At 40.1% G+C, this 144,179-nt stretch overlaps 1 protein-coding gene across 4 annotated transcripts; it reads left to right on the top strand.

Moving 5' to 3' along the window:
• Positions 1 to 42,859: 42,859 nt before the first annotated feature.
• On the top strand, positions 42,860 to 89,296 carry LRRC3B (leucine rich repeat containing 3B). 4 transcript variants are annotated; one of them, XM_054060813.1, is made up of 3 exons: positions 42,860 to 43,071; positions 71,552 to 71,672; positions 86,578 to 89,296. In XM_054060813.1, exon 3 carries the CDS (start codon positions 86,741 to 86,743, stop codon positions 87,518 to 87,520), a length of 780 nt encoding a protein of 259 aa, XP_053916788.1. In that variant the 5' UTR covers positions 42,860 to 43,071; positions 71,552 to 71,672; positions 86,578 to 86,740; the 3' UTR covers positions 87,521 to 89,296. The 4 variants fall into 4 exon arrangements, with proteins under 4 accessions (XP_053916788.1, XP_053916786.1, XP_053916787.1 ...); XM_054060811.1 differs by lacking the exon at positions 71,552 to 71,672; XM_054060812.1 differs by lacking the exons at positions 42,860 to 43,071; positions 71,552 to 71,672 and adding an exon at positions 43,270 to 43,598.
• The last annotated feature ends 54,883 nt before the right edge of the window (positions 89,297 to 144,179 follow it).

The raw sequence follows: 144,179 nt of genomic DNA, 5'->3' as shown, positions 1-144,179 counted from the left end.
CCATTTATGCTGTGGATTGACACCTTTGTGACTTTTTAGTTCCTCATGTCAACCTGTCACGATTGTGGCCTGATAACCCATGTAGCCTACATAATATTGTCTTATCCCAATCGAAACTGAGAGAATCTTTCTCTAGTTGTTCAGGTATTAGGATTTCTTGTGCCTTTCCTTGTCCCAGCAAAAACTACTTAAAGGTAATGGAGCAGGTGGAGCCCTAGGCTTTGATCAGTTACAGCAATGCCTTCATACTTGTTGTAATACTGTAAGTCAGATAGAAATAAAGAAATTGTAGCTAACATACCCATGATAGAGTTGTGTTATCTTACTAAAAATCCCTTGTAGCTGAAATTAAACTGGAGTTAGTCCCAGTAGTGAATCTGAATAGAAATGGTAGAAGGTTGAGATTACAACATGTAACTGTCTATATTCATGACTTCTTCTTGATTTTGCACTTCACATACAAGATGATTCATAGCTTTGTACTCCCTTGTATAAAACGAATGTGTTGTACTGGAAACACTGACTGTGAAAGTATCTGACAGTTTGTTTCTCTGCCATGTTTTTCTTCATTTACAAAAAAAAAAAAGACTATAAACTCATTGTACAAGGGATTTCTGTGAGTTTTCTTGGCATACACCTTTTTTGGAATTCAGATTTTTGTATTATTATCATGGGATCACATTCTGCTGCCCTTATTCAGTCAAAACTGCCACTAATTTCAGCAAAAGCGTTGCCTAAGGAGGGTGTAGAGATCAGGAAGGAAGGTCTAGTATTATGTTTCCACAATATTTAAGAAATCACAGACATCTGTATTGCTTATTACTTTCTGTTCATGACATCTGTGAAGAGGATTTAAAAAAATACTGACATTGCCCTGCGTGTCTAGGAACAGGGCTGTAAATATGTGCTGTATCAGAAGGTCCAGTTTCTTACTTCACTGACAACCATGTAACAAACCTGTGGTGATCCTCTAGGCAACAGAAGCCACAAAACACTCTGCAATGTTGTATTATAACTTAAGACCTTCCATACAGAAATAAAACCCCCACAAAATTGATAACGGGCCATAGGGATAGTGGAAGCAAGGTCCGGAGCTATCATCAGTGCCTTAAACGCTGGCAACAACTGTTGAAATTTATCCCAAGCTTGTCAGCGTTGATGCTTGCTGAAGTGGGCATTGTTAGAACACTGAAAATGCTTCTGCACTCCTTGAATGGTTTTATGGTTTTAATACTAACTCACCTTCGTCATTTAACATAGTTCTTGAAGGACAAAACTTTATCATCATGCCTAATTTGCAGATCCTTTTGTGGTTTTGCTAAATTTCAAGGCAATATCCAGGTTACTGGCAAAAATGGAAGTGTTGTTGATGTCTAGGTCTGTTGTTTTCCTGTAAATATTTAAGAATTCTATGATTGCAGTTATTCAGTAAAATTGCCTTACAGATATGAGATGTTAAGAAATACATTTGGAATGGGAACTTTAGCATGTTGGAGGAGGAGAGCTTAAGGTTTCTGTTCAAGATTTACTCATTTATTTCTTGCAGCGTGTTCAGGTTATCCCACTTCACTTATGGTATCCAAGGTACTTGTTCAATTTCTACAAGCAACCAGAATTCTGAAATAATAGAATTTTTTTTAGATAACTGGAAACTACATTAATCAGTTTTGCCATTTTCTCTTTTTTTGGGGAGGTTATTTTATTCAGTTTAGGTTTCTCTCTTTAGAAGGAGTTAGGTAGAGTGAACAAACTAGTTGGCTGAAACATTTCGGTTTTGCACCAGAAGAATTGTTCTAGTTGAGTTGCCCAAAAAACCCAAATCCCTTGCTAATTTACTGAGGAGCAACATAGCTCTTGGAAAATCACAGAAAACGTACTCTCTAGTCTAGAAAACAGACAAAAGCTAATCCTGCTCAAAAGAGAAGGAGAGACTCCAATAACTCACTGTTTTCAAGGGAAGAATGTAAGTGAGAAAACTCCCTTTTTCTGGCATTGCCAGGGAAAGATCTGATCTTTAAAGCATATTTGACAGTGATAATGCAGCATGAAACTGCTTCAGTTTTGAAACCACTGCAATTTCCCCGTTTAATGTGTGTACAGATTGCTTATGAGGCACTCCTGTGAAATGCATTTGCTTGAACAGCAGGCTGGACTGCAGCTCATTAAAGGGTGCACACAGATGAATCCTTAATAAGCAATGCAACCTATACCTTCTGTTTCAACAATAATGTTATAAAAGGCTAGTGGTGAAGATCATCATGGAGCTTTCTGGAGGCTAAAGATTTCCTGAATGCCCAGCATTGCTGGGGCAGTTCAGTCCTGTCTGACAGCATGGGCTTTCCAGACAAGCACTGCCATTCTTTTTGCAAATGCTGGCTTCATTCAAAAACCTTTTTACAGACTATTATTTATGAATTTTGCCAGTGGTGATACAGGAGGGGGTTCTCATGAAACACAGTATGGTGCCTTATGAAGACTTCTTTATTTTTGCAGGCCGCTAAGTCTTCCACTTTCAAAAATGTGGATTTTTAAGTGTACATCAAAATCTGAACAAGAAAAAAATAGGAGAGGAAGAATCTACCTTTTGCTATCGCATTGCTAGTCAGAGTCTTGAGTGATTTACACCAAGGAGCTTGTATCTTCATTATCTTCCTTTAATGAAAAACTACAGGAAGCAGAATTAATGACAACAGGTCATTGTGAAATCAGGATGAAATCTAACTATGAATAGTGGCCAGAGGTTTGCACAACTTAGTAATGGCTTTGTTTCGTTTCCATCAGTAAAACATCGTAGATGGCTTGCTGCTCTGAAATACTGTTGGAAGGAAGAACAAATGGGCTGTAATGTCTCTTCATAACAGAAGCGCATTGACAGGTAGGATAACCTGAGCAAGAGTGTCACTCCAGATACAGATTTGTAGTTGGATTGTTTCATCATAGGGAAACAAGGAACAAGTGAACATGTTGCTTGATGTCCTACTGTACTACGCTTTGTTCCCAAGACTGAAAAATAGAAGTTCTTAAGCCTCCTCTGCAGTTACACCTGGTACCCATCTATTAACCTGGCCCGGGTCCAAGTCAGTGTTTATTAAATCATAACCTCAACAATGATTCCCTCCTGTAACCATGCAGAAAATTAAAATAAGAATAGATTTTTTTTTCAGTAGCACAAGCTGCAGCTAAAGGAGGATTGATACAGTACAGTGAGGAGCACAGCAATAAATTATTCCTCTCTGACGTCGAGCTGTCCAAATAATCAGTATCTTGTATAAGCAAAGTTGAAAGGAAAGTGTGGCACAGTCACAGACCATCACTGCAGTTCAAGTGCTGAGCTGTCAGCTGTGGTGCGGGGATGGGAGAATCAGAACAAACTCTTCCTCGGACCACTGTAATAACTATTCATGTATTAATGTTTTGTGCACAGATGCAATGTATGAAGGGGGTATCTGCCTGTTCACTGGTATTTCAGCACAGATACTGACAGTTTTTGTAGAGGGAGAAGAAGGCAGGGGAGCAGAAGGGTTGACCACTGAATTTTCCATAGGTACTTCAGAATTCCGCACCTGAGAACTGCATGTACCTGCACACACTTGAATTAACGTTTCTGTATTTGGCACCTTACTTGTGCTTTCTAGTTCATATAGCTGTGCCAGTTATAGATATTACTTCTCCAGAAAACCTGCTTCACTAACATCTTTTAATCATCGTAGCTGCAGCAAAACTGCTATTATTACTATTGATCCATAAAAACAGTCTCATGCACACACATGTGCAGTTCATTTTCACAATTATGTGTGTAAAATAATTTCCTCAAGTGTTTTTTGAGGCTTACAAACACCACCGGGTAAGTATTAGCAAATTATAACAATGAAAAGTGCTAATGAAATCCCTAAGTCAAGTTTAAATAGAAGAGAACTTGATCACTGTTCGGTACTCAGGTAAAAACTGATCCTGAAAATGTTTGTTTTTTTTTTTTTTATTTTGTACTTCATAAACACTGAGGGGCACAACAGAAATCAGGTCCTTACTGTACCAATCAATATGAAACAATTTGCAGAGCTGGCCATCTGTGAGGAGGAAAGAGAGTAAAGGGAAAGAAAAAACCCCACACCTCCCCTCCATTTTTGCTGAAGAACTGAGACACAGAGCTATTAATTGGCAACCTCAGTGTCATGCAGGGTTTGTGTGACTGATCAAAGAACAGAAATCAGGTCTCCAGAGCTCTGTTCCTCTGCCTCTACCACAAGATAATCCTTCATTTTAAATGCCTGTCAATCAGCTCTCCTGGTTACAATGCTGGCTGAAGTGTTATCACTACAGTATGAAAATGGAACTACTCAGTGTTCATCGAAGCTGGATGAACAAATGAAAACTCCCATTCCCTGGCCTCAGGACTTCAGGTACCAGCTCTCTCAAAATTTGTAACAAAATTAAATGGGGCAAAGCCTGTGAAACTAGAAAATCCAATAAATCCTTCTTGCAAAACTGGACAATCTGAATAAAACAAATGTGCCATGGAGAAGGGGGTAGTGTAAATTTCTATTACTCTTTAAAATATCATTTAATTTTCAGCAGTGAGTGTAGAGTTCTGTTGATTGGGTTTTTGATAAACACAAAGTAAAGCATTCCAGGTTTACTCCCTCTGCTGCGCTACTGTTTTTCCCTGTGTCAGAAGGACACACTATAGGGAAGGGCTCTCTGTGCTGCCATCTAGCACGTGTGTTTCATTACTTCATCGTGCTCAGCGCTGTGGGTTCCCCACGGATAGGCGTGTGCCATGGTCTGTACAGGAAGAAGGAACAAAAACTGTCCATGGGAACACACAGGCTTCTTTTCCATGTGCTGCGGCTGTGTCTTCTCACACAATTTCCCTTCTGTAGAGCCCTCGTAACCTGCTTGGTGGCAAGGCAGAGGATTTGTATGTGTTAGCATTGTGGCTGTGGAGCTGAAAAGACATATTGATAGTGCATTGATAGGGCTGAATTACAACTGGCAGAGCTGCAGCACAGCTTGCCAGGGCTCTGGGATGCTGCAGAGCCAAGCCTGCATCCTCTACTCTGGTGACTGGAGCCAGAGGCAGTTGCCAACTGCCCACAGTGTGAGCCCTACTGGCTCCTGTCCTTGGGCAGTTGGCAACTGCAACTAATGATTTCCTGGAAATAACATGTCTAACATAACCTGAACATCAGAGCTGTGCAACTCTTTGAGGAGGCAGGAGTGAGTTTGGAAGTGGAATACAGAACTTTGAAAATGGTTTCAATTATCGGTGCTGGAGTTTCACCTTTAAAAAATGGGACTTAAACTCTGAGGCTTCAAAAATCTGCCCTTAAACCTCAAATCCTCAAAGGTTTTAGGCGGCTTGTTCCCAGTGGCAGAAATTGCATTTGAAAATTTATTTTACACATATAGGACACACAAGTATTTTCTAAGAGGGTTTATCAAAGGCAGCATTGCTGCTGTTGATAATGGAAGCTCTGCATATCTGAATTTTAACAAAATCATTGCTCTGGGTGGGGAAAGATAGCATCTTTAAAAAGAGAAGCCACAATGTTTTGCCTCATTAATTTATTTATTTATATATGGCATTTACTGAAAATTAATCTTAATCCAGGCCTACAGTATTTATCTGATTATACACATAATAGTTGTAGGACACTGTCCCCAGATTATAGGCTTTAATTTGCTCATCTAAGAGTAATTATGATAAATTTGGCTAGCTTACCTGGAAACATTTTATTTAAATTCTGGACTTCTTTCAGCCTGCTGCATGCTTTTCCTCCTCTGAGTACCGTTCACTAATAGGGAGCTTTGAACTGCAAATTGAAATTTTGCTTTCTGTGACCGACGTGGAATTGTTTTCTCCTTTTTCACAAATCTCATCCTCTGAGAGGTAAATTGCAGTTTTTGTTAAAAATAGGAAACAAGGATCTATTTACAGCAGCTTTATAACTATGAGTGTGTGATGTGTCATGAGAGCTGTCAGTGCCGCAGCTGCCTGGACTTTCATTGCTAAAACTGCTGCACAAAGCAAGTTGCTGAGGAAATAGGAATATCTGCAGGGGTTGCTTAAAACGATGCTTAACCAGGGTGGGCACCCTGCATAAGCCTGTGTTCAGGAGTCATGAGTGATGCTGCAACTCATATAGCGTTGTGCTCAGCAGCTTAGCCCTCTTTCTGTTAACGTAGTGCTTTGGTCTTGAGTAAATTTCTGTTGAACAAGTATGTTGTTTGATGCCTATGTGGTCTAATACGATACACTTTTGGGAAATGCTAAAAGGGCACATAAATACAACTAATATCCCTTGCTAAGGTAGCTGGGAGGACAGTGGACCGTGCACTGGTACTTTCACTTTTGTGAATAAAGCCATGAAGAATTTTCCCTACTAGATCAAGCTGACTTGCAAACCCTGGAAAGCTCAGTGAGGCATTTCAGACACTGCTTGCACTGTTGTTCCTTGATCCACAATCTCTAAACCAGAAACTCGGTTTGGCATGCTGAAGTCTTGAACCCAGCTGCTGCATCTAGCATGAACTAGTGTGGCTTCACAGATCTGGCCTTTGATGCTGTTAGGCACTGGAGATAGTAGGAATCTTTTTCTGTACTGACTTTTATCCTTTCTACCTATGTAGTACTGGAGCTCATGGAGAAAAATATGTATTATTAGTAATATCTGTATTTTCTTTAGTACTAAATACTCTATATTATGTTTAGTATCTCACTTCCTTAAAAGCGTAGTTTGTTCATCTCAGAGCTAGTTTTCAAGAGCGTGTTATGGTATTTTTAGCTCCAGCCAGGGTGTTTTCTCATTGTCATATCACACTACCTCCTTGGTACACCTTAGCTACAAATGTTGAATGTAGCGGTTTAATTCTGATTGATAAGTGAGTTCTTTTAATATAACTTAATCTGTTCAATTACTTTATTACCAGAACCAATTCAATATCTTAAGAAACATACCACACACACGAGGCAGTAAAATTTTTGTCAAATGGCAGAGCCCTTGCTTTATCACGTGTCAAAAGATTATGTCAAGTCCTTGCATAAAGTGAATCAAAGAACATTAGTTACTTTCCATCCCTCCCTGTAGGTAGCATAAATTCACGCTAGAATTTCATACTCCATGGTGCATTTTATTAATTGATGTTGCCATTTTGAGGTTTTATTGATAATGAGCCTGTTCAGGTCATGCTGGTATTTCACTCCTTGCTGTAATTGCATTGTTGCACAGTTCCCCTAGAGAGTGGCAAGGCTCAGCTAGTGATAATTGCTCCTCTTTTGTCTTCATATAACACCTACAGGCACAGACCTACACTTGAGCTGAAACTCTCTTGAGTCTCTGGTTTCTTCATTTTTCTATGTTATGGCTCTACATGAAAACAAAATGAAGAACCTTTTAGAGAGAATTATTGCCCAGTAAAATATACTGATGAGTATAATCCAGGCTTAAAAAGCATATCAGACCTATTTATATGTATTCCCTTCCTATCTCACCCTCTAAAAGACTCTATAATTTCTAGTCAAAGGGTCCAGTGACGGAGATCCATCATATCTATTCCTGTGCCCCATTACCCTTAGTGACATAAAATACTTCCTAATTTTGCCTCCAAATTTTCTTTGTTGCAATTTAGGCCCACTATGTCTTATCTAAACAGGCAATGACTAGTTGTTCCTTCCTCCTTTGCAATTGCTTTGTATATATTTTAAGGCTTCCTCTGGGATAAGCACATATCAGTTTAATCTCTATTCACTGGTGATGTTTCTTAGACTTCTGATATTCTGTTGTTCTTTTTCATACTCTCCAGCTGCTCCAGACCATTCTTGAAGTGTTTTGCTTAAAACTGGACATACTTCTCCACCTGAGATCTTACCAGTAGAAGGTCTTTCAGGTTTTCCTCCTATTTTTGCAATCCAGTGTGATATTTCCCTTCTCAATAACATTGACTCGTGCAAACATTATCACCCATTGTAATTATTTGATGCTGTTCTAGAACTTACTGTCCTGTTCAGTGTATAGTCATTTGACTAGCTGATTGTGCCTGTCTGAGTGCAGTACACTGCACTCATCCCTGCTGAGAACCATCTTGATATTTTCCAGGAAGCTTCTCCAGTTTATCAGGAACATTTTGTATTTTGATCCCATTCAACCATCAAAAACCTGCCAAATATTTACTCACCTGGCTCTGGCTCACTCTAGCAACTTAAATAGCTGTTTAAAAATATCTGTGCATTAAAAATTGAAGTGGATCTACAAGATTACTTTACAGGTATATACTCTGATAGGTCAGAGGACACTGGGTAGCAACGGGAAGGAGGACATGCATAATACTTACCCTCAGAGATGTTCTCAAGATGTTGCCACCAATTCTTCAAGGATAAGACAACATGGAAAGTCCCAGAATTTGTGCTGAATAGCGCCTGCAGGACATTGGAGACTGCCACAAATATTTGAGTATGATATGCTAGCTCTGTGCAACAGTGCAGCCTGCCATGTTAACAAAGCCTCAGTTTCTGGGCTTGAGGATCAACACAGACTTTTTTTCCACTTGGCTAGGACAGCTTCATCAGGCACTATTTTGTCTTGCATTATTCCTGGAGAAATTTCACTGACTCCAGTGGTATCATTAATTTTCTGCAGAATATTTCTCCATTCTTTACATCTGAAGTCCTGGCAGAGTCTACTTTATGACTGACATGGGCCCCAGGGGAAAGCCAGTTGCTGCACTGTCATTCAGCCCTATTCCAATCACAGGACGTGGATCATATGCTGCTTTCAGCTAATGTTAACAGCATCACTCTTGTTCCTTTTCTTTGCCTCTTTGCTGTCTTTCTCTGTCTTCTCTCTCTCTTCCTATATACCTTGATCTCCCTTTTTTTCAGTAAGTCCTCTCCCAGATAAAGCCTGGCAAGTAAAAAAAGCTGAATACTGAGAAACCACAAGCACTTCTGGGTAAGCTCTCAGGCTTGTCTCCCCTTCCTCCCACCTGTTCAGGAGGATGTTTAGAATACTGCTCTTTATGTCAATTCTGTCATCTTACCACAGACTAAAGAATTAGAGTCTGCTGAAAAGGTGTCTTAAGTAAAGCACAGGTAGACCTTTACAGATGATGTTCAGAAGCTTCTTTAAACATCTCACAGCTCCCTCATTCCCTGTCTTGGCCTACCGTGAAAGACAGCCGTGCTTAAAAGCCATTCACCTGAACATTTTTCCTTTTTGCATTCATGGCAGAGAGAAGTCTGGAGACAGTGAATGCACCCACAGCTACTGTGCAAATAGCAGCTAATATTCGAGCCTGCCAGGATGGGGGGGGGGTTATATCTCAGCTTTGAAGTTGCTTGATGGGTTGGTTTGTATATTCACATTTTTATATGCATATTTATTGCCTAGAAGTCTACATAGTCACTTTATTGAGGAATATGGAAGAGAAATGTTAAAATGGCACAATCTCATCATGTCCCCATGGCAACCCTTGCACATGATGAGTTCAGAGTTAGTGGATTAGACTTGTTTCTCTGACGAAACACCAGATGTGGCAGGCAGGACTTTGACCCCACCAAGAAGCTCTTCTCTTTATGGATGGTGGTCTTATTCATGCCCTTGCTAATGTTAAGAATATGCTTACATGTAGAGGCTGTTCAATTCTGGTTTGATTCCCAGCCTGAAGATGTTCTAATTTGCACCCGCATCCAGCAGTTTCTCTGAATTTACAGTGGAAAAAAGGCTGCCCCATCTCCTGTCTCTGACAAGTCTCCTGGTCTGGTTTGTCTCCTATGGAGAGACTGTGGCTATAAGCACTATACTGAGTCACCTTAATCCTCTGCTTTCACCAGTATTTCTGAAGATTATTTTGCACTGACAGCTGTGATGGAGCAGAATGGCTGCAGAACAGGGGGCGGTGCTGCTTCCTACCACTAGTAGTAACTGCACTTTTGGTAATTGAATTTAATTACTGAAATTCTTTATTAATATGGGACAACTCTTCTGTCCCCAAAATCTTATGCCTGCAGCTTGATCAGACCTGATGCCCAATAATGACTGTTGAATATGGAGATTTCTTGACAGCATTGTACAAAATGGATAGGTTGTGTTAAATGCCACAGCTTTGCAAATAATAACAAGAAAGCATAGGGTGCCAAAAGAAATTGCATATTACTACTGCACCCTCTCTATTCTCCTGCTGTCCTTGCCATTGCAACAGCTGCAGTACCTGTGGTGGAACATTTTGAAGCATGAAAGCATGGGCATCTGGTGCTATTTTCCTGCAGGTCTTAAAGAAATTGTCCTCATCCTCAGGAGATGAGCATGGGGCATAGTTCAAGAGTACAGCAGTACTGGACAGGGTTAAAATTGGGAACATGTACAAGGTTGATTTCACTGTTACCTTATTTGATCTGATTGGAACTGGCATTTCTGTCAAAGAACTATCTTGAAGGACTGTTAATGGTACCTTGAATCCCCTTGTCAGGTACTTGAAAACCTGGGGAAGAAATACTTAAATAACAGCAGGACCAGGGAACACTTCAACACACATAAGAAATCTGGCCCAATGAAACCTTTTATAGAAATCCAAATAGAAATCATAGGAAAATAGCACAACAGCCTGTCAGAATCAAAGGACAATGACAACTGCTGTGAGATAAAATAAAACAAGATGACTAAGTCTTAGAACTGTAAACTAGGTACTTTGAAACTTGCAGGCTTTTTCTTCTCTCCTAGAGGTCTCCTTTTGTGTTGAAAGCTTGTTATGGTTGCAGTGAAACAGATCTTCGGTTACACTTACGCAGGTGCTTATAGGGAACAGATATACCATATCCTGGGGTATTGAGCTAATTAGATGGAGCAGTTAAGTAGACTTTTATGTCATGATAAGATGTCCCTGGAAGTCACTGCCCTCCAGGCATCCTGTCAGCAATGAGCTGTGGGTCTGCAGTGGGTTCTCCAAGGCAGATGGCGAAGACAAAGTTTAGGGAATTGCTCTCCAGAACGGTATTATGATGAGAAAAATAGAACAGATAAGGAAAACAAGAGAATCTCTGTTAGAGGAAATGGAAGCAGTGATATTTAGCAAAAACCCCTTTGGGAAGGCAATCTTATGGATCTCTTAACATGGTGATTGATTCTGTTTTGCTTCTGCTACTTTCATGGAAAGCATGAACTCCCTGTGCAGTCGTTGTAAATAAAGATGATGACACCAAAGAAAGTACTTAACTAGCATAATCTGTTTCTCTTTGACGTGAAAACAAGAGAGCTAGATCCAAAATATTGTCTATGCCCTCAGGCAAAAGGATGACAAAAATATGTGTCTGATTATAATCCTCACTTTGCGCTTTGCTATTATCAGAGGGCATACGACTGCCTCTCCCTCCCCACAAGACCTTTCTGAAATAAAGATAGAGATTATCTCTCACCAGCACTCATAGTAAATAGCCTTCTCATTAGACAGTTGGCATTTACGAAGGAAATGGAAAAGCTCAACAACAGCAACACTGCTGAAGAATAAAAAGTTATTGTACAAGCACAAAAGCTTAGTATTTTCATAGGAGTTAATTTTCATGCAATTTTCTAATTTAGTTTTTTTTAAAATCCTTAATGCTTCCTAGCTGTTCTTAGTTGGTAAGTACTGTACACACATTATCTAATTCATAGTTATTAAGTAAGTAGCTATTAATATTTTCATTTTGGTGACAGAATGTAGATAGGAGCAATTTCTTTCTTAATGTCATAGATTGGGTCATCCTCTTAGCAATGCTCAGGCATGGCTGGCTGGGAACATGGAGTTAAGGGCCAAGTTGTACAATCCACTGAACAACTCAGTCTTCCTGAGTAGTAGCACAGGAGAGAACAGATCTTTAATCTCAAAATGGGAAGAGTGAAAATGAGTCAAACCTTGTCATTGCTCTCCAAAACATCTGTTACCATTTGGACTGCTGAGATAACATCACGGTGATACTACAGGCCAGCTAACAAGTCTACTACCAGGAGCGAGCAGAGGAAGAATTGCCATATTCCTGGGTAAGAGGACCTTTCAGAGGCTCTTGGTTGATACTATTTGCACATGTTGTCTTGGTCCTGAACATTGCCTGATTCATAAGGCAGGCCTAAGTAGATTGTCCTAAGTCATAAACCGGTTTTGTACCTGTAGGGTTTTAATAAGTCAAGTTAATGGTATCTGGTGCCTCCTAGGCTAAATGCTTAGTGTTAGCTCATTAAATAAGTACATTGTCACAGAAATATATGCCTGTTTTCTTGTAGAGGGTGTAACAAAACGAGGCAACTCAACAGAAAATGTCTGGTGCTCCTAGAGAGTAAAGATGATGTTTGGTTAGCAAAAGAAAACCAGCAAGACAAGCATATGTCTTAACTGGCATTTAAATCATGGCTTCACAGTAAATAAATCCATCCTTAAATCCATCCTTTCAGCACAGAGACCATACCAGACTGTATCTGTCTGACAGAAGGGGAGGAGACAGCAATAGCCCGCAGGGCTCTGCTGGGAAGTCTGGGATCTCCTCAGCCTGGAGGCTTCCACTCAGTAGCTTCCCATTTTTTTGAAGCTGTAAGTCTTTCCCACTGGGCTGAAATGGAGTTTCTTGCCATTTCTGTCCAAGTGGGCCGCTGTGCAGGAAGGCAGAATCAAGAAATAAGGAAGGCCCTACAGTGGCACAGTGCCCAAGTACGGGGCAAGCTGGAGAACAGCAAGGAGAGTCTCATTATAACGGTAATTTTCTTGACCTATTTTATGGCACTTTGCAAGCAGAGTCCCTAGCAACACTACTGCTGTCCTCAGGCATCATGGTGGAGACTCGGTGATTGTTTTCAGCTGCTGTTACTCATCTTGACGAAGACAATTTGCCAGCATTCTAACAAGGACATTGCCGAAGAGCTTGCCTCTCTCATCCACGTTCTTGCTCAGTCATGAATTCTGTGCAGGAACATGTAGGAGAGTAACTGAGATAATTAAGAGCATTACAGTAACCATGTCTGGGATGAAAACTCAACAAAGCTATATCCCACATAACAAAATTACTGAGGAAAGAAGTTGTAGGATACTTGTGCTGATGTGAGACTTGCACTCTGTTTCCAAGCTCACGATCTTGCAGTTAGATACAGATAACGAGTCAGAGCTGAATGCTTCCCATAGACTTACATTTTCCATAGCTCAATGACACAGTGCTGGGGTGATTTTAACAAGGTAAGCACACGCAGACAAACACCAATAACAGCCTAGGGGGATTAGGGAGAGCCCTAAGAGCGTTTCATGTATTTGAGAGTCTGTTTTAGTAATGAATTAGGGGATAGACACCCTCATCACCATTACGATTTATCAATACCTGAAAACCTTGGCAATTCAGTTGCAGAAAAAAATACCACCTTTCACTGCTCCACGATCTTTCCTTATTCTTCTATCCAGAAATGCAGAGCAGAGGTTATACCTCTGTTCATCCTGCACTCTCTAATGGGTCTCTGCAAGTAGCACGATAAGCATCTCAGGCCCTAAGGGATGTTAACTCTTTAGACAACTGGTCCCAGACTTTCTCTCCATTAATAAATTCAGAAAATTACTGTTAAATTTTCCTCTCTGTTAAACTGTGCCTCTAAAGCCATTAATCTAACAGCCTTTTAGTACCACAAATACATTCCATAGTTCATTTCTACTGGCTGTAATTGCTACTGGGTCCAGAGGCAGCCTCAGAAAGAGTATACTTTCAGAGGCCACCTTGTTTTTCCTGAGATACGGATCCAGCTTATTAAAGCTGGCTGGCAGCCTAAAGTACATATTGCTGCTGCTGGAGCCAAACATGTTGTGGGTGAAAAGAAAGATCAGCAATATTACCTGCTTTTACATTACTACATTTTACATTACTGCATTTTACATTACTACGTTTGCTAAAATGACCATCTCATAGCATACAAGCAAACCGAACCCTGAAATATCCCTATTTTGTAGACCTACACAGAGCAGCTCAGCCTACAATTTTGAAGTGGTGAACTGAGGTTTTGCAATGAAAGATACCGATGTGAACGTTAAAACTTCCTTTTCCAGAAATACAGAGCCGAAATATTTTTTATGGTTCAGGTGGGTTTTCTTGAGTAGTCATTAATCATTCATTGAACTCAATGGCTTCTGTGTTGTTTCAGACCCAGCTTCACTGGGTACACAGCTGAGACAGCACAGCGGACTGTCATGCACTCTTGGCTCCTTATGGGGCACTATGTCATCTTCAAGATTAGTATCCAGCTTAATTTACTAATCCTCTGAGAAGAAGTAGGGGATGGAACCATTGCCTGAGGCATTCAAGCAGAAGCAGTTGTGTGGAGGTGGCAGCTAAGGGGCCATCACAGAGGGAGGCCAGTGCTGCGGTCACCGCCAGGCTAGGGCTGGAGGCTTGATCAGGGACTGCATGCACACACAGCCTAGTAGGGTGCCAGCAGTTGTTACAAGCTGAAGGCCAAACAGCAGATGAGGGGGTTACATCATTCTATTGCTATTAACTGTGTATGATTAACTGACGTTGGAGGCTGTTACAGAGATAGGTGGCATTTGATTTTTCCTGTGATCTAGTGAAGTCATCCACCAAAACTTTGGCTACAGGGAAAATAAGGAATGCAACATCAGAAAGGGGAGACAGGATTTCATCCATTGCTGCCAGGATATTGCATTCCATGCTTGCGGCAGCCCTGTGGCATCTCTTCCAGTATGCTGTGGGTGTTCTTGTGGGAATCCCCCAGAAGATGAGCAGAAGATGCTTAATCATGTGATGTGCCCTGCACCACCCTGGTCTCACCATGAAGCTAGTGAGATCTTCATGTTTAATCATAGCTTTATCAGGGCCTGAAGCCATCCCTCTGAGTAAAGGTATTTACTGAATAGCACTTTATTCAAAACATACTGGGAAGAAAACGTATATTGAGTTAGTCCCTCTATATGCATATATGAAACTCCTATTAGTTTCATATAGAAGCGACAAGGATCTTGACTTGTTCAGTGAGACAGGTCTCAGCTACCAGTTGGTAAAAAGGGTCTGGCCAGGTCCTAATACCACTTGTTTCTGTCTGCTTCATAGGGCCTGAGGATGTGCAAGGCCATGGCTGTTTTTGCTTGTGCATAAGGAAATCTTTGGATGACCTTACCAGCTGTCTTTTTTTTAATAAGAAGTGAGGAATTATAATCTTTTATTTTTTTTTTTAACAGAAAAACATCTTCTTCGAATCTGTGCCTTAACTTCCAGAATTATTTTCTTCCAACTGTACCATTGAGAATACTTTGTTATAAATCATGCAAGAGTGGGTGTATTTTAGCTGGGCTGATATAGGTTTGTGTTGCTTTATGCAGGTGTTACTGCCACAGTATGAGCTGTGCTGTGCTTTCCTTGTTGTGTATTCAAAGCAGGTGGGTTTTTGCATGTCCTGAGATATCTTACCCTGCCTTTTTAGAAGTCCATGGCAGAACTGTGATTGATTTGAAGATGCAGAGGACTGCAGGATAATGAAAAATTACCTGAGGTTTATGCTGAGCTCAAGGGTCTATGAACATACTCATCGTTATTCATAAACTGTGAGATCCTGCATGCTATTTTTCAAGGTTTTAATTGCAATTGGCATTACAGAGCTCTTGCTCGTCACAGACATCTTGCTGAAATGTATTTTTTCTGGGGCTACTTGCAGTACAAAAATATCACAGGAATAATTGTCAGCCAGTTTCTAGCAGGCTAGAGAAAAGCTGTTTGCAGTTAGAAGCAAATTTTAGCTTTCACTTCTAGAGATGCAGTTAAACTAGAGCATTACACTTGAGCCTAGCTTCTGTTAGGACTAGCTTCTGTGGTTTTGTTGGCTGCCACTGATATGCTGAGAGCTGAGTGGTGTCTAGATGCATGGGCTCGAGTCTGGGCAGGTCCGTGTGCAAAAATATGTGGAAGTCACAACTGTGCAGAAGATCCTGATCTCATGTTATCAGGCTTTGTGAAGGGATATTTTCCCAATGTGTTTCACTTCAACCAATGCTATTTTTCCACTCTGTCTCCTTCCTTCTGACTGTCTCGTTGTTGAACACGACTTGTTCAACAGTTTACCCAGGGTTGTTTGTTGCTTTGACAGCAAATGCAAAAGTAAAAGCTACCTAGGGTCAGATATTCTGACGGTTTAAATGTAGACCTCTCTGGTGTTGCTTTGATGACTCTGAGGGGTGGCATAACCAAATGCAAAGTCAGGCTTGATTTGCACTGCCTTCTTTGCTGGCAGAAATGCTTCATAAACATGATGATTCTAATTGGCTAGATCAGGCATGTGTGAGAAGCTAATGCAGAGTAATAATTCCACATACAAGGCCTCATTGGCAGAGAGATTCAGTCCCCGGTGAATCTTTGGGGAAGCATGAATATTTCCAATAAAAAAACAGGACACAGTCTTTGAGGATAGGTAGAGGAGGCAGGAAAGTACTATCGGCCATAGTCATGTTCAATCAGTGGCTGTAAAAGTGACATCTGCTCTGCATATTCTACATAGGATCAGCACTGAGAATACAGCTCATCTATTAACACATCTGACAAGACAGTGTTTAACCCACTTTCTCAGCATCTTGCCCAGGAGAATAGGTCAGGCTGTTTACTGAGGTATTTTGCAGCATGTTTTTTTCTACCACTACTGAGAAAATGGTCATATTTCAAACAGTGACACCCATTAGCTTTTTTTCAAGAGGCCATTCCCTGCGAATATGCTGGGCACTGTCCAACACATTGGCCATGGAAGGACAGTTCACTCATAGGCCCAGGGGTGATGGCACCTGCTCATGCCATGGCTGTGTAATAACTCCTGATAGGTAGAAAGGAGAGACTAATTAAAAAAAAAAAAAAAAGAAATATAATTAAATAAGAAATCTCTTATGTGCTTTAGATAGTCCATTGCCACATAAACAGTTAAGATGACAGCCTTGTACAGGAGTTCTGGATACATGGGCTTTCCTGGAGAAGTTGTTATCGCTGCATGATTTTTGTTTTTAGCTGAGTAAGGAATAAAAACATTGGTTGAGCTGTTTGGAAAACTATAGTTTGGATTTCAGTATATGGAAAGAGTGAATTTTTGAACTGAATAGTAATGTGATATGAAGGCAGTGGGAGAATGCAAACTTGCTGTGTCATGACAATAGTAGTATTTTAAGATGGTGATCACTGCTAATTACCTGAGCCCTTTCCTTGTGTCTGGTGTCCCTTACCACTGTTCCAACAAGATCTTTCCAATTTTGGATTGTGTTCTGCGGGGAGAGATTTGTGTCTTTGTGTTATTTGGAAAGCATGATGTCTGCAACTGGGCAGCCAATAACGAGTAAATAACTCACGTGCTTTTGAAGCCTGTAACATTAGCTGTATGGAAAATGGCAAGACTGCCTGGCTTGCACTGCTGTGTGCCAGTACTGAAAGAGCTTCTGTACACAGCTTCTGTATACACACGTGGTTCCCTGGCTAATGTGACTGGTGGTGACTGTGCAGATTGTGCAGAGTAAACTGTAGAAAACCAGAAGTGAACTGCTGGGAAACAAGCAAGCGCTTCATGCAAAGCAGATCTGACTGGACTTTGTTCCCCCTTTAGCCACCACAGACTCCCCTAAAATCCCTGAAAACTGGTGTGTTATGCTTCTTTGTCCCCATTTTCAGCACCTGTTGCAATAGCACATCCTTCTGACGCCAGGCCTTCAGGTACCCCTGCTCTTCCCTGCTGGATCGGGATTAGGCACTGTCCTGCATCACAAGGGTTATAAGCATGCTGTTTCTTCCTCCCTTTCATCATGTCTGGACAGTGGTCTCCTCGTATCCTCCCAGGGGCTGCCTTTGCACCCCATTTCCTCTTGCTTCCGTTTAGGAAACCCTGATTCACCACCTACACAAGTCTGAGGAACACCATTAAGATGAACATAAGTTCTCATTCGCTAAGCCAAAAAGCTCCTGGCATGGCTTACCTAACAGAATGGGCTGTGCCTTCACCCTCCTGCTACCAAAGTCATCGTTACTTTACTTTCAGCAACATAAGAATGCTAAAACTAAATGTGTAAACTGGGTCACTTCGTTACTGTTACCTTCAAAAATTCAAAGATGCAGTGCTTCCAATTCTAACTCAGTACCTGGAACAGGCAGCAGATATCTTTGCAACGCTGGGCTATAAGATGAGTTTTCCCTTAGGTAAAATCTTGCCTTCAAATTGGAAAGGTTTGTTGTTTTTTTTTTGTTTTTTTTTTTTTTTTTTTATTTTGGATTTAAAAGGAACCGATTTAAGAAACAAAATGGCACACTCCCAAAATTGCATGGTGCATTAGTTCAGCATGTATATTAAAAAATTTCCTTTTATAGAGGGCTGGAAGGTTAGGAATGGAGTTCTGCAAGGGAAAGGCTAAGTCTGTCATTGCTTGATGTGTTTAAAATAAGGCTGACTGCCCAGTACCGAACACTGGGAAGGATGGGTGGAGAGCACTCCCTGTAATCAGAAGGAAGCAGACTTTCTGATGATCTGTTGGTTCTTTTTCATTTCCTCCTTCTTGAAGCTCATAAGGAGAATCAGTCTACGATGTGCTGCTCTTGGGATATATTTTGCTGCTTATACATTGCCTACAATTGCCCTAATCCTGAAAGCCTCAATCCCAGTTTAGTTACTTTGGAGAAGGCTTCTGATTTCAGGTGATGAGGAGTCTGGTACAAATGGCACAGTGCTGCTGACACGTTTGTAGTTATGATCTGACCACATGTGAGTTTAGCTTTTCTCCTGGTCTGCTACGTAAGCACTGTCTGCTGGCCATTTGCTGCTGGCATTTAGTATTAACACTGCGGTTATAGCATACTTTCCCAGAGCCCAGCTTTGCTAGATTCCCAGCTGAAGGAACTTGGGACACCACTGATCCTTTAGTCCTTGTACTCTGCTTTTCTCATGTCCTCTGTGGATGTCCTTCCTTCACCAGAGAGATTCGCAGACAAAAACAATGGGCTTCCAGCCACCTTAGATTTTCAGTCATATTTTGACGCATCAATGTCCATGCTTACAGGAGTCGTGCTGAAGTTTTAGAGAATCTTCATGTTCATTCTGAACTTCTGGATGCTTTATCTGAATTTATACAACTAAAGTAGAATTTGACCTATGGCATGATCTTTAAATGGAAACTTGCTCATGGTGTATGATTTTGGTTTATTATATGCAAGAACAAATCTTTTCTTGCATTCCCACACAGTGAAGAATTTGCAAGATGAGACCAAAATTAATTACTGTTAGTAATGCAGCCACTGTACACAGTGGTTTTACATAAAGAAGAAATCATCATCGGATTAAGACTGAGCTCATCTAGAGTTACTGCTCTCAGAAAACTCAATTCAGCAGTCATTTCTTATATAGCACAACCATACGCTTTCTGAAAATATAAATCACAACAAATGAACTGGGGAAGGCATGACATCGGCACAGAGACAATTACAGAATTAAAGAAATCTCTCTTTGTTTTATTTATTTGATTAAAATCCCTGAAAGGCTAAGATGTTTTTATCTCATTGCAAAGGGACGCAGCAAAATTCATCAGTCAGATCTTTACACTCAGGGCTGTTTCAAGTGCATGGTCATAACATTTTAGGCACACTATCATTTCTTGTAAATACTTATTAGAGATCTACTGTAGTACTTGGGAAAGGCTGACAAACAATGGATTCAGCAGTGATTAACTTCAAAGGTAAATACCTTGTGGGGCAACCTGGAAAATGTCTGCTCCCGCCAGCAGTTGACTCTGAGTTTTGAAGGAGAATATTATAGCTTCTGGATAAGTCCTACATTGTAAGTTTTAAAGCTTTACTTGCTACAAGTGACAGTGGATAGTACTTCAAAACATGGCTTAAGGCAGCAATTTCATTTTTCTGGATTTCAACAGGAGAAACACATAATAATTCACATACCTGTACTCAACCTGCAATGAAAAAGGAGCTCGTGTGCTATAAATACATTTCAAATGCCAAGAGAAAACAGATGTGTTCTTATAAACAGACTTGTAAAGGTAGGTAATCTGTTCTCTATTAGTTATATATTACACCCTTCTGGCCTCATCACTCATGATGTATGCTTAGATAGTAATTTAAAATGTGAACATCCAGAACTTACATAACAGGTATTTACAGGTTGGCACAGGTCATTCTTATTTTTATTGTTGTACACGTTCATTTATTTTCTCTGTTAATATAAAATTACAACTTGTTCTTTCTTCTCTCTTCATCTAAGATCCAGCTTTTAAAGTAAGTCCAGACATAAAGCCAACAGTAAAAAATCTGGAGACCGTTAGGCACTTAATGTTGCATGGAAGTGCCCAATGTGACTTCTGAAACACCAGGCCTGTTTGATGTCTAATACCTATTATTTCTTAAAGAGAATCAATCCCAGATTGATATAGACTTTTTTTGAAAACCCTATTTGATGCTTATCTGCATCTTTAAGTATCTAAATGCCTTTGCAAATCCGGATTCAAGCTCTTAAATGCTATCTCAGAAGTTAGTGAAAATGTTGCGGGAAGTTTTATCTGAGAAAGCATTTTAGTCAGTTTTGCAGCTGAGTGCTAAGATCAAGGCAGACAGGTGGTCCCTGGAGTGAGAGAATCCCTAGAAGGAGCTGGGGGTGGCAGCTTTTGACTCCCAGAAGTGGCAGCTCGCACGTAGGCAGCTGACACAGAGGGACTGTTCCTGGAAGAATCTGCGGGAGATTTAAATGGCCCCTAAGGAACGCCAGCAACAGATGCGTGGCGTGTCGGAAGGGCCTTGGTGAGGCAGTTTGTGAGACAGTTTGTGCAGGCAGGGTGAGCCAGAAAGGGTGTGGGCAGGGAGCTGGACCTCATCCAGGGAACCACAGTGTGCTCTCAGCAGAAAATTAAGGCCTCTCCAAGCTCTGCACCGGAGACACATCATGCTATAGACCACCCAGCTAGGAAGAAGAGGCTAATGAGATATTCTACAAGCCACTGGGAGAGGTCTCAGAATTGCTAGCTCTTGTCCTTGTGGGAGACTTCAACTTACCAGATGTCTGCTGGAAGTATAATACAGCAGAAAGAAAACAGTCTAGGAGGCTTTGGAGTGCATGGAAGACAGCTTCCTGACACAACTGGTGGGTGAACCAACTAGAGAAGTGCTCCACTGGACCTGTGGAGGACATCTAGGGCACAGTGATCACAAGATGATAGAATTCTCAGTTCTAGCAGAAGTAAGCAGGGGGGTCAGCAGAGCTGCCACTTTGGACTTCTGGGAGGCAGATGTTGGACTGTTCAGAAGGCTGGTTCATAAAGTTCCTTGAGAGGCAGTCTTAAAGGGCAAAGGACCCCAAGAGAGATGGATGCTCTTTAAGAAGGAAATACTGGCGGCACAAGAGCAGGCCATACTCGTGTGCTGAAAAATGAGCTGGCAGGGAAGAAAACCAGCTTGGCTGAGCAGAGAGTTCTGGGTGGATCTCGGAAAGAAAGGGAAAGTATATGAGCCTTGGAAGAAGGGGCAGGCACCTCAGGAGAACTACAAGGACGAAGTGAGATCATGCAGAGAGAAAATCAGAAGGGCTAAAGCCCAACTAGAACTTAAATTGGCCAATTCTCTGACAGATAATAAAAGATATTTCTACAAATATAAGAACAACAAAAGGAGGGCCAGGGAGAATCTCCATCCTTTACTGCATGCAGGAGGAACAATAGTGGCAAAGGATGAAGATGAGGCTGAGATACTCAATTGCCTTCTTTGCCTCAATCTTTAATAGTAAAGTTAAGATGTTCTCTGGGTACTCAGCCTCCTGAGCCAGAAGACAGACAGGGAGAGCAGAACAAAGCTCCAGTGATCCAAGAGAAAATAGTTAGAGACATGCTCGGCCAGTTAAACATTCACAAGTCTGCGGGGCTGAATGGCATCCACCCAAGGGTATTAAGGGAGCTGGCGGAGGTGCTCACCAAACCACTTTCCATCATTTACCTGCAGTCCTGGCTGACTGAGGAAGTTCCACTTGACTGGAGATTGGCAAATGTTACACCCATTTACAAGAAGGGCTGGAGGGAGGATCCAGGGAACTACAAGCCTTTCAGTCTGACCTCGGCGCTGGAGAAGGTCATGGAGTGTCACCTTGAGTGCTATCACCCAGCACACACAAGACAACCAGGTGATCAGTCCCAGTCAACACGTGTTTATGAAAGGCAGGTCTTGCCAAATTAGCCTGATCTGCTTCTACGACAAGATTACCTACTTAATGGATGAGGGAAATGCTGTGGTTGTAGTGTACCTAGACTTTAGTAAGGCCTTTGACACAATTTCTCACAGTATTCTGCTTAAGAAACTGGCTGCCACTGCCCTGGACTGGCATACCCTCTGCTTGGTTAAAAACTGGTTGGATGGCTGGGCCCAAAGATTCATGTTAAATAGAGTTAAATCCAGTTGCAGGCCGGTCACAAGTGGTGTTCTCCAAGGCTCAGTGCTGGGTCCAGTTCTGTTCAAAGTCTTTATTAATGACCTGGATGAGGGGATTGAATGTACCTTTAGTAAATTCGCAGGTGACACTTAGCTGGGAGAAAGTGTCGATCTCCTTGAGGGTAGGAAGGCTCTACAGAGAGATCTGAACAGGCTGGATCGATGAGCTGAGATCAATGGCAAGAGGTTCAACAAGGCCGAGTACCAAGTCCTGCACTTGAAACACAGCAAACCCATTCAGTGCCACAGGCTTGGGGAAGAGTGACTGGAAGGCTCCTCGAGAGAGAAGGACCTTGGCGTGTTGGCTGACAGCCAGCTAAATATGAGCCAGCAGTGTGCCCAGGTGGCCAAGAAGGCAAAACGCATCTTGGCCTGTCTCAGAAACGGCACAGCCAGCAGGTCCAGGGAAGAGATTTGTGACCCTGTACTCAGCACTGGTGAGGCTGCACTTCGAATACTGTGTTCAGTTTTGGGCCCCACACTACAGGAAAAACATTAAGGTCCTGGAGAGTGTGCAAAGAAGGGCAATGAAGCTGGTGAAGGGACTGGAGAACAAGTTTTACGAGGAGCGGCTGAGGGAACTGGGGTTGTTTGTCCCAGAAAAGAGGAGGCTGAAGGGAGACCTTATCACTGTCTACAACTACGTGAAAGGAGGTTGCAGTGTGGTGGGTTTTGGTGTCTTCTCCCAAATAGTAGGTGATATGATGAGAGGCAAAGGCCTCAAGTTGCACCAGGGGAGGCTCAGATTAGACATTAGGAAAAATTTCCTCACCAAAAGGGTTATTGGATATTGGAACAGGCTGCCTATGGAGGTAGTTGTATCACCACCCCTAGAGGTATTTAAAAGACGGGCAGATGAAGTGCTTAGGGATATGATTAAGTAGTGGACAGGTATGGTTGGACTCAATGATCTCAAAGGTCTTTTCTGACCTAGCGATTCTACAGTTCTATGATTCTATGATCAGTATTCAGCCTTGGAATTAATCAGGTGCAAACCAGAAAAGGCTAGGTTTCAGACAGCCCTTCCAAAAATTATTATGTCCAAAAACATAATCTGTGAGTGCTTAGTTCCATACACTCTAATACAAGGAGAGGATATACTATTCATCTTTCAAGTATATTAGTTATGTTTTCTTTAAACTAGGCAAAGAAAAAGGGCAGTAGATCAAGTCACTCTAAGTAAACTGAGAATCTAGAGTCAGAATTTGTTTCATTGGACCAAAGTTCCTGGCAAGATCTAAATATAAGCATTCTTAAAAGAGAAATCTTTTTATATATTGGTTTTTTTTCTGGTACTCGAGTCTAAGTTTAATGTAGAAATCTTGTACTGCCCCCCATTTGCAAGAAAGTGCTTTGGAAACACATTTACTTTTTAGGTTTTTTTCTTTGCTCTAAGAAGCACTTGAAAACCATCACAGCTCAAATGTGAACCAGTAAAAATGTAATATCAGTTGTCTAAATGAGAAAAAAGATCAGAGCTCTTTCTGTTTGTCTTGTTTCCCCCACAGCATCTACTTTTCTTGTTGATAGCAGAAAGAAAAGAAAAAAAATCAATCCTAGAAGTAAATGAAGAAAGTGAAAGAAATAATGAAATATGTTAAGAAAACAACAACCCCAAACATCCTCACCTTTCCAAATGCTGTATTTTCAACATTACGTATATTTTGACATAAATTAAAAAAGAAAGTGTCACATGCTCATGCAGACATCCATAAACACATGCCTTTACGAACTCTGATTCTACAGAAACTGATAAAGGCTAGAATTTTCTTTTGATTTATAAGTTACAGAAGTACCAGACAGGTAGCCTGTATACAATGTTTACACATTGAATGATACAGATATCTGAAATGAGTTATCTTGCTCTTTTCTTCAGAACTCCACATACTTTCTTCCTATCTGTGATACTAACTCCATCGTGTAGTCTAGGATCTTTCAAGGTTGCTAATAAGCACCAGGAGCCCATGAACAGAAACAGACAATTAATGAACAAGTCTAATCATGGTTGTGGTGGTGACAACCTCTAATTAAGACTGATTCACAACCCCGTGTTACCAACCCCCAGAAGACCAGGAATAAAAATGAGCATTATCCAAGACAGCAGGACCTTACCCGTGCTTGGTTGAGTTTACATGGTTATAGTGGGCAACAGATAGTTACAATGCTGCCTGAGTCATGTTTATATACTTTCTTGTTTCTTAGCAAACTAACTTGTGAAACAAGTGATTTAACTTGTTACTATGAATCTAGCTAAGGAATATTTTGATAGCAGGCTTAGTGTTTTGAATACGTGAAACTGAAATGGCGCGTAACTACCTGGTTGCATCTATTAAGTCCACTTACAGAACAACTCTTCTTACAAATGTAAATCTCTATTCTATTATCTCACAAACAAATACTATTGACAGACAGCCAAGACCATCTAATCACACACACCTACAGGCCTACAGGTCAGCTTTTTAAATGAATGGCTCTCCTTGATATACCAATGAAATTGAATCACAGTCTGGGAAGAACAACAGACCCTTAACAGGAGAATCCAAAACGTCACCAGCTCAGTTGCACTGGATATGCTGAACTCGTGTAAAAGCAAAAGAGTACAGATTTTGGTTGAAAGATGTGCTTTCAACATCTCATCAGCCACTGTAGGAAAAATTTCCTAAGCGTTAGCTCCCCTTTGCATGGCATTGCTCTTGCAAAAACTGTACTCCTGTAGGGGCTCACTGAAGAACAGCACTTAATGGCATCTGATAGGAAATTAAAAATTCATGAGGTTAAATAAATAACTTTCACTGGACCAAAGTCAGAGCCATTTACAGTGTGTAGGATTAAATCAGAACATCTTAAAAGTTGCTTTGTGAGAAATTTGAGGAAGAAACTAAAAGATCAGGTTGACTGGCAGCGGCCTGTCATGATGGGAAGAGAATTTAGGCCATCAATTTAGTCAAAACTAGAGAAATATTTATAGCAATGATAAAATGTGAAAGTGATTGTTACTTAACTAGCTATCCATTAGTTTCATGAAGCATAGTTTTCCCTTCCATTCTAGGTACACGCCTTTTTTCCTTTGATTTTTCTTTTCCCCTTCACACTCTTGTAAGACCTACTATTCAATATTTGAACATAAAAATCTTGTTCATTTCAGCCAGTATTAATGATCTCATTTTTGATCTTGTTGCTTATAGACTAGAACTTCCTGCATGTGCCACAACAGAGATAATCTTCTTTCTTCTTTGTGAAATGAGCAACATTAATTCTGATCATTTTCTGAATTAGCAGAGCTTTTCACAGGAGCATTATTTTTAAGTGCTGTTACTAGAATTACTCAGGAGAGTTTATAGGTTTAAATTAGTGATGTTTAAATTAATTAAAGAGAACAGTCTGTGAATTTTCCCATCTGAGTTAAGACTCAAGATCTTATTTGTGAGTTGTTTTTTTGTGTATATGTTTCCAGCAACAGCAAATTTGAAGAAAATTTGATTTAAACATCTGCTGCATAGGTGATTACATTACCATTTCAATTAAAAATTGTATGCAGACAATTGCTCATTTATCCTGAGGTCCCATATATCTTAGCTTTGGGTAACTCAGCATGGACTAGCTGAAATCAGTGACGCTGCAGTAACTTGCATGGGAAAGATCCTAGTGCAGTTCCATTTACTAGTGAGAAAAGGGCATGAGAAGTTTGGACACTTGCCTTCTTTTCCAAGTACTGCCCTTATTGCACTGTGTCTCTGTGGAATAAAGCAGCAGAACATGCACTTCATGGAGCAAATGCATGAATGATGAGTCACTTGAAAGTGCATGAGCTAATTTTTCACTTCCCTTGCCAAGTTCAGCTCCAGCTGCGCCTTGGCCTTCCTGACTTCATCCCTACACAACTGGGCAGTGTCTCTATACGCTTCCCAGGTTACCTGTCCCTGCTTGCACTGCCTGTGCCATTCCCCCTTGTTCTTGAGTTTGACCAGCAGGTCTTGACTCAGTCATGCTGGACTCCTCCCTTCTCTGCCTGATCTCCTAAATATGGGGACTGAGCACTCTTGTGCCTCATGGAAAGCATTCTTACATATTTGCCAGCTCTGTTCTACTCCCTTGTCCCTGAGGACCATGTCCCAGAGGGTCCTACTGAGTAACTCCTTGAAGAGCTGGAAGTCTGCTTTCCTGAAATTTAGAGTCCTGACTATACTGCTCACCTGTCCCATATCCCTCAGGACCTTGAACTCCACCAGTGCGTGATCACTACAGCCCAGGCTGCCTCCAATCCTAATGTCACCGGTGAGTTCACTTGTATTAGTGACCATCAGGTCCAGTATTGCACCCCCTCAGGTGGGGGTCTCTGTTAGCTGGATTAAGAAATTGTCTTCAGTGCACTCCAGAAGTCTCCTGGATTGCCTACAGCTTGCCATGCTACTATTCCAGCATATGTCTGGGTGGTTGGAGTCCCCGAGTAGGATGAGAGCTTGCGAGCATGAAGCCTTCTGTAGCTGGAGGAAGAAGGCTTCATCGATTGTCTCTCCTTGATCCGGTGGCCTGTAGTATCCACCAACCACAAGGTTCCCATTGGTTCCTCAGTCTTTTATTCTGATCCACAATTCAACTATTTTGAAACATTAATTAATTTAGCTAAAGTTGACAGCTGTGTCTGGGTACAAGAGAGATCAGTTTTGTTTCAGTCGCTAGCCAGTGAAGGACTTCAAGCTTGGTAGTGGACAAAGGTTTAGAGTCTCAAATGCAATGTTGTCACTGAGTAAAACCACAGTACCAGCTGCTTCTTGTCCTTTTCCTGTGTTAAGAGAAAACCCTGGTTCCAATAAGAATAGCTATGTAGTCTTCACAGAAGCCAGGATCTGAGAGCAGTCATAATCCTACTGAGCTGTGTTAGCCCTGCTCACTCTTTCCTTGCTGATAGTTGTAGTCCAGCCTTAGTTTAGAGCAGCTGTGCTCTGCTAAAAGGATGAAGTCAGGATATTTGTGTGCAGACTGGGCTACAGCATGCTCTTGGTCATGCTGTCCAGTCAGCAAGGCACACAACAGGCTCTTCTCCAAAGAGCATCAGGGTTTGGGCTGAGTTATGTCAGGGAAAGTTTAAGTTATAGATGGTGCACAACAGAAGTTTTCAGCTCAGATACAGGCTGATCTGGAAACAGAGACAAGCTTGCACAATTCCCTAACTCAAAACCATGGCAGACTACTATTGGCTTGTTGGAAAAACAAAATTCTGAGCTTAAAACACATCTTAGATAAATTGTGTTCCAAAAGCAGCAACCCATCAAAATCTCAGTGCGAGCTCCATGCCATACCCTTTCATAATAGCATTTATGTTGCTGGACAGGCAGGAGATGAAGTGTAACTTTCAGTCAGGAGAAGATAAAGAGCGATGTGACAACAGATGAACTATAAATAGTGAGGGATAGGATTCAAAATTTTATAGAAATATTTTCAAACATGAACTTGTGTAATTGGTTTCTGAAATCTGCAAAGAAGCCTTCTGAAAAGAATCACCCCCCAGTGTAGATCAAGTCAGCTGGAACTGATTTTATTTATTTTTTAAATAACTGAATGCCTTTGGAAGCAACTGAGGGGTTAAAAATTTTACTTTAGGGAAATTGTTGGATTGACAGAGTCTACCTACTAAAACTAATTTAATAGAGATCCCAAAGGTTTTCCTGAATGAAGCCAATTACAAGCTCTTCCTGAGGAAAGCTGTTGGACTCCTGGGATGGGTGGATGCGTATGTATTAAACATTTTCCATTCATAAGAAATCATTCCCCCTGGAGACATTGTTTTTTGCTTGCTGACTGTGACATGGTCACCTTTATTAACATAAGTGGTAGAAACACCTAGAAAATAATACAGAAATGTTGAAGATGTTTGGATAGGATGATGAACTAGAAATGGAGTGATCCTGTTTTATGCATTTCCACCGCTTCTCTGCAAGGCAATCAGATTTCTCATTGGATCTGTTTTAACGGTTAGATTCTGTCAGTTTTCACGTTCAGTTTTTTTTTGCACCCTCTCGCTCAGATAAGAAAACCAGAGTGAAGAGAGCTTGCTTTATATTATCTGTAGCAGGAAAAGAAAAAAATACCCAGCCACTCCAGATGTGCTTATTCCTTTGAAATTTCTTGCAGGGCCCTGGCATCTCTGCTGAATAAGAAAGGCAATTTTAACACGTATCTCCACCTTTAATTCCTCTGTGCATCCATTTTAGCAGCAATCATTTCAATGGGGTTGACACGACTACAAACTTGAGAGGCGTTGTCAGAATCCAGAGGAATGAGCAAGCAAGATGAAGTCAGAGCATTTGTTCCTTGACAGTTCGAGCACAGTGGCAGCCAGATAAGGCAGGGGAAAAAAAAGAAAAAAAAAGAAGGCGCTATAGTTCCTCCTCACTGATCTGAAGCCTGCAAACAGATATATTTTCAGACATAAATACTCTAAGCAGCACGGTTTCCTGGGAGGGTGTTGCAAGAATGAAGCATACTGATGCCTTCTCTGGAGGTTTATGTTTCATGACCCTATTTTGATGACTGATTTTTTTCTAACAGTCACTCTCCGCAATGATTCTCGCTCAGAGAACCTACTTGTATTACAAATGAGGGACTTTGAGGGGGGAATTCAAACTGAAATTTATCTCTTGATTTTTTTCAGCTTGCAAAAAAATAAATTTCAATGCCTAAACTGCCACTGAATTGTTATATTTTACATATATAGGCAAAATAAAACCCAATTGATATGATTATTTTTTCAGGTTATTAATGTATTTTACCTCATGTCTGTGCATTTTTTTTACTGTGTCTGAAAATATTCCCAGTGTTTTACAAAACTAGTACAAGAGTAGCATTAACCCATAAATTCTGGCAATCCTGACAGGGTGAGTAGTAGCTTTTCCCTTTTTGTAATTTCTATAATAGATGTACGGAAAAAGAAAAAGTACATGATAATTAGGGCAACCTTGAAGGAAAAAAAAAATTCTCACAGTCATGCACGGTTAAGATGGAACACTGAATTTCAATTCTAAGCTTTGAGTACATATTTTAAAATACATTCTATATTTGCATATGTATTATAAACTATATTGTTTAAGGTATTCATTGTCCTCAACCTGCCTCTTTTAAAATTAAATGTTTCATGCAATATTTTACTGATCATACAGAACCAAACTGGCTGCCAACAATGTTAGGGATGAATATATCTCTCTTCCATACAGCTTAGCCTGGGATGCTATCAGGCAGCAATCATAATAATCTAGATTTATTGGTTTGTTTCCCCTTCTAGGCCAATTAGGTAAGGCTCAGAATTTTACAGGATACTGAGGACATTGAAGCAGACTCTGAATAATAACGGCTGATCTCTATTCATTGTGATATATGCTAGAATAGCTGGAAATTATGGCCAAGATCTGTTACCATCCTGGATAGCATGAAAATTAAGGATCTCTTCCAAGTATCTCCTTTGCATTACAGACCCACTTTCATTTTCTAGTTAGTTCTCTTCTCTCACATGATCAAAACCCCATGACTTTCCACAGATACAGAACAGCTGTTCCTCATCCTATGCTCACTTAGAGGGATAGATTTTGTGGACTATCACAACATACATTTTGACGGGGCCAGAAAAGACTGAGTTTGCAACAGGTAATTCTAAGTGTTCCTTCACTTGTGCAGAATATACTGCAATGTAATTTTGAAAATATGGTACATACAAACCCAATATTAATGATTGGCCTACAAGCACATCTAGGGTTTTCTGTAAAACCATGTTTATAATTATCATGAAGTCCTCAGAGAGCACAACACATTGTATATTAAATACAGGGAGTCTTCATCCCTATAGGAGAAATAGTCAAAATGCAATAATCTTGTTAAACTGTAGTGCAGTGTCATATGCCTTCAGCAGTTTTTTGTAGCTTCATGTTGAGTAAAACATTACAGCACAGGGTATTGCTTACCAGGTAATACACTTGTCACAGGCAAGCTGATATTTCTCAAACATTCCATCTTCTGTCCAGCAGTGTGGGTTTTTTGTTCCACCATTTCCTGATTTCCTATTCCCAAGAAACTGAAATAAATACAGTTTGAGAGACTAAATATCACAAGAATCAGTGCCTGGAAAAATCTCAAGGATGACACCATCTATCTTACAAGCAGTAAAGTAGTAAGACATGGCAACTCAAGTGTTGTATTTCAAGAAAATGACACATGGTAGTCCTCCTTTTTTGCATTTCTTGCTGCTTTTTGAAGTGCATTTGGCAACTCTAAAAATAGGTATGAGTGTAATTGCCAGGCATTTGTAAATGAACCTGTTTGTGGATGCCAAAGAGATTTGAAGGTAGATACATTTAGAAAATGTTGAACTGGAATAGTCCTTTTCCTTCATCCTACGTGTTGTTTGGGGGTATGTGAGAGCAGAGCAGGTGTCCACACATGGTGCAGTACAGACATAAATACTCTAAGCAACTCTATTGCACTGCCAGCAATCTGCAGTGAAAGGGACTGTGAGGTACACAGCTAACAGAAATGACTCTGTTTCGTAAAATATATACCACCTTTTTCAATATAGAATTTGCTTCTAAAACACAAATGCATTTTTTTGTGCATGTGTTTAACACTTATGAAAGCTATCAGCTACAGATACTAGTACAGACTCCCATAGCTTTCTTGAAGCCAGTATAATTATGATAGTTTTATAGTTATCTATTTGTTCTGAAGAAGAAGAAGAAAATGTACACAGCCCTGCCACCTTCTTTTGCTGCAACATGACCTGATCTTGATAAGTCACCATCACCTTCCAGAAGGACAATCAAAATGCTTCCCTTGTCTCTGTGTGCCTGCTGCCCCTATGGACAAGCACCCTTGAGGACTGCAGGACACACTAGATCATGGGCACTGGTGAGAGTGTAAGATTGTTCACAGTGGCTGTAGCTCATGCAGACAGAGCCCCTTCAGCTTTAAAGCAGCTAGCTTGGGTGCTGCTGGTGGCACGGGACCTGTAACAGCGGTAGCATAAAGTCTGCCCAGACATCATTTAGGTAGTTAGCACGTGCATACTTTGTAGTAGATACAAATTAGGTAGTTTGAATTGTTGAATAAATGAGCAATGGGTAAGTGTAGCTTATGAGAGGGTTATCTAGCGTTCTTCACTACTCTGCTTTTGTTGAGGCTGAGAAAACGATCATGAAATAGCCCTACGCTGTAACTGCTCATCGGCAATGTGGAGAAGTGGCCACTCAGAGCCCGGATCTGCAGTAGCTCAGCAAGGCCTGTTTGGTCACCTAGGAGACCCAATCCAACTCAAAAAAGTGGTCTTGTGGTTAAGGAGTATATATAGCCTATTACCAGTCTCTCAAGAGATAACAATCATTTGATTCAAAGGCACTAAATTAAAAATTTCATTTGCAAGGCTTTTGGCATGACAACTCCTATTATACTTCATTCTCAGTTTTGAAAATGTAGGGAATAACTGGCAGAAAAAAAAAGAAAAAAAGAAGGGAAAAGGAGTATGCAGTATATCAAATCAAGTGTATGCAGTATATGATTTTCTTATGTACATATTGCAACAGTTTTCAAACTCCTCTTTCTCACAATCATTTTAGTCTTAATTGGTACTTTAGAACTTTAAGATATGTAATGACCAAAAAATGTTTAGTTTGTTGCTGAATTATATCTTTCTCAATCAATATCACTTATACATTCTTAGATGCGAAGAACAAGTTCTCTGACAGATCTCCAAACACTTTGAAAAGGAGCACAGCATGCAATTCATCATTATACCTCACCAGGTCAGATGAATCGCATTGCTGTAGTTCAATCATAAACAGATATTCAAAACTAAATTCCATAGAATTTCAAATGTTTGCTGTGTTATCTCTGAATATTATTTTTACCCATTAGTATGTCGGCCAATATTGTAATACATTTTTCGACTGATTTGGCAAGGCTATTACCTCAAATTAGCACTCACATCTTTCTGTGTTTTAGTTAGTTTTTAAAAGCAAAGATGATTTGTACAATCTGAATACAGTCTGTAAAATCTGAAAATATCTACATTCATTTTTGCTTGTCTTCGAGCCTGGCAGTAGTTGAAATATTGAATTTTATTAAACTGTCCAAATAAACCATTACTCTTGTACTGGCGGCATTGTGTGCCAAATAGTAGCCTGAAGTAGAGGTGCTTGGGTCTGTTATAACCCTGAACTAATAGGTTCATAATGAAAGCAACAATTCAAACTAAACTGTAAGAGGCATAGAGGTACCTATGCATTTCTCATAAAAACGAACATGCTGTTTCATTACCGTTCAGTGGTAACAGAGGCCACATTTTTACTCACCCTGAAAGCATGCATAATATTTGTACACACAGCCTCCCCGCAAAGATATTCCTCAGCACATTTAGGAAGTGCTGCCCCATGCCTTCTTGCATGTGAACATAAGGGACAGGAAAAAAGAAATAGAATGAAAACCACTCCTTGACTTTAGGGTGAAGAAAAGATCAAGATCACACATCAGTTGCAACTTGAAGGCTTAAATGGCAGAAAATTGCACAGGCCTCTTCCAGCCCTATGCCTCAGGATTGGTGTTATTCCAAAATACAGCAAAGTGTTTCATGCACAACAGGGAACAGTGGTACATTGATTTAAAAATCTGCTTCTTTGCAGGTCAGATACAGATACATGCCTTGCCTCAGTGATGACTAATAAGAACTTCAAAATCAGTATGTTCTTTTTTTTATTTTCTATTTTTTTTTTAATTCAGTGTACAATTCCAGATGGAATCAAAGGATTCCTTTCCACCGTGTTTTTTACTGAATCATATTATTTCTAAGATCATGACCTTCTGAACTCAAATGTATACAGGGATCTTACCAACCAAATGTTTTCAACTACTGATCTCCCTCAGATTCATTTTTACACTTTTCTTAACGCTTCTGTATTATCTAGAGAATATTTGTCCTAAAATAGAAAATTGAAGTACAGCTGAGTCTTCCCTTACTTGTTCTTGACTTTCAAAATTGATCTGTCCTTGATTTTGACAAATAATGCTATTTCAGAAATGTTTCATTAGTATAAACAACGAGATAGTTATGCTTTTCTTCTGACATTGTAACTTCCACATTCAAGATCTGTCCTTGCTGCATTACTGTAAGCACAAATATAGTGCATTATCACTGGACAATAATTTTGCCAGATCAAGGCTGTGACTTTGCCCTCTGAGGGCTGTCTGTAAGCAGATAATACTGTTGAACTAGACACAAGGATTTACAATGAACCGCTTTTTAATTATCATGCATAACTCTAGGGAGCCTTACAAAATGGTCCCTCTTTGAGTAATTATAACATGTTCCTAAAAGATTTAAAGTGATATAAGTCCAGAGGCATAATATGTATTGCTATTTTTAAATGCTAGAGTAAAACCCCAGCTGCACAGCTTTGTCTTATATTTTATTAATCAGCTCATTTTAATGTCCTTACTTTCCTCTCTCTCATTCTCTTTTTCTAAGACCCTGCTCAGCTGCTTCCCAGAGACCATTTTAAAATTAATTCTAATGATTTTGGGCACTTTTAATATGACTGCCATCACAAGACTGTTCTCTTAGTGAACCAAGTCGTTAGCTGGCAGCAGTGTTATTTGGGGACCTTGTCTCATTGTTTCTTCCAAGCTGACAAGAGTCAGGCTAAATCCTTGGTCTAATCCTGTTTACTTATTTACAATTCAAATTAATTTAAATGAATATGCCACAGGTTAATTGGGTCTCTTATAATATAATAGAAAAATAAAGAGGATCTAAGCTCCATCCAGCGTTTTTTCACAGAGGGAGACAACTTAGACCATTGGGTCCTTCCAGCAACAAACCCTGTGACCAGGCTCATTCCCTTCAGCCATAAAAGCCCTGCACCCACAACAAATTTCCTTTGGCCTATTGGGCATTTGGAAAAATTACTCTGGTCCAATTAGTGGTCAGCTTCAACTAAGAGTTTGGGATATTCCACTGAGCCTGAAAGAGTTCCTGGCAGACCACTGGTTTTATGTAGGGTTTAATGTTTATTCAGGTCAAACGCTACCTGGATGACAGACTTTAGTGCCTTTCAGCACACAAGTTAACAGGAACTCTAGTTAGAATTTGTGCACTCAACAGTTCAAAAAAGAGAAAAAAAGTCGGACTTTATTGACAACTGGAAAAAAGGAGGTAACTATGCTTCAAATGTTTCTGCTTACTTGATCCTCTTCTTTCCTTTTATTTTACAGTTGTTCTTATGGATCGCTATGTATCTATCAAGAGTCAGTAACTTCAGCTTTGGCATTTTGTATAAGATTGGTGCTTTAGAACAAAATGCCCTCAGTGGGCTTCTTTGAAGAAAGTCATACTTGTCCTCCTTCCTAAAAACAGAGAGACAGTGTCCATGCATCTGATTTTCCCAGGACCTCTGGTTCTTTCATGGTGCTTCTCCATCATCACACCAGCAAAATTTACTTCAACGGGGGATTCACATTGGCCTGTCTTTTGTGGAATTCTGAAAAAGCAAAATGTTGAAGAACAGATATGAGAATCCCAGAGTATGTTAGATCTCTACCAGTTTCTCTTAAAAGCTTAGTTTATGAGGTGGGGGCAATGCATATCTTCTTAGGCTTTCAATCTTGGTCTTCCCTGATGACCAGCACTGAACAGGGACACATGGTATCTGATATAGGTGAAGAGGAGAAAATCTTCACACATAGGAGGTGTGTGTGTATATATATATATATGTATATAACTACAGAACACATGATTTCCCCTGCAATACTTATTATTACACCATAACATATTTGTCCATAACATATAACATAACATATAACATAACATAACTGTTATTACACCATAACATAATTGTCTTGCAAGGCAACTTCTTGGAAGAAGAAAGTAAGTTTTTTAACACACTGCAGGAGAAAAAAAAAAAAAGAAGCAATCTCATAGTAATAACAGCCTTTATATAGCAGTTTCCATCTTGTGAGCAAGATTTACTTTGAAAACGAATTGTATATACCTTCCTATTTCATCTCAGTGGAAACTAAGTGCCTAAGCATGAGGGATCATTTAACTGCTGTATTTTGTTCTACTGGTTTGTCTATAGTTTTTCTTAAAAGTGTCAGTCAGCAAAAGACTTAGGAACACAGTTAACTTTAAATCCTTTAAAAGTTCAGTTGAAGTCTGTGGCAGTACTCTTGGTGTGTAATATTGAGCAGACGTATAAATGCCTGAAGGATCGTGATCTTAGGTTGGCAGATTGTCTGGGGCACATCATATTTCTCTTTGTAATATTATAAAATATCATATAAGCATATGACTAAATATGTACATTCAGTACATATGCACAAATCCCAATGAGTTTGGCTGGCAGTTTTGTACCTAGCAATAACAGACATAATTTAAAACCAAAATCAACATAAAACCTAATCTAGTTGGTTATTTTGAAAGACTGAAGATAACAGATCCTGGGTTCTTCCTGTTCTTCCAGAACAATCAAATTTTTGTAAGCACTCATGATATTGTACAAGAAAGTAAGATATATCTTGAATACCCTCTTAAGAATATCTCAGATATCTAAGTCTTAGATGTCTGGAATGAATACCTTTTATGTTACTGTTAGTTGTTGCTGGTTTACTTTTTTTTTTAAATCACTTTTTCTTCTGTTTCAGGAGCATATAAATCCATTAGAGTTTCTTCTTTTCTGCCCAGGCAACCTGCAAACTGCTTCTGCGATAGTTCTGGTTGCTTCTTATATGTCCCATCATAAACAATGATGCTTTTTGCAAACTTTTTTTGCCACCTAGATATTAAATATGACAGCAAGAATTATGCAATAGAGGATTTGTTTGGAAAACCTCATTTGCAGTCTACACATGCACTCAATGAGACAAGCCCATTTCTTAAATAAAACTGAAGTTTAAGAGAAACCTACGATAAAACTAAACTGAGAAGCATATCTTGATGAGCTGAGGCTACAAAGTGTCCTATCTTCCAACACGCCAGCAACAAAAAGTATCCACAGTTTTGTGATGATAAGCATTATACAAAGCTATACCTACAGTGCCCTTGTAGGCTGTCAGGTGCAAACATGTAGGGCATCCCTAATACTGTGGTTTATTAATTTTGTTTATGGATAATTTGCAGTACCACACTATTCATTACACTTATTAGTGAATTAATGATTAATACAACACTCTCATTTTATAAGTATGTTATTCAGAGGTAATAAGTCATGGAGATGTGCATCTATATTGGTACAATAGATGTATTTGTGTTCTCAGTCTTGTTTCACCAGTTCCAGCAAGTTTTCTTTCATTTCTTTCTACGAGTCTCTAGGTAAGAGGCTGAAAACAAGTTATCATTAGTTACGTTAGTCTACACAGAGGAACAGCTAATTTAAGTTTATTCAGTAATGATGTTCCTGATATAGCCACTTGCACCTTGCAGCCACACCAGGGTGCCTTTATGAATGCATTGCCTGAGAGGCATTAAATATCTCAGTTGTCATGCAGGGATGCTGAGCACCCTCACCTGTCATGAAGAGGAAATATCTCATAGCTTAGGGCTTGAGGTCTTTGGAAACTTGCTTTGAACAGGGCTTCTCCATGACCCAGCTGTCCTATCACTGTAGGCAGGGAGGGACTATGGATGGTGGAAGCTGTGAGGCCAGGCCTCTCCTACTGAAGGTGGGTACTCTGGGAAGTTCTTCGCACATGTGCAAGGCAAAGACCAGCAAGCAAATGGCAAATGGCAATCTTCTTTAATTTTGGCAGGAGTTGCTTTGGTTTTGAATTCTCCATGGGTTTGTCTCTCCCTGACCAGTGGTACGGAGATTGTCTGGTGCTTGTGACTCATGGTGCAACCACCTACATTCCTGGGAGCCCTGGAAAAGTATGGGCTATTATTGTTACGTACAATCCTTACATTCCCTCACAATGCAAGACCAAGAGAGATCATCAGATTATCTAGTCTGATGTCCTGTGTATCAGTGGCTATTAAATGTTGTACCTCAGGGTTGAGACAAATCTTTCCTTTAGCCCATAGGAATTTAGTCCTTGAGAAATTGAACTGTTATGTGTCTAAAGCAGTACCTGCGATTCCTGCAATACTTGAGGACTGATTACGTATGACATGACCAGACAATCACAGAAACAGTCTCAAAAAAATCCATCATCCTTACCAATCTGAGCAAGAAAAATCTCTACTGCTCCTGGACTTGGCTTAAGTCAGACCAGACCAAAGCATCGGATGTCTAACTTAATTTTCTGCATTAGTTTACTCTCTTCCTGGCTATAGCAAACTAAATAATCCATGCTTTAAGGGAAGGCAAAAACTTCATCTGCAGAATATATGAGGCTGAATATCCTCTGGGAGAAGTGGAGAAGGGGTTCTTCCTTGCTGCTGTAGGCAGCCAACTGGAGCTCTCAAGTGGTGGATTTGATTATACTCATTACCTTAATGCCAACCTGCAAATGTCTGAGTGGGCAGGATCTAATTCAAGCCATCTTCTCTCAGACATAATGGAAGAAGTTGCACAGATGCATCATTCTAATGGATGTAGGGCTAGAAGGATCACCAGGGGATCTAGCCTGACGTGACCCTCCTTCGTTCCCTGTTTGAGGCTGCTCTGTCCATTAGAAGTTCTCCCAGAAGCTGAAGTAAAGCCCATATTTAAGAAATGCAGCCAGTTTGTAGGACAAGATCAAGCAACGGTGAGAGCACCTCCCTTTGTAACTTCTTACAGAATTTAATTGCCTTTACTGCTAGGAAATTGCACTTGATTTCAAGGTTGATTACATCTAACCTTAAACTTCCAGTCACTGGATTTAGTTGTGCTTTTGTCAGCAAGAGTGAAAAAGCTCACTGCTATCTGCTATCTTTTCCCTGTATCCTCTGAACCTTCTCTTGAACAAGTGGAATATGTCCAGATCTTTAAGCACCCTATGACAGGACTTGTGCTTGACTTGCAAAAGATTTGGATTTTCTCCGATATTTTCTGATCTTTTTTAAAGAGCAGGTATATTTTGGAAACACTCAAAGACTGTGCTGCATCCTTTCCACAGCATTGCACTGAGATGTCATGTTAGGGGTGATTATCTAGGGTAACCGCTTTTCATCATTTCCCGAGTCTCTGCTCTCGGAAACAGTGTCCATTCCTACAAGCTTTTGGTTCCCAGGGGTATTAATTTGCATTTGAATGTAGTAAAATGAATTTTGTGTGCAGCTTACTGGACAGTGATCATTTAGCCAAATCAAATCACTGCAGAAGTAATACATCTTCTTTATTTACTGTGCTAAAATATATTGTGTATATGTAAGCCTTTAAAGCAAAGACTTTATCTCATGGCCCGTACTGCTGAAAACAAATAGTATCTGGTGAAGCTCGCTTCTGAATCTGCTGGGAAATCTCCCCACATTGAATGACACCTCCTTGTTGAAAGACTAGATTTTGAAATTTGTCAGTGAGACCCTTCTTAATCCTTGTAATGGGTGACCTGTTAATTCAACGTAATGCAAGACTCAAAATCAAAATGTCATGTGGTATTAAGTCAACTGCCTTGCAGAAATCTAATTATGTCCTATCAATGCAGCCACTTTTCTTATGCAGACCTCTAATGTTTCATAGAAATCTTCTAAATAACCAAAAATTCCACAAGTGTGTCTGACAAGACTTTACTTCCTCTAACCTGTGTTCACTAGCATTAAATATATTTATTCTCCAGTTCTTTTCGTGATATTTAAGTATTCTAGAAATGGATGCTATTTTGTGAGCAGGCCAAAACATCAGTTTGAAGTAATGGACAGCACATAACAAGAACATATACTTCCTTCCTTACATATTTCTCAAAATCAGAGCTGGGTGGTGTATGAGCAGAACTACTTGAGCTTATTTATAACTGCTGTTTCTCTTTCAGGGCTAATGAATTATTGACAGTCTAAGGACTTGCTGCTATTTAAAATTCTCTTCTATAACACAGTGCAACTCTTAGCTATGTAGAAAAGGGACTATGTGCAAAACCAGTGAGATCTTTCAAAATGACAGAACCTTCCAAATATAGGGAAACAGAAGCTATTGGTACTTCTTGAAGAGACTGTTTCAGGCCCAGTCCTCAAACCCTTGTGATAGTAGCAGTGCTTTGAAATCAAGACAGTCTGCACATTGCCAGCACAGGGCTACAGTGAAATTAAGAGACACAAAGGATTTGCCCTGGCCCTCTGCAAATATGGCTTTTCTCCATTATTTATCTTCTTGGGGCAAAACCCACATCACCTACGCACACAGTGTCAGTATCTATGGGCTACAAGGAACATGAAGACTGTTGGCATCATCAAGCCTAGAGACAGCAGAAGCAAGTATCCCGTCTACAGATATAGCTATAATGTGTACACTGCAGTTCGTGTTGCTTTTAATATTTCCAGGATACAGAATTTCATGGGTTTTGCCGCTCTTGTGGCCCTGCACGTGCCCTCCCTTTGCACATGGAGTAATCCCAAGAATGTGCTGCTGACATGTCTTTGCCCTGCCATCAACAAAAAAAATCACTCTGGTCTATGAACAGAAGAAATATTCCCTCTAGATTGCTAAGCATATGCTGTTAGAGATAAGACTGTTCTTAAATTTACCTGTATCTAGAATATGAATTTCATGCCTTTGTTTGCTATAAAAAGAATTATTCCCCTAGTGAAAGGAATATTAGTTAATGGAAAAGGAGAGGGTCACTCAATTTATCTCAGCACTGGACAAAGTGGTATTCTTTGCTCATTTTTGTACAGTTATTAATATCTGGGAAGTTGAAAGGAATAGATGGTACTAGATGAATTATGTAGGATTTTTTTGCATTAGAAGAACTAATTTGTGTGAAGGTTGGTAGTACTGGGCCATTAAATATTTATAAACACTTACCAAAATTATTTTATGAGGTAAACTTAAGGACCATCTACTATCACCTATTACTTTACGCTCCCTAATTTTCATAACTATGTGTAAAAGTCAGCAAGTATTAAGCAGTTCTTTTCTTATCTGAGGGCAGCCAAATGACCTTCTCCTTATCCTTTAAACTTATACTCCTTCCTAACAGAAGACTAATCCTTTCACTTCTACTTATCATGTAAAATGGACATGCAATGCCAATAAGCTAATGAGCAAATCTACAAGTGGGTTTCTTCACGGAGCAAAGAAGTTTCTTCCACTTATAATAATAATATATTCTTTCTACTGCACACATAGCAAACTGAGGTAGGGTATGACACCAGCTGTATTTCAGTTCTTAAAAATCTGTGACATTTTTAACAGCAAGTAGCTGTGCATCTCTTCACAGTAATTTTCCTCAGAAAAAAAAATACTTTCTATACCTTTTCAAAGATATACTAAACACTCATTAATTTCAACTGAAGTTATAGATGCTGAGCTGCTCTCAGGAGTGAGTCATTGAATGCAAACCTGCAAACCAGCTACTCATGCGCAGCTGGTCAAAAAACTTGTTATAAGCTCCAATTTTAACAACAAAAAAAAGTATTTCTGCCTCTTGTGAGGTTCTTTTTTCCTTAGCACAAGAGATCACACTTAAATCCATAGGATGAATAACATCGCGGCTAATGCAGTAAGTTATGTAAGCTAAAAATCAGTCTTCCCTTACATTGTTATGATAGTTAACTATGGAAATGGTTCATTCCGCAAAGTACAGCAAAAGGTTTTATTTTAAAGGGAAATTACCGCATGGAAGACATCGACTTTTATGCAATCAAATTTTTTTTTTTTTAACTGTTGAGCCAAATGAAAAGCAGATCTGCTAATCTTTTTAATTAAAAAAATATTTAACAGCAGTAAGTTCCTCCAAGGAAATCTGCATGCTTGTCATATGAATAACAGTATAGTGGGTACAAGCAATGAATATTAGTTCTGCGGGCACGAGCAATCAAGTGCATCCATCCTGGGCACTCTACTCAATTGCCAGATGCCTATATACTGAACAGTGTAAATACAAACACAAGCTGGATTTGAAGATATGGGTCCTGCATATTAGATTTTGAGTTCTCAGCAATGATTAATATTTTTATGGTGCCTTAAAATGAATCTGAGCTGGTTTCAGTTAAACAAATAAAACTCACAAAGCCCGAAAATCATCTGCCATTGCAAATAATAGAGGGCTGGCATCCAGTCATGGCTTCATCTGGTCACTGACTTTGTGACACAATCCAACACATTGTAAACAGGAACTCATGCTCAGGTACTAAGTTTTTATTTTTCCACCGATTATGTCTTCAAAGCTGGGTTGTCAGTCAGTGTGAGAAGCGTGTAAGGAACTGACGGAATTGACTTTTATCAAGTTTCTTTCCTTTTATACTACTAATAATGTAAAATGATAGACATACATGAAAGTGTTCATGAGCCAATTCACAAATATTCTTAGGAGGAAACCAGCATATTTTGATATAAAACAAAGGCCCGGTCCTACACTACCTTACTAATATGATTCAGACAGATTCCTGAGGGAGAGAAGTATTTTCTTGGTTAGAGACTCCCAGAACTGAGTAATGAGTAATACACTTAGCATTAATTGCATGTTTTTCCTTCCTTACTTCTGACCACCTTTCTGTGTCCAGAGCAGTTGTCCTTCTGACACAGCACAACAGCCGATATGGAGATAACACAGTTCTGTGTAGCTACAGGCAGAAAAAAAGCCCTAAGGAAATCTAAGCCAATTAATTTTCTGTTCCATGTAGCGTCTTAGGTGGCTTTCACCCCAAAGCATACCAGCTACCAAGCAAAGATGAATCTTTCTAAAACCCTTCTACCGAGGTGCTCTCAACTGGAGAGAGGCAGCAGAATCCTTCGCTGCACGAGGTAAATACAAAATTTGCTCGCAGAGCCGGAGTAGAAAAGCGCACAACAGAGAATGCACGTTTGAGGGAGACGAGCAACCAACCGGTGATGCTCCCTCCAGCCGGTATTTTGGCACTCTGTGCAATTGCTGCAACATAGCACATTTCACAGAATTAAAAGAACAGAGTTTAAAGAACAGAGTTAAAAGAACATCGCCCCGGAAAAGCAGGGTCTAAATAACTGGCTCTACGCAACACCAGTTCAAAAGGTTGGTTAGGTGGGTTGCACACCTATTGTAGCAAAAACCGCGCAGTGACAAGGTTGCCACAGCAAGTGTTATCCACTAGCAACAACAGCTTTTCATTCAGATTGGCAAAACCACGAACAGCATCCCTGTTCCCGCGGGACAGAGCGCAGCGGGGTGGCCCCGGCTCTGCCCCCCGGAGCCGCAGGGCGAGAGTCTCTCAGCGCCGGGCAGGGACGGTCGTCACCCCCTCTCCCAGCGGGGCAGCTCCGCGCCGAGCCAGCGAGAGGGGAGTCTCCTCCCTTCTCCCCCTCCGGCGCTCGGCTCTCTCCTCCCTCCCCGCAGCCGCAGCGCAGGGGCAGGAGGGAGCGGCTGCGGGCAGAGCCGCCCGGCCCGGCAGAGGCAGCGGGGGCTGCGCAGGCTCCGCCCGGCGCTCCCATGGCGCGGCGGCTCCGCGCCAGGTGAGGCTGCGCTGCCTGTTGCGCTGAGCCGAGCCGAGCTGAGCTGAGCCCAACCCAACCCGAGCGGAGCAGCACGCTGCGAAGTTTCCCAGCGATGTGAGTTGTGCGGCTCCGCGGCCGCGCTGGGAGGAAACTCGACGGGGAAGGAGGGAGGCGAGCAGCGCTGCCGCCGCCGAGGAGGGGCTACAGCCGTCCCCTGCCGTCGGCGAGGGCCACCGGGAATAGTCCCTTCCCGGCGCCCCGGGGGTGCGGGAGGGAATGCGGGAGCGGAGGGTGCGGAGAGGGGGCTGCCATCCGCTCCGCCTGGGAGCAAACGAGGGATTTGAGATCCCCACGATCCGGCAGCATCAGAAAAGGGGGAGGAAAATACCGCTCCCCCTCGCGTGCGCGCCTGCGAAGCGGCTGTGCCGGAGGTCGCGCTGCTCGGCACGCAGGAGGCGCCGGGGCGCGGAGCGGGCGCGGGGGGAAGGCGTCGTCTGCGTTGCCGTGGGATTTTTCCACTTTGAGATTTACCAGGACCAGTTGCTACGGAGCGGGCGGCGGTGGCTGTGATGGGGAAGGAGAGGGGCAGCTCCCTTTGAACGCGATCAACAAATGGCAGCTGCTGCGCCCGCTGCCCCCAGGTGAGCTGCACCGCCCTCCCTGCCCTGCTGAGCACCGGGCGGGGCCGCAGCGGGGGCAGCGGGGCTCCCCGGGGGCAGGTGCAGCCCCCCGAGGCGGCGGGAGCCCCCGCACCCCGGGCAGGGCACGGCCGCCGCCGCAGAGCCCGCACGGAGAGGTGATGATCGCTTGCGGGGAGAGGGGTACGGGGCGCTCCGGGGGTTCCCGAGCTCGGGGAACCGCAGGCTCTGCTCACGCCTTCCTGGCGATACACACATCCAGAATTTCCCCTCTCCAGAAAAATTGGAGAATGTCTTGGATGCGCCAGCGGGAATTTTCCTTTCTTTCTTGTCTCCTGAATTCAGAAATGAGAAGATTTTAGACCTGTTAGAAAATTGCAAAGTGATTGAGGCTGCTCCTTATCCCCCAGGCTTTCTGCGTGTCCCTAGACAGCAGAAATGGTGTGATTATGGAATAAAACCAGCTAGGTAACTTGAAAAGCTTCAATAAACTAACTACTTAGAGTCAGAATGAAAACCAAGCAAACAATGCGTAGTGCGTTCTTTTTCAAAGAAGTACCCAGAGGTACTTACTAATCTCCTTGTTATTTCTTTAAATAATTACGATGGTCTCAAAAGCATTAGCTTATTTTGTCGTTTTCATACAGAGGTGCTTACGTGTGTATGAAAATGACAAAATAAGCTGATGCTTTTGAGACGATCGTAATTATTTAAAAAAATAACAAGGAGCAAACATTACAGATTTGACATAGAAAGGAAAATCGGTACTTTTAGAGCCGAAAACTCTGACTACCATAGCCTTTTCTGAATGTTGAAAAATAACTGGCAACAGTTTCTTCTTGTAGTAAACTAATACTTAGTGCATTTAAATTGCAAGGTGTGTGTTGTGTCCTACTGAAAACAGTAGCTTGAAGGCTTTGATATAGAGCACCACAGTGTTCGTATGGCTTACACGTTGATATTATTCTTAGTAATTTAATTAAGAAGGATAGGGACACAATGGGCTTCTAGTTTGATTTAGAGGGAAAGAAAGTATTTAAGCTGTAGAATGAACTAATTTGTAAAACCTTTGCTATGTTCAGAGTCTAATTTTCTAGTTTAGTTTCAAAATAGTACAACTGCTTGGAATTAATTATAACTGTGGTTGCTTAGCTGATTCTGCAGCTCTTACTTGTGCAAGTTGCCATGGGTTTCCATGGGATTACTCCTACAGGTAATATTCTGATGACTCAAGATAGTAGGATTGGGCCCATTGTCAGGTAGTTCCAACACTTAGCACTGTGTGGGGATGCACCTGTTGACACTAATGAGAGATCTTTGACTTTGGTAGGAGAAGAACTTGGCTTAAGTCCATATCTCTTTTATTTTTTCAACTGTTGCTGGTTGGGTCACTGAGCCGTGAACTTGCTTTCCCTGAGGTCTGCTGTAAAACTTGTGCCAACTTCAGTCCAACTAAGATGAGCTTTTCTGGGGATTGTAGTTTTCCATTGCCTTAAGGTGAGTTGAAGCTGTCCAGCGTCTTCGAGATCAGACCTGAGCTAATGAGATGGAGATATGTATCTGCCACTATCAAGAATTGAAGTGTTTTGCCTCAAATGAGAGATTAATTGAAAAACAAGTATAATGTAATAGGCATATAAGTTCATGCTCTGGATACAGTCCTGTGCTAGAAAAGTCCATAAGAGCTTTGCCACAGAGAAGCAGAATATCAAGACTTAATTTAAGGATATATCTGTGATTTGTCTCTTCTATGTGCTTTCCGGGGTCCATATTTTAAACCTTTTGACAGATAGGAATCTCTTCCTGCTTACACTGAAACTGCGCTAAAGTAACTTCAGAGCAAACACATGATGTGTCAGCTGGAGAAATAATCCCCAGGCAGTATAACTGAAATTTATAAAATTCAGCCATACTCAGAAGTGCTAACTTGGATGTCTTAACCCAGAGAAAACGTATTGCTTGATTATAAAATCACCTTTAGATGTTCACTGAACTATTAAGGCGCTTTTGAATCTTGCTTTTAAGGATATTTCTTGTCACCATCCCTAGGAATATTTACATGAGTGACACGAGGGATGCATAGCTAACTTGCAGGAAGATTTTGGACTTTTCAAAGAAATTAATAATGTAAGCAAGCAGGAATATGTGTAGAAATACTTGTTATCATTTCAGTTAATCAGAAGATGGACTAAGGAAGAGACTTTTTCACAGAGTTGAATGTTGTATTTGTGATGACTTACAGGATTTCTATTAACTGCTGCCCTTGTCATCTGCATTCACGGTCTTTGGATCAATGCTCACTTGAGAATGCAGGCTAAATTAGCGTTCTGTGGCTATCAAATTAATTTTTCTAACTTTGCTTCATCCAGTAAAACTTGTTAGTAAATGTAGATAAAACTCCTATGGAGCTGTGAAATTTAGGAATTTATAATAATGCTAAACGGACACTTATTTTAAAATGATGCTGTTTTGAGCTTTGAGTTCATGGAATGCATATCATTTACTTGGGCTTGTTTGGCCATGCCTTTTTAAATATTGTTTTATTTACTACACATAACCTCCAGAAAGTACAGTTTTGATGGAGCACTTTAGTGCTGGTGTGAATCAAATGTCAATATGTCTACAGAAACTACAAGCAATAAGGATATAGGAATTTCTCCGTACATTCAAAAAGTATTTTTAAATTAATTACAGTCTGCAAACATACGTATGAACAAGGTGTGCCTTCTACTCTTAAATCTGATACGCCGTGGGTGAAGTAGCATCAAATTTAGAATTGTTCTCTTCTAGTGAATTTATATCTTTGCTTCTAAAAAGCTTTAATTGAGCCTTTTTTCATACAGTAGTTTTTGTGCTTCTGTCCTTCTGGTGCAGTTTATTAGTTTGGATGTACAATGGACATATTGGTGCATTCCAGAAAAAAAGCTGTATGATGTGTCAGATTTACTTGCTGCTTCATCTGAGCTCATGGTTTAGATAAACAATTGCCAAATCTACTATGGAGGAGGATCTCATTATTTCACAGCAGTTAAAGGTGCATGTTTCTGCTTCATGAAGATTTCCGTGGGTGATGGGAGTCTGTGTCCGTACTTGCCACTGATGACTTGCATTGCTTACCTTTATAGATTAGGCAGCATTTGTAGCCGGCGCTGGTTTGTTTAACCTGGAGACTTAGTTTGAACTTTGAAGAATAAACACGATGCTTACTGCTACTGAACAAGAAAGTAACTTTTATTCTCCTCCCTCTGGATATTTAAATGTTCTATTGAGTAACTTCAGCGAGCAATTTTTTAAAAAAAATTAACTTCTTTCCGACTTGCACTGACTTCAACATTGGACATGGGAAAAGCCTTTTACCATAAGGGCCAGCACAGGACCTGAGTTCTGTTTTCCATCAGCAAGGAAAAGGGAATGGTAGCTGAATTAAGATGGGGTCTCTCTCTCTCTCTGGAAGGTAGGAACTTATATAGGAATGTGAAAGAGAGAGAGAGGAAAAATGGGAAGAGATGAAGGCCAGATGCCCTCAAAATAGGAGTAAAATAAAAGACGGCAAGGAGAAGGGTAGTGGCTGAACTAGGTAGTTTGGCTTCCTGAAGGATGAAGGGGTTGGTGGGATTGCACCATAGCCCCCTAGCTTGGCTCACTGCTGCGCCATGGCCTTGCCGTGGGAAAAGATATTTTAGTTGATTTCAGTAGGACTAGAAGCTTTGCTGAGGGATTAAACTTGCCTTTTTGTTTTTCAGCTCCACAGACAGAAGGGAGATAAAAATGACTGGAGTAAACGGAGCTTGTAAAAGGCCTTTTCAGAGATACATTGAACTGGATTATTGGAATTTTTACTTAAACAGAGGTGAAAATGAGCACTACAGACCTTGATGTACTTGATTAAGGTTTACCTCCACTTTCAGGGTCAGTTCAATGAGCTAGTGTGTGTTTTGAATTAATTTTGTCCTGCATTAATAACAGTTCCACAAAGCTGTTAACTGACCCTTTGAAATGAAGAAAAAAGTTCATCTCTGTTTGCCAAATAGTACTATAAAGATATGATAACAGGAGAAAGTGAAAGGTGATAGAAATGAGTGATTGTACATAAATGGGATGCTAGTCTGGCAGGAAAGCAAATGGAGACTATTTAATTATTTAAGGAACAATAAATGAGAAGTCTGGTTATAAAGTAAGAGTAAAAGGAGAGACACACAGGATAGGAATAAAGTTGGGAAAGAGAAACAATGCATGAAGAAAGTATAATACAGGACAGGAAGGGATCAGAGAGGTCGGAGGTGGATTTAAAATTTCATGGAATTTACATTTGGAAAATATTATCTGTATAAATCTGTATGTTGCAGTGCTTACATAACGGTCTGAATTTTACTCAAATTGTGAAAGTCTGACAGAGAGTGTTCTCCTGGGAGGTCTACTTCATGTTCCTGTTTCATCCTTTGGATATAGAACATCAGTTGATACGGTGTGTGTTTTTAAAGATGACATGCCTTAGTGGTACGCTGTCTTAAGAGATATACTTTGTGGATGCCAGTTTTAATGACATTATCGTTTTTACTTCTGTCAAAGTTGCAGCGAAAGTTACTTCTTCCTCCAACAAATAATAGGATTGATTTTAAACACAGTATTTTTTTTTGCAATTTACCATAACTGTGTTACATACTTTTGCAACTGTATTAACTAATGATATTTTGTATGTAAAAATAGTGAGTATTCAGCATTTCATTAAGAGTGCTTGAATGACTGCATATTTAATGTTTTGGAACTGGGAGTCCGTGGGACATGTGAAACACATGTGAGGGTTGTTTCCCTCATCTAGATTACGGATGTGTATTGCTTTAGCAGAATTTGCTTCATGCAAAATATTTTTGTAATAGTTACAAAGTATACTTTATTATGTGCATGTGAATAATTTGCAGCAAAAGGATGAAGCCTTTGAACATTCAAATTAATCTATGCAGTTCGCTATTGTAAAGACATAATTAAAACAAAAGCCCTAGGTGTTCAGTTCATGCAAGTACTCCTCCTCCTTTAAAAACAGAGGCAAATACTTCTTCCTCTTAAAAGAGAAACTACAACAAAAAAATTACATGAAGTTGCTTGCTAGGTCATATGTGGTTAAGCAAGCAATGATGGTTCTATATCTTATTGATGAAAATTCAGCTTATGAGCATTAAAACCAAAATAAGTTTAAGCTATTAGCGTTTTGATTCTTGACTTTTTTTACACATTTATATTTTATCTTTGGTAATGAAAACTGGTGCAATCTATTTAGACTTGTATTTATTTTTTTTAATTTTTAATTCCTCACGTAGCAATATTTTTGTATTGTTTTCAACACGTTCTTAAAAAAAAACCACACCAAAACCCCCCTTTATCATACACTTCTAAAAACAGATTCCCTAGTGCTTTTTTTGGACTGAAGTTTTTGTTTTGAAATGGTGATGTTCTGCTACACTTCCCTCCATCTAGGCAAAAATGGTATTTGCCAAGAACAAAAATCTTGAATCAATAAGTGCATTGTAGGAGTTCCAGAAGAGGGAAAATACTCAAAAGCAGGAGGCTGTTCTCCAGACTGGGAATCAGTAAATCTAGGAGTCAGTCTTTATAGGAAGTCTGGCTAGGATTTTGATTTTTCCTCTTCCTAGATGTACTGCAAAAATACTGTCTTTAAAATTTAACTTGGTTCCTCTGTATTATTAAACATAATTTAGCATTATTAGTGTCAAAAGAGAGAATAATCCGTAGTTCTTTTCTGCTGAGATGAAGTTTACAGAGTACAACCACCACTGCAACCTTCAAATAGTCTGGTAGTGTTTCAAAATGTCCTTTTTGCCCTTGTTTTCTGCTTTGTTGACACCAAGTCATTGAGATGAGACTTCTGAACAGTCTATTTTTAACAAAGTTTGGAATAGAGTATTACTGTTCTGAATACTTGTTGGTCCCAATCTGCACAAGCACTAAAAGGGAAGGCATATATCACTGCAGAACTGCTTTCAAGTACTCGTTTTCGGCTTTTATTGTTCTCTGGGTGTGTCTGGTCCTGTTCTGTAGATAAGGGTATTGATCCTCACTCTGCTGCTGCAAGGATATCTCCTCTTTTTTAAAGCTGAGATACTCCAAACTGTTTCAAAGAAAATGGTCTACATCACGTTATAAAATGGGACACGATTGGGAAATTATTTTTTTTCTAGAATCTTCAAGCTTAGAGTGAAACAACTCCCAAAACATCAGATCACAGTATTTCTCAGACCTTCAATTGTCACTTCTCACACACTGCAAATACCTAAAGCACACCAGTTCAAATAGAATAAGAGTATCTCAGCTTCAGTTTAAAAGCAGTACATGGATGTCAGCATGCCGGAAATGGGCAATCCTTTCCCTGTAAGAACATATTGAGGCTGCAGAGCTGAGATGTCATGTCCCGACAGACCAGATTTCAGATTCCATTCTTGGTTTTAAGCTGACTGTTGTCATATAAGGGTTAATAATTTCTGTAAAGAAAATCTATTGGTCCTTTTCTGTTTCCAGAATCTGTCACAGTTTTTGCCCTTTAACAGAAGACATTGTGTATGTATTCTGCTCATCGTTTTCATCAATTACATGGTAAGCTTATTGGCAGCTCTCATGCATAAATTCTTATTTTGCTAGAGTAGGAGATGACAGGATTTAGACATGTAAGAAACCTAAATCTTTGGCTCAGAAAAAATTCTTGATGGATACAAATGGTATTTCAATAACTTTTGATCCAAAAACTTTTCTTGCAAGGCGACAAGACTGTTCTTCTTGCCAGTCACGGCAGGTGCTCCATCTGTACAAATACTGCCTAATTTGAACCAGTCAAGCTTAACGTTTTTTTTCCCACTATCTGCTACATTTTCAACAAATTTTCTCAGTTCTTTAAACAAGTGTGAGGCAGCAGTGTGGAACAAAATGGACAGAAGCCAAGAAATTCCGTAATTATAGCGGATTTTTTTTAACATGTTGAACAAAAACAGTCAACTGTGCTGTCCCAGTAGCATTGCAATTTCCCTTGGTCGTGAGCAAAAAAAAAAAAAACTAAATACTTGCATGAATCTGTTAAAAATTGAATGTGTGCTGTTGTATTGTCTAATATCATCTCAGCCCTTCTCATTGTCATGCTGCATGAACAACTAGGAGCGTATCAGCTGTGTGCTGTTCTTTTGATCTGGTTTGTGCTGCAATAATTGATGTACCCTTTGCATTCAGTTTTTGTTGTGTGAGAACAGTTCTTTCTCACAAGCTTACCATGGGGATATATGCTATTACACCTTTGCCACTGATTTTGGCTCACAAATGTGTATTTATTTTTAACATACAAAAAGCTGTTGTGCTGGGGATCTTTCATTAATATGAAGTCAAGACTACTGGTCAGATCCAATAATGTGTATTTTGCATTAATTTCAGGATTAGTTTCTGTAAAAACGTCATTACAATTTGGACTTTCTGGGTGGCTGTATCACCACACCACGTACTTCTACCAATTCTACCCCTTCTCCAAAGAAGAAAATAGGCTTCCTTGAGAGAAACTCTCTCCATGCAGTCTCAGCTTTATGTACTGTCTCAGTATGTTTTTCATCGTGGCATGCATGACTTGGCAAGCAATGCTTTGATGATAAGTAAATTGCTTTAAAAAGTTTATGGATGTTTGAGTTAGCTGGGAAATCATTATCAAAACACGAGGAGAATGAGGACACTGCAGGTTTCACAGGTCCTTTGTTTTCCTCTTGCTGTGGAGTTGCAGAGCAGGTAAGCTCTGGCCTTCTGTGGGCTTCCCAAAAGGAGTTGGCTGGAGTTACTCTGTCTTGGTTGTTTTAGTGAAACAATTTTACTCAGGTGGGCTAAACCTGCTAGTTTTAAATTCTGAGTCTAGAAGATGTGGACTGCCACTTTGAATCCCGAGTAATCACTTTGGGCTTCTGCAAAGGGAGACGAAAATGTCATACTGTCAAGGCTTGCAGAGTAGTGCTTCATTAATGCAAAGCAATGGGGAACTAGGGACTGATTCTGTGACTGTGTGTGTTCTTCCATTCGCTTGTCTACTCCAAGTAGCCTTCTTAATTTCCTATGCATCCACAGTTTCCTCAATTTATTTTTTTTAAAGAATGTTATTACTTTTCTTCTATTTAAGGCAAGGGGTTAATTAGTCTATTGATTTTAATAAATACCTGTATTTTAGCAGAAATGATATTTTTGTGTTTGCAGATGTGATGTGTGTATGCAGGAGCTAATGGAGCTCTGCAGTCTCGGCTTTTCTGGCTCTATTATACTTCTTCATTTTGGAGCAGCGAGTTAGAGGTAAAGGGCACTGACAAGGTAACTTTTTAGTAACTTAAATACCACAGCTGACAGAGAAAGATTTAATTTCTAAGGATCAGGGAATTGCACTTCACTACTGCCATCTAGAAAAAAAGCAGACATGTTTGTTTTTAATTACAGATACTGAGCCTGTTGTGGTCAGTTGATATGAGCAGAGGTGGAAAGTTTGTGGTACTGAAAGTTGGAGGTTGATGAGAGGTAGACTTCCTATTAGCACTGATTTACTCCGGTCCACTGTTTTCACCCATGTACCTGACTGTTCTTGGAGTTATGTAGTGGCGTCTTGGACAGAAGGATTGCTCCTGCAAACAGTTCCCTTTTGTTCTGAGACATTAGCTATGAACCTTATTCCTTCTCCACTATAGCTTAGACTAGATGATTTTATTTGACAACTTAATAATTGTACCTAAGCTGCCTCTGAAAATATTTTGCACTTGGTTTTTATTAGTCTTGAATATATGACTTCTTCAAAAGAATTTTTATAGTTCTTATTACATAAAGAATAAATCTGGAAAAAGGAAATTAAAAGTGAGTCCTCAGTGTCTTCACTTCCAAAACAAATTCAATATATATATTAAAAAAAATGTACAATTATATCCTTTTCATCTTTTTCACACCGGAATGGAGGGAAGGGGGGTAGCCCATCTCTGTAAACCCTTTGAATACTCCTTCCTGTGCTATAGCCTATAACTTTTCAGATTGGAGAGGAACACTGTGTTCCTCAGATGCGATAAGGAGAATGTTACTATTCAACGACTGTGATAACAAGCAAAGAAAACGCTGTGCTGAAAGTCAGGTGCCCTGTACTTCTGATGAGAGGGAAAAGAAAAAAAACCATTCTGCTAATGCTAAAGTATATCCTTGCTAAGCCTACATTTACTTTCTTGGTGACCCTGATGGAGGTGTTTTCCTGGGCCCAAAGAAAATAGTCACTTTGAGTGTGCACAGGACGTGGAGACTTGTTGGAGCTGAGACACAGACACTGGCGCAAAGGGCAGGTCATGGAGCTCCTAATCCATTCAGGGAAGCTTCTCAGACAGGAGCTTTGTCTCTGGGCACCTGCGTGAAGGGCTCTTAGCTATCAGCACAATTGGGCTTCTTTCAGAAGTCTCATCTTTGAAGTCTGATCAAGAGCTGGGCTTTTCTACATAAGAGGAGTTTCTTTAATAGGATGGCTGCCTGGTCCAGGCTGTAAGAGGAACGATGACAAGTTTTCAGTACCTGCTGCTGCCAAAATTAGTTATGATTATGGGCTTACTGTGCTCTTTAAGTACTGCCATTTGATTTTTTAACATTAATATTGTCAGTGTGAGTCAAAGTTGGTTTTAATTGCTGTGGTTTGCATAAGGCCTTCAAGGTTGCAATTCAAGATTTTAGGAGGCCTTCTTCAAAACCTTACTGAGAAAAAGTTCTCAATTCTTTTGTCTTAGTAAGTGGCATGGCTTAAGGGAGGGCAGGTAGGTGAGATTTCAATGTCCTCAGCAATAGAGGAGTCCCATGTGTCATTTTGCAATGTAGGTTTAAAATCTCTAACTTGCCAGCTGTTTCCTTTTCTTTTTTTTTTTTTTTTTGTTTCTTCCCCATAACTTTTAAGACTTTGTTCTAATTTTTCTCTGAACCAAAGTGATGTCTAAAGGACAAAGTCCATTAGAGATGTTGGCACAACAAAGAGTTTTAGGAGATATGAGTCAGCTCAGGAGGTCTGAAATGGGGTAGGTCTTCCCTTTCTCTGGGGAAAATGATCATTCTGAATGAGAATGCAAGGTGTTCTCAAGTGATAGATTAGAAAAGCCTTCGAAAGTCTTAAACAAGTACGGCACCTCTGCATTTCCCAGTCAAGGGTGGAGGAGAAATGTTTTGTTATAGCATAGCAGTGTGGCAAGTTAATAAAAAGTAAACTTTCTGTAAATTTCCTTGTAAATATTTGGATACTAATGAGAATGTTTACAATCTCTAAACTTTTTACTGTTTTCTTTTTATCTTACTGTTTGTCCTCCCTTTTCATTGCTGCTGCTTTTTGAAATTTATGTTTTCCCCTCTTTTAGAGATGTCAGTTACATAAGACTCTTCCCATGCACCAACTTAATGCCTCGTGTGGGCTAAGGGTTACATGATGCAGGGCAGCAGAAGACTTTCAGTGTGGGTGCCTGGAGCTGGTCCTTCTGTAGCCCTGCCGGAGCTGATGGTTAGGTCTGCTGGGGATGGAGCTGGAATCTTACCAGAAGAAGGAGCCATGGGAATGTACGTAGGTTCATGTCTGAGACCAGCATTGTGCAGACGTGTCCCCATTAGTGATTAGGTTGCTATTTGGTTTGGAAACATCAATTGCTTTGATAAGGGTGGGTGGAAACCATAGTAGACTTATGTCCATAATGTGCATGCTGGCGCAGGTTGTGATAGACATGCAAAATCATAATGAAAACACCTTAAGAATGGGTGTTATTCATACTGATTTGAACACAGTGCATGTCCTAATGGGAAGTGAGGTATTGTTCCTAACTTGCAATATAAAAATACCTGAAATAACTATTTCTGGGACTTAAATGTTATCTATTGAATTCATATCTACCCTTGTCATCTGACAGGCTACTAAAGTAAAATTCTGCTCAAAATGATAGAAGTGACAGTTGTACAATGCATTTCATTCCTGCTGAGCCCTGTTATGCAGTTAGTTTGAGGAGATTGGGATCTTGCTTCAGCTGTTCAAGGACTTCTGCAAGTCCTTTTGAAAGGATTTGCAGAATTTGTAATTGTGCTCGTAAATTCCCCACTCCCCTCTGTAAGTGTGGTAAAATTTCTATTGCAACCCTACTGTTCTGTGTTAGGGAAATAGCATTTCTATCTTATTTTTTGGCTTGTTTCCTCATTTTGAAACCCCAGTGACCGTGCTTGTGGTGAATTCCCTCTGCCACAGACCATGCTTTCCTTCCTCTGCGACATTGTTATGTAGAATTGCTTCTGTGCTCGAAGCTTGACCCCTTGCAGCTGGCAGCAATTAGAAGAAATCATACATACAGACACCCAAACTCTGCCCTTAGCTATGCTTGTGAAAACCTGTGGCATTATAAAATTGGCTTGGAAAGACTTAAAAAATCCCATGAGATCCACTTCACTGCAAGTCGCTCTGTAAATGTTAGACAGGGTTGTTGATTTTGCGCTAGGACATTTTATTTTAAAGCTGTACCTGAACTGCAGTTGATGATACTGTTTTGTAACATTGAAAAAGAGGACAGATTTAGAGTATGAGGTGTGCAGTGTACTAGAACTGTCTTAGCTAGGCACCATAACAGTGTCTGTGCTGCGAGACAGGTGGACTTGGGTTTCCTGGCAGCATTCAAGCGGGGATTCATTGGTCATGATGTGACCATCCTCTTCCGTGGCTCTTTTGGGAAGGAACCAGGCCCATCTCCTGGCAGGGGCGGTCAACAGAGGTGCTCAGAGTCCTGGGCTCATCTTGGTGGTCACTGGCAGGGCGAGTCCTAGGAGCAGAGGATGGCTCAGGACCTTCCTGGGCTAAGAAAACTGTGTTTAGGAATGACATATTTCTAGCACCATGTGGGACAGAGGAACCACAGAGCCTAGGAATGTAAGGGGAAGGTGCTTGTACCCCTTTAGCAAGTGGGGTGAAGCTCTGAGGTCTGGCCCATTGTGGTGTAGCTGACTGCTTTGCCATTTGCAACTGCAAAACATAGCGTATGAGGAGATGTATGTTGCTGTATGGAAAGGTCCATATGACCTTTTTGTTTCACATTTGATGCAGAGCTATAGGAAATAATGTTCAGCCTATAGATGGATATTGTACTGACCACAGCATCTCTGACTCGTACCAATTGCAAGTGTAGAGTATACTTCATACAGCAGGTCCACAAATAACTGAAGAGCTTGAATAGCTGTATACTTCTTCAAAAAAGTGTCGCAGTGGTAGACCTGAGCAGTAAAAAAGCCCTGCCCTCAACCATTTACTTTTCGTCTCGGTTTCTGTGCATTGTGATCCTACTGAGACAAGAAAGCCAGTTACAAAGAGTGAGGAAGTGAAGAAGAGATGATGAGATATGTTATACGCACCTCCAGTACTGTTTTTAGACAGTTTTACCTCTTATATATTTTGGAAAATTTTCAAAAGGAAGAGGTTTTTGCATTTTTTCCCAGACTGAATAGAAGTTTTTCCATCGCTTAATGTAGAAAGGGATTTGAAAAAATTACATGTGAATTATTTATGTGTCCAATTTGCTGTTGCGAATGGAGGAGAAAGGATCTTAAAAGCTGTTAATTACTATGAATTTTAGTGTACTGACTATGGTTCTAGCTGCAGGCCATGTAGGCTTCTGAGCGTAACCTCAGTCTAAGACTGGGCAGTCCAAGGGCACTTCTGGGAAGGAGAAGAGTATGTGTTAAAACACTTGCGGCTGAGCAGTGAGGTTACATCTAGATGTTTTGTCGTGTTCCAGGAGAGGAGTGTTTTTCCTTCAAGGCCTGAAGATTAACATCTCGTCATATGTCCAGAACAGAAAAAAGAAAAAAAGAATAGAACAGAAGTTATCATGCTGTAGTACAGCATCTTCACGGTTTTTATTCTGTGCTTCCTATATTCAAGGGATTTCCTGGCAAGAATAGAAACATCTGGAATAACAACTCCTATTTATGTTAATCTTTTGCAATCAGCATGCAGTCTGAAGTAATTACAATGAATACACCCTCTGCTTCAAACACTCAAAACTTGCATTTATTTCAGGCTTCTTTGCCTCAGAAGTTTGAGAACATAATCCCTCATTCTGCTCTGCTTCATCTCCTTTGCAGGAATTTATCCAACAGTATTTTTTGTGAGCTTCATTAACAATGGTCATGCCATAATAAATTATATAGATCGAGAAGTTTTTAATTAAATATGTTAACAGAAAAAACCCTGAAAGCATAATAAATTTTATTAGACAATGTTTTTCTGTAATAAATTTGTACTTGAGGTATGTAATGAAGTAGGCTGGAGTAAAATCTATAATCTGAAGGTTTTTAGGTTTGACAGCTTTACTAATCCATTCTGCAAAAAGAATTTTCTTTATTTTTTAAGAAATATTTTTTTAAAATTGTGTGTGAAACATACCTTGTTCTGCAAAGGATTATGCAGATTTAGCAGAAAAACAGTAATGAGTGACATAGCTGAGAGTCTCTGTGAAAACATACCTTCTAGCCTTTCTTCCTCTGTTTCTTTTAGGGCTGCTTGCCTGAGTCACAGCCATTTTCTCCAACCTGGCAGAGGTCCTTCAGCTCCATTCATTTGTTTGGCACTAGGCAGATTGAGGGGTATTTTTGGTCGAATTGGCCAGTGTGTATGGTGTAAAGAGCACATTCAGAGTTAAGCCTTCGTGCCAGTGCTGGGTGCATTTAGCTGGGCTGTTTGCCCAGGCATGTGGGAAGGAAAAGGAAAATCAGCCTTGGCCCACTTGTGTGATGCCATGGATCAACTCCTCAGGTGTCTTCTGTGGCTACCAGCACCTGTCTTTGCTTTCCTGAACTTGGATCTAGAAATCATAGGATTTCTATACCATCCTCTTCCTCCAGACCTCTTACGCAGCTCAGCCAGGCTGCTTTCGCTTGTGTGATATTCCTGTATAAGGAATTTGGTCCAAAAAGACGACCTTTGGTTTTTCTTAATGTCCAAGGATATGAAACTTCATGACAGTGAATGATTTTCGATGATGGGACCACAAAGAGATTGAACAAAAAACAGTGGTAGAGAATATGGAAAGGGAATCTTTAAGATTATGGATATTGGTTTGTGTTTTTCCCAGACATCTCTGCAGAGTCACAGAGAGCAGTGCAAAGGGAGTATGCTGGTACAGTACATGCACTGTTTTGGTTTCGTGATGCATAGCGTCAGAGTAACATTTTGTAATTGTCTTTCATGAATACAAATAGTTGTGTATTGGAGGCTATGAAAAAAAATTACCAGTATATTTTATCTCTGTGAAGCAGCCTTTCCTTTTGATATTTTAATTTAGGGCTGATTTAGAGAGGCGAGATTGATGTCAACAAGGTCAGTTTGTGGTTTAGGGTGAGTTTCTGTTTTTTGAGGTCCACTCCTATTTTTCTATGTACTATCAAATTCTGAAACAAGGGAATAAGACTCTTAGGTATTCTGTGAAAAAACAAAGTATCACGTTGTTTGATTTATGTGTGCATGCAGCTGGCGTTGAAGAGTGAGAAAAAGATGTATGATGAAGGAGATAAGGGAAAGACAGAGATACTGGGTCCTCCATCCCTAGAGGTGTTCAAAGCCAGGTTGGATGAGGCTTTGATAACGTGGTCTAGTGGAAGGTATCCCTGCCCATGGCAGGGGAGTTGGAACTGAATGATCTTTCATGTCCCTTCCAACCCAAACCATTCTATGATCAGATGGTGACAATGCTGCCTGTGGTGGCATTGACAGTGCTGTGTCTCCATCCCTTCCTACTCAGCTGTCCCCTCATCTTGGGTCACTGCAAGGGTAGCTCAGTATTAGGGGAAGCAGGAAAAAGGAGTCTGCTGCTTTTTAATACTGTCTGTGCCAACAATTCTTCTCCTTTCTGCAATATATGTGTAATATTTAACTAGGTGAGGTCTGTTGTGAAGATGAAATGGCAACTTATCTGAGATGGTGTATAACTCCTAAATTTCACTAGAAAGGTCATAACCTTGTGAGCAGGTGGAGCTCTTAAAGTTCTCTGACTCACAGTCTGCAGTTAGATGTTATAAAGCTTCTCAGTATATCCAGATATCCTCTCTCTCGCTGTCCCTGCTTTTTTTACATTGAAAGAGAAGCAGCTGTAACTCTACAGAAGGAAGGAGTGTATAAAGTTTATGTAGCAGAAGCACATCTATTTTACAGAAAATGCCCCACTTGAGTTTTAAGGTTCTACCTGAACAATTGCCAGACGGCACTCCTAGAGTTGTAGAGCGCTGCAGAGAAATAATTGCTGTAGTCCTGTATGAAGTTTGAATTAACTCATTAATTCAATTCTGCTATGTGAAGGACCTTGGGATGGGTGGGAAGAAACTCTCCCTCTTAAAGTGATACAAATTAGATGGCTGAGGCAGAGAAATGTTTGACTGTAACTAGAAAAGAAGATACTAGAAATTAAGATCTTAATGATAAGATTGTGTCAAATTAAGGCATCGTGTATTTTTTGAATTATACAATGTGTCGTAAACCCATTTCTTTCCAGGGGAAATGTGACATCTCCCTCCTGAGTGAGATTTCCAATGGGCCGAAAAGCAAGGAAAATATAAAGCAAAAAGAAAAGTTGTCAAATGGAGAAGAAAAGCATTGACTGTGATATTTAAACTGTATAAATCAGTGGTGGTGTATCCTACCTCTCAGCTCCTCATAGCTCTGTGTGTCTAGGCTGCTAGATCTATTTTCCATTTTCGGTCTGCTGCAGGGCAATAGATTTTACCTGGACCTGTAAAGCCAGTCATATCCTTTTACACAGCAGTGACTTCCCAGAGAGCAGAAGCATAAATCTATGCTGTTGCCATGAGGTACATGGTGTGCCTAACAGTGGATCTAGTTTTTAACTCACAAGAGTGTGTGCAAGAGGATTTTGCAGGGCTACTGAAAATATTTGAGTTGCAGTTTTACATACTGATTTCTTGTTTCTCATACTTCCAGAATCGGAATAGATTAGAAAGGAAATGTAGAGTTAACGTCTGCAATCTGAAACGGTTTTCCTTTTCAGAAAAATACTTTTTCGAGCATTCCTATTGTGGAAGAGGAGCTGTCTTTTCCATGACATTTGGTGTAGGTATGAAAATTTTTGAAGTATTAATAATTACTATTCACTGTTGCCGCTTTGCTTCTAGTACAGTGAACATGTTTTTTAGTGGATTTAAATCCAACTGTTGGTAGTTTGATAATGCTAAATTAAAGCGTACCATGTGCTGTGTATGTACTAGGTGTGGTCAGTAGTGGCTCGACAGAATTCAGTTGCGTGTGTGGCATGGGTGCTCTGGGTCATTGTGCGGTAGGTGTGATACAGCTGCAACCTGGTGGGAGAACAGTCTTTCACAGCCTTTTTGTTTTCATGAACTATAAAGAGACTGTTTTCCATCCTGCCCACAGGTTTGGAGGTATCAATAAAAATATTTAGTAGTATTCCCTCTTTGTAACATGCTTTATATGTTGGAAGTCCTTAAATGGCATATTGTCCTGTACAGCCCTATTTTGAGTGCTTGTCCTCTTAATATATATCGTTGAGATTATTTTCCTTGATGAGGTCCTCACCTTCGCAGCTATATGCTTTGAAAATGTTCAGTCTGCCGAGAGTGATACAGTCGGTGCACATACAGTATGTTGCAGCATGTCTGGGCTAAAATAAACTCTTAGTAGGAAGAGAACCACCAAAATGAAACCTGTGAATCTTGCATCTGAACCAGCCGAGTCACCAGGTGGGGAAGTGTCCCGAAGAGCCAAGCTGAAGGCGCTATTCTCAGGCTCTCCTTCTTCCTGCTGAGAACTGGGCTAAACTAAGCTCGGGAAACTGTGCACTGGCTGTGGATAGGGTTCCCAGGAGAGTGGTAACCGTGATCTCTGTAGCATTCAGTAACTAAAAGGATAATTCCTGGGATGCAACATTCAGTGAGGTGTAGGTGCAGGTGAAGGTTTGAAGGGAAAGTACTCTTGGTATGTACTGCACCCATAGCAAGCCTCAAAGAAGGGTGTGCTGCCTCGGGGAAGGGAAGGAACAGGAACTGTGGTTTTGACTTGGTGCAGGTGCTGTGGCTGGTTAGGTAGATGCAAGGCAGAAGAGTTCAGGAGAGCAAAACAGCTGAAAATGCACTGGGCTAGCAAGGTGTTTGGGGGTTGCTTTGTGGAATGGTGGCGTTTTGTGAATTTATTTAGTAATTCGTGATGGCAGTAGCTGAATATTGAACAGCTTAAATCTAAGCAACTGGCATGTCATGAGTTGGTGAAGAGAGAGTGGGTGAGTGAAATAGTAGGGGTAAATTGTGAATAGGAGTGAAACCAATATGTGCCGCTTTCTCTGAACCTGCCCACCTCTTTCTTTGTGTAATACTGAGCAGCTGGGGCTGTGCTATATCAGCTTATCATCACTAATCAGGATGTAAATCTCTGGGGACATGTTTTGCTTTCAGTTACTTTGGTAGAAGTCTAAACTTATTACCTAGAACATTTGCATTTAGACCAGCAAAATTGCAAACAGAATTTGAGCCTTTTTTGTCAGTGTGGTTTGTGGGAATTACTCTCATTTTATGAGAGACTGCTGTCTTGGTTTAGTCAAAGAAGAACTGCTTGAATACAAAATGAGAGTGTTTTCACTGTTGTCTTGTTTTTCCCTGTTTGAGGAAAATTGTACTAATCTCAGTAGGAGTAAAGCTAATGGAGTTAACTATAAATTAATTGAAATTACTTATTTTATTTTAAAATTGCATTTTTCTAATCCATAATATTTATGCCAACCTGTAAGAACATAAGACACAAGAGTCAATCAACTTAGTTACAGAGCTGTATGGTGCTGTAATTGAATTCCTTCAGCTGTTTCAACCATTTTTCAGGGAAATTCCCCCCCGTTGAATTCCATGGAGTTTTTCTCTAAATGGCATGTAGGATTCCCTATATACTTTTTACTGCTAGACTAGTTAGGTAAGTTTATGGGTTGCTGTCCTAGACTGCTTTCTCCAGAGGTGTAATTTAGAAACTAGCGTTTCATTCATTACTGTGATTTCTTTGGTCTGAATCTCATTCTGTCTGTTGTTCAGCTTGCAGACTGATGACTCATTCCTTTGCTTCACTGGATAGCTGCACGTGATCCTATCCCTTTCTTGCATGAGCTTAGGAAGTGAGCTAACAAGAAATGTTTACAGCATCCAGTGTAAATCACAATTCCACAGCTAAATTTATTTAAAAAAACAGTTGCTGTAAGTAAACCACTTTTTTCTAATCATTTATCTGTTTTATTATGCCTCTGTTAGGCCTCACAATATATGCAGAAGTAACAAGATGCTCTCTGCCACTTTCTAGCATGCACGAGAAAAGTCAGGGTGTTTAGAAGCAGAGTGGTGCTTCCATTCAGGAACAGGGTATAGCAAAACCACCTGAGACATCCATCTCACTTCCTGTATAAATCCATATGAAGAAAGAAATCCTAGTGGGATGTCCACTGTATTTGCAGGAGTTTTCTGTAGAAGAGCAGCTTTTTGTATGCCCTGTCCCTATATGACTTAGCAGCATCCTGTAGGTGTGAATGCCTGTCTGTGCGGAGCAAGAAATGCAGAGGATGAAAAGATGAGTGGTGGAGGGAGGAACAGTGACTAACTCTTTATTCCTGGAAATGCACCCTCAGCATGGAGGACAGCATTAAGTATGTCCCAGTTAGGCTCCTCACACTGTATCATTACTGGGGATTAAGCCATTTTCCCCATGGATTCTGTACTCGGCAGAAAGCTCTGCAGGAAGAGGTAGCGTGCCTCCAGATTTAAACATATGCAGAAATCAGCACTTGCATAAAAGGTTAATTCTTTATTACCCACCAGTTTCTTCTGTTCTTTGACACAGCTTTCAGATACTGCACGTGTTGATTTTTTTCCTCATGCCATGTGGTCCTAAACACATGGTAAAGGAAGGACGTTCAGATTTGAATTATTTTATCTCCCAGAATCTGTCAGTTTTCCAATGTCACTATTTTTTCTTCCCGGTATCTCTCCTAGTATTTTTTATTTATTTATTTTTTTAAAAACAGGACATTGAGTTTAGATCGTGACGTTAAAACTGGTTGTTCTGTTCACGACATTTGTTAACTGGAGAAAAAAGAATTACCGGGATATAATTTTGCCTTTTTTGAAATGATGGTGGTGGTGGTGAATTTACTTGTAGTGATCTCTCTGCTTTGCTAGATCTGTGAATACTACAAGGTTTATTTCTCTAGGTAATTCTAACTTGTTAGTTTTTTCAAGTTTTTACCTGCTGGCTTTGAATGGTAGGATGGAATTTGCAGTTAAGACTTGTCATGAAGTTTGGAGAGTACATTTATGCTCAGGGTAAATAAATAATCTCTTTATTTAGGTAAAGATCTCAGCCAGCACTCTTGCTTGTGATGTTCTTTGAGCTAACCTAGATTATTGTTTTGTGCAGAGGGCAAAAACCAAGTGATACCAGGCAATATTTTTGTTGTTACCTACTAATATATGATGCCCTTGTGGTAGTTAAAGGCAGCATAAAGAGTTTACCTCGAGCATGCTCAAGCTGTCTTCCAGGTGCTGTGTTCATAACCCTTTCCTACTATGCACCTGGGACCTGTTTTTACCTAGTAAACACTTCGTGTGGCCTTTTGGAGGGTTTGCATGACCACAGTCCACAAAACCTTTCTTCGACCTGGCTGCCATGCAGTGTTTGCACAAGTTAGAAGCTGGGTGATGAGGGTCAAAACTGCAGTTTCTTTAGGGTCAGTTCCTTCAGAGCACATGAAAAACAGCCTTCCATCCAACTGCATAGTTGCGTGTCTTACAAACACTTCACTTCCCTGTTTAATTTAATAGTCTGGCTGCTGTTGAGCTTTTGCAACTGTGAAGTCAGTTGGATTCTTGTGTACCAGATTCTGTGGAAAAATTTTTGGCCGATGGTGGCTGATATGGAAGAGGAGCGTGGACTAATTATGTTTAACAGCTTGTGCAAAATATATGTAGGAGTGTAAGGAAGAAACTGTCACTACTGAATCTCAGAAGAAGTAAATGTAAGAAAAATGTTCAGAATTTAGGAAGGAAAGAGAAAACGGTGTGCATGGATTGAACGTGAAGCGTCAAGCCCCCATTCAAAAAGGGAAGCTATCTAAATGCTGTTTGGAAAATTTAGGTATAGAGCATATTCCGTTGTATCTTGCTACTGATTAACAAGTCTGTAAGTTTTTGGTGCGTATCGTGGTTTTACCACATACCATTGCAGCATGCTGAATAAGGCTAGTGGAATTTGTTTCTACTGAGGATGCATATCCTCATGGGACGCGCACATAGAGGTTGGCTGATTGTATTCTTCACCTTTTGAGAAAGTTAAAATGTTCATTACAAACAACTTGTAAAACAGCAAATGGAATTTTGTTAATAGTGTTATGTGAACACGAACTTCTTCTGTCATTTTGCATGAAGCAGACCCAAAAAAGCATGGTAGCTTACAAGCAGCAACGAAAGTAAAACTTTGAAAAAACCATGGATTTGTCGTCTGTCAGTATAGCATAATATTTATTTAACTGAGTGTGACTTTCATTTGCTATTGTAAGGGAAAATATTTTTACACCTAATTTCTTCTCCTTGCTATGGTGTTGAACCTTGCTTATTTTATGTAGTCATGCATAAATACACTGTATTAAGTAGTATTTTTATTCATTATCTGGACATTTGAATTTCTTATGAATGGAACTATGAATTAAAGAATGCTACTAGAAAAAAATTGTTTCACATGAGATTAAAAGATCAAAGTAACTCATTATTGACTCCTTTATATAGGTTGTCTAATTGTATTTTTTCCCTTAACGTACTTATGTATATCCCCTCTGTTTTTGTAGCCTCCTGGTATTATTTCCTCCGGAGTTCTTTTCAGCATTAATTTTTGTGTATACCATTTTTGCATGTATATTTTAATTTATGTTTGCATGTATCTATTTTTCATGTTTGTAGGCATGTAATTAAATGAAATGAAGAGACCGCAAGTGAAATAAACAGAGAAATAATAGAAACATAGAAAAATTTTCTAGGAAATAGCTTTTTACATGGATTTAAGCCAAATGGTCAAATTTCTAAGGCTTACCAGATAAGAATGGCCATTTTTGTGGAGAAAGGTGAAAGACATGTTAGAGAAAGTTGTGAAAACCCAGGAGGGTATATACTAACAGCAACTTTTAAAACAGTCTGGTATTACGACCAGAAAGAACTATTAAAAAAAAAACAAATTTGCTTCCTTGCCATCAGCCCTTTCCCACCATGACAAGAGCCATATGCGACAGTGAATGAGCAGTGCTTGCCAGCGCTCAGAGGTTATTGCTGAGGGCAAGTGTGTGAAAGGCCACCTGTTTTAGGCTTGGTGCTTAAAGGAGCTTCTCTTCAGTGTAAAACAGAAGTAGTAATTAAACTTGTAGTCTCGAAATATAAACCCAAATTGTTCAAGGTATTTAAAAGGAATTTATCTGCTGTCAGTGCTATAAGTCCTTGAATTTTAAAGATATTTTTGTTTCTGTGAAGCTGAAAATTGTGATGGTGTTTGTTTTTACAAGATCTGAAATACGTGATCCCACGGTGTATCATGATCCCACGGCGCCTTTGCTTATGTGCAGAGGTTATCTCCACGGTTGACTCCCTCCATGCCTTTGGAGAAAACCTGGTCAGCAGTAGTTACTCCCCTTCACCCCTGGGGATTATCTGGACCTGTCAAAGTATGGAGCAGAGGTGGTACACCTTGCTTCTCCAATGGCTTGCAGCATTAGAGTTGGGTCTCCTGGAAGGCCTGGGTTTGCTTGGTTAAGCAAATAGTGTTATGGAAAGTTTGACTGATACAAGGAGATGAAAACAGTTTTGCTGGCTTTGCTGTAACGTAGCGAAGACAAAGCCACAGAGAATCCCTAAGTAAAGGCAATCACAAGATAGCAAGCAGACCCCAGGGTCTCACTGTTTGACAAGCTGGGGACCAGAAGGATAAAAACCTTTTGTACTTTTAAGGCTACAAAACCCATCAGGAGGCTTTGGGGAGAACCTTGGTAGCTTTTTTTCTGTAGAGTTCTTCTTTTCCCTTGGCTTACATCAAATACCTGTAAAGGGATGTGCATTGGCTTCAGATTTTCTAAGGTGGGATTGTAAATGAAGGATGGAAAAATGTTATTTCTTATTAGAATCCATTTGACTGACTTCTTAAAATTAAGCTTGTTCTATCATGGCTTAGTTCAGCTCCTTCTGAAATCACCAGGGCAGTTTACAAGATACTTAAGTATGGAAAAGGTTCAGTGGGTTTTGTTTTGTTTTAAGCCTTCTGGCTACATTTCGTGGGGTTTTGTTCTGTAATTTGGGTGCTGAAAACAGAATGAAAATTTCCTTTTGTTTTCTGGCTAGCTTGACTGTCATTTTGGTGTCCAAAAGCATTTTTAAAAAAGGCATAAATCTATTTCCCCCACCCTCCTTTTTTAAGGGCAGTGTTCTTAAAACGTCTTTAATGAAAGCAGGCACCGAAGCTGGTGCTTAATGCATTGAAATCAGTTAATCTTTTAATTGATTCATCAGGTATTTATTAATTCATTTACCAAAAGTTTTACCATGTGTGACTTGCTGTCATTTGAAAATCTCCTTTCAAGTGTTTCTGATTAAGTTTATGCATATTTATTGGGGATATTATCATGCTGTCAATTCAGTAATTCAGTTTGTTGACTGCAGTTCAGTGACATAAATTAATAAATATTTGCAATTTTCATCGTTTGCTTTTGGATGTTAGTGTGAGCTAAAAAGGAAGAAGGCTATTTTGATTTAGAGTGTAATGTCACAGACCAATACAAAAATTGTGTCTCTTCAATGTTTGTTTGCTAATGTAGCTGTTTCTAAGGAAGCACTGTTTTTGTGGAAACCAGCATCATTTTAATTAATGTTTTAAACTATGTGCCTTACGATTAATATTTTAAGAACAGAACATCTGTAATTGGACGTTTACCCACCCTAGTCATATGCTTCATAAACTGTACCTAAGAGATAGCAAATGTTTACAACTAAATCCTGGTTTTGGGGTATGTGTTTATAACTGTTGCAAGTGGAGCACCCTATGAAGTCTGTCCTTTACAAACAAAACAGATTGTACAAGCATGAGTAACATAAACAGGAAATAAAAACATACTTCAGTAGGACTTAAATGTTGTGCTATAAGGCCTAGAATTATCTCTGCCTTAAGTTATCGAGTATTTTTTCTTAATTGTAGTTCTTGCAAATGTTTTGTTTACCCTGCTTAGAAGTATCTGAGCTCACAGAAAGGCACCTCTGGGGATTGCTTAATAAAATGCCCCTGCTAAAAGCAGATTGCTCAGGGCCTTATCCAGGCTTTTGAGTATCTTCAGGGATCGAGATCCCACAGCCTCTCTGGGCAACCTCTTCTAGATGTGACCAACCTCACAGTGAAAAGAAAAAAAAAAGAACATTATTATTTTCTTATATTCAGATGGAATTCCTTGTATTTCAGTTTGTGCCCATTTCCTCTTATCCTTTCGCTGGGCACCACTGAGAAGAACCTGCTTCTGTCTTCATTATTTCTCCCAATCAGGTGTGAACTTATTTAGTCTGTACTTCATCAGTCTGTCAATGAGGATGTCATGGGAGACAGCATCAAAAGCTTTGCTAAAGTCAAGATAAATAACATTTACTTCACTCTCATGTCAGTGAGATGAGCCAGACATCTCATTGCAGAAAGCTATCATGTTGGTCAGATGTGATTTCTACCTTCATAAATCCATCTGACTACTCCCAGCCACCTTCCTTTACTCCATATGTTAAGGAAATTGTTCCTATATTTATGTGCTCATCACTTCGCTAGGGTTGGAGGTGAGGTTAACCTGTAATTTACTGGATCCTCCTTCTTGAAAATAGGACTTCTGCTTTCTTGCAGCCCTTAAGAATCTCCTCTGATCTCCGTGACCTTCCAAAGATAGTTGAGAGTGGCCTTCTGCTAACATCCACCAGCTCCCGTGGATGCATCCCCTCAGGACCCATGTTTATTTGTATGTCCGGTTTGTTTAAATTGTACTTAACTTGATACTTCTCTGCTGAGGGTAAGTCTTCATTGCTCCAGACATTCTCAGTGGTCGTAGGGGCCTGGTATTTCTGAGAATAGAGTATTCATGGAAGAAATAGCTTTTAAATTGACTGCCTTTTTTTTTTTTTCTGACAGTAGTCTGTCCCTCTAGCTATCACAGTTACACTTAATATGCTTTAAATGCAAACCAGTTCTTTGCAGAATGTCCGTACTAAATAGATGTAAAATTTGGTGATAGACCTACATTTAATGCTAAATTATTAATGCATTTCCATGGTGAAACGGAAAAAGAAAAATTCTAGTTTACAAAGGAGTATGAATCTACCAAAAATATGGGGTTTTTTTTGTCGTGCTTCTCTCCTGTGTTGGCCTGGCTGAGTGCTGGCTGTGCGGAGGTGTGTAACAGGAGTGACTGCAGGTGGTGCAGGGATTTCAGAGGTGGTTTTAATGTGTCAGAACAGCAAGGCGGATTAGTCTGCAGTCACGTTCATGTTGCCATCGAGAGCTGTTGTCTGTGGTTGAGCAAGGTTGTTTCAAGCTTGCATGGGTGTAATAGTCCCAATCGACAAGCATTTCTGTGCAGTTGTCAAATAGGGAAAAGGAGGGAAGGAAAAAAAAGTGAACATGTTGTTTCCAGCTCAGCAGGAACCTGACAGCTCCTGAGCTCAACTGGAGCAGGGTGCCAGGAGCTGCTGCCTCACAGGGTACAGATGTGGCTGTTAGCGGGAGGCAGGTTTCTGGCTCCTGGCTTTGAAGCTCCGAGCCCAGCAACAGCCTGGGAATCCCACTGCTTATGGGGTGCAAAGCACAGATCATCCCTCTCCTGCTGAGGATGTGCAGTCAGTGGGGAGAGAAATTGGACATCTCAGAGTGGAGTCAAAGCTGAGGAGTCACCCATTTCTGTCAGTGTTCATCTACTCTTCCAGCACAGCTCTGCCAGCTTTAAGTTAATATTAACTTCTAAGGAGGGTTCCAGTTTCTTCAGGTTCCTTAAACATCCAGCAGTTCTCAGCAGGTTGTGCAGCAGACTGACATCATGGGAAGGTCTGCCAGGGTCGCTTCTCTTCCTGCATGCAAGTGAGGATGGCTCTGGGTGGGAACCGAGTCATTGCCTCAAAACTACTGGAAGGCTAAGGATGTTACAGTAATTATTCCCAACAGTAGCTGTACCATTTTTTAGTCCACTTTTTGCTGGCTTTGTTACACAAAAAAGGTTGTTTATTTTCCTCTGTGTGTCTTCTGTTATTGACGCATCTTGCCAAGTCAGGGTTGCAGTGTTTGCATATTGTTCATGGTAGACCATTCATACTGTACCTTATATTAGGTGTCTTGTCTTACAAACACGTAATCTCACCACAACCATCTGAACTCCTGCTTCAGATCAGTAGTAAGATCCGTGAGTGCAAGCCTAGCTAAGCAGCATCCAATGGGGTTAGTTTGTTCACCTATTTGTAAAAGGCATTAGTGCACTGGAGAGAGCTAACTGGAAGCTCCAGGTGGAAGAACTGCTGAAGAAAAAAATAACATCTTTTTAGTAAGATAGAAAAATGCTAGTTATGTAAATTTTGTATTTTGATTTAAATTTTTCATATTATACAATGTATTATACAAATTGTTTTGTCTCTCAGGGTTTTTTAAAGTTTCTTTTAAGCTTTTAAAAATTTGTATTTTATCAAAATGACTTTCATAAAATTCAATAAGAAAACATGTATGTTCTGACAACATTAAAAAAATCCATTAATGTCAGTAAAACTTCAGACACAAACGCTATGAAAAATGCAGCAGTAATAAGGAATGCCTTAGCTGAAGGAATGCCACTGTAAAGGAAAAGATGTGAAATTACTTTCTCCACTTTTTCTCTTCGTCAATCATCAAGTTTTGAGCCATGTGTACATTTCAGTGAGTAGAGGTAGAATTTTGCCTGGGGAATAACTTTAAATAAAATAATTACTAGCATGTTATAGTTAGACTGTTTTTTCTACTAACATTGATTCTAAGAGACTAGTATTTAATTTGTTGTAAATAAATGATTGCCATATTAAGGTAGCTGTTAAAATCACTTGATGGAGAGTTAGTGCTCATTTGTAATGAAGGTGTATCTGCAACCATAAAAGTAACTTCATAATATGAAATAATGTTCTGGTGGGTTAGTACTGTAGATGAAGTTTTTAAGACACTTCCAGGGCTGATTGCTGACTTTCCTGCTTCTCCCTGTTTGCAGAGGTGTTTGCATCTGCCATAGTGCGTTTCAGTGTTGCAACTTCAAATAATTTTTTTGCTAGATGACAGGGTTTTTTTGGTGGAAAGATAAAGGAGAAGTTGTATATCCTGATGAAAAGGAAAGCAGGTGGAGTGGCCGGCGACAATAGCTTTTTAGGACTTGTTGAGTCTCTTGTGCTTGCTGGCATGCAATCTCCTGGCTTGCCGTAGTGCAGTTGTGCCGTGGCTGTTAGCACACACCCTCTGCGTCCTCTCTGATGGCTGTGGAAGTCAGCAGACTATCTCGATTTGTCTCTCTGTACTCAGCACAGGCATGAGGCTGAAATCTGTGGCAACCCTGGGCATGTGTCCACAATGGTGACAATATGGGGGGACTGTCAATGCCATGGCTATGAACGTCTTCCATCTGTACTCTGGGGAAACGCTTTTGAGCACAGAACACTGTGAGAGCCCTGGTGGTGCAGTGACATGTAATAATTGTCTTTTGGACACTGGCTGCTTTCAAATGCAGCTCATCTATCATGGATTGGCTTGAAAACTGGGTGACAGCACTGTGTTGACTGAGGTTTAACACTGGGCTGTGCCTCAGGCTAGCAAGGATTGCAGCGTTTGAAATGCAGGTTTGCAAGGATGGGCTTCTCTTTGCAGTTGGAGATGGAAAACCTGACGTTTTTGGGAAGCATCCTTTTGGGATGGAGGCAAACTTTCCTGATCCATAACATGAGTGGTGCTGAAAGTGTCTACGGCACCACAGTTTAGTTGATTTTATTGTTTGTGAGCCAGTCTGTTAACTTCACTGTCCAGAAAGGGAGGGCAAGGTGGAGGTGGAATGTCCCTTCTGCTGACTGAAAGCAAGAAGGGAAGGAGTCAGGAGTGCAGGTGTTCCAATGTGAACCAGCTTACGGAGGTACTATTGCTACAGCGCTGTGGCCCTGCATCTATGGCAAGTAAGGGAAGGAGAATGGGCAGTGTAATGTTTCCTCTGAAACAGGGGAATGTGAAGAAAAAGAGATTTGAAAATGCTACTCTCAAGTGATATGGTTTGCTTTACTGTTTGTTTTGCCATTCTTCATATTAAGTAGACTCTGATTTGGTAATGATGTTTCATAGACCATTTGGACTTCTTTGAGTGTTCTGGACTGTTAACTTGTATTCAAATATGGGATTTGAATGCATAAAAGAGGTAAAGGTACCTTTGAAATTAATTGATTCTTAAAAGAGAGGAACAGTCAGCAGGATACTTTTCTTTACACTCTCTCGCAGTGAAAATATGTAGTAGATGCAGGGTAAGACTATACCACTGTTTACCATATCAGTGCATCTCTTTCTGCCATATTAGTCAGTGGGAATCTGGTGCTGCTGCTGGTGGGCTGATTCATAGCCGGTTATGTAGCTCCCAGAAAGACCGTATTGTTTATTGAACTTGCTAATGCTTGGCAATTTCCCTGGGCTACAGACTCTAAGAGTTTCACCATCAGATTCTGAACCAGTATGGTCTCTCATTTGAAACTTCCACATCTGGCTTCCTCCCTTCACAGTGAGAGCACAGGTGTGACAGCAGTTTCTAGTTCTTGTAATTTTTTTCCTCTTAATGCAGTTCCGCGGGCTTTTCTGACAGCCTTGAATTTTCCCATAGGTATCACTGCTCTTCTACCCTCGAATGCTGCCAGTGAGACAAAGACTTTCTTTGTAGCTGGACCATTTCTATAAGGAGTCCCTAAATGCTTGTTTGTTTCTGACAGAGGAAAAAAAAACAGGTAAATGGCTTTGAATTTATATGCTTCTATTTTGGGGGAAATGGAGGTAAAGAAAAGGTCAAATAAGTGGGGAAAAAATAAAGCTAACACCTAAAAATAAATCTTAATTTCAAAATAATTCTTTTTCTTTCTTTTTTTTTTTTAATCTGCCATTATATTTAATTGCTTCTCCAAAGAAATAGTAGTCTCATTTTACCTACTACCACCCAGACTGTTTTGGGGCAGCGTATGGACATAAATGACATGTGCTGGCAGACAAAGCCACCGTCATAGTTATGCTCAACTCACCTCTCCGAGAGTAGCTGCTGTTTCAGGAACTGGAGGAGAAGGAGGGCATATGTGTGCCATGTGCAGGGGATAGATTCCCTTTGTTCCAATGTGACTTTTATACATCTTGTTAGAAATGAGTGGATTAGTGACTGGGCAGGGATCGCAGGTGACACGGCAGGGCTTGGCATACCAAAGAAAACCTGAGGCGACATTGGCTCTTATACTGAGTAAGAAAATTCAGCTTTATGACTCTCCTGGAATCAGACTGAAATGAGACTGGTAGTAAACAACTTCTGTGCTATTAGCAGGGTGCCTTAGCATGCAGGTGGTTTGGAATACAAGCAAGTGCCTTTAAGCATTGTTTTATGGTGGTGTGCATTTCAGACTGAAAAATGGCCACAAGCTTTATTACTTTAATATTAATACTTTTTCATTATTCTCTCCCTGCCCTCCTGCAAACCGCTGCATTCATCCATTATAGAGTGGCTCTTTCTTTTTTCCCCTCACTTGCCATTTTTCACAGCATGACCAGGGAGAGGCAGGTGGGTGGCAGGAGGGACAGTTGAGGACATAATGGCACCGCGTCTGTTGCCGAACGAAGCTAAAGCCCAGGCTGCTGCCAGATAACCTGTTGACGTAACTTAAAAAACCCTCGATGATGATAGCATTCCTCCTGCTGTGGCTGCCGCTTTCTGGTCACCTGCGAGAGAACTGCACCTCTTACAAGGGCTTCTTACATTAGGCTTTTCCGTCCTTCCTCCTCAATGGCAGGGGCTTTGTAGGACAGGTGGTGGTATCCATCCCTTCCCAACACTTGTGATCAAGTATTTCTACCACATTTGCCACTGAGTACTGTGTGCCAGTACGTTTTGAAAATTGGGAAACAAATAGTGATTTGCAGGACTCGATTTGTCCTGCTCTGCCCTGTAGTTTGGAGCAACGGCATAATTTTTTTTCCCCCAAATTCTGTTCTTATATTCTCTTTACTGTTCTAAATATGTCAAGTTAAGTTTATCTCAGTGCCAATGCCAACTGTAACCAGAGTTAAATTAGCCCTCCTGTTAGCTCTGCTTGGTTTTCACTTTTCAACAAACCTTAATAAGATAAATCATGTCCCACTTGTCTTTAAATTTCATTATCTTGACCTAACTTAATTTACTATAAATTATTTCTACCTGAGCTTCTTCAGCTGTGAACTCACAGCCTCCAGGGTCTTGCTCATTGGATCATTGCCCAGCTAATCAAGACTTTTTTTTCTTCAAACTCTTGCTTTTTGTATCAGCTAGCTCTGCCAAAGTCAACTTGGCTGTATAACCTCTGTGGGGATGCACAAAGAGCTGATGTGTACTTGTCTTTAGAGTTTTATTGAACTGAGTTTCCGTCTCTTCCTGTTGTGCTCTAGTATTGCTAATAAAGACCTCTTTTCCCTTAGCATAAATGGCACCTCAGTGGTTTGTTCTCATTTTGGAGGCAGCCATTGCAAAACTTTCTTTTGTCTCTTCCTTTATTTTTGTTTCTCCTTGGGAAGTATGACTGACTGACTGGAAAATCTCTGCTCACTCAGTATTGAGCAGCTGTGCCTTGTTTTTGTTTTTTTTTAGCACAGCTAGATTTCATGTCTGATAAAGACTGGTGTTTATTTCCACTGAGAAATGCCGATCCATTTTTTTTTTTTTCCTTTAGAGCTGTTCCTATTACTTAGCAGTTGCTGATAAACAACTTTTATTTCAGCCCCCTGAACACTGAAATCTCGCCTCTCACCAAGCTGCTGAATTACAACCAGGCTAAATATTTTTGCTGAGTAAGGGTTAGAGAACCCTTGAAGGATTACAGCCTCCTACATCAAGTTGTAATAACAACTTTCTATGATCATATGTCCTCAGAAGAGATATTTATACAGCCAGCTTTTTGTGATTTTTGGAAAAATACTGTATGGTTTTGAACAAAACCAAAAAGGATTTTACCTGACTTCCTAGGACGCCATGGGAATGCTCCAGAGCAGTCATTTCAAAATGAAAACTCACTGATTGTTGCTTAGGTGGAACACGTGATTTGCAAAGCCCTTCAGTGGTAGCTGAGGGCCCCATGTAACACACCAGCACATTAAAAAACAGTCAGTTTTTCTAACTCTGATTTGGACACAAGTGGTAACATGCTACAGTTTGTGATGAGCATCTAACATTAAAGATACTGTTTCTTTTGAAAATAGAAACTCTTGCTTGGTGTATAGATCCTGGTGGAGTGGATGCGTCTGCTGTTATGGTGGGTGTTGATGGAATTGAATTTTCAGGGTGCATTCAGACTCCGCTGAAGGCATCCTGTTACCTCCCGGTAGGGGATGATACAAGAACAGTAGGTTCAAAAGGTACTGTCTTGGCCTCACAGCAGTCTCCTCAGTTCTGTCATGCTTCAGTCTGACCTAAATTATTGGGCACAATATGAGGTTTACTGGTAAAATGACACGTCATGTGGGAGGCAGGGAGTCAGATTAGATGATCTAATGGCTCCATCTGGCCTTAAACTCTTAATTAGGGACATGCTGCCAGCACAAGCACAAGATGGCATTGAAGCTTTCTGCTGCTAGATTTCACTTGCTTGGGAGATCCTCAGCTGAAGCAGAGCTGCAGAGGTTGTACTCGGGCTAGTCTTTCCCTCAGCCTCTAATGTCAGTAGCAACCAGCAGAGCTAAAAGCAAGTCGTGATGGAAACCTGCTGATCTTGCTTTCATGGAAGTACAAAAGCCCTGTGTCTAACTATTCCAGACTGTCATATGTTCAGCTTTTAGAGCTATAATGATATCCAGATATAGAAATAGAATCTATTATTAGTCCAGTACTATGGGATTCATTGAAAGAAAAAAGTTAAGTTTCTCTGATTAAAAAGAAATTACAGTTATTTGAAGCTGCTCATGGATTAAAATATTAAAAGTGAGGATGTGGTTTTAATGGTGGGTGATTTGATACAGTGGAGGTTAATGATACCTTTGCTTGACACCTTTGGTGCAGAAGTGGGAAGTATAAATATGCGTGTTGAAGATGTGTTCTTTGCTCTCTCAGCTGTGCCAGTGGTAGCATGCGGGTTTAATAAGCATTGACACAGCAAAATCAGCATCACTGATCAACTAGTTTCTTTGGCAAGCCCAAATGGCTTGTAGTTAACTCAGTGTGTCAATTGATTGCAGAAGGTCACTTGAATGTCTTCTTAAAGTTGCTTAATTGCTTATTGATCTCGTAATTATTCCATACTTGCTGTCTCTTTTGCTGTTTTGTGAAATATGTTGATACATCACAATTTTAATTTCTTTGATAGAAGATCGTGTTTTTGTGGTATTGAGCATTCCTTTTAAAGTTTGTGGCTTTTAGTTGGGATTTTCAAACTTTGTTGGTTTTTATTTATATACAAAGGCTACACATTTTATTTTTCTTGCATTTTTCTACATCAGACACTCTACCACTACGTGCCTCTTAAAGATCCTGTTATTATAGAACTAGCATATTTCAAAGCAGAAGGAGTTGAATTAATAATTGCTCTGTTCTAGAGTGCTGTTCCTTATTGCTAGTTTAGCTTGTGGCTTCCCGCTTTTAGATTTTTTCATACAGAGTAATTGCTCTGAAAATATGTTCTTTTTCTTTGTGGTCTCATCTTGCAGATATTAATCAGTTTCATTTTCATAGAAGCTTCTGCTGCCCTGGCTTCTTTCCTTGCAAATCCCTTGGGCCACAGGTTATTGCTCTCAGTTCATGTCACTGGACAGTCGTTCATGGAGAGAAACAGCCTTGGTTTCCTGTGGTTTAACACAATAGGGTAATCTAGATCCCAATTAAAAGCAAGAATATGTGAAACTGGATGCTAAACTGCCACTGCCTCTGCTCACTTCTGTATTTCATTTTGATATGTCTAACCTAAGACGTGTGGTCTCATCTGGAGCGACCCATTGCAATTCCTGGGAACCTGCTCTGTGGCAGAGTGTCAGCTGGAAGAAGCAACTTTCAGTCATCCTCTGCTTCATCCTCTTCCTCCTTTCCCTGTCTTATTTTGGAGTCTGTAACACATCTTATTTCTCCGAGGACTCCCTACTGCCAGGGTATCTGCTGCCAGCAGCTGTCTTGCTGGCTGGTTCATGCAACTGTTGTCAACTTTACAAAGCTGCTAGCACGTTCCTTGCTGAATGGTCCCTTCAGGTTTCCATGTTATTTCTGCCTTGCTGACTCTATTAACGGCACAGCTTCCCCAGCCTAATTACAACTTCCCTCTTCCCATTACCTACTAAGCTGCAGGAACGTTTGGATGAACCTCAAATGAGCCTGAAGATAGCAGTATGCAGAACCAAATAAGCACCCTTAAAAGTGGAATAAAGTGCTCTAGGTGGTCTGAATCTTGCCTGTCTTTGCAAAACAGTACCTTAAAGGCCTATTAGTTTCTGATGACATGGTTTTTGTTACCGAGGAAGATGAAGGGAATGGGGTGCTTAGATTTACACTTTGCAAAATAAGAATGAGATTTTCAGTTGGACAAGGATACCATCTGCAGTCACCATATGCAATTATCAAGATTAAATTACACGACTTGTCACTGATTATGCTGGTAATCATTGAAGTGATCAGTGTAATTATCTTGAGATCCAGAAGACATTTGCTCTGATATGATACTGCAGAATTAAGTTGAAGGAGCATTCGCTATTAGTTAGTAGGTAGAGTCAGGGTGTGGCTCCAACCACGCACTTGTCTTTCACTTTGATCACTTTATTTTATAATATGAGAGAAAAATAGTTCAGCAAATATTGTAAAATTGACCTTTTATGTTGAAAACATTTTCTGTTGTATTCCATCGGATTTATTGAAAACCTACTGTGTTGACTAAACACGAAAGGCTCCTAGGCATTCAGTTCATAACCAGACTTCAGAACAGACTTTTGTCTGGGTCTCTTTACCCAGGGAAGACAAAGTATTTCCACTTCAGGTTATTTTAAGCTTTCAGAGTATATTTTTTTTTTTTAGCGTAGATCATATGGAGGATTGACTCAGCTGCTGCACAAAAAGATTTTCTTGCCAAACAGGATGGTTGTTGATATTGTCTCAGAAACTATGACTGAGAGTCAGTAGAATATAATCCAAAATTCTAAAAATGTTTTTTACTTTAACGCACACTAGTCATTAATGTAGAAACAAATGATCTGGCTTTGGAGAACTCTTTACAGACACTCATTTGTGTTGGAGCATTTCCCTTTAGCATCTATAATGTGGTTCTTCATGTTCTTACAAAGAAAGAACAGTTTTGCGGATACATTTGCTGAGCAGCAACTGGCATATCTTGAGCCTTTGTTTATTTTTCTATAGATTGTTAAGCCTATTTCTTGCAAATAACAAGATAAATCATGTGTAAGAGATGAGATTATTTATATCTTATGCCTTTTGTTTTTAACTTAGTTGCCACTACACAGGCATCGTAAGTACATATAATGTCTTGTTTCCTTTTTTAAGATGGCATAGGTACACATACAAAATGTTGTTTTATTTCCCATCAGGTTATATTGTTCAGGGAAGGGTCAGGAGCCTTTTGTAGTCTAAGTCATATGAAGAGGATGAGGGAGATAACTGAAAAAACTAGGCAGCATTGAACATCATCTAAATAGCAAGTGATTCAGTCTTTGTTAGGGCTTGAAAGAAAGAGGTCTAAGAGCATCCCCAAAAGCCATTTCTTTATTTCCATCAAGCATATCTAATTTTGTTCCATGAAATGTGTTGCCACAGAAGACTTCCAAGAGTAAAGCATCCTAAGGAAAGGCAGGAGATAATTGGTAATATTTTTCTGTCATTGATCTGTTATTACTTCTGCTAAGCTTCATGCAGTTATTTATCAGCTCCAAGTTATAAAATCCTGACTTGACATGAAAAGAGAGAAAAGTCAAATACATTTTTTTTAACGTGAATCCAACCTATCACTCTTGAAGTGCTGATTCATTTTCCCACACAGTATAATGAAGTAAGCTGTTAATCTGTAATAAGGAGTGATGCATTCAGTGATCTCACAATCAGAAAATAGTTATGTCTTAAAACGTTCATTTGGTCCTCCTCAACCATTTTATTACTCTATAACTGTTAAGAGGGTATTCATGGCTTAGGATCCGTAAACTTCTTTTATCTACACTGTTTGCTTCTGCAACTGGAAGTGGTTTGCCATGAACAGTTGTTAGAAAGATGTCTATACTGGAAGGTTTCTGGGAACAAAATGTCTATGGGCATTCTGAGCTGTGTCTTAGGGTAGAATGTTATAGTTTGAGTACATTTGGTGTTTCATTAGATAATGAATCCATTATGTAATTAGAGTTCAGGCTCACACTGATTGATCATGACATTTCAATTATTTGTTCAATCAGTGATCTTTTGCACCCCTTTTTTTCCCCCACTTCATTTGCTGTTGGCTTCTATTAATTTTTCTTCTTACTGCTTTAGAATTTCATTTTCCCATGTTCTGAGATCCTGAAAACCTCCAACTATCAGAGACTTTTGTCTGGGGATTTATATTACGTGGTACCTTGTGAAGCAGCTAGGCAGTGCACTGTGTTTGAGGAGTGCCAGGGAGAGATGCATGAAAGGCAGAGGCTATCCCAAGACTCAAGACCGGATTCTTGTTTCCACCCAGAGCCACAGAGAGGGTTGGAGTCTAGCTGTGCCACTGGTGAGATTTCCCTTAGCTGCGGTGTGCTGTGGTGCATTTCCTGCTGGAACACAGAGAGTACACAGAGAGCATTATTTTAAAGGGCTGTATTGTCTGTTTGAAGAAATTCATTTGGTACCCATGAAATTTGTACACAGACAGCACAGAGATCCAAAGTGGCTCCTTCAGGTTCTGCTATTCCTGCTCAGCTCCAGCTCACAGGTATCCTCACTCTTCAGATCGATACTCACTCAGTCCATCAGGTTGCTGTGGTGTAGTTTTAATGTATGTCCATAGGAAGTGAACAAAAATAATGTTTTTGTTTATTCTTCTGATACTGTCACTTTTGACCCATCTTCTAAATCCTTGGAGAGATGTGGAGTAAGATGTAGAAGAAGGAGGCTCATTGTTTTTACATTAATCTTTTATTTTTAAACAGTTGTGGTCAGATTCAGCCTGCAAGTGTTGGAGGTGCCAGGCGCAATTTCATGGAGGTTTTTCCTGCGGTGTGTACAAATTCTGTTGGCCTCCAGAGGTTCAGCTGCTCTCAAACACAGCGCACAGATGCACAGGACAAGCTTATGGCTCTCTTGTCAAAACTAATTACAAAATAATATTTTTAGAGGTAAGCTAGTATATGGCATTTATGACAAAGGCAAAAAAAAGGATTATGGGGACATAAAATATAGCTCTTTATGGATACGAAGAGCAAGGCAGGTCTGTGTGTGTACTGTAACAAACTGACTGACATTAAAGGTGGGTTCAAGGAAAATAATCTGTTAAAGAGAGGAGTATATTCTACTTCAGTAGATAATTTGGTAAACCTGATTTAAATCAAAAGCATTCAATATGGCAAAGTTAAGACCTATTTTAATAGAGAATAGGAGACTAAATTTATCAATGATCGTCTTTTCTATATACCAATATAGTCAATGTCTTAAAGAGGGGAAAAAAATGTTATAGTAATGTCAAATCTTTCAAAACTATAAAACATCTTAGTAATTTTCTGGAAAGCAGAAAAAAAGTCCCAATTATCTTTTTACCATGTTCCCTTTCAGTGGATTTTTAATTATGAAATTTTAATGTTTATTCAAAGTGCAAGTTGCTCTAAAGAATGTCTAATAAAAGAGCCCATAGGAGTCTATTTCCTGATCTTTCTAATTCTGTATCAAGCTTCTGATGTTGGCATGCAAGAAGGTTGTTACTCTGAAGGGTAGGTTACTTAGGCTGGGCTTGAAAAGTCAAGCTGTTTTTTTAAGGAATCTCTTGAAAGCTTACTGGGAGCTGAGAATTTCATTTGAAGGTGGTAGAGCTGTACACACAAATACGAGCATTTTATAGATTCATTCATATGCAAGTCGTAGGAGCTGTATGTGAGAGGGGCAGGAGGCACCTTGACATGTGAAGTGCATCTCCCATGTGGAGGGTCAGCAGTCGCTCAAAGGGATGCCTTTGGTATTAACTGAAAAAAAAACCATTACATTTGTGGTGGACTCTGTGGTGCCATTTGGTGTGTGCTTTCAAATTAGGGCTTCTTCAGGTACTGTGCCTAAAGTTAGTAGCAAGGTAATTTAAGTTTCTCAGATGTACCTCATCAGAAAGATGGTACGGCTGGGCAGGTTAATTGTACCGCAGGCCCTACAACCCACATTCTTCGGAAACTGGATTGTACATAATTCTTTGCAATTTTTCTGATGGCCAAAAAGTGACAGACTAGGCAGATTATGATGAAGCCAACAGACTACCCCTGTGGCTGATCTGTTGACTTGTTACTTTTGTCTCTTCCTGTTCTTGCTTGCCGTTTGGAGCAGTAAGCTACAGTAACATAAAATTCCTCTCTTATCATGGCACCTTCAGTCACCAAAAATACAAACTGTGAGTGCAGATGCCAAACATCTCTAGTTAGCTGTTGACACTGCTGGAGTAAAGACGTAGTCTTTTTCATCAGGGTATCAAGGTTTGAAGACAAGACATTATTCTAGTACCTTACATTATTGATAGGGAAAATGGAGTTGCTGTCACTGAATTTCCTTCACAGGGAGATGTGTGCACCATGCAGCTCTCTGCACACAACAAGAGGATGGTGTAGTTACTCCAATGCTAGTGAAGACATCATTTACCTTGTGGATCTGCACACAGATGATTGTGCATGAGATGGAAGTATCACTTGGCATGATATCAGCAGTGAAAAACCTTCACAGCCTGACTTTCTGACCCTCGAAGCCACATAAAAATCTGTAGGTGGCCGACAGCTATGCCCTCACTTTCATACTGTGCCCCCAGACTTGACTCCACAGGCTTGCCTTGCTCCTGTGACCTCACTGCTTCTCGCGGGATCCCAGATGCACTGCAGTTGCCCTTCACATCACTCACACTTTTGGGATACTGCTGCTGTCCCTCTTCATCTACTGGGCACCTTGAATACTTCTGCCTTTTGGTTTTTTTGCAACCCATTTTGTGCCATGGCTGTGTAGTCCCATGCAATCTCTGAACCTAACCAGGGGGGATAAAAACTTCTTTGTACAGCTGGAACTGTACTCTGCCCATTGACAGTGCTGCACTTTCCAGTTCTTGGAGTTGGGCTCCAAGAGGGCAGGTGACAGCTGACTGACCTGATCAGTTATCTATCAAATAGCTGAGATGAGACCATCAGCCCCTGGAGTGGAAACAGAGACAAGAGAGGGAAAACTGTGTGTGTAAAGGGATGGGAAGAAGCATAGTTTCTGATGGACTCTGTGCTCAAAAGTAGAACACACTTCAACTGAAGCTTGATGCCATAGCACCTTCAGTCCTTTTTTTCTGAGCAACCCAAAGAATGAGCATCTTCCAAAATATGTGCAGCATTTATCCAATTGTTATTGCTAGAAGTGTGCATTCTGCGCAGTGCCTGTGCTGATTAGTTTCGGAAACAAGAATGTTTTTTAGGATCATATCTTTCTCTATTTTCCCATTTCTGCTTGTTTCTGAATGATAACTATAACAACAAAAATTAAAAATCCTCCTATGTTTGTTCACTGAAGAGTCCTTACAGTCTGTGATCCAGTTAAGGCCAGGGGAAAGGGCTAAGTCTCCGTGGCCAACTCTCCATAAGGCAACCCTTTGCAGGACACTTCTACATGGCCAACTCTTTCTAGGAACAACTCTGTGTGAGAACCCCCAAGTGCCTGACAGTGAGCGATCCAGCAAATGTTGCCCTGCACCATGCGGAGCCCCAAGCATGTGGCAGTAAGCGGTCCAGGACATGCCGCTGGTCCTCTGCCCCTCAGTGGATGCCAAGCTTCATAAAGCCCTTGAACATCAGCAGGCTCCCTGTGGAGAGCTGGCCACAGAGAGTTGTCCTAGACCCAAGTCCAGTTTGATATTGACCGCAGAGCCGCTGCTGATTCTTCCCATCGATGTTTGACCACAAGCAAGACAAGTGATGATGCTTTTGTGTGAGTCTGGGGGTCTTATGTTGGCATGGACCTGTGTGATCCTGTTCTGCCAACTTCCTTTGTGGCCCCACATAAAGACATCTATATTAAATACATTGGGTCATGGTTTTGTCTTTTTCATGTGAGATCTTGCCTGATGAATAACCATGAGGTCACCAAAGGTGACATTGTTGATCTCACCGCAACATAAATATTTGGGAATTCACCTGAAAATGGCTGAGAACTCAGGTGAAATTCCAAGTGAAATTGTTGTGATGTTGGAGCAAGTTGAACAAAGATACTTGGCTGTCACAGGTATTTTTAGTAGTGCTAGAAAGTAATATTTGAAGCCCCCTACTGAAATCTAGATGCACAATGCATGGAGAAGGCATCTGATGAACAAGCAGGGAGTAAGTCTCTCTCTCCCATCTGCACGATACAAATTTCCAGGAAGAGTGTCGTCAGCTAATGGCTCTGCTGACTTCATGTTGATGGAGATGCAAGATGATCCTGATGGTTGAGGGGGTTGTATGTGTGTTTAAAATACTATAGGCAGAATACGTATTAAGGCTGGTTTTAGTCTCGGCTTTTGAGTCCTCTGAGAGTAGAGGCTAGCCTTCAAGTGTAAGGGACTGGCACCTGCTTCAGTCTCACTTTTTGTGGGGGCAGAGGCTATGTGGAGGGCCAGTGAGGAACTACTCACACATATGAACACTTGGGTAATGACTGAAGAGCTTCTCGAAGTCTCTACACCACAGTAGAAACTGCTTTTACTGCCACTTGCTCTTCCCCTTCTCTTTGGTTGTCAGACATCTTTAACTATATATATGATTGATTTCTTTTTAATGCATCTTTTGTTGCCTTAGCATTTTACTAAACAATAAAAAGTCTCTGTGTCGTTTTTATGCTGTTCTGTGTGACGGTTATAGCATTTCCTAGCCTCCTATATCTGCTCTGAAGACACAACAGCATAAATTAATATTGCAAGAAGTCTTGTTATGGACTTTCTGTGTAACTTCTCTAAGTCTGCAGGCCCTTTTTTCCAGGCACTAAGACTTCTTTACATTATTAATTGATCGTGGAGAGGCATTATTAACCAAATACCTGATTTAGCACCTGAATGCAATACTACTAAGATACAGCCACTGCACCTTGCTTGCTGGAAAGGCAAACATCTGCAGTTACTCGACACCTGACACGCAATGGAAATCTCACTGTGTATTAAAAGCAAATATACTTTCCTTGTGGATTTCAGGATTTCTACACGTTTCTGTGTTGCTGGATGTTTGTACTAAGTGAACGGTCTTGGGGGAGCATGAGAAGAGGAAAACTTGAAAATCAGTTTCAATTGCAAGACAGTAAAGAATTCTTTTGTGCGATCTTCCATCTATAGTTTTATTGCCCTGCAGTATTAGACTTGTACATTAGTTTTTTTTATGTTTGTACTTGTATTTCAGAAATGTACACAAAAACCCATGCTTTTAGCTGTGCTTGTAGCATTGCTATAATTTCCGTGTGCCTTTGTTTACTTCTTAATGTTTTTTATTTTTTCTTTTTTTGCAGATTTCTAATCAATTAATGTATTTATTTTAAATATGTGTCTTCCATCCCTTTCTCCTTAGTGTTTCAGTCTGGTATATATCTCTTGTCTTAAATCCAACTTCATTACCTTCATTCATTGTGTTCCAAGAAATATATATTAGATAGGTACTCAGGAAGAAAAATCTGCTTTTTGGCATACAGGTGTGTAGATCCTAGTTCTCTTTTCTGTTGTTGCTGTTACTAGGATGCCTGTGAGTCGAGAAAGTCCTTGCTGTAAGTTTTTTTGTGAACCCCAAACCTCAATTATCCCGTGGCTCAGATATTCTGATTATGGAAGTGAGTAAAGCTGTTTCCCCTGGCTGATGCTCAGTCCCATTGGGTTGCTTCCAGTTAATTTAGTTAGAATTTGCTGAGCTTTATTGTTGCTGGACTAAGTTTTGTTGACTGGGTTGTTAATTATGGGTTTCAACTTGTATTGTCTCTTTCTAACAGCTTAAAATATAGGGAGTTTTTCTCCCTCTTTATCCATTTACTTAGTTTTCTCTTTTGAAGAGTCATTGCTTCATTAAACACTTTCCTGCTTAGTCTGTAATGACCCTATTTCTTTCACTCTAAACACATTACTACATTAAAGAAAAAGAGCTTCATTTGTCTTCAGTGGGGTGAAGACCTTTCACATGGGTTTTGATGCATGGGGCATCTTTGATACATGATCTCTGGTGGCATAGCTGCACTATGGAAGACTCAGCAGGATCCATGGTGTAATACCAGGTTGGCAGGATTTTTTTAGCCTGTGATGAAATGAATATGATATTTAATCATCACACACTGGTGAGAACAGTGCGATTTTTATGCTTCTACAAAATGAAGCATCTGCTCCAGGTCTTTGCACTTTCACCCCCGTCCATTCATGCAGTAGGACTCCAGTATCGTTGGTGGAAAGCCATTGTACACAAGTAGTCAATGATGAGATGCTTATTCTGTGATGATGAGCCGGACCATTTATCTACCATTTGGGTACAGTACAGTAGTGAGATGCATAAACATGAAGGGAAAAGAAAATAGGTGTCTGTTTTTTCCAGGGTACAGGCCCTCTTGCAGCACCACTCAGGGCTGCAGGAGGGAGGAGCAGATTGCCAGCTTGGAGCTGCCAGGAGGAGCAGCTGCCAGCTTCAGCTTGGCCTCCGAAGGGCTGCGCATTTTAGCAAGTACTTAGCACCTTTGGGCAGGCTGGGAAAAAACAACTTCTGTAACTTGTCTTCTGTAGCAGATTTCCATCTGATCTGAAGATTAAGCACTGCAGTGACCAAAGAGCCATAAGGAGAAATGGCAAGAATGGGCTTCTTTCACATAGACCTGCTTCTTCCATGGAGGTCCTGTGGGACTCTCTTTCTTGTGGGGGTGCTGCCTCACCTCCATTTCCTCATGGGGAGCTTTTCATGCTCTGCTTGCTTCCCTTCTTAATGGTTCACGTTTCCAGGGTTAACTCCACATTTTCTCATTGCTAGCAATTTCCTTTTTTTTTTTTTTTAATTTTAGAGTAGAAGATTTCTGTGTTATGGAGTCCAAGTGTAAGCTTTCTGTCTGGTTTCTTGGGTTGTCTCTGTTAATAGATGAAAGAGTAGTCATGATACATTACTATTCTTTGCAGTAGTTGTAGTCAGAGTATGCTGAGCTTTTTGCTATTCCCGAGCCGTAGCAATGGAGTAATTGAACGCAACTTACACGTTATTAAGATGGTTTGATATTTCTCTGTGGGGTTACTGACATACTGTGCCTCAGCAAAAGGGTTAAATAAAACTTGAGCTATGGGTTTGAAATACTGCATGACACATCTGATCCATATTACTATGATGTGCCAGAAACTGCAGTTAGTATGCGAGTTCTGAAGGGAAAAATGATTGCAATGCAGTTTCTTCTTTTTCATGTAGAATCATACATATCCATCCTGCAGGGATTTTGTTGTTCAGTGGACTACACTGTCGGTTTGGGGAAAAAAAAATCATTTATATGTAAATACAACCTGAAGGCTGCAAATATCCAAGCAGCTACAAAGGCAGAGAGCATGTATATGAAAACAAATGGACCTTTTGTGCCTACAAAATTCATAGTTTACCATAATAGGGGAAAAAATAAATGAGGTTGTTTTCGAAACCTTATAGGTCAGCATTTCAGATTTCTGTATTTGTGCTCCAATTAAAGGAGAAAATGGAAAAGCTTCTACATTTTTACTATTTTTAAGCCAACTTGAGAGGGGAGAAGCAGAAACAATATTTTTCATATCTTCTATTAGCAAATTACATGCCATTAATAACATTTTTTTGTTGTTTTGCTCGTACGTACATTTGTGTGAGTGTTATTTTTAGGGGGATGTGAGTTACTTTTTCTTTTTCTCTGTGTTAAATGAAAATTTTCAGGAAAGCTGGAAGTAGAAATTAATTCTGTGGGTCTCACAGTACTGTCTCACAAAGGCAGGAGACGAGGGGAAGACAAGGAGATGGTGGATGTTTGTGGTGTCTTGCAGCAGTATTTGGTTTACTTAATTTTTGTTTCTTAATATAGTAAAAAATATTTCCTTGATGAAATACTTTGATATGGACTTAAAATAGTATAAATTATTATGGGAGAAGTTCCCATTAGCTACCACAAATTCCTCACCTACCTGTCACCATTGCTGGAGATCCAGTCTTAGCTCCTGTTAACGTATCTTGTTCTTTAGCAAGTAAAACTGTAATTTAGTTTTATAGCTGTTTTAGAAATCTGTGATAAAAACGAACCAGTGTGTCCTTCTAATAAGTATTAAAGCCCAAATTTATAGTAAATGTACTGGGGATTTGTAGTACACCCAGATTAATGCTAATGAATTACCTAAATAAATCCTGTAGTGCACTGATAGGATAATAGATCATTTATTTAATGTTGCGGTTCACATTTCCTTCATTTTATTTATTTATTTTTTAATGAAAACAGAATTGTGATCAGAGTTTATGGTATAAGGAACTTGTTTTCCTTCCTCTCTGTAGGTGTGCTTCTAAGAAGAGTATTTGCCGAGAGGAAACCCACATATTAGTGACTTTTGACTAGTCCTACTGAAGAAAATGAAGCCACGTTTCAGCTTTGCCGATCCTTTTCCCACCACTGTTGCCTGAATGAGAAATGGTCATGTGATTATGCTGACACCCCAGCATGCATTTGGTAGACCTGTGGTTAACTCGTTCCCTCTCCATGTGTCTGCTCTTACAAAGTTTTGTCCTCATGATACTGTGCTTTCATTCTGCCAGTATGTGCCCAAAAGGCTGCCTCTGTTCTCACTCCGGAGGTCTGAATGTCAGCTGTAGCAATGCGAACCTCAAGGAGATACCAAGAGATCTTCCTCCAGAAACAGTCTTACTTTATTTGGACTCCAATCAGATAACATCTATCCCCAATGAAATTTTTAAGGACTTGCACCAACTGAGAGTCCTCAATTTATCAAAAAATGGGATTGAGTTTATAGATGAACATGCCTTTAAAGGGGTGGCAGAAACCCTGCAGACTCTGGATTTGTCCGACAACCGGATTCAGAGCGTGCACAAAAATGCTTTCAACAACTTAAAGGCCAGAGCCAGAATTGCAAACAATCCCTGGCACTGTGACTGCACGCTGCAGCAGGTGTTGAGGAGCATGGCATCCAATCACGAGACAGCCAACAACGTCATCTGCAAGACATCCGTGTTGGATGAACACGCTGGGAGACCGTTCCTCAATGCTGCCAATGATGCTGACCTCTGCAACCTTCCTAAAAAGACTACTGATTATGCCATGCTGGTCACCATGTTTGGCTGGTTCACCATGGTGATCTCGTATGTGGTTTATTACGTCCGGCAAAATCAGGAGGATGCAAGGAGGCACCTTGAGTACTTGAAATCCCTGCCAAGCAGGCAAAAGAAACCAGATGAAGCTGATGACATTAGCACTGTGGTATAGTATTCTGAATACAATGACTGCCTTTGTGACGGAAACTAGATTTGGATGACACTAAAACCAGAGGTTTACTTATAATGTTCATTGTAAACATTAAGACTTCGGGAATTTTTTTTCTGTTTAATTGAATTACGCCACTGTTGAGCTTTCTAACAGGAAGTTTTGTTGGGGTGGTATAGTTTAATTATTTCTCTGGTGGTATCCTGAAGCAAGTGAATTAACATGTAAACATTAGTTTAGACCCATTCCACTATTTAATAACGAAATTTATTTTTTTAATTTAAAGCCAAATAAAAGCTTGAATTTGAACCATGTAAAGCAGAGTAATTTATTGATCAGAAACCTCTCAGGTGCCAGAGCACACTTAGTTTGATCAGGTAGAAGAGAGTAACGGTGACAGAGGGGGCTGCGAGAGGTCCAGTAGCAGAGGGTTCCAGAAGAGCACTTCTCTGATTGGGGTGTCAGGTGAAGAGCTGGTGAGTGGTAGCCTGTTTTGGGGACTGCTTGCTGTGATGGGAGAGAGGTGCTATGTGTGGAGAGAAGGGAGCCCTAACTCCAACTGTAAGGAACTGAAGCTTGAGTAAGACTCGGAGGGCTTTTTGGCAGCACTGGGGAGGAGCCAACATGAAGGAGCTACAGTGCAGGACATCACAGAGAGGTAAGTGGGGAAACGTGGTGGGTTTCCATCTTGCACCCACTTACTGCCTCCCTTGAATTTCAGACAGGTGTCCCCAGCACTGGGAAGGACAGCAAGAAAGCAAGAGCAAACTTAGTGTAGTATTCAAACCAGAGTATTACTAGTGATGGAGAAAGAAAAAGAAAAAAGTTAAATAAAATTAGTCCTAATCTGTACATTGGTTTGTAAGTAGTGGCTTTATTTTTTAGGCTGCAGCTGAATAAAATAAGTTAATATATGGGCTGGGCATATTCTGTTGTGCATTAGAAAATATTTTGGTCAGATTTTATGGATAAGTACTTAAGAAAATATAAAGCCCATGCAGTTAAAGTCGGCTTTGAATATGAAATGGATATTTGAAAGCTCAGCTCTTTTTAAAAATATGATTGTTTTTTCTTCTCATAGATAAAGTTTTCGAAGGAAACAAATTCACAAGAATGTATTCCTCTTGTCTTTTATTGCCGTAATAAAACAATACTTGCATCTAAATTCCTATAGATCCAGTCTACCTGACACTGGAATAGGAATTGTAGAAGGGTGGGCTAAAAAAAATATAAAATGCTACTTTGCAAAAACAAATGTTGAAGGATAGCCTGAAAAAAAAATTTTTTAAAAATCCAGTCCTATCTACCATTAGATTATCCATTATTTCTGTTACAATTATGTTGTTTTATATTTCAGAAGGCATGAGCTTGTTTATCGTATTTCTTTCAGAATGTTGTTAAAAGAATATCTAAAATTTATTCCAAAGCAGGTGACAGAAGAGGGGAAAAAAATATTTTTTTTAAATGTGCATAGAATCAATTTTTTTATGACATCTTTGTGGGCTGAGTTCTGGTGAGTAGCTGTTCATGTGGCCAGCCTAGCTATTTGTATAGTTCTATCTTGATGGACAGGTTTTGACATATTAAGAGAATGTAAATATTTGTAAAGAGCACAGTCTGTCCAAAAGATATCTCCAATATTTCTGCCTCCTCCTTTTCCTTCCCTTCCCTTGTTAAGTAAAAATTCTATTTTCTAGAGAGAGGAGACTGTTGATTATACGTCCTGCTTGGTTTGCATTTTTATACCTTCTTTTTTTTTCAATCTCTACCTTGCTGAACTTACCAATATCACCAAAGTACTGCCCATAGCTCCTCGAGTTCTGTGTTGCCTCCTGTGGGAGCCAAAAGCAATAGAGCTGAATACACATGTGAATCTGAAGAGAGCAGATAAAATGTTGTATTGTACTGGCAATATAACAAACCCTGCTGAACACGATGTGTAGTCCCTCTGTGTAGGCTGAGCCAAGTTCATTTCTGATATAATCCTCCTAATTTCTCTAAAATCTCCTTCAGGGGAAAATTTGTCTTGTTTCTGTTGCTGTGTTCCCAGGCGATATTTGAGATCTCAGCTAGTAACCTACTTTCATAAAAATCTGGGAGGACTAGCTAAGTGATGGGACTGTGCTGGCAATGCTAACATAATCAAGAATCCAGTGCTGTTTATTCACAATTAAATGCAGAAGTTTCTCCACAAAATTTGGAAAAAACTGTTTAAACAGCAATATTTATGAAAATCTGGACAGTCTTAAAATGCTTGCAGCTTTTAAAAATTTGCTTTCAGACAGAGTTTTTATTAAAAAAAAGAAGAAAAACTCCAAAAAACTCTCACTAACACTGACTGACAATACTATAAATAATTTATCTTTTTTTTTTTTTTCATTTTTCCAGTTTATTACTTGATCTGTAAGACTGGTTTTGGACCTGGTACAGTTTTGCCCAAGCTGAGCTTCTGACCCTGTGTTCAAATCGTGACTAAAACCGATTTAAGCCACGTTAAGCAGTACTCTGTAGAAAGGCGCTGGAGGGATGGTTTCCTATTGGTTCTCCAGGTCTTCTGATTTTCTTTAATTAATTCTCTGTCAAACATCTCTCCTCACAAAACTTTTCATTTCTTCTTTTGAAGCCAGTAATGAAAAATCTAAGAAACAAGGCAGTGCTCTACCAACCAATAGGTGCAAACTCATCAAGCTGAATTTAGCTGATGAGGTAGATGAATTACATCACTGTTCCTTGGCTATATTGACCAGACAGTGCTAGTATTCCTGTCGACTCAAATATATGAGCTGCATCTCTTTTTTTTTTGTTGAAAAGAAACAGATAAAAACCAGTGTAAGAAGATACTTGTTTTTATCATGTTTGCTGCACACCTTTCTGTCTAAAACTACTGTGCGTAGAAAAGCCTACACTCTGCCCTTTGAAGTCAACGGCTCAAAATTTTTAAACCTTGATTGCATAACATTTCAAGGTGTTATTTTATTTACCAAAACAGTTTTGCTCAAAAATGAGTGACACAGTATATTTTTAGTTGTGATACATTAGTGTAGAAATACACTATGATGAAATGAAATTGATGTTTCCATATTCACAGGAGGGAGTGTATGATAGAAAATAGAGGAAAATGCATAACACAGTGATTCTTAGTTTTTGGGTTTTTTTTTTTTAAGATGCTTCAGGAAAAATAGGGCTGAGGTTCAATTGGTTAAATGCCATTCATTTCACTACCCTATTTTAAAAAAAAAATAAATTCCTAGATATTTTTTTTCCTGAACAGTAAACGATAACTCTCCTAATGCTATTTTTTTCCTCAAAACTAGTCCTGATTTTTCTCTGCTAATTTTCTAGTGTTGTTATGCTCTTTGGGTAAAATCTGTGATGGTACATTTGGCCTGTGTGCATTTAGTCCCCATACTTTTATTGTGTTCTCAATTTTGTACAGAATTACATACAAATGTCTTCACCATTAATGTACATTAAATTTTTAAGTCTTCAGCAAAATTTACTCTGCAATTGCTGTAACTTTCAGGGGCCGAGTGCAAACAAAGTGTGGTGATACAAGGTCAGGTCTTCCCAGGCAGGAAAGAGAATCCTGTTTTACAAAAGTTGTCATACAGAAAATCCACTGCAGTGTTTTTTCAGTTTGAAAGAAGCAAGTCATAAGCATTAGGAAGCAAGCAAAAAAAGGGAAAAGAAAAAGAGTAGCTGGAGGCTAAAATGCTTGAAGGTATCATGGAGTCATGTAGCGTGTTTAGATGTGCAGTGGGGTCTCAGAGTGAATCTAACTCAATTTAAAAAAAGGATGTCCCTCTACTCCCACACCTGGAAAAAAACTAGCATTGCTAAGCAAGAGTAAATGAGATTTAAGGGATTAAAAACATAGTCTTTAAATTGTAGAAGTGAAATCTGAGGGAGGAAAGTAGAAGAAGTTGTAAATTCTGGTAGAGTTAGATGTAAAGCTGTAGTATGGTCACAACAAATGGTAATATTTTTTTCTAAGCAAATCCAAAACAAGAATCCCACCTTAGCAATGGCCAAGAGCCAATGGGTACTAAAGGAGTGCTGTGGATATATTTGGCAAATATTCTGAAATAAACTAGGCTAGCGTGTATGAAGGAGGAAAAAAATCATCCTACCAACAAGTTACTGGTTAAAAGATAAGAGACAGAAGTAAGCAGAAATTATCTGTTTTCTTGAAGGAGGATGATTACTGAAATTTCTGAGGAAGTGTCCCAAAGATCTCAGAATCTGACCAATTCGGTGCAATGTATGTCTGAATGATCTGGAAAAGGGAGTTAACAACAAACTGATAACATTTGTGGATGATAAACAGTTGTTAAGGGCAGTCCAAGCTACAGTTAGCTGTGAAGAAATACAGAAGGTTCTCACATTTCTCAGTTAGTAAAGATAAAATGAAGGTTGGATTTGGTGTGAATAACTGCGAGGTACTGCAGATGGCATATCCTTAGCTATAAACAAAAGGATATTCTCTAAATTGGCTATAATCAAATGGAAAAAAACATCTTGGAAGCACAGTGGGAAGCTCTTTGATGACAAACACTTCGGTGACAAAAATTATTAGGAGGGAAATAGACAGTGTGGTGGAACTACATAATAAACCATTCAAAAAATCCGTGATGAACCCACATCTGGAACATTACATTCAGTTCAAGTTCTCCTCATCTCAAAATAAGTAGATCTGTAGTCTCCAAACTACAGAAAATGTAGAGAAAGGTAGTAGATAATCAAGGGTATGAAGCTGGTTTTGTAGAAGAAGAGACATAGAATCAAACATCTCCAAGCATGGGGATGAGATGCCAGAAGAAGACATGGTAAAAACTGGAGTGGTACACAAAAGTTGACAGGAGGAGGACTGATCTCTGTTTCTTGCAACAGAAAATAGAGCAGTGCTGATTAAAGAATACCAGACAGCAGGTGCTGGGTTTTTAAAAAGAAATCTTTTTTTTGTTAAGAGAGCATGCATTTAATAAGGTGCAGAATACCGTAGAGAAGAAAACATATTCAAAGGTAGGGCTCCACAAGTTCATGGAAGTCAAGTCTGCTGGATGTTATTTAATACTGGTAACATTTATGTAGATACAGGTCTCAAGAAGAAAAGTCCCTGCTCATCCCAGGAAGGAGGGATAGTTTCCCTAGGAAAGGCTCACAGGTCTGTGCTTCTCTTGTTCTCTCTGATGTGCTTCTGCAGGTGTTTGTTGAAGAAGGGAAGGTGGGCTTAATTTTATGGCATCAGTGCTCTCATGCATCTAATGGGATGCAAACTGTGCTGCACTGCCCTCCCTGTTAGGCAGGAGGGGGCATTTGTTGTGCGGACAAGGTTTAGCATGCATGGAGTAGGAATGAAGCCCGGGAAAAACAATATCACATTTAAGTTTTAGCATTTCCTCCCTGTGCATTGCAGTGCTAACTGCTGGGCAGGGTTTGAGCTCCCCACGCTGAGTTAGGACAGTGTTAGCTAAAGGAGTGACAGCTTTTCTTTGGGAACCTGAGGGAACATTATTAAGAGAACTCTTACAGCTCACCTGGTGGTCCATCTATAAATGATGGCGTTTCCTTACAGGTTCTTCATTAAAACAGGGCTAAAGCCTTGTTTTTCACAAAGAAATCCCTTCATTATTGTCTGTTTCTGATTTGATGGTCTTCACTGGTGTGATGACTTAGTGAAAGTATGAGTACTTCACAGTGCACTTATGACAGGGAAATACCCTGGCTTCTTTATTTTTTATTTGCCCAAGTCACTTAATTTGAGGAGTGAAACCAACAAGCAAGCATTAAATGTAGAGGTACGTGTCTTACCATGGCAGTATTTGAAGTAGGTGGTTTTTGCATGCCGATACATACATGACTGTATACATTTGCATGTCATCCATACATCTCTTACATTCACTCATATTTCACTGATGCTAGTCGTGTGCACGAGTGTCAGATATGTGTACAGACGTGCATGTGGATAAAACAGGAGCGCCTTGGGATGCTTTCATTTCCCCTATTTAATCATGAAGCAGGTTGCTTTGTTGTTTTTAAGCCATGATTTATGCTGCTTGTGAGCCAAGCACACCTCTGTCCTCAGCCTTTCACAGTGGCTCCCCATCCCAGCACCAGCTGCACATGACATGAAATAAAATTGGGTAACACTGGCATAGCTCATCCTCTTTCTCTTTCTGAGATCCTTAGTCAAATCCATCTGGTATCATAGAATCGTTAGATTGAAAAAGACCCTTGAGATCATCAGCTCCAACCGTACCTGTCTAATACTCGGTCATATATCTAAGCACTTCAGCTGCCCATCTTTTAAATACCTCCAGGGATGGTGACTCAACCAGCTCCCTGGGCAGCCTCTGCCAGTGCTTGATAACCCTTCCCTGTGAAGAAATTTTACCTGATGTCCAATCTAAACTTCCCCTGACGCAGCTTGGTGACATTCCCTCTTGTCCTATCGCTTGGGAGAAGAGACCATCACCCACCTCTCTACAATCTCCTTTAAAGTAGTTTTATGATATAAAGCTGTTTCAGACCTTAGTGAACAACCTTTTGTTTTCCTTCTGGCTCACAAAAAGCAATAAGAATTTCTAGAAAGAGAATGGTTAGGTGGATGATGCACTGCCTTTTAGGCTCATAAGAAACAGTCCTGTCTGTAAAAACTGGAGAGTGCAAATGTGGCTTGTGTCCCTGGATCTGTTCTCTACTTTGGCGCGTGTTAATGAGTGGGTTCTTGGCATTGCAGTCTGTTTGGCTGTGTTTTTATTCCTAGGAGATAGTTATGCCCCTTGGAGGAGGTTTCTTGAGATGATTGTGAGTCCAAATGCAGCTGCTAAATCCTACAAAAGCTCCAGAATGAAAAATGAGATGGTTTTAAGCTTTGCCTACTGTGGGGAAACTTGAGAAGCAAAGTATTTGGGAATTCAAACATCTGTATTATTCTTAATTCTGCTGTGTGGTATCAAACACACGTTGTGAGCATACTGCTGGTTTGGTGTGGCAGTCTGCAAGCAGATTTCATAAAGATGCAACAATCTCCAAAGCCTGTCAGTGGCAGATTAAATTGGGCACTGAGCGAGGGAAAAAATAAACAAGCAACAAAAAAAGTCCATGTATTGAATAGTCTATTTAGAGATCTTTATCCTTCACAATTATTAGTCTCTGCCTCATAACCAAAGAGTTTGTGACCACTACACTTTTTCATAGCTCTAGCTTAATTTGGAAAAATAGGTCTTTTTGAACATATCTGCTCTAGCATTGGCAGTATCTGACCTGACAATACTAGTGTTTGAAAGGTAATTGAAGTTTAACATGTTAAGGAAACCTTGTCTGCACGGAGGTCTGTTTATTTACCTGTCTGCATATCTGAAAACAAATATTTAGGTATATATTAAAAATCATCCATTTTCCTTACATGAGTGTGGCTGTGAGACCATGGTCTTTTAGATATGCTCTGAAAGGTTTTAATGCAAAAAAGCAAGGGAAAAAATGGAAAGGAGAAACAGATTCTGGAACTGTCAGGTCCTCTTCATAAATCAAAGCTGGACAAAATGGAAGGGAAAAAAAGCCTTAGCACAACCTATTCTTATTTCTTCCTTTGAGGATTAACTTTGTGCTCAATGCTGCATTTTATGGCTTACCAATTTTTTATTTCTGTACCTAAGCCAGATTAACATTCACTTTCAGCAAAGTCTCTTATAAATGGAGTTCTCTGCAACAGAGAATACTGAGGCATATCAAGTTGGCTGAAAAAAAAAAGACGGGGCTGCAACAAATAAGCTCTCTAGACAGTATTTCTATACCCTGTTAATTAAATTTAGTGGCAAAGGAAAAAAGCTGTTGTTGTATTAAGGATTCTCAAGCTGATGCTGACTTTTATATTCTTAACGTGGCTGTATATGGGGCAACCAACACACCTTTTTGCTGTTGTGTTTCAGAAGTCTGGTTGCTATTACAGAACACAGTTTTGCTTATCTCCTTCCTCATGTCATCACTAAACACGAGACCTTTAGGAAACACTGTACCTGTTTTGTTGGGGATTTTTTTCTGATGAGCATGTTGAATAATTGACTTATCTGGGTAAGCTAATTTCACGGCTACTTTTCTACAGAACAACAGAAGTTAGTTTTGGAACATGAAACTCTCCAGTACTACAAACTGAAAAATACCAGTTTAATTTTCAAGAAGGGATTGTCTAACCACAATGCAGCTGTACTCAAAATATTAGATGTTTTTCCACTTCTCTTTAGTCTTTTGCTGTTTAATATTACCTTTGTGGCTCAAAAACCTTCATAGCTCTTCATAATGAATCTTCAGCAAGCTTGTTTGCACTTATCAAAAAATATTTCCCGTTGCTATGAATGGTAGACCTGGCAGTATGTGCATGAATGGGTGTAGATTTGGTCTTTTCTCATGTTTTTTACAAGATTCATGAGCTGATTAACTTACTAGAGTTTTTACAGAGAAAATTTGATGTGATGTGTATGCACAAACTTTTAAAAATATGGCCAATCAATAAATGAACAAAGTGTAATTTACTGTATTTTATTCTGAAGTTCTGAAGTAGAAGAAGACAGACTCTTCAGAAAGGCTGGATAATATGTAAAGGTATCCTTTCAAAAGACAAGCTCTGCAGTACCTTGAGACATTTATTTCTCTTCAAAAGCTGTGACAATCCTGAAACTATAGTTAGAAGCATCGTACTAGATTCAAATTGTAAAAAAAATGTTATTTTTAGATGATAAAAGAAAATCAATCTCTATCTTGGATTCTCATATTGTGATGTACCATAATTCCTGGATGAATTTGATTTTGTACTGTCTTTGTTAGCAAATTTCTTTCTGAAATCTAGGAATGCACTTTGGGCTCTGTGTAAAATAGAAGTTCTGCCATTGCCATGGGACCAGCTTTTCTGCCATAAATGTGTTATTGATATGGGGTGAACTGAGTGACTGTTCTGGCAATTGCTTTTATATTGAAGGGTTTAATGTGGGTTTGACCTCTAAACAATGGCATCACAGCTCTGCAGCAGTGTACCCTCAGACTTCTGGAGTAGCAATGAGGAACTAGCCTTTCCTTACGCTGATGGCAAACAGCAACGACAATTGTCTCAACTTTTTATTGTTTATGTGATAAAAGACAGATGGTGTCTTTTTGTATTTGGCTGTACATAGAGTTCTCTGGAATCTTTATGTGTATAAAGACAGGCTTTTTTAGGGTAAAACCAAAGGATATTTAATCTGGTTGACTGTATGTTATTAAGTTTCCAGTAATGGGTCACTGTTCAGCCAGCATCAGCCACAAAGTTACTTCATAGCAAAACTGCTGGAGTCAGCAGGCTTCTGGAAAATAACCACCATTATTGTTAAAATGCTTGTATTCCAGTATTTTTCCACAATTACTTCTGTTCTGCACCATTTTGTCCTCTGTGAGCGTCACTGTGGAGGTGAGCAAAAAGTTATTTTGAAATGAACAAGCTCTAAATTTTCAGGTTCTTCTGAGGGGGTGGAGGAAAGTTCCTTCATGGAAACTACCTCAATTAAAAACTCAGAGGTACATAGTTGTGGACCTGAGGAGACCTGACACACATTTCATGCCTGGCCCCTGACTGCTTGAGTAAATAGATGCCGTTCCTAGCAAACAGAACAACTGGTTTGGGCTGAGAAGAGTGAATCATTCAGAGCTGAGCTGCTTTTCCTGAAAACCCACAGAAATTTAATGATTAAATAGGCTTTACATTTGGAAAATCCTGCAGGCAAGTGTTTAATCGGTGTTAAAATGCTTTTCCTTTTGATACCAATAGATTTGTTTTGATACAGCATGCAATGACTGCAAGTATGGAAGCCACGTTTAGCTGGTAGAGGTGTCTGGGTGATGACTGCTCGTGTTATGTGACAACAGTGTTAGGTGTCTGATGAATGTGCTACTTTTGCTGCAGATGTTGAGTTAAGCACAACAGAAAACCAACTCTTCAGTACGAACTGAGAAGATGCTAGTGAAAGATGCTGCATGATCTAGATGAAGAGCTGGGGAGTGAGCAGGTAGCATCCCTCACTGCAGTCCTGATGAAGCTGTTTCTGATAAACTTAGTTGGAACACCAGCTCTCATCCCTTGTGAAAAAACACATTGGTTCATGACACATGAGCTTCAGCTGTTCCTGCCTCCTGTCCCAGTGCATGTGTGCAGGCACTTGCATGGGTGTGGTAACATTTGGCTCAGCCAGGTTTTGCTGGTGGGAGAGCAGGAATTTATATGCGCTATGTTTTCAGTTAGTGTGTATACAGATGATGGGCTTGGGCAACAACAATATCCCAGAGAAGTTATCCTCAGGCTGGTTGGAGAGTGGGTGGGAGAAGGTCAGAGAGTGCTCGCCATGATCATACAGTTTGTGATGATTCTGTTTTCTTCTCTCTTACTGGCCTAATACTGGAACCTTTTCTGTAAAAATGGAAGCCAAGTAATTAAATCATTACTTATTACTGCCATAAAGCAGAAGCACTTAATTACTGCATGTTATATGACACTTTGGAGCCTGCTGAATTGCTTGTATCTGAGGCCACCTCCCCAGGGCAAGGAGTCAGCCAAGTTCTTGATGCATCCTGGCCCAACTGCAGGATGCCTGCCTCTGAGCAAAACGTTCCTTGTTCACCTGACAGCTACACTTGGGGGTGGGGGGTAGTTCTCCATGTCCTTCAGTGGCAACACGAACACAGCACACTACCTGCTTGTCTCTCAGACATTATGCTTTTCTACGTATTCCTTCATTTCCTATCAAAGAGAAGGAATCGGGCAGTGGGGAGAGCAAGGGGTGTGCTCCTGGGGGAAAGGAGTACCTGAGGTGGATGAAGGAGGTCCTGATTTGTAGCAAGGGATTATGAGAATGCTTGGAAACACTACTAAAATCCAGAAACCTGATAGTCTGTATATGAGAGAAGCTCTGAGCTCTCTGTGAAGATGGGATGAAAAAATGGGAAAGGTTAAGGTAAGATAGTTACATGGAGAGGATGGTCTGCATGAGGATATTCACTCGTTCAGGGGAGCTCCTGGGGAAGGCAAGGGGGATAAAGGAGGGGATTCCCATGTTCAGTCATGAATCATAGAATCATAGAATAATTTGGGTTGGAAGGGACCTTAAAGATCATCTAGTTCCAATCTCCCTGCCATGGGTAGAGTCTGACACCATGACTTGTTTTCCATCTCCCATAACACCATTGCTGCTGTTCCTCACTCTGGAAAAGCTGTTTGGGAGCAGAGTTTCTCCCTTGCCACCAGCAGCCCCTGAGGCCTCTTTGGAATGGGCAGCCGGGTTGGTAGGAGACATGTCATTGCTGACGCTGCTCCTGCCAAAGGCTGGTTCCCAGTGAGCAGGGTGGGGGAGAAAAGATGCCAGCTGTTACAGTGGCTTCTGAGTTACTCAGCCACCACCACATCGCCACCCCAGCAGTTTGCCTAATGCTTAACGCTTCCTTGCTAGAACCTCATCAACTCTGAAGGGGAAAACTAATGTTTTTTTCAGGTAGCAAATCATAAAAAATGTCCATCCTCTATTCACCCACAGATGGGTGTTTAAACCAGATGCAGGTGTCTTTCGAAACTCCAGAAATATGTAGTGAAAAAGGGAGCAGGCTGTGTAAATAAAGTCATCCATTGCATGCTTCTCTCTTCTTTGTCTGTCTTTTTGACAATTCATAAGCTGGGAGACCACCTGCCATGCTGTAATGCCTTCCTAAGTCAAATCCAGAAGTATAGAGGGTCAGATCCTTATCTGCAGTAGTTTAATGTAATGCTATTAAAATCAAAGGAGCTATTGTCATTTATCACGGTGAAGGTCCTCTTGCAGAAAGCATATTTAACTGCCAGCATCCTTAGTGAGCGTAAAGGAAAGAAATCTGTGGTAGTTTTGGGGAGGAATATTTGGCCTGTCTAGATTAAAGGTGCTTGTTGTTCCTTTCTCAGTTGTGCCTAGGGGTTCCTATCAGAAAAAAAGATACTGATACAAGGATTTGGGTTGGCACAAGTTTCTTTCAGTATATACCTATTTATATAATTGTTTCTCTGTGTATGAATACATACATGGCAGGGTGAGTGGTATGACTTCAAAATTACCTGCACTGACCCATGGTTTCTGATATTTTTCTCCAAGCGTCTTAGTCCCTCACCAATTCCTAGCTGGTTGCTGTAGCTAAATCTTCCCTGACATTTTTTCGTGTTGCATTAATTGTTTGCCAGTGAACATGGTCTGATTAACAAGCTCCTAAACCAGAATTTGTGAGATGCTGTATCTTTCATGCTAAAACACAAAATTGTTCTTCGGTTGACTCAAGACATACTTCCTATATTTGGAGATATCTTCCTCATCCAGCAAGATTTTAAAAATTTGAACAACTCAAGCTTTGTCTTAACTCAAATATAGTACTTTTTTAAGCAGAGGTTAACTAACTCTAGTGCTTATAATGCTACTACTATGCCCTCTGCTTTATAAGGAATTTACAGAGAAGTAGTCTGTTAGCAGGCATCCTGCATTTAAAATGACCTTGTTTTGCAGGCATGCATGTCTTCTTTTAGATACAGTTGATGTCTCTACCTAAGATCCTTATCATTGGCAAGGAAATGAGAATTTATCTGGGGCCGTTATCATGTAATTCCATGAAATATAGTTGAGTACTGTAAATGTAAACTCTTGTTGCCTACTGCCAGCCTCTTATAGGATCTCATAATTCTTAGATGTGAGTGATATAGGTGAGAGAGAGACCTGTCTGCTGGAGTGCTTGATATCAACCAAGGCTGAGAAACTCCAGATGAAATACAGGAGCATTGGTCAACTTTTAGACAAATGTACCTTGGTAAAGGTCACCTGTGAGGGAAAAGATCTATGGAGGATGCCTTGAAATGTGTTCAGAAAACAAATGGTTCAATTTTATTTTTTCTCCCTTGCTTGCTTTTCACTTTTGAAATTGAAATCCTACCAGGGCTGCAAAATTTTACAGTCACTGGAGAAATAGTGAAGTGGTGAATTGCCACAGCCAAATGAGATAATGTTTAATAAGAGACAGGAAAATGTTTTGATAAGTCAGACTTTGCTAGCATGTTTTGGTTTTTTTTTTTGGTTTTTTTTTTTTTGTATTTTCTTTTCCCAGTGGCTAATTAACGTCAGATAAAAGAGATCTTAAAGTCTTTAATAACAATTTTGTTTCTTCATGGAGATGAAAGAACTCAAAATAAACATTCTTGCTGCATCCTTTATCAACCCTTGGAAAGTTTGAAAGAGTAAACTCAAGATCTTTCTGACAGATCTAAAGTAAAAGAAAATAAAGAGGGTTTTAACTTTACTATCTTCATCTGTCCTTTACCTAGCAGCTCTAATTTAGCCATCAAATAGATGGAGAACACAAACTCTATACAAAGTCTGTATGTTCTCTCATATCAGCTACAATGAAAGGAATATTTGGTGTACAGATTTTATTTGTGACTTTAATTTCTTTTAATTTCCCAAAGTTTCAAGCTGATCTGTGTTCCATCTCTAAGTATCTGTATTAGGACCAGATTTACAAAACCTCAAGCAAAAATCCGATTGAGATTTTATAAATCTGAACTTAATGTGGAGACTTACAGTTGGATTATTCAGATTGCTTTGGAAGTCTAGGGGCTTAAAAGAAACAAGTCTTAAAGAACAAGACTCCTTTAGCATCTTCTTAATGAAGATCCCAAGTTTAGAAATGCCTGTTTATGAAAAAAGTAAATGACAGAAACCAAAGCATCTTTCTTTAAAATAATATAAACAGTCATTCTTCTCAAAAGTGCTGGGCAGCCTGGGTGGGTGAAGCTAAGCCCAGAACCCTTTATTGTCCTGAGCTATGGCGCTCACATATGCTGAGTGGTTTTCTATGGGGATACTGCTGCCTGTGTGGGAATTGATCAGATAGGAGCTGCTCTTTCTAGTTCCACCTGTGCAAAGGCGAGGTGTACACTGGGGTCTCTCAGCCAGTGCATTGGGTTGTTCTCCTGGTTATCAGCAAGAGTTGGAACTGCCCCTGCATCCATGCACTAAACCTTCCCCACCATGCATAGGGCAGTGTGATGCTTACTCAATTCATCTCAGATTAGTCCCGGGTGTGGGGGACATTTGTGACATCTGCTTGTTTCTTCCCTTTTCACTTTGATTTGGTTCATCCTGTCAGTTGCTGAAGGCAAGAGTTAGTCCTTGAGATCAAGAATAATGACAAGCTTCAGCAGGGTCTAAGAGCTAGAGATGGAATGTGCTCTGCAGATACACACAAATCTAAGCTTTGCATAACAGTTTGCATTCCCCATTCATGCCAGACCCATAATGAGAGAAAGTGTGTTTGGAAAAAGTTGTTGGTTTGAGGGTGCTGTTTTCTAAATGCAATGTGCCCTATATCTTTTGTGCATGTAGTTAGAGGGGCACTGGTGTTGTGAGAACAAGACCTAAAGAACTCCTCTAAAATGCATGCAGCTTGCTAACATCTACTTTTAAACAGAGGACATTGCTTTTATATTGGTTTTCTTGAACTGTCTCCAGGGGAAAACTACATTTACTTCAGTGATTTGAATGAGGATTAAAGGCTCAGAATATCTAAATGCTTGTCCACTCATTACAACTAAAGGTCTCGGTGTCAGACATCGTATGCTAACGGAGTACGTATTAAACAGCTGGCTAGGAAAGTCTAGCTTCAGAAATATGTGATTTATTGAAGGGCTTCGATTTTGCTTGTTGAAGTCAGCATGAAGATCAATTCGTGCATCTGCAAGCTCTTCAAAAGTAGCTGACGACAGAACGGCCTGTTTGCTCAGAGAGGAACTTCTGCAGCTTGTCGTGTGTGAGTTTCTGAGTTCACCTTTCTCTCCTGATGTTTTGCCGTTATGCTGTGAAAGAGGTAAGGGAAACAAAAGAAAATCTTAAGAGAGACTAGGATAAAAAAACCCCAAACCTTTGGCAGAATTTTAGGATGAAGATGAACAGTGTTTTATATGGTCCCCTAATGTACCCAGCTGTCTAAACTATTTTATCTCACCTAAGATCTGTCAATGTTGGGAACATCTGTTAAGGTTTTCCACTGCTGGTTACAGGTATGCCATTAAGCATAGCAAGTGTGTAACTGTACAAAGGGGAATGCAACTTGCTTTTCCTGATCATCTCTCTCTACCATAAAAACCCACTAAACTTCATACAAGGGTTTCTGGTTGGTTGGTTGGATTTGAAATAAATTGTCAAAGATCTTATATCTCTCTAAGTCCTCAAGCACATTTGCACTTTCCGTCCCGTGTTAGTGTGCCTGTTATAAAAGTGGAGAGGTACTGCTTTTTCAGACTTGTGGATATAGCTGAGAAAAAAAAAAGAGGGGCGGGGGGGGGAAGGGAAAAACTGGACAAGCTTTTACAGACTGCAAAATATACTTGCCTGTTTGTTTTTTCTCCCAATTGTGTCAGTTGGCCTACAAAAGCATGTCAGCTCCTCCTACGTACCTTGCCAGGGGCCTTGTATTATGACAGCTAAAACAATGCTGTTGCCGTTGAAATGAATGCAGTATTTTCAGCTTCTGAGAACAAATAGTATTCATGCTCCTCTTAATATTGATATCTGCAGAGGAGAACACTGGTTACTAATCACCTGTTTGTTTAAAGAGCCCGTCTCAAAACATCCCCAATTCCACTGGCCCCTCTGTTAGTTTATTTTGTTCTAGTCCAATGTGAATATTTAAGACAGGGTTTTCTGTCAAAATGGAAGCACACAGACTGGCAGATATGTAATAAGTGGGATTTCAAACAATTCAATTTGGGTTCTTTTCGCTAAATGGTCAGAAAGAGTTTTCCTACTATTGACCAAAGAAGTCTGCACCTATTTGCTAATCAGATCTTGCATTGCTGCAGACTTGTCTGTAATTTGTATTACTGCAGTGCCACAGACATCTCTGTCTCTGTTAGGAGAGAAGCAAGCACGGGGGGAGGCTTCCTTACCATTTCTGTGCCACTGCATGATCCTGAGCACATTTCTCATCTCTGCTTGCCTTGTTAATAATAGAGTTTCCAGTGAGGAACAAGAAGACAGAATATACTCCTGTATGTATGCATGTATGTATGTACAGGCTCGCTCTAGAAAAGACTTGGACCAAGTGCTGTATTAATAGAATGTAATAGAAGAAAGATTGTGACACTAGTTGCATGATTTCTAAAATGAATAAACATAAATAATCAGACAGTTGATGTATTTTTGCTGTTTATCAGCCTTCTTATTAGCACTTTGCACCATCCTGTGAGCTTTGCAGTGACAAGTGATGACACATTTGTTGGAGGACAGGGTAATTGGTTCACGGATCAGATTAGCAACAGATTAGTATTTCAGGCAAAAGGGAAATGATGGAAAAAAACCTCTAGCACTTTCTGGGCAAACCAAACCAAGGGGAAAATATTAAGAGAATAAGAAGGGTTGTTATTGTATTATCCTACGGCACTGTGCTTCATGATGTCGCCGCACAGAATTCAAGTTGGTGCCAAGTCTCTGTTTGGCTATTAAAAGAGATTTCTAAGCATTTGAGGAGAGCTGGTTGAAAATTACGTGAAAAAAATTTGACTTCTTTTCTGGAGAAGTTGTTGATGTTTTGCAAACAGCTCCATGTAGTGCTGACATTTTCCTGCAGGTTTTTTTTGTTCTTCTGTTTGAAGAAAACTGTGTTTGTTATTTTACTGCTCTGCTGAAAAATTATCTTGTAACCTTGAGGCATGTATTAGTTTTATTTCATTTTAGCCTATTCAACTGCAAATCAAGCATAGTGAATCAAAGCTGGTGGGTTAGTTGTTTTAAAATTTGTTTGCTTCCATTTAAAGCCAATATCCATAATGGTTTCATAACACTTTCTGGCTGTGCTAGTCCTCAAAGAAATAATACACTCACACAGCTTTCATTGATCTTTGAGAAGGCTGGAACTCTATTTCGTGAATAAACATCTTTTCAAAGCTATTTAAAGTTTCAATTAAACAGTGTAATTTTTGTACTATCAAATTATTGCTTAGCCTTACTACTTACTGAAATAGAAAATAGAGCACTTTCTACCATTTATATTACTCTGCTGTACTAAAGTACACCATTCTGAAATGGTTCATACAAGGCTGCTCATCTATGAAAGAGCAAAATAGATGCAATGACCCAGCAACACACCTAAGGATCTGGTTCTACTGCCAGGCTTTGAGTGTAGCCCCTGTGGGAGAACACTATTTCTGGACACAATTATACTGGTGTTGCATGAAGTCTCAGCAGTCACTGGGTCCCGCTTAAAGAGGAGTCACAGTCTCTCTAGGCTTAAATCTGTGCAGTACTGTGAATGCTCACAGCACTGTGCTCACTTACGACAAGAAGGATATCATGCTCAGTCTCTCAAGCACGGCAATGGTAATGCTGAGCTTCGCCTCCTGAGTCACAGCAGCCCTGTAAGGAAACAGTTCAGTCTCAGCTCTCCAGAAATGAAGTGGTTCCTTCAGTGGATTAGAACAGTTAAGCTCAATTGCATAAAACATGTTTTGCTTGCATAAGATATGTTTTGGGTGAATACACTGCTTTTAATTATAGACGGCTGCATAAAATGGCAGTGATTAAAGAATAGATTTAGCAGTATTCTTGGCCTGCATGATATCAGCCAGAAAGCATGTTTCTCCTTCTGTTTACTCTTCTCAAAGCAGAATTTCTCCTGTTTGATGAAAGACTTTACTCAATGGAAAAAAATAAAGCAAAGAGAAAGTAGCATTTCCTCATCTATTCTGTCTCTCAAAGTTTCTCAGCAGTGAAATTGCTCAGGAGGGGATCCAGAACAAGCTGAGCAGGGCTGCTTTTGAAACAGGGGAGATCTTATATCTTGCTTCAAAGCAAGAAAGCTAAAATTCAAGTTTAGGTTGTCTGAGAAGGTCTTAGCCTTTGAAGTCCTTTTGTCCATAGACTGGTGGGAAATGCCCGTCCTCTAAAATCACCAGTTGCCTCTGATAAGTAAAATGCCTTCAGTAATTCTCCAGAGTCTGAGATAATTATATCCAAGGCAAAACTGGCAAGGTTTGAAATCTGATCAGATATACATCCAGCCGAGCATGATCTGCTATTTGTTCTGATTTAGCCATTGTCATTCCAAAAATACTGCCATGGAGGAAAATATAAACATGATCCCTTCTTTTTTAGGATTGTTACCATCTGTATCATAGTTACCAAATGTTTCTTGCTTAACTTGTATTTAAAATTAACCTAGTCTATGCATCGCCTGCCTTTACTGTAAGCATAATATAGTAATCACAGCTCTGTTCACAGAATGTGGTCTACTTTGATAAGCATTTTTCTTTAGCTCTGAGCAATGTTTTCTGACAAGTGCTATTTTTGCCACTTCTTCTATAAATATGTAAGTTCTTATTATTCTACTGTCGTGATTCACTTCTGTACTCATTTCTGTGGAAGTGCATTGAATTATACCAGCTGAGGTTATGGCCTCCACTGCGCTTTTCAGAATGTTTTCTTTTAGTCTCCTCTATTTTTAGGTCAATTACTGCGTCCCCATCACATTACGTGACTGAAGATAACACCTGTCCTTTTATTTATATCCTCGTATTTTCTGAGTTCCTGTTGCTTCTTTTTTTGACCTCCCTTCCCCATGTAACTGCTTCTCATTATACTACTTCCTGATTTAACCCGGATTACACAATATCTATGTAGGTTCAATAATCCCTTTGAAAGAACTAATTGAGCAGAAAATGCTAGCAGGAGACCTGTGGGTTAACCCCAGCCAAGGCAAAATCCTCAAGCATATAAGGAAGGTACTTTCCATTTTAAATGAGGTGATGAATGGTAAGATCCTATCTTACTATGAATACTGTGCACTCAAGTATCACTTTGGCAACCTTCAGTGAGAGCAAAACCATGTTTAAAATAATATTTATTTGAAAACTAGGTTCTGGCTGACTCCAGGAGAGATCTTATCACCAGAAAGGGACACAAAAGACTGCCTTCTCTTCCTAATCTCTGGCTTCTGCACTTCTTAAAAGTCATTTGATTTGCAAGGCGGCTGCCAGCTAAACATGACCAGATGCTGGAGGAGCAGTGAAGAGCCATGGATGTGGCTCTGGTCTCTGTCTGCTGTAGAACTGTCTGCTTGTGACAGAAGTGGGAAAGGAACCAAAGCAGCAACCCGCTGACCCTCAAAAAACACTCACTTTCAGTTACCAAGTTTGCACTGTCAAATGTAATGGCCAAGAGCCAAGGCTCTTCAGTGTGAACTACCCAATTAATATCTGAATGAGTGTTTGGAGGTTTTGGAATATATCCAGGATTTGTTATCGTCTGACCTTTCTAGTCCAGTTTATTATAAGTCATATATGGCTTCATTTGTGCAGTGTATTTTTTTCTTTAGTTATTATCATTTATCCTTAAAAGTAAGCATTACCAATATATCTGTGTCAGCTTAAAACCAGAATCACTCACAAGTGTGGCTGGTTTAAAGTGTATTTCCCATATGATTTATAGGGGTAACTTCATATACAGAAAGAAACTTAAGTTTCAAGAAATAGAAGGTCTTCCCAAAAATCTGCTATTGTACTAGGATGGGCTGCAGTATACTTTAGGTAATTTCAGGCTATTCAAGCATCAGAGTTTACTTACAAAGTGTCATTTGTGTGGGTTTTGAGCTGAAATTTGAGCTGTGACAGCCTTCGCGTGGTTTCTTGGATCCCAGAGTGAAATGAGCATCTACTATCCTGATAAAGAACAGTTAGGAAAACAGAAATAAAATAGGAAGCAAAGAGTATAAAATATTACCAGTGATAGCTGAAGACGCCCTCCCAAATACGGCACTAATTTTGGCACATTAGGAGCGTTGTATCTAATTACCTATTTCTCGACAAAATAATGTGATTACAATTTGATTGTAAATGTGTGTGTCTAAGATTAAGGCTTGAGAGTAAGGTTGGAGTGAGTTATGTGGCAAGAGTAGAAGGACCATGTAGAGTTTCTGAGGAAAGTTTCCTGCTCTTATTTTCCAGCCAAGCTGAACAAAGACAGCACCTGAAGAACATTTATGTTTCTGATGTTTCAAGCTTCCAACTCTGGTGTTGCTGCTACTGCAGTTAATTACCTACTTGGGTTTTTTTTTCACTTAGTGCTAATTCTTGGCCCTGGCAGACTGACTCACTCTAAATTGACTGAGAAAGAAATCTTTCTTTGTCCTCAGCAAATCTGAATAATTAATTTTTTTTTTAATCATTATGCTTCCTAGCTGACATTCTCTTTGTGAAAGAAAGGAAGGGGCATGTTTAATTAAAACAAGAAAGTGTTGAAGTTAAACAACATTTCAGTCAAATTGATAGTTGAATAACATGTTATTTTTTTCAGGGTAATATGCCTGCCTTCTCCGCGCTATTTACACTACCACTAGTGTAATGTAAACCTGGTTTTGCAGCAACAATCTGCCAAAAGCTAAATAATTTGCAATTAGCAGAGAGAAAGCTTTCTGTTTGCACCTCAAAAATATCTATAACAAACTACTGAGTCAGGCTTGGGAAATGTGAGGCAACTTGTGCCTCACTGGGGGCAGTCACAGTGTTGCATGAAAACCAGAGGCTGAGGGGAAGCCTCAAAACAGGCAGCAGAGCTGTGCCTCCATGCCCTGGGCAGTCACCTTCCCCCTGCAGGTGTTCTCTCTGCAGGAGGACCTGAAATCTCACATTCAATGAGGTGGTGCTTTTTGAACATACATTATCAGCACTTCATTAGCTACTGACCCGCAGGGGACCTGCAGTAATTGTGTGGGTGTTAAAATCGTGTTGGTGGCAAACATGAGGTAGTTTGTAGTTTCTGCAGGCTGAGTGAACAAGGTGTTTGTGTGGGAACTCATTGTGCAGACAGAATATGTACCTTTTTAATTCCTGCTTGGAATTGCTTTGGTTTGTAATGATTTGGACTTTGTGGCTAAGATGCTACATGAAATTCTTGCCTTTACTGAAGATACAACAAGCACCAATTTAATCTGTACTGGCTCTTCATGTTTCATCTCAGATTTATCTTAATCTCTTCAAACAACACAAGGAAAGATCTTCCACCTCCCAAGATGCCTGCTTCAAGAGCAAAACCCAAAGTGAATAAAGAAATCATTAAAGTGGTTAAATTAAGCATTAAGCTAAATGGTTTAAAAGTTTCAGTCTACATTTGGTATTTCCAGACTTGGGAGAAAAAAAGAATAAGAAAAACCACCACTAACTTGTGCATTAAAGTGGTATTTAAAATGTCTGTCCTGAAATAGCATGTTCTCAGGCCTAGCTTCATGTGGACAAAACATTCTGGCTTTCCTTTCTATAAGTCAAGATCACTAGATGTGTTGAAAAACCATTTGAATAGTCCTTTTCAGTGCTGTGTATTATGTGTGTTTAAGTTTCCAGCATGAGTAACTGCTATCAGTTATATGTGTATATGTATATATATCTATATCAGTTTTATATATATATATATATATATATATATATATGTAAAGCTCATCACAGTCATCACCACACTGGAAGCCTATCACTTTAGACATGTCCCTCTGCTTATGCAGAGCAATGTGCATGGCAGCATACTGTTTTCAGTGTGCCATTCTTCCAACCAACAGTGGTAGTTTCATGTGCTTTATCCGGTTATGGGAGAAAAAAGTGGTATGTATGAAATTCACATTGGTATCAACATTAGAGCCTTCTTTGCCTACTGATAGATAGGTAGAATAACTACAGGACTCATGTACCAGGATAAGTGGATTAGGATAGAAGAGGAGTTTAGGGACTTGTCGTGGGCAGAAGCACAAGATGTATAATGATGTGTGGCAGTGGCCACACAAGCCATATCTGGGTAGGGACATTAGCATGACTGATAGGTTGAAAGAACCTCGACAACTTTCAGGAGTCCAAATCAGGAAACCAAATTACTGCATGATGTGGGGGAATTTAATGAGAAAATAATGATAGCTGTGAAACTGTAGCTGTTCTCCAAGGTACTCCATCTGAATTGTAAAAACAGACCTTAAAAGAGACAGAAGGAAGGATCAATGTAATAAACTCTAGTGCACATGTCCTTAGGGTTGAGCTATAAGAAACAGTAGGACATAATGTAATTGTCACCCACTTACAGAATGGCAGCAAGGGTGCTAAAAGCTGTCTTTCCACCTCTTACTAGTAGAAGATCTCCTATTCCATAAGTAAGACAATAAAAAGAAGGCCATTAGTATCTAGACCAGATTGTTCATCTCGCCCTAACCAGAGTTCTGAACCAACCAAGGAAAATCTTATGTCTCTATGACCAGACCAGATTTTACATCAAATACATGTTGTGGAGGAGAAAATTCTGAAGTGATGCTTTGACCTAATGGAGTTATGTCCCAGGTGTGAGGGAGAGAGATACTTTAGAGCACGAGTCTTCCTCTTCTGAAGGTGATGTGTAAGGGATAGATAGGCCATGCCTATCTTATTCCAATAACTGGAGTGACATGACAGTCAGTTACTTATGATAGATATCTATGTTTTAAATGTCTAAATCCTGGTGAGGAGAACCTCCTTGTGGGGTCTGTGATAAATACATGATTAGTGAATCTTACTCTCTAAGGCCAGGTTGAGTGGGGTCTTGGGCGGCCTGATCTAGTGGGATGCATCCCTGCCCATGGCAGGTGGGTTGGAGCTAGATGATCTTTAAGGTCCCTTCCAACCCAAACTATACTATGATTCATGATTCTGTGATTCTAATACCAGGATGAAGATCCCGCTTAATATGCCTTGGTATTTTTAAGCATGAATACATGGGTTGGATGGATGCTTCTGTGCACTAAAATCAGTAGAAATAATCTTAAGAACTTCATAAGAACTGGACCTGATGCTTTTAAAATTATATCGTGTACTTTTTACTGTTCAGCTTCAATGCCATAGTTTTTCAGTTATTTGAGATAAATGGCAATTCACTCTCTTAAACACACAGTAAAAAAGTGACACAGTCATAAGGTTCTTAGCTACAGCTTTAGTTCCATTTTGGAGGAAATGGAACTAAACGTATTTGCATTTGTTTGAACGTCTACCACTTTCCTATGAAGATAAAAGTCACAAAAAAAATTCTGATATCCTATACATCAACACTTATTTTAAACTTCATTTTCAGTGAAAATGAGCTTTGTTAGCCCCATTAATGCCTCTGGCTTAGTTTGTGATGATGCTTTCCTGGACAACATAATCTGAATAAATGGATATAATTTCCCTAATCTACCTACAAACCAAATAATTTTATCTTTTAATTGCAAATTCAGTGTTCTAAGCAGTCCATCCAGACCAAATTACAGTCCTGGGTTGTTACTCTGACTTTACCATCTGGTTTGTGCATGGAGTTCAAATGAAAACCTTCAAGATCAAAACTGTGTCCATCAAAGGGCAGAATCTGGCTACTAGTACAGAAACTTGGCCCGCCACATCAGATGAAAGCACGGGATTCAAAGCTAATTTGGGATCCAGACTTAATAACTGGAAGTAATAGATTGAAACATACAACAGTACATTTGTCTAAGGTTGACATTTGCTGTGATTTGTATCTTGCACTCATCACTGACCAGTGAGGCTTCACAAGCGATGTATATGCAAGTACAGAATTTGATGTTTTGTATTTGAAGCTATATGTTCAATACAGTTGTTGAGAAAGTGAGGAAACAATAAAGGGAGAAATTGTTTGGGCTGGTGAAAAGAATGAAGGAAATGTCTGTGACAAACTAAATGCTCACATATGAGCAAGGACGGATAGTCTCGCTTGGATGTTCTTAAAGAGCAGGCAGAGATAATTACAGAGGCATTATCAATCATTTTTGACACCTCATTAAGAACAGATGAATTTCCAGTGGACTGAAGGACAGGAGTGCCAAGGTACAGCCAGCAGTTAAGTAGATAATAAATAGGAGAAAAAGGTGTGGATCTTTGAGTCCCGCTCTAATATCAAAAGTAATAATAAAAGGGCTATTCCTAGACCATATTGCTGTAGCTTCCAAACATGCAGGTTTTGGGGCATGTGAGAGAAAATGCTCTCAGGTCCAAGGACAGGCAATCAGATGGGTGGGAACATAGCGAGCTAGTAGTTTCTGACTGCGAAACATGACAACTATTAATTTTCAGCCCTGATTCTTCATCTGCCCCTGCCAAACACAACATTTTATATTTAGAATATATTTGGAGAGAATACCAAAAAGGAAATAATTATGATCAATGGAATAACTCACGAAAAGAATCAGACAGATGCTTGCTCTGTGATGGTTAATCTAATCTAAGCAGTTCCATGGTCCAGTATTTGGGAGTGATTTTGAATGCTATTACTGGATTACATTTAGTACACAGAGGCACACATGCATAAAGGCTAGAGGTACAAGAATGGGCAGGCATGTCCTCACAGAGGTAAAGTAAGCCATGCCTTCAATCTTCATTTTTCTTGCAAAGAAATCCCAAGATGTGTTATCCTTCATTGTTCCTGGAGCCCTTGAATATGACTCCAAAATATAATTATGAAGTGATGAGTTGTTTGGGTCCATTGGTTTAAAATAGCTCTTTTAGGGATTTCTTTGATAGAGTATATATTAATGTCCATTTAAAGAACAAGAACAGACCATTAATACATTGGGGCAGATGTTCAGTTAACATAAAGACAATGATGTTACGCTGATATATGCAACATAAAGATCGGCCCTATTGAATATCCAGACAAAACACTTGCCAACCTTGTGTGCTTCATTGCTTTCTTTTCTGCATGCCCAAGGAAAGCCAAAGAAAATTAGTTCTTATACTCTTCACAGCCAGGGATGGATGTGTCATCATCAGTCATGAAAACACTTGAAATACGAATCCAGTGTCTTCAGTGGCATGGTCTTCCATGTGTAGTTTATTACCTTGTTTTAGAGGACAGAGGGTTTTTTTTCCCCTATGCATAGGTTTCTGACATGTCAGCAGAGCTGGCTGGGGTGATGGAGGGGAGTATGTGTTTTACTGCAATCATCTCTTTTCTTTTTAGTTTCATTTAATTTCACTTCATTATTTTAAGGAACATGATTTTTCTACATGTATGTCTCGCTATTATGCATAGACCGTTAATCAAGGCTTATGAGGAGCAACTGAGGGAACTCATTTGACACTGGAATTTTGTTAGCCTCCAACAAATCAAGTTGAGGGAACTAAAGCGGGGAATAAAGAACAATGTACAAAAGGCATATTGATTCATTGGGTGGTCATTGAGGATGTAGAAGTGAAGAACCGCTGACAAGAACAGTGAGGATGAACATATTGCTCCTTAACTTTATTCTACTCATTCTTCATTGTTTCCTCAAATTAGATAGGCATTCTTATGACTTTGAGGAAGTCATCTCAATAGGGGCTTAGCACTAATAAGTAGGGAAGAATCTGCTGTGGAAAAACAAGTAGGGTGTTGAATTCTGCTTTTCTATGTATAAGTTCAAAGGGATTTATTTTGGAGATGCCTAGGTATCAAACTAAGTCTTTGCTGCCTAGTAAAAGACTAGGAAAAAAAAGTAAACTAATCTTCCTTTTAAGGGCTATCTAGTGTGAGCCACAAACCATCCATCTTTCATACAGGTCACAAATATCAGAAAATACAATTCCTTCTAAGTCCACCTTGACTTGTGTCCTCCATACTGCAGCAGATGTGGGAACACTTACTGGCATCAGAAATTTGAGCTAATTTTCTGTGCTGGGGTAGAAGATCTTGGCTTCCACTAAAGAAAAGGGAGTGTAATTTCTCCCCGGTCCCCATGCACCCACGTGAGGGAATGACATACTTGCAATTTTTAAGTTCAACTCTCCCTTATGCCTGTAAAGGAGGCAAAAAACCCTGGAAAATCTTTCCTCTTTCTTAACAGGATTTTTAAAGACAGAGCAGCCTGCTCCTGTGCTATGTAGCCACATGAACAAATATGCACACTTCTGGCAGATAAGGAGGTTTCCTTCTTCCTTAACAGCTGAAAAATGGGATCTGATGTATAAAATACCTCCTGTAATTAATCAACTGGCTTGTTTATGCCTCTTAATCTCAAATTTGAAAGTTATCTGGAAACCTGAAGTACCTCGAGGATAATATAATGGGCATTAAGCTTATTTTCCATCAAACCAAGCTTTGGGAGTCTGCCACATTAGTCAGGCTTATTGGACCGTACCTAATCAAAGCAGGGAAAGGTACGAGCTGAAGCCTTTGACTACCTGAAAGTTCAGAGAGTGATGAGCAAGAACGACCTCTCCCAAGCAGAGAGATAAATAATAAATGGCCAAAAAAAAAAGAAGCAGAGAGCTAAAAATAATGTCCAACTACACTGTGAACCCTAATAGGAGCAGTGAGGATCATTTCACATTTCAGAGTCTTCTCCACTTTGTCGCAGGGAAAAATTAGTTTACAGAGCACCTCCCTAAGCAGTACTTTTTGCCCCTTGCTACTTGACTCCCTGCTCCCTGGAAGCATGATGAATGATTCAGTATGCATGTGGAGCCGGGAGGAGAATTTGCATACCTTGCCTAGAAGCCATATGACCCCCAAGAAGCACAGTTGTCCCCTCACATCCACACCAGGAAATGTCACTGGCTCTGAGGAAGCAGCTGCCAGAAAGAATATTTGTGGCCTTTTTTTAGAGGGAAAGAAAGGGGTCTTTTCAATGAGAAATGATCTGATGGAAGATTTGAAGGGGTTTATTTGCCTTGTGCTAGCAAACTCTTCAATGAAACATGGTTTTTAAGTGGAGGAGGTGGAGACTCAGCCCAGCTGACCTGAGAGGAACACCAGCCTAGAGGGGGGTCTGCAGTAAAACTTGGGACTTCCTGGAGTCTCATAGTGGAAAGAGATAGATGTTGGGGCAAGTTGGTGAATCCTCTGAACCTTGCCTCCAAGCGGGGAATGGACACATTCTTACTGTCAGGCTAAAGGTATTTACAAGAGGTGACTAGAACAAAAATTTTCCAGATCAAGATACAGGTGACTTTGGTGGCCGAGGAAAAAGTGACAGCAATGAAAGTTCTTGCCAACCAAAGCTGGGCTCAGAAATGAGGACCCCACCTCAAACTGCAAAGGAAGGACTGATTTAAAATGGAAGAAAACATACACAGAGCTATTGCTTTTAGAAGAAGGTAATAAAATGGAGCTGTCTCCCTTGCTATATGCTGAAAAACAGCTTTGAAGGCGCCTTCAGTCAAGGAGCAGCAGAAAGATGCAGATTGGATTCAGCAGACAACTGAAGCTGAGCAGCAAGGAGCTGTGACAGGAACTGAAAAAAGGGAACAAGTCAGAGGCAACATGCAGAGATGATGGTCTTTTCACAAATCCTCCTTCATGTGAGAATTTCCTGTGACTGGCAGTCAGGAAGATTGAACAGGAGGGATGATGTTGGATGTGATCACACTGGGGATCTCACAGCAATGATACTGCAAAACTTGGGGGAGAGAGAAGAATACATTGAGGGCAAATCACAGAGAAAGAAATAGCAGCGAGCAGGGCTTTTGGAACATGTACTAAAGGTAAACCAGCTCCCAGGGAAAAAGGATTTACTGTTGCACTGAAGATGCATAAGCAGCATGTTGGCTCCAGCAAATGTGTTTATGTACAAATTCATATGGTAAAAGCCATGCACCTGAGTTGCGTTAGTGATTTCCACAGTTCACAACTATCCAGTTGTGATTAATCAGTTGTTCTTGCACGTAACAAAGCCCACTCCAATACCTACTTCAACTGAAACAGTTGCTGCACATCACTGCTGATTTGCCTGTGTGTAACCTCCACTGCCTGCTGGCTGGGTCTGGCTTTACAGAATGTGTAACAAAGGGGCCTGTTTCACATTTCCATTAGATGTACTGTACTTGCCATATAGAGCTGTCCCCTTTTGTTTGGTACCATCAACAAGATGCTTCCCTTTCATAGAACTATTGCAGGTTATACCCTTATTTCACTACAGGAATATTGTATGCTCTTGGGTTCTTTCCATCATATATCTTCTGTGTCTAGTCACAGAAGATGAAGACATTTTTAAGCACAGAGCTCACCCAGCATCTCCTTGCCTACGTGGCACATGATAATAAAAAAGTATGTTTAAAAGTGACTGTAGATTTTATCTTTTAGCCAAGATGTGAAAGCAAAAATCACAATGGAAGGCAGAAGATGTAGGTTGGAAAGAGAAAAATATTTATATTAGGCTGTCTGTAACTTCTGTAATAGGAAGCTAAGGTCCTCTTTCATGTAAAATTTTGTTGGTGTTCTGGTTTTGTTTGGAGTTTCTCAAAAGGCTGCTCCTGATGTCACCTACAGTGCTATTATTTACGTGGCAACTCATTTGTTAGCCCATTTCAAGCACTGAACAGCGTAATTGACCACCAATGTTTGTATATCAACATGATAAAAAATACCTTTTTAAGGCCTTCATGTGGATTTTTTATAGCTGCTGTCATTTTAAAGGTCTTACTGGGCAGTTCATCATTTATTTGAACTGTGTAAATCTGCAAGTCCTATGTCTTGCTCTAGTATCATATTATGCTCTGTTAGTGAAGTGCAAATTTCCCTCCTCTTTTCCATCACATTGTAACTACAGTCTTCCATTTGAAAGGGAATAGTCTCAAACAAATAAAATTTTATCCAAGTACTACAAATGCCAAGAATCTTGAAGTAATATTGGCTTTTGTTATACTGCTTCGCAGTCCGTCTCTGATGGAGAGGGTATTTTTTCCCATTGAATGAAATAATGAGATGCTTTCAAGACACTTGACTAGTTTTATAGCTTTCAAAAATAGAACTGCATCTCACAGAGCACAGGTAGACCCAGAGCTCTGTGCGAATTTTCCAGTGATGCTGTTATCACCTGCACTGAGCTGTGACTGGACCCAGCCCATCACTCCTCCTTCAGCCATCTGATAATGCCATTGCTGACACTTTGGTTCTGGTAATGTGGCAGCTCTACCTTAACTTGAAGCTGCACTCTGCAATCAGAAAGCACAGAAAAAAATATACCACTGTGTATCTCTCTCGTGTATCTCTATCCATGTGTCTCTGGTGCAAAGTTCAAGTTAACTTTCTTGATTTGGCCTCAGTTAATAAGTGGAATGATCCTGTTGCCTTTTGATATCAGTGCTGTATCTATTCTCATTTGTAATGAGCAGGAAAACACTCAGAAATTACTTGCTCTCATTTGTAAATGGTGTCCAAATATGGTGAACAAAGGCTGGATGATCAGATTCTGGACTGCCCTCCCTTCGCTGTTTGCAATAAGTGCTTATCAGCCAGAGTGAACGTGCGTTTTGTGCATGTGGAAGACAATGAAATCACATCTGCTCCTTTTCATGGTAGATGACGAGTGTGACTGTGACCCACCAGGGCCTTTTCCCAGCACTGACAGATGGCAGAAATTGAGTTGGTTTTAAGACCCCCAAAGCTGGTTTAGCTGACTGAAAGCAGACATCTGCAGCACAGGAGTCTGTAGCTGAGCTACTTAACAAACTCTCTACACGGTCAATGGAGAAAGAAGTCACTTTTAGGTAGCATACCTCTGCCCTATTTTAGATGCCTATTTTAGGATGCTGAATCACACTTTGTGTTCTACTCACTATCGACCAGGGTCCTCCTCTGGTCAACAGGCAGCCCAGGTGACCTACATTTAGGTAGATAATTCCTATCTCCATTTTATTCAGGTATATGAAGTGCCACTCACAAAGTGCAGTTTGCCTAGGTATTGTTGATAGTCATACCAGCTCTGCCTGCCCTCTTGTAACCATAGCTCCTGGAGTGGTCATTATTACCTGGAAACAGTTCAAATTTGTTCTGCCCAGTCTGAGGCAGCCTATCCTGGCTGGACCTGACATCCATGAGCTGCTGCATTGGAAATGCAGTTTGCATCCCACTCCATCAATAAAGGTGAGTCAAGCACAGTAAGGGTAGCTCTAAAGGCTCATTTCATTGATGTTTACCGTTATTGAGTACATACATAACTTTCCTGCCAGCTGGAGATGGCTGTAATAAGGGCAGTCTCAGTAATATGGACAGGGATTCATCTAGGGAGAAAACACAATGGCTCATACTTCTTTCCCAAATTGTTTTTCACTTCCTGCTTTCAGAAAACAAATTTCTTTTTGTGGGATACTTTCCTGCTGGTTCTTTCCTGCACAGAGGAGACCTTGGGAAGAGACATACATGGTTTTTCTATTGTCAGAAAAAGAAGACTGTGATAACCATACAGTATGCAACAAAAATGATGAGTATGACCCGTGTTGCTGCAGCACTGTCACCCCCCCAGGTGGAGGTAAACCCTAAAGGCAGTTAAACCAAAACCATAGTTGCAAGAATAAATTAACCTCACAAGCCCATCCATTGGATGCGTCTAAGAGACATACAGGGTAATAAGAGGGAAGATCGCAGAATCGCTCTTGTCTGTTTAATCAACTTAATGCTTAAGGCATTTTTCCTCTACACCACCAAATGACCTCTGGTTGACTAAAACATACTTTTCAAAATATTTTCTTCTTGCCAGAGATGAAGTTCCAGAAACAGATCCACAATCCCTTTTTGTGATTTCTTTCAAAGAACCTACAGTTAAAAAAATTCATCTTATTTTACCATAACTTTTTCTGGCTTCTAAAATTTGAGCTTGTTCTGTTCTTGTTTCTTGTTGAACTCTTCTCACTAAATTAAGGATTCACTGTGGTCTAGTCTCCCCTTTTTCCTACTTCAGCTGTTATCGAGGCACTTCACAATAAACAGATCAAGCCCTATCAGAATAAAACATTTTCTCAAACTCTTCAGACCTCAAATCATCTCTGCGCATTTTTCATTTTTCAACATCTTTTCCAAGATGCCAGTGTCAGAATTTCACACAGTATTTCAGTTCCAGTGAAATTACTTCCCCGCTCCTACTTGTTTATCTCATGTCTGTGTAGCTAGGCATTACATTTGCTTGTATTACCAGGACATCACAGTGGGACTCTGTTTGCACTGTGGCAGCCCTGAGACTCTCCTTGGCATTGCTGCTACCTCAGCTCTGCAGATACAGCCTAGAGTCTGTGCTTGTGTATCTCAGCCATATGAAAAAGACTTTTATTAGACTCCATGCACCCAATTACCATTTCGTATAGCTAGCATGCCCTCATCATTATTTATGTTTCACTAGAACATGTGATATTCACAGATTTGTTTAAATCAACAGGAATGTTGCATTTATTCCCAGATTACTGATGAAATTGGTTGGTCAACATTGTTTCTAGTACATACCGCCATGGGATGCTGCTAGAAATAGACTCAGAGAAAATTTCACATTAGCAACAGCTTTGCAATCTGCTATTTAGCAAGTCCTAAATTCATCTTATCCAAGATTTATTGACACTAATTGCTCATTTTTTGCAACCTTGCCATGCAGTTGCTAATTTTTTAAAAACTCAGATTATCCTATGGCAGCAAACAGAACACATCAAGCCACAGAAATCTTTTATGTCTACACAACAGTGTTTATCAACCAAACGCGTAATTCCCAATAAGATCAGCCAGTTCTGAGAAGATTTACTTCTAATAGTATTGTATTGACTGTAATGGTATTATATTCACACCTTTTATCTCTATTTACATCTTTATTATTTAAATCTTGTTTCAGTTTTTCCGTTATATTGCATGGGACATTTGCCAGACTGGCAAGGAGATTACTTATATTCACCTGATTTTCCTTTTTACTATACCGTCACCAGATGACTGAAGTAATTTGCTATATCTCTTGCAAGTTACTCAGGTTTGATGCTTTATAAACATTAATCTTAAAGAGATGGTAGTTTTTTTCCTTTTTTCCAGAGGACTGGAAATTGTTTAAGATTGCATAGGCAGATCACTTATTTTTTTTCCGAGTACAGAACAGAAATATCTATTGATGACTTTTTTCTTTTCTCTGTCACAGTTGTGAATGGTTCTGTTTCCACTTCTCAACTTCCATTAGTTTTTTCTTTTGCTTATACTGTGGCTCAAAAAGTCCTTCTTGTCCTATGCCTGGCAGACATTTCTTTCTATACTTTCTTTACTTTCCTTCATGTGTTTTCTACAGTGCTTAAATTCTAACCAATGGCTGCTGTTGCCCTCTCTTTAACACTCTTACACAGTACTGACTTAATAGCTTATATTTACTTCTGTATTACATAAGGAAATATAAAGCAGGTAAACACTGTATCAGTGTGAGAACAGCAAGCCAGAAGTGGTGAAAAGAAGATTAACACCACTTTCTCTGTCAAAGTCTGAGAGTAAAGAGAATCTGAAAACACTCCTGCCACCCTAGTCTTTGGCTTTTCTAGTCTACCCAAGCCATATAGAGCACCTGACACCAGCCAACTCTTAAGAAGACCAATGCCCTCAGAGCAGGATGTTTCAGGTTTAATATACCACAAGTATAGAACACTTCTGGATTCAAAGCATTGTTCCAGGTTTTGTATAGCCCTAGACTACTGTGATTCTACTGAGGACATGAAGGTCAACTTTTCAACGTTTCTCTTTTAAGAAAATTAAACTCTTGCAAGGATCCTAGAGCCTGGAGGCTGAGCATTTGTGTGTCGAGTCTAGGAGTTATTCTAGTGGCTGTGGGTTTTGTGTGATAACTGAAGTGCAGCGAGTTGTGCAGAGCTGCCATTAAATCTAGTGTGATGGAGCACTGGTAGCCAGGATCATGGACTAACTCAGGTGGGAATGGCCAGGAGGTCTCTAGTTCAAGATCCTGCTCAGAGCAAGGTCAGCATTGAACTAAGACCAGGTTGCTCAGGGGTTTATGCAGCTGGGTCTTGAAAAGCTTCCCAGCATAATGACTGACTACAGAGCCTTTTTGGGCAGCCTGCTCTGCTGCCTTACTGTCTTTGCAGTGAAAAAGTTTTTCCTTATATCTAGTTGGAAACTGACTGTCTGTCACCCACCTGTCATGCCCCACTATGAACGGCCTGGCTCCATCTTTTCAATTACCTCCTTGTAAGCATCAGACATCTGCTAAGTCCCTCCAAACTCACCACATCTCCTGTTGGAAGAAGCCTCCTCTGCCTCAGCCTCTCCTCACAGGGCAAGTGCTCCTGCCCTGATCGTCTTGGAGACCCTCTGATGAACTCACTCTGGGTCATAGAATGCCTTTCTTGTGTTGTGGGGGGGCACAAAGCTGGGCACAATACTCTAGATGGGGTCTAGTAAGTGATGAGTAAATGTTTTCTTCAGCTAACTGCTCTCTTTCAGCTACAACCCTTTTTTTCCACAGCTTCTCCAGGTCACTTATGTGGTTTGCTTGTACCCTGCATCCATTTTCCATATCATTGCCATTTCGATACAACAATCTGTTGCCCTGCTTTTGAAACTCACACAGCTCTGCCTTGCAGTCTGCCTGAGTAATCAGCATTCAGGAATAATAGTGATATTTTGAACAGATGAGAACGGGGCTGGTTTTGCTAATGCTGACTGCTGTGGCAGACTATAGAGCAGAAACCAAAGATTATCAAAAAGCTCCTCTGTCCCTTCCCAGAATAGAGAGTAACAACAGCGGATCGGGTTCTTACAGCAGCAGCCATGGGGGTCCTTTCTGTGCTAAGAAAATATGCCCTCTTTTCCCAACCCACAGCAATTTGTATTAAGGAAAGCCTTTCAACACTGTCCTGTTATTTATTCTGCCTGCATGGTCCTTTGGTGCAGTGGCTGCCGCCAAAGGCAGACTCAGCATGAGGCATTGCCAGAGAATGTTAAAAGCAGAAAAAGTCCCAAGAGCCACACAAACGGATGCAAAAATGTTCGTTCTCTTCCTGCTCCATAAAAAAAAGCTCACCGACTTCATGGAGTGTTTAGGCTAAAGGGCCCTGAAAAATAAGAGGAATAATTCTAGATGTTGTGAAAATGGGTATGAGTCCACATACAGAATATTGAACGTTTCATTTTATGGGTTTTGTCTGCATCACTTGCTACAACAGCCAAAGAGCTCTCTTCAAGACCAGACTTGCCTATCAGGCAAGGAACAAACCTCCTGTTGTGGCTTCCAGTTTGGTGTGCTCTGAAGCACATATGCACAAGTAGGTGTGCCCAACATGCCATAAACACACTAACTGATACGGGAATTGGGTGCCTCTGTAAAGTCATGGAGAGAACAGGATGTATAATGTTCAACAACTGAAAGGAGGCAAACATGAAAAGGCGTTTCGAACTTCTGTTTTTCTCCCTGTAATTTCCTTCCTCTTCTCTTAATATCCTTCTTCCTCATGTTCTGTCCCATTCCTTTCTCAGCCCTGCAAAAGCCTTCTCTGTCCTTCCCAACTGGTGGTCCTGAACGACACTTTGCTTCACCAGGGCCTCTCAGATTCTTCCTGGTGGGATCCATCTTGAGCCTCTCCACCTATGTGTCCTGAATCTACAGCCACAGAACAGACAGGGTTGAAATTCAGCAGGCCTGTGGGAAATTGTAAGACAGAGTTTTTCCATGTTTTTTGGCAATGTAATTTTGAATATGGAAGAGGAAAATTTCCAGGAGGGAATGGGTAACTGATTATGATTCTTAAGTGGCAGGCAAATTTTTACCATGCTGAGGTACATGTGGGATAGGTGCAATAAACAAAGTAAAATGAACCCTTGAGATCAGAATCTACAAAATAGTCTGATGTGCAACTAGAAGAGCAAACAAAAGCTTAGGGATCTTATTTCTCATGAGCTTCTTTCTCCCACACTGCAGCTGAACCTGTTGCAGCTGCTCTCCCAGACATTTCATAAATTTGTGGAACTCTTAGGCCGCCAGGCCAAGACATCCAAATAAATAACTCATTCATTTATTTTGCAAAACAATCACCATAGTGTCTGTGATCTACAATAGGCAGTGAAAGAAAACACAGACAAAAAAGAAAAGCTGATGACACTGTGACTCTGGTGCTCCATTATAAAACAAGGCGGTTGTACACTTCTAATATCATCATTAAGGACAAGAGCCCCTTCTTGCATACTGCTTTATTGAGATAAACTTGAATTTTCTTTCTCTGAAGGAGGAAAACTGGAGAGAATCAATCACTGAAAAATCTGTCAGCCCATTGCCAACATAGGAATATATTTCATTTTAATCACAGGAGCACAAATATTGCCAGTTGTAGGAATAGACTGAAAGTTCATCAAGTCCTCTTATGAACGGGGAAAATGAAGAGGAATTTAGACCTGCTACTCACTTGCTCATATTAGTAATGATATACTTCAAGTAAATACATCATCGTGGACACAGTGACGTGAGAAAGTCTACTCGTACGAAGTGAGCTTTTTACATTACAAGAGCTTATAGGTCTATTGCATAGAGTCCAGCACATGTGGAAGGTCATTCTAGCTCAGGGAGATGCTGCTCCCATCATGCTCCCATCACGTTGTTCCTCAGGTGTTACCAATTTCTGAATTATTGCAGTGTGCAGTGGTTTTGCCAACCACTGGAAAAAAGTGTCTACCCCAAACATGCATGATTTGAATATAGGAAACAGATAATAAACAGTGGGAGACTGTGACCTTCATGTTGCAGCTACTGGCCCAGAGAGGTTGAATGAATGCACTTGCCAAAGGTGATGATGGGAATCAGCAGCAGGACCAGGAGCTTGATTATTCTCCTGGAAACAATCAGTCACTGAAAGGATATCTTTCTCTCTAGTGAATTTTTCTGAGCATGCTTTGCTTTTTCAAAGGTGGTGAAACATAATCAAAGAACATGTTCATTATTGATGTTTGTCCAGGAAGTTTCTACAAACATCAGCCTCTTTTCATCTGTACAATGCCAGTTTCAATGATCCATTTGCATTACATTGGGGAAGTCCTATTCATGCATGGTTTGTAATATGAACCATCTGTTTTACTCAAAACAGAGATAACAGACAATGCAGTCTCAACACTGAAGGGATTCATTCTTTAAGCATTGTGCACATTTGTTAAAATAATTTTCCTTTGAATTTCAAGCTTTAAAAAACTGTCAGACCAAACACTGGTCTGCAAAGATCACAATGATTTCATTAAAAAGGTATAAAATGTCAAAAGTTGGCTTAACACTTATGTGGAAGGAAACATTGCCAAGTTCCCATCTCCATCTTGAGAATGTGTTGGTTTATATGAATTGCACTGGAATGAAAACAATCTTTTCACTCAGAAGGAATTACAAATAAAAAAGAATTAAAGTATGTTTACCTTTGATGGCAACATTGACACATGCAAAAACATATACAATCTCTATTGGAATAGTTACTGAGACTGTTTTATGGCTCATTCTCAAGACTTCATGTCAGAGGGACCAACAGCTTTCTTTTCAGCTTCACTAGGGTATTTATATATTCACGTCCACAATAGTTATTCCATCTCAGCAGAGTAGCAAATTTTACCCTAATTAAACCCTCATTACATCATCTTAATAATAGAACACAGCATTCTTTGACCTCAAAACACTTGCTGAATTTTAACAGTGCCCAAGGCTACACGGTGAATCAGTAGTAGCAGTACAATTAGTACTGAGGCTTTCTTGGCTCTTAGACCTACATTCAACTGCTAAGACAATTCACACTTTGTCTTCCCTTGCCACTTTTTGGTCTATATAAGGCTTTGTAGGTCATAAATACATGTAATGTCAAATTAGGTAGCCCTTATCACAACCTGCCCACTCAACAAGAAAAATATGCAGGGAGAAAATGAATTTATGCTCCTTGTCAAGAAATAAGCCATTTTATATTTACCAACAGGGATCATATGATTCACTTACCCTTAGAGGATTTGTGAGCTCTTTCTTTCCTTCCCCTTTCTGTCAATATAATCCATATGCTATTCTGTTGATAAAAAATAGCCAAAACCACAGAGCTAGGGTTTTTTTTTTTATGATGGTACCACATTGCTATTTAATATCCAAGCAGCAGACTTATATATAGGGTTAAAAGTAAAGCAAGTTGTTTCGTAATGAACACGAGTGGAGAAGCCCCCATAGTGATGTTAAACGGAGACCTTCATGACTATAAGCTTGTTCCTGGTTAACCTGGCACCTGGTATAGCAGGGTGGCTGCATCCCTCTTACTGCGTTAGTACAAAATAGTAGATAGAGGGACAAGAAGAACTACTTGTGTCTTCTCTTTCTGTACCCAAACAGGCACAACCAGACAAGATATATTCAGTGGTTATAACTCCCAAGGTGTTCTCTCCTTAGATTTTTTCATAACATCTGTTTCCACGTTTTTCAAGGAACTATTTCACAAGTCACTGTCATATACCTGTAATATGCCTTTCTCTATTTCCAGCCGTGACAGTTCTTCATGTTAATCCCTCACTACTCCAATCCTACAGCAAAATAAACCTTCTTTAGATACTGAAATATTCTCCTTCACAATGAATATCTTTAATCTCCTTATTGTAAATTAGAATCATTGAGTCACCTAGGTTGGAAGGGACCTCAAAAGATCATCTGGTCCAACCTTTCACAGGAAGGGGAGCTCAAAAGATCATCTGGTCCAACCTTTCACAGGAAGGGGAGCCTAGATGAGGTTGTTTAGTACTCGGTCCAATTGGATTTTGAACACCTCCAGCAATGGCGACTGCAGCAAATTCCTGGGAAAGTCGTTCCAGTGGATGATTTTTCTTACTGTAAAAAATTTCTTTCATATTCTGAGATAAAATCTTTCCCAGTAGAGCTTGCACCCATTGCCCCTTATTTTCTCCATGTGGCTTCTTTTGTATAGAGACCTTCCATTCCCTTTGTAGGTACCCCTGACCTTCTCTTCTCCTGGTAAAAAAATCCAAACTCCTTCAGTCTTTCCACGTAGGGTGGGTTCTCCAAACCTTTCATCATCTTCCTGGCTCTCCTTTGGACCATCTCCAGACTGTCTGCATCTTTCTTGAACTGGAGGGACCAGAACTGGAGACAGCATTCCAGGAGCACCCTGACAAGCACTGAATAGAGCAGGATGAGCATGTCCTTATCTCTGCTAATAATGTCCCTGTGGGTACAGCCCAGGATCCGATTTGCTTTCGTGGCTGCAGCAGCACAATGCCGACTCATGTTCAACTTCTTGGCCATCAGGACACCACCTCAAGAATCTCTACTGCTGCACCAGTCAACATTTCCTAGCTTTCCATTCCAGGTACAGCTACCTGACCTGACTCCAATAATATGCAAATCTTCTTGCAGTCCCATTTTCAACTAATTTTAAGTGCTGCTCCCTCATCCTCACTTTCAAATCTTGACACTACACAAACACTTACTTTTTAATCCATTTCATGTTAAATAAAACCTTGTCATTCTACTTCTTCTTCCATCTCAATCAAAGCCATGGCTTGCTTGACTACTGTATGTTTCATCTTGTTCAGTAGTGTCTTTTGCTGTATTTTTTCCCCCAAACCCCTTGATGAATTCCAGGGGAAGAAATACTCTTGTAGTCTGCATTGGGATTTTGTAACTGTTCTCTTGTGTGTGGTGAGACATTAATGGCAAATTTCTCTGCTTTATCTCTACAGATCTCCTTGGCTCTCAAATGACCTATAATCCGTGAAACAGGAAGAAAGAGTTGAAACCCATGGTAAAGCAAGCCTTTTCTGACTCCTACAGACTGCAGTGTCTTGCTTGTCTATTCCAAAGCTGTTGCTGGGGTATGGATAAAAGAGGTTTACTTTAAAAGTTGGTGCATAGAAATGTTCAACTCATCAGGTTTAGTGGGCCTTCAAATACCTTCCATTTGGTGGAGAATGTGGTTCAAAGTGTTAGCTTGAATGACAGTGTATTGATCATTCATCCAACATCCAAAGCTTTCACTGAGTCAGATATTATTTTAACTGAAATAAAAAGGATTAATTATTCTTCTTCCCAGAGACAGGGAAAGAGAGACAGAGTCAACTACTTTTTGGCTCTTTTATTTTTTCTGTTTAGCAGAAAAAATGTCTTTCTTCTTTACCTATTCGGGTGGCTCTAAGATAGACTTATTTTTATTTCACACGGGGAAAAATGGTTTTTCCTCCTCTCATTTACAACTGAAGAAGTGCTCTACCTTCCATGTTGATTTCTTACAGTTCAGTACAAAGAACATCCTAAAATATGACCCAAAAAGCTTAAGATTATCTCTTATGGAAAATAGTCTGATAGTTTTTCAGACTGAGATAAATGGCTGGGAAGAAGTAGAAAGGAATGAGGAGAGAGCTTGATTTTATGTGAAAAAACTATGAAAAACTTATTTATGGAAAAAAACTCTACTCTTTTGACTGAATTTAAGTCTATTTTTCTACAGGGCTGCCTTAAGCACAGCCGTCATAAAAAGCTTAAATCGTGTTGTAGCTTCTGGGTATTTCTGTACTGTTTTCAGAATAAAGGTAACCCCGATGTCATGAAATGCCAGTAAAACTATGCCCAACATAATGTAGATAAGCTAAGAGCAATGTAACCTTTAAAAAAAATAAGGCTGCTATTTAGCTACTGCACATATTAGCTATCCAGCACCCCAGGCTAGAAAAGTGGATGATGCAAGTGTCTAACCTTTAGTGCAAATGTATTTGTACATGAAGTATCCAAGTTTCGGTACCTGCAGCTTCCTAACCAAACTCACCTTTCAAGGCAAAACAACTGAAACATTTTTCAAATCACAGGAAGAAAACAAGAATGTGTTTTCTCTAGAGAATGGGAGACAGACCAACCCTCTAGCAGGGGACAGAGAGAGTGTCAGTCACTGTCAAATGAGAATGGGAGACATGCAAGGGGCTAATAAAACACATGACAGCAGGAAGTGTAAAAGAAAATATGTTACATTGGTTTGGACCTAGTCAGGCACCAGGGATCTTTCAAACAGCTTGTGATTCCCATCCCGCTTTCTAAAGCCCAGTCAGCAGGAAGTATAAGATTGTAGGTTAAATAAATGCAATTTAAATTATAGCATTTAACTCTCTAATTACCTGCTGGTCCCTGTAATTTATTGGATCTGCAAATCTATCTCCAGAAAAGTGGGAAAAATTCAATTACTCCTCAAACAAAGGCAAACTTGGCAGGCATAGATCTATAGCTACAGGTGCTGAAAGTGTTCCCAAGCATATTATGTGAGGTATTGCACTCAGGTAATAACCTGACTGGGGCTTGTTGGTTCGATTCGCAGCTGGAATTATGATGTACTGCCCTGCTGCAAACGCACACACAGAACATATGCTTCCCTCAGCTTTTAAAAATAACTTTTTAATCACAGAATGCAAGATATTGCATGCTTGTTTCACTTGAATGTTTATGCATACCACTTTTTCTGAGTCTGAGTCTGAGTGTGAGCAGAAGGCAACATCCTATAGTTACTAAGGCCTGTTAAGAGGTGCATAAATTATGTTAAGTGTTCTTTCTGTTTTTTAGGTGATTGTGTGACTTAGAGTTTTCTTTAGCAGGACAACAGCACTTGATTCTAGTAAACAATATTAATGATGGACTCAACTCTGCTTTTCACTACTAGCAAGAGATATTACCCCTAAGTCAAGGTAGGATAAATAGGAAAAACATGCATCTATGCCCAAGTGAATCTGTGACTTTTCTGTGGAAAGTCAATTGTCTTTGGGCTTTAATGTGTTCCTTTACAGGAGTGAAAAGCTGAAAGTAACAAAATGGAAAGTCTCTGAAGCCCAGGGGATGCAGGTAATGGCTGTTGAGCAACTTATTTAGTGCCTGGAGCTACCTTCCCCATCCTCTCTTGCCAGTATAGTGAGGAGTTTACGGGGAAAACAAAACTAATTCACACAGTGGCATGTAGAGGTATGGAGCAGTCATGCACTCTCATCTGCATTAAAAAGTACTTTACAGAGGTGATAATCCTCACACTATGCATGTACATAAATAGGTATTTGTTTTTAGCACAGCCTCCTTCTCAGAAAACTATTTGGAACCTCCTTTCAAGTAATTTTTCTACCAGAAATTTCTTTTCTTTTGATATAATGATCAATGGTCATGCAAATACAATGCAGGCCAAACAGGGAAATCTCTCCAGGATTCTCAGTGCCTGGGAGACCAGCTGATAGGAGACCAGCTACATTAATGCCAACGCAACCCTAAGCAGAAAGATAGCAGCCAGCAATGCAGATAACATATGGTGATCATAAACTGCATCTTATCACCTTGTATGCCCTCTTCATCCACTACTTATGCATTGGTGGCTCTCCCAAAACAGCCCGAAGTAACCTGACACACAAATTAGGAATCCATCATCTTCAGTACAAACCTCCATTTCAGATGCACTCAGTCTGCAAGGTTTGCCCTTCTTTTTGCCACAGTAGTAAAATGCCGAATCATGTTGAAAAACTGAAGTTTTCTAAGATCTTTCATCTTCAGTTCTCACTGTACTTGGGACAAAAGTTTGGCAAGACTTCACAGCCACGAGATCTAAAACAATTAGTTTTTTACAAGTTTTGAATAGTCCTTTATCCTGTGCCTTTGTTATTAACTGTTTCATACATATCATTCCCCTCACATAACTTCAGTAACTTCTCATAAGTGACCAGCACATAGTGTTTTGACACTTCCTCTGTGACTCATAGAGAGAAATAAAGATTTCATTATCAATATACAAAGCTCTATGGAGCTGCTAAGGTAGAGATAACTAAAGACGTTGTATCCATGTTGCTGCAAGGCATGAGGTCCAGAAATCCCAGGGCTGGGGTGCCTGCACACAACCCCTCCTTCCCTGCCTGTACTTTCAAAGCCTGCACCCATCTGTGCTCCCTGGCACTGGAGATGAGACAGTGTCACTGGAGCAGCCAGGATGGAACACCCATTTCCAGCTTGTGGTGGAGTGGTGCTAGCTGCCCCGAGACACAGCCTTCTTCTTCCATCCTGCCTAGGGCCTAGTTCTAACTGGTTAGAGTGTATTTCCCACTTGGATCCCAAAAGAAGATGTCACATGCTGCCCTTGTGCATTCCTGTGACACATAAACTCAGTGTAGTTTTATTATTTCTTCCTCTTCCAAAACACTGTATAGAGTTACTGTGTGCTATGGAAGTGTGCTGTGGTGCTTGAAATGTGCCATAGATCCTGAGCATCGCCATTGTTGGGGGTGCCACGAAGCTTCAGTGAAGTCAGTGGACATGGGCTGTGTATTTGGCTGAGAAAAGTCCAGACAAGTAAAAGACATCACTCTATAGCTCTTTCGAGATAACTACATACCATTGCCATGTCTAAAACCACAGAATCATAGAATGTCCTGAGTTAGAAGGGACCCATGAGGATCATCAAGTCCAACTCCTGTCACTGCACAGGACAACCCCAACATTCACACCATGCATCTGAGGTTGTTGTCCAAATACTCCTTGAATATTGTCAGGCTTGATGCCATGTGTGCTTCCCTGGGAAGCCTGTTCCAACACTTCACCAACAAAGGTGAAAAACCTTTTCCTAGTATGCAATCTAAACCTGTCCTGGCACAAATTTCTGTCATTTCCTCGTGTCCTAGGGGCATTTTTTCTCTTGATTTCAGCAAGGAACCCCTGCCAATGTCATTGGGAATGCAGTACTATCATGGAAGTGACAAAGATGCATTAAAAAACTCCATTTGAAGAATGAGTGGAACTCCATTTGAAGTAGGAGTGGAACACAGGTGACCCAGTGGAGGTCTGACCACTGGTGGTGGCATGAGAGTCCTCCTCCCACTGGTGGTGGCTGCTGACACCTGCAGTGCAGCCGCAACTAATGGCAAACTGATGAATCAGGAAAAAGTGGTGATCAGTCAGGGTTTGCATTTGGTATGCTTATAGCCATCTGTTTTCTGCCCATCTCTGCTATTTGCTCTCTCCAACTCATTTGCTGATGGTCAGCATTGACAGCAGTGGTACAAGGCATGGCTCTGTGTCAATGCTGTGCTGGTCCCTTGTCTCACCTGCTATGGGTGTGGAAAGGAGCTGTTACTACCTCCTCTCCCTTGCTGCCACCGCTACCCGCAAGTGAGCCACCCAGCCCCTTCTTGCCTCCCGAGGGACAGGGATGGACTGGAAGTCTGCAGCCCAGGAAGCTGAGGCAGAGTATTCCCTCTCCCCATCTGCTGGTAGCTGGTTAAGCTTAACCATAACCTGAAACTTTACTCTAGGGACACCAGAATCTGCACAGCAAGCTTTAGTTACATGCAGATAGGCCAGAAGTTCCATTAAGTAGGGCATGAAATAAAAACTGATCCCACGTTGGAGGTGGCAGGGTCAGGAGTCTGACCCAGCCTTACTGCGGCTCTTTAGCTGCATCCTATTGCCAGGACAATTTCAACAGCCTCTAGTGCCACAATCCCTCCTTTGATGTGACTCAGTGATCTTTTCAGGCAGTTTATTCCACAACCTGATTTTCTTTAGCACCGAGAGAGGTTTATACCTGACCTGAATCTCTGCTGCTTTACTTAGAGCTGATGAGCCTTCATTTTATCCCTCACAGTCTTGGGTAAGCAAAACTATTTTTCTCTTGCTTCTTTTCACATTTCAAATGTTTGTATAGCATTATTATCTTCCTCTGGATTTTAGCTTTTTATTGAACTGATATGAAAGGAAGGAAGAGAGAGCATACCAAGGCACGGATAGGTAGAGAATTCCATAATAATTTATGGGAGAAGGTGAACATGTTGCACTATACATAGTAATTGTATAGGTCTATGTTGAGGTACATACCTGTAGGAGAATGCTTATGTTCATCTTAAAAGCAAAATACACAAACAAATGTAAGTACAAGTTCATTTCCATCATAAAGCTGCTTCATTAATTGTTTGCCCTACAGAAAAATCCTTCCCCCTACAAAAAATGTAGTTCTGAATAGCTCTAAATGAATCCAGTCTTCAAGCATAAAAGAGTCTCTATGAAAGAGGAGCTAGGAAGGATTTTATTCCCTTACATGCCACTTACTAGGTTTTGTGAACCTTCCTTTTTCACAGCAGCTGGTCCTAGAGCTGGATACTAATGCAAATGACTCAGTAGCCTGATCCAGTATGGAAGGCTTTATCCACTTTTAATCTTATGTATACATTCTAAAGAGCACAAATATTATCTAAATGCACAGTAAAGGAGTCAAAGAGCACAGCAGTATGAGTTGGTGCATGAGCAGAGCCTCTGTAATCTCCATTGCCTGTTTGTCACCTGTTTCTTTAGCTCGTCTATGTTCTTCTGCAGCCTGTACTGCTGGGTGTCTCTGGAGGGGCACCCTACCAGCCACCAGCTACCCAGTGCTTCCCACAAGCATGGGACAAATGATGACAGCTTTGGCTGCTGCTCACATCCTGATCACACAGAGGTATGGAATGGCACAGTCCTGGGCTTTATTCACCCTATCCCTGCATCTCTGCACACCACAGATGACTTGCACCCAGATGCTTCACAATGGGTGAAGAGAGCTCAGACCCGCACTTAAGATGTGGCTCAGACATACATCAGGCTCTCATTATGTTGCTGTGTTGGGCTGATGAAGGTTACAGGCTTTGTATGGCCAGGCAGGTCTTTGGGTTGCATATACACCAAAGTCCTACACCTTGTTTTGGTGCCAACTGCCGACCCATGATACCTCCAATTGCCTCTCCTCCCCCTTACAGACATTACTACCAGAGCCACTCTCCCAGGCAATTTGTGTCTATGTTCTTAGGTGGACTTCTTGGGTTTTGTACTGAAAGAAAGTCACCATCACTCCATTCCCTATCGATGAAGAAAAGCTCAGTGGTTTGCTTTCTATGAAGCCTTAAATACCTTTCAGATCTCAAATACTGCTGCAAAATCAGCAACCCTCCCCATGATTTTAGTTTTCAAAGGCACTGAATTAATGCCCAAAAGGCAGAGATAATGCTGACTATAACCAAGAGGGCTATGCTTAAGAAGAATAAGAATTCCCCTCCAACTCCTGTTTACTGTCTGGGTAGAAATGTCCATTGGTATGAGTGGGTCTGCCCTAGTGGGACATATCCGTGATTTCTTACCACCAGCTTTACTTCGGCATAAACGAGCTGATGAAAAGAGCTGGTGTCTTTAGCCTCAATAAGCTTAATTTACCTTTCCCTCCAGCAGCTAGTTACTGTTTCAATGCTATATGTTGCTAACTAGTTTTCTTTAGCCCTAAATGGCAAAATTATCGGAGAGGAAATCTATGGGAAAAGTAATGATTTCCACCTGGTCAGAGTCCCCATTCTGAGGGAATAATTTGCCATATCTGGAGCTGCGGCAGGGAAACAGGTGGGAGATGGCATTTCCAGTCATCAGCTTCCAAAAGACAAACTGAGTGCTGCCTGCCTGTTAAAATTTGGTGGAGACTGAATTATGCAGAGAAGAAAGGAGGACCATATCATTTGCATAGCATGCCATATATATTTTCTCCCTCTCTCTCTCTCTCTCTCACTCTTCTTTTTCTGCCTCAGCAGCCTTCTCTAGCAAAATACGGAAATACAGTCTTTCCTTCTCAGAAGACCGTGAATAATTCTTTTCTAGATGAATTCAGTCCCAAGAAAGCCACTGATCTTATTGGCATAGTAGCTAATTGAACAAACTCCCAATTAACTTTATGGTCCAGTAAGCTGAAGTCTACTATTAAAATTTTCATCCAAGGATGCTGGCAGAGAAAGACAGACTTTTTATAGCAATCCTTGCATGAAACCATTCCCTTAAAAACACGTTTTTCAGTAATCGGGATGCTTCCCTGGCTGATCAGAGCTTTAACATCATGACAACTGCCCCTCATGTTTGCATGAGGCAAGTTAAAGCTGCTGCCAGAGTGTGGGCCAGCCAGAAGTGTGGTGTGCAGGGCAGATGGCTCGTGTTGTCAACCATCTCTGTCCCCTCTCACACAGCAAATGTCAAATAAGGGAAAACTGGGTAACAGATTTTACTTACAAAACTATTTCTATTTGCCTTCTGTGGAGCCTAGTACCTCTGCCTCCTGTCTACTTGTGGCTTGCCTGTAGTTTTTTACTTTTTCTGCCTTCTGTTCCCTCCTCGCTTCAAGATGGAAAGTGACTTTTCAGGACTGAAATAACACAGCCCCTTGTTTATTACCTGTTTCATTGAGAAGCGTATCTGCATTATGGCAGTTTAAATACTGGATCTCCATTATGTATCTATGGTAATTAGTATTTTCCTTTAAATTTCAAATTTATCTATATGAAATATTTCCTTTTCCTATGGTTGGTAGATTCCTCGATGATTTGTTCATCATACCTGGTTTTCTGCTGTTTGTCCAATAATGAAAATTATCGTGACTGAAGGAAAAGTTTATCCACTTAAGGAACGGTTTCAGTATTGCTATGAGAGCCACTGAGAAACAAGTTCATATTTGATATGATTCCATATTAACAGAAGTTGACCTTATCTGAGGGCAGCCTTAAAAGGAAAGTCTGTTCAGTCCCAGGCTTGAGGATAAACAGACAAGTGGTCCTTATGTAAGTAGTAATAAGTGTTTACAACATTGCTCAAATATCTTCATTGTTCTTAGGCGTACTTTTGCAATACTTTTATTTGTTTAATTTCCTTTCTCTACTGTAATCTTAATGCAGTCATAATGGATTTGATTATATGTTGTTGCTCTTTCTTGGCTTATTACAAACTGCTGGCAAACAATCCAGAGCTCAAATATGCTCCTGCAAAATCAGCTGTTTAATAATGCCAAATAACAAACATGTTCTCGGTGAAGAATCCGTAAACCGAACAAAGAGACACATCTCTGCAGTACGCCAAAGGAGCACACTGCTTGCAGTTAGCAGCACAACTGACAGGCAAAGAAAAAGGGCAGTAGTAGGGAAGATCGCTTTCTGAAGCTTACACTTTTTTTCTACAAAGCATGCATCACAAATATAGCAGAAAAGCTGTGGAGTAGTAAATAGGATGTACGAAAACTTGTTTCAAATGACCTGGATGTCTGATTTCAACTTCTCTTATAAATAACACCCTCATCCCAAACTTAAAAGAGTACAACACCTCATAGCCTGTTGCTGCTCTTCTGCACCTGGGAGACAACAGCCTCAGCAGGCAGCCTTCAATCAAGTCTTTGAATCTTTCTGTTGGTTCCTAATTCACTATCACATCAAACAAACCGCCTTTTTTCAATACAAAAGCCTTCAGATCCTTGTCTGAGGAGTAAGGATTCTCTCTGCATATGTGTGTGTGTATGTGTGTGTATGTCTGTGTGTGGGTGTCCATATCAGGATCTGCCTACTTTAGGAGGCTCCATCACTCAGTTGTTAAATGAGAGTCTTCACGATTTTTCTGCTGTCAGAAGCATCCACAAAATCTTTCAGAGTCTTACGTGCAGATTTGGCCTGATGTGCAGCTATGCCAAAAAGTGGATGCACCACCCAGGTGCTGAGGGTAGCAAACTCCATGGCAAGGAGTTTTATCATGAGATAAGAGCCCAGTCTGGAATCTGGCTAGCAGAATCCCTTTGTTTAGATAATTTATTCTTACATGGAAATACTTAAAATGAAAGAGCAAGCTACAATTTATGTCTCTATTCTTCTCGGCCAAGGAACTCTGTAGGACCAGGGTCCCAGCGGCTGGTTAGCTGTCAATACCAAGTATAGCAGAGTGAAAGGGAAAGCTGGGAGACCCCAACTCTTGCCAGAAACAAGCCAGGAAGATGCTTATTTGTGAGCCAGTGGGTAAGAGAGATGCCAGCACTGAGAACTGTAGTAGCTCTGCAAAAAATCTAGCTCTTCATTTGCTTTGCATCTTTTCCAGACACCCATAACAAGCTCTTATTTGGGGCCAGATGTGATACTGTGTTCAATCCTGAGATTTTCTTTCCCTTTTATCTTTTTCTCTTCTTTTTTTCTTTTTAATAACAAAAGAAAAATAAGCATTTATCTATTAGTTTCACTGCTGAAACAGTTTTGACACCTTCATCACATTCATCTGCTATCCCTGTCTTACGCTTGGCTTGTAAGCAATTTGGGCCACAGACAGCTTCTCTCTGCAGTGTTCCTGATTGCCACAGTAATAAGAAAAGAAAATCATAATTATGATCTGCTGGGGTTTGTTCGTAATAATAAATAGATGCTGGATGTTTCCTCAAGTGAACAAACCCACAATATCTCATTTTTAAAAATTCTTAAATTTTAATTAGTCTCTCATGGAGTCATTTTTTTTGTGTAGATTTGCATCCCTGTGGAGGGCATCTTGCAAGCACAGGCAAGTATATTGGGTAAAATACAAGCGCATATATTCCTAGTGCTGAACTGGATCTTCAGGAGGCAGGATGGTTGCCCAGTCACAGCTGGGTGACTCTGTGCTGATTAAATTGAGGGGTATTAATGCTAACCATTTCCCTAATTTGCTGTCATTCATATTGAGTTTAAGCAATGGTCTGACCTACAGGACAGTGTGCTTGGTCCTCTCTATGCACGCACAGTCTTGTTCTTCACGTGATCAAGCATGGTTAAAGACCAGGTGACCCCTTTGGCTCATCTTTGCCCAGGTGATACCAGAGGAGCTTATGGTCCTTCAGCCTACATGGGGTAAAATTCTACTCATTAGCAAACAATGGAAAACCTGAAGCTTGTTTCAGTGGGATTGGCACTCCTTTACTGTGTTTTCCAGAAATCACAACCATGAAATTGTACATGGATCTCTATGAATACACAGCAATACCTACAAAAATGCAGTACTGCAAAACTGAAGAGCTTCTACCCCAGAAAATTCTGTGCAAACCTTGCTTATTCTATTATTTTCAGTAACTGTCATCTGATTAAAGGTACAGCTTTACAGACTAAAACATACAGAATTGAAGGAAGCCAGCATATGCTATTTTAGTGAGTGCATTATCTAAAGTAGGCTTTCCATCTGCTTCAGACCTAATTATTACATCATCTTTATGTAGCTTGATTTACAATGAGTGAATTAAATGCTTCATACAATGTGAAACACAGCTGTGTCATTTTTAGAGACAGAACAGGGCAAAATGTTCTAGACACACTGAATTTCATTTTTCTACTGTGTTTACAAAAATATTCCTTTGTAGCAAATATTTTTCCCATTCCCTTAGTAATAGACAATTGTATTTTGAAGAGCCATACGGCAGCCACTCAGATTGCAATAAGATGCTGACTATTTTTTTCTATCAAAGAAAAGACTATGAGTTTAGTGATCAAAACTGCAGTGTCTATTGAAAGAATTCAGCTGGTTCTTCCTAACCTAGTTGTTGCCAAACAAAGACAGATAAAGATTAATTGCAGTAATTAAATGAAGGGACAGGCTACACCATTAGCAGTAGCAATGTATTACGTTCATTGTTCCCAGATACTTTATTCAACAGGAAAACAGAAAATCACATGACCTCCAGTCTGTTATGCGCATTTTCTATGAGGATTAACATTTCAGCTAATACTAAGCTACATGCCCTGTGCATGTAGTTTGCCATAGCATATCTAGCTTTAAAAATCCCTTTAGCTGGTAAAAGAAAGCCAGATTTAGAACATATTTCTTGATTAGATTATAACCTTCTAAAACAGTTTAATGGGAGCAATTTTTTAAATTACCAATTTTTGTCTTAGATTTCAAAACTCATCTGACAAATTGTAGTGAAAGGAGAGGCAGAACATAGATTAAGGTCTAGAAAAAACTCCTGTTTCGAACAGAATAAGGAATAACCGTTTAATAACAGAATAAGGAATCACCGTTTTCTTCTGACTTTTCCTTTGCGTAATTTTTTTGCTTACTTTTGGGTTGGGACTGTGCTTTGTTTTCTCTCTTTGTTTGTGTGTTTTCTTTAAAAGACTTCCACTCTGTGTAAAGCCAGCTTTGATCACTTTATGGGTTCAGCTTATAGTGTCGCTAGTCTCACAGAAGGACACTGCATATTAACTGTATTCCATTTACAAGACTTCATTTTATATCCATTCTGAAAGCCAAGATATCGGTTGTTGATTCTTCGGAATTCTCCCAAGCCCACACTTTGCCATGGGAGTAGGTTAGATTTAAAAATCAGTGTCATATTTAGGAGAGTTCAAGGCACTTAAATTGTCTTGGCCAACGATGTATGGGCTCAGCAAAGCTTCTGTGAACCTCCAAACATCCTGCTCTCCCAGGATGGTTGTTCCCATCTGTCTTGTCTCCACAGAGCTGGTTGCAAGAGCAGTCACTGCTTAGCCAGACCTTTTGTTCGCTTCAGTGAACCCTGTTTTGCCAGCATTGACACAGCTTAAGGCTTAGTCATTAGTTGTTAGAAAGGAAATATACATGTTAAGAAATCAATAGACAGTTTCGCAGGCAGAAAGGTAACAGAAAATAAGCAGAGCTGTATTCAAGGAAGCAATTGTGTTTTCCTCATCTGAGCTTTGAACTGGAGAGTGAACCTGAGGCTGGGAGAAAAACATTAACCATAAATGGGGAAGGGGAATGCGTCCCTTGCAAATAATTTCCCATGAATAGCTGCCTGATCTGACATCTTTTGATTGAGCTATTTCTAGAGCTAACCCTCTGCTTGTAAATGCTGATGCTAATCTTGTTTCAGAAATGTTTCATCTTGGCAAGGCATTAATAAACATTGCACCAGAAAATGCCTGGAGTCCAGCCATACAAAAGGCCTTGCCGTAATAGATCAATCAACAGTGGAGGTAGGTGAAGACCAGGCGAGAGATGTTCAGGTGCTTTGGTGAGTCTTCAGACACATTTTGATTTGGTCAAGCCTTGGTTTGGCTTTCCATAAATGTTAGCGCAAGAAAAATGTAGCATGTATTGATGATCCCAGAAAACAAATGCTGAAGTTTGCTTGATGAGAGAAGAAAATCCCATTTGATGGAGATAACAGGTCCCCTTTATAGGCAGAACCATCACCAGGACAGCACAAGTAAAGCGAGGGCTAAAAATGATAGGAACATCCTTTACAATCTATTCAATAATCACTTACAGAAAGGGAGTCAGTCACATAGGCCAAAAGTAGTTTGTGATTACAGGCTTTAAGTCTCCTTAAAGGAGTCTGATTATCAGGAACTGTGGCCTTCAAGACTATCTCATTCTTCAGTTTCTTTTGAAAACCACATCCTATGCGTCCCAGTCTTTTAAGTAATGAGCAAGTTCCAGGAAGTCATCACTTATTGCAATGAATCATTATTATTAGTTGTGGTGGTGTTGTTACAAGAAAGTTTGGCAGCCTGGCCTAAACAACTGGAGACAGATCTTTCTGTTGCAGGAAGTTTTGTACGAAAGTAAAGTATGTTTTACAAAAAAAGACAAATTCAGCTCTATATGTCTTCCAATCTCAATGATGCATTAACACGAGATAGAGAAATTATACTTTTCCTTATTCAATGCATAGTCATAAATGAACTTTCACCACTTATCTAAGGCTAAAGACTTTCTCACCCTTTATGCCAGATGAAGAATATTAATAGCAACAAATATCACTCGTGGGAAGTGGTGAGCAGGTCTTCAGTACAGCCTCTTGTCAATGAGTCCAATCCTCTGTCCAGCTGAAAAGCGAGACTGCAGATGCCAAACAAAGTGCTTTTGTTTGATCTTGTTGCTGCAACCATGTAGGGAAAGGTGCCAAGTATGATTTTGAAGTAGCCTTTTAATAGCAGGTAGCTAAAATTAGAGGTTGCTCTGAGTGGAAACACAACACACACAGGGAGAGACAGTTTTGCTTGATGTGGAAAGGCTTGCTGTTTATACAAGATGATGCACATGGCATTACGTAATTGAATAAAACCTTGGATGCTTTTTTGGCTCAGAAGGCATCTGAATCGTAGCCTAATTATCTGTCCGTGACATCCTGCAGCCCCTATTAACAAAACAAAGCTAAGAAGTTTCAAATTGTGCAAAGATAAAAATCCTAAGCAGAGTCTGGCAGGGACCACGTCCATCTTATTTTTCCACAGATTTTCTTAGATTCTTACAACCAACAGAATGTTTATGGCAATATATTTAGTGGTAAGTTATTAACGATGAAGACAGTAATGTCATGATTCTGCTTCATTCTAATAATAAAAGGAGAAATGTACTTTTGGATAAAAGTCAACAACTCGTTACACAAGTCACCATCTAGTGGTACACAAGAACATGCACTGCTGCTCTTTAAGTTTAGAGGTTAAATAAACCTGTGGTTTTAAGGACTTAAAATAACACCTTCAGTGCTGCTTATAATGACCTTGTGTACTCAAAGTTAACCTCTTGGTAAAAATATGTATGGTACATATATGTACTGTATTTTATATGCATGTACTAGTATATTAGTATGACAAGGTATTTTAAGCAAATTTGGTGTTACTTTATGCAAAGTTTAGTTAAAATTAAGTTTCAGTTCATATATTTAAAATTCTCTTCTCTTCTCTTCTCTTCTCTTCTCTTCTCTTCTCTTCTCTTCTCTTCTCTTCTCTATATGCATTTATATGTGTTGCTTCCCTTTATGTGCATCTATAGCTATAAACGTATATCTGTAACTGATGCTCTGCTGTATGCCATCAAGGATGTCTATATTGCTGACCAACCAGTTGAGTTGCAAAGAGAAACTTGTGGTTAGTGCTGCTCTGTAACTGCTGGAAGAAATGATGTCCCCCACTGCAGCTACCTGTTCAGAGGGAAAGCTACTAGGACTGACAGAGGAGCTCATTCTTGCTCATTATATTCCCAGTCCTTCAGATGAGGTAATTTTTTGCTCTTCTCAGTTGTAATAAAAACTGAGGACAAATAACATTATATTTTATTCAGCCTGTATCTAAAAATGTTCTGAATTTATTTATCCCTGAAGAAAAGCTGTACACAAGACATCATTCCTACAGCCCCCCCCCCCAGTCTACCTTGCCTATTTGCATTTATATTTAGAGTCTTCTCTTGGGGCCAAATCTTTGAGACTTTCTTTGACTTTTATCCAATCATTCTTCTTGCATTATTCATCATATGAGATTTGTCTGAGAAAGAACTGAATTAAAACTTTGCACACTAGAATTGCCTGATGAAAAGAAAAAAAAAACCAAGCCAAAAAAAAACCCTATGTGGCAAAGAAGATATGGCATAAGATTAGGAAGATGCACTTATGGCAAGCTATGACATTGCTGCTCCTGATCTTCCAAACCACCAGAGGATACATGGAGTGGAGCTGGAGGTGAAGAAATGAGGTAGGCATGGCGAGAGGAATGCTAGCCTGAAAATAAACAGCTATGATTAGTACTTGGCCATGTGCAGCATTGTTTCTGGGACTTCCATGGAAAGAGCAGTATCATCTGTCGCAGTGGCTAATATAAGGTGTTAATAAAGGCTAACTTACCCTTCTTACCACAAGGTCCCTGACAGCAAGAACTTGACCCCTTCACACTACTCTAACTGCCATCTACTTTGGGGAGACATCTGTTATGGTTACTTGTAATGTTAAGGTGTTGCAATGTAAGATCTTTCCATGGCTGAGTGCTGCAGTGGTTGAGCTGGACTTCATTAAAGGCAAGAGCATGAAGGAAGGCAATGAAACTTTAGGGATGAATATTTGGAAAACCTAGTCTGCAAAGCAGAAATTTTAAAATACTATCACCAGCTTTCAGTTCCTGCTTCCTTATAATGAATCTGGAAGAAGGCAAAAAAAGGGTACTCTTTATATGGACTCACACGTAGGATTTGGTTCCCTCAGTGGTAAGATATCACATGTCAGCTTAGGTACAGGACCTGCCCACACCGTTTATGTTGTTTTAAATGTAAATAAAATATTGCATCTTAAAATCTTCCATTTAGATACTGCATTTTATTTCACAGTTATTTTAGGTTAGGAGCAGGCATACAGCCTGGTACAGCAAATCAGCTCAAAAAAGGTAACTTCTTATATTTTACTTGCCTGCCTGAATCTTTAATGTCAGCCTTTTATGGAGTCTGGGAGGGGGGAGAAAGCTGAAATAATAGTGTCTGGGATTCACTAATGTCCCTGCCTTGGATATTCTGAGAGCCCTGATGCTAGTGGGGGGAATGCAGATTCATACTTCCCCAGATTATGTATTACCCTTAAAAACTAAATTCTGTTCTGTCCTGAATGAATTTCCTGGATTCTTGTATTTTCTTTTTTAAAAGCAGGCAACCTTGGAAGTGGCCAAAGGCACCTCTTGCCTGGCCTCTCCTTTCTACCTGTGTTCTTAAAAAATTGCTTTTTGCAGATGGGGTCTAAAAGGCAAGATAGAGCACTTAAAGCTGGTGTTCTATAGCACAAGCACAGAAGATAAAGAAACACTATAGAAGAGAAAAGCACCAAAAAACTCGAAATGAAAGAACTGGATTTAAAGAACACTGAGGCCCTATCAGACTTACTGGAAGAACACTGGAAAGATGGATATCAGACCTTCAGGGGACGCAAATTAGCATTCTTGCAGTAAAGTCAGGGGTGCTATGCTGATTTGCATTTTTGTTACTAGGGAGGAATGTGTAACAACCCTATGAAGCACAGATTTTACTTTCTGTGGAGAATATTGTTTCAGTCCCTCCCATGGTTTGTCAGTGACTGCTCCCTGGTGAGAACATGAAGAAGTTGTCAGATCTGTTATCCTTAACAAATGTAAATATGAACCCAAAATGGGTAAAAATGCTCAGATGTGAAATTAATTTCATTCTAACAGACTGCTGAGTTAAACAGTCATTTACACAGCCAGCACAGCAACAGCAGTCACTTAGAAAGAAAATTGCCCACTTCATTCTTTTGGGGTTGTTCTTTCTCCCTGTTTCTTGGTTTGGTGGTACCTCATGTAAACAGTTGCACTGGAGGAGGTTGGAGTCACTTGTGTGACTTATTCTAAACAATTTACCTTGCAAATGCAGGCTTTTTTTGTCCAGTCAAGACTACTGCTCACAATTTTTCAATACATCCGCGAACAAATCTTACCCACCAGCTCACTCACAAAGACAGTGCTAGGAACAAGCCATACACCCAGTTCTTGTAGCATCTTACTGGAGCCAGGAGCTGTCTTCCCATATCCCTATTTCTTAAAGGAACAGTATGTCCTATTTCCCCTGTCCTACGGGGAAAGAAGAATCCTTTTGCCTATTACGGATTATTCTTGAACATAGGGAACTATATGGTATTAGACTAAGTCGAATACTGAGAGGCAGTTTGGAGTGTGCCTTAGTTTGGGTTGGACTCTATAATGTTTACATTTCCCATGAACATTCTTGCAATTCAAGAAAGTAATTAGAAAGAGGCTTAGCCCACACTTCCATGGCTAGACCCATACAGGAGGGCCTAGGGATCCTACTGCACTGGGGTTGGGATGCCAGGAGCTATGTGAAGTCACATATTTCTATTTGTTGAAAAGCTTTTCCAAAATAGCTCCCTGAACGGACTATTACCCTGGAAGGGGTGGGATAGGGATAGAGGGAGGGTTGGAGCAGGGAATTCTTCAGTTGGCAGATCCTTTGCATATCCTACCAATGCGTACACACATGCCTACAAGAAATGCTGGATAAGGTCCCACTAAGATTCAGTCTGTGCTTTCGGCTGGGCATTACTGGCAGAACAACTCTGCAGCCCTTGTACAGCTGTAAGGAAGAGAGAAACCAGCATCTGACTAATGCTTTCAGGTTTAGTTCTTTGAGGACTGGAATCGTATAGAGATTGAAAACTGCACACTGAAATGTTTAAGAAGTCAGAAGCCACACTCTGCTTGGTGTTCCGAAGGCCGATTTATGTGCTGAATGGAAGACTCTCCTGCACAGACCCATGGGCTGCAGAAGCTGAAGGTGTTATAGCTGAGGACTATCTACCTTGTATCTCCACTTGCACCTCTTCTGCCCTGCTCTACTTCAGCAGCATGGTGCACACTCCTGCATCTCAGCAGCTTCGGTGCCCGCCTGGTGTCCTGGGATAAACTGTTGGGGAAAGGGGCATTGTGTTAAGTGGAAGGACTGGGCACTCATGATGCGGTGGTGTGCCCACGTCAGGTCTGTTAGAGAAGCCGTGCCCTCCAGTCAGGGGTATGCAGAGTAGAAACAGCTCATCAAAGTTTGTCTGTCAAACCTTCTAAGTGCTACAGCTGGGGCTGAGTACCAGAGACCAAACCTGGAGACAACAGATGCCAAGAGCACAGCAGAGGAGAAAGACTCAAATTTTATCTTTCCTTTGGCCTCATCCAAAGGTGTGTTTCAGCCTCCAACATCTCATTGAGGGCTCAGGCACTGGTACTGTGGATTCAGGCACTGGCAAGTACACTACTTTCTCATAGTGCAGGGCAGCAAGAGAAGACAAAGAATTCACTTTGCTCAGCAACCTAGAGTACTAAGGTACATATCCAGAGAGCAGACTATGAACTTCTGAGTAAGAAAAAAAAAAAAAAGGGAATTTAGAAGCAATAGACTTGCCATTATATGCAAGAATATTCACAAATCACTTCCCTGCTATAGTGACACACATATGCTTAATGAGACAAAGGAAAAAAACAGGACTGAATTTGACAGAACTTTAAAGGATACATGCAACTTAGATCCTTCTAGCTCCATTTGCATTTTTGTTTTTACTGTTCTTTTCTTTCATCATAAAGAAGCTGTTTAAATGTCAATGGACATTTGCTTTCATTTTTGAGCTTTCTTCTGGGTTTTTTCATTTCCAAGTCAGAGGTAAAATGGATAGTCCTTCATTTTATTTAGCATGAAATGAATAACACGAAAGTGGGACCTCTGGGAATAAAAAGTCTTTAGTCTGTATGCTCACGTAAGTGTAAAATGTACTGCAAGGCAGAGTGCTTCTCCAATTTCGCTACAGATTTGTAATAATAAAAAAAACTGGACT

Source organism: Cuculus canorus, chromosome 2 (assembly GCF_017976375.1).
Source record: "Cuculus canorus isolate bCucCan1 chromosome 2, bCucCan1.pri, whole genome shotgun sequence".
Classification (NCBI taxonomy): Eukaryota; Metazoa; Chordata; class Aves; order Cuculiformes; family Cuculidae; genus Cuculus; species Cuculus canorus.
Note: the sequence above shows the minus strand (reverse complement) of the source record. Positions and strands in the feature narration are given on the sequence as shown.

Bases quoted from the DNA above. Each gene is read 5' to 3' on its own strand.
- LRRC3B (XM_054060811.1), top strand. From the start codon at position 86,741: ATGCATTTGGTAGACCTGTGGTTAACTCGTTCCCTCTCCATGTGTCTG.